Source organism: Schistocerca nitens, chromosome 1 (genome assembly GCF_023898315.1).
Source record: "Schistocerca nitens isolate TAMUIC-IGC-003100 chromosome 1, iqSchNite1.1, whole genome shotgun sequence".
NCBI classification, from domain to species: Eukaryota; Metazoa; Arthropoda; class Insecta; order Orthoptera; family Acrididae; genus Schistocerca; species Schistocerca nitens.
Genome location: NC_064614.1, coordinates 869,588,971 through 869,733,149, shown reverse-complemented (window position 1 = coordinate 869,733,149; position 144,179 = coordinate 869,588,971). Strand labels below are relative to the sequence as shown.

General features: G+C 42.6%; 1 protein-coding gene across 1 annotated transcript; it reads right to left on the bottom strand.

Annotated features, from left to right (window-relative positions):
- Window positions 1–39,895: 39,895 nt before the first annotated feature.
- Window positions 39,896–100,644, bottom strand: LOC126263637 (platelet glycoprotein V-like). Its single transcript, XM_049960732.1, has 4 exons — window positions 100,404–100,644; window positions 63,476–63,844; window positions 48,152–48,508; window positions 39,896–40,889 (listed from the first exon to the last, which is right to left on the bottom strand). The coding sequence occupies exons 1-4, from the start codon at window positions 100,413–100,415 to the stop codon at window positions 40,575–40,577; spliced, it is 1,053 nt and encodes a 350-aa protein (XP_049816689.1). The 5' UTR covers window positions 100,416–100,644; the 3' UTR covers window positions 39,896–40,574.
- Window positions 100,645–144,179: the final 43,535 nt, after the last annotated feature.

Below are 144,179 nucleotides of genomic sequence, written 5' to 3'. Positions count from 1 at the left end.
GGTGAAAATATAATAATGCAGTAAATGAAGCGGGTGAAAGACAATACAAACGCCTCAAGCAGGAATGACAAGAGGGCAGGAATAGCAAGAGGACAAATGTAAGGATTTAGAAGCATATTGCACTAGGGGAAGGATAAATTAAAGAAGTGATTTGAGAAAAAATTAGCGGCTGTATGAACATCAGGAGCTCAGGTGGAAAACCAGACCTAACCAAAGAAAGGAAACTAGATAAAACCAGACCTAACCAAAGAAGGAAAAACTAGAATTTTAGAGGGTATACAGAGTGTCCATAAGACCGGCATGAACGGCAGGCAATGTTGTAGAAGCAAAAGAGTACATAAATAAAAGCGAGATGGGAGAGATGATACTGTGAGAAGAATTTGACGGACCACTGAAATGCCTAAGTTTAAACGCGGCCCAGGAGTAGATGATATTCCGTCACAACTACTGATAGCCTTTGGAGAAGTGGCCATGACAAATCTCATCTGCTGTGCAAGACGTATGAGACAGATGAAATACCATTAAACTTCAAGAATAATTTCATAATTCCAATTTCAAAGACAACAGGTGCTGACAGGTCTGGATATTACGGAACTATCAGTTTAATAAGTCATGGTTACGAAATACTAACACGAACTCGTAACAGGAGATTGGAAAAACTGGTAGAAGCCGACCTCAAGGAGGATCAATTTGGATTCCGGAAATGTATAGGAACATGTGAGGCAATACTGACTCTACGACTTCTCGTAGAAGATAGGTTAAGGAAAAGCAAACCTACGTTAGTAGCAGTTGTAGAGTTAGGGAAAACTTTTGACAATCTTGACTGGAATACTTTCTATCAATTTCTGGAGATAGCAGCTATAAAGAACAGGGTGCGAAAATCTATTTACAACTTGAACAGAAACAAACTGTCAGTTGTAAGAATTCAGGAGCATGAAATGGAACCGGTGGTTGAGAATGCAGTGAGGCAGGGCTCTAGACTGTCTCCAACTTCATTCAATCAATACAATGAGCAGGCAATAACGAAAACAAAAGAATAATTTGGAGTAGAAATTAAAGTCCAGGGAGAAGAAACAAAAACTTTGAGGTTTGCGACGTCATTGTAATTTTGTCAGAGACAGCAAAGGACTTGGAAAGTCAGTTGAACAGAGTGGACAGTATCTTGAAACGAGGGCACAATATGAACATTAACAAAGGCAAAACAATGATAATGGGATGTAGGCAAATTAAACCAAGTGATACTAAGGAAATTAGATTAAGAAACGAGACATTTGTTAGAGGGGTTTAGCTATTTGGGCAACAAAGTAACTAATGACAGCTGAAACAGAGATGATCTATATGAAGTGTAGCCATGTGTGGAAGTGAAATACGGACGATAAACAGTTTAGACAAGAAGAGAACAGAAGTTTTCTAAATGTGGTGCTACAGAAGAATATTGAAGATTAAATGGATGTATCACATAAATAATGTGGAGGTACTAAACAGAATTGAGAAGACAAGAAATTTGTGGCACAACTTCATAAAAGGAAGGGATTGGTGGATAGTACACGCTCTGTGACATCAAGGGATCACCAGTTTACTATTAGAGGCAAGTGGGTATATATATATATATATATATATAAGAAGAGAATAGAAGCTTTCGAAATGTGGTGCTACAGAAGAATGCTGAAGATAAGGTGGGTAGATCACGTAACTAATGAGGAAGTGTTGAATAGGATTGGGGAGAAGAGAAGTTTGTGGCACAACTTGACTAGAAGAAGGGATCGGTTGGTAGGACATGTTTTGAGGCATCAAGGGATCACAAATGTAGCATTGGAGGGCAGTGTGGAGGGTAAAAATCGTAGAGGGAGACCAAGAGATGAATACACTAAGCAGATTCAGAAGGATGTAGGTTGCAGTAGGTACTGGGAGATGAAGAAGCTTGCACAGGATAGAGTAGCATGGAGAGCTGCATCAAACCAGTCTCAGGACTGAAGACCACAACAACAACTATATATATATATATATATATATATATATATATATATATATATGTGTGTGTGTGTGTGTGTGTGTGTGTGTGTGTGTGTGTGTGTGCGAAGGGGGTTGGGGGTGTGTGAAAATCACGTAGGGAGACCTAGGATTGCAGAGGACTGAATGGCAAAGAGAGTTGCATCAAACCAGTCTTCAGACTAGATACCACAACAACAAAAGATGAAATTAGTATTTCTATACAGAATTCTTGTTACCAAAATTATGTAGTGACACCATTTACAACAGTTTATCAGAGTTTCATTCAATGTACCCTCTTCTCTGTTCTTTGCTCTATTAACTGTCTAAAGTTACACGTTCTTCCTTTTCGAAATCCACTTTGCTTCTCTCCTAGCATACAATCTTCAAGAGTCTTCAATGTTACTTAATTTTTGAGAATAGTTTTTATATCCTGTATTCTATAATTTTCACAATTTCTGTGATCTATTCTTTTCTACAGATTTTTAACTACTGCTGGTGAGTAACAGAAAGATGTTTGGCAATTTTCCAAGCATTTGTTGAAGAGATGTACAATACTTAATATGCATATTATTCCACTTTATTTGATATATTTCACATTGGCTCAATGTAGTCCAGGTGACTACCCATTTTGGAAGCTCATAATACTACATCTAAGTCCTATGCTGCCGTAGGGACTACCAGAACTTTATTTTCATGGGAGCTATAAATTTCTGTTTAACTGGCTTCCTCGTCATATCACTATTTTTGTAATGTTTTATCCATTATCTTTCACTTGTTTGGTTAATGAATTAATTAACTCATATCGAAGGAGCTGCAGTTTATATCCAAATAGCGGCCTACCATGTGCCTCACTTATTAAGTTGTTCCATGCTTTTTCGTGACCTCATCTGGTTATATCCTTGGCACCTCTTCTTTTCTCTTTATAGACTCTGCATAATATTATTTTTTGTAAATATTTCTCGCATGCTTTCCAGTTTTCCTCAATAGCTTGTTTTACTTCTGCTTTCCATATTCTCAAACCCTTTTCATTTACTATCTTCATTTATTTTATTAAACTTCATTTATAGTTTCATCACCTGTATTATATTATCCCATTTTTATTTACACCTTCATCAGTGTTTCTTTCTATTAGATACATTGTAATTCTGTTTTCATTAATGGTTCTTATCTTCTTACAGGACGCACACTTTATACACTTCTTCATTTTCTTGTTTAAATTTTTGGTTCCTTACCCTCCACTTTTCGATTATCCTAATTTTTCATATTACAATGTAGTGGCCTGAGGAATTCTCATTGCCTCTGTTAGCTGTAACACCTGTACTATGGAACTAAACTTATTATTGACTATTACATAATCGATTAATAGTATTCGTTCATTTCAATAGGTTGAATGCTGCAAATTAGCTAAGTTCTTGGCCATTTCATTTACTGTCGCTGCTTAGAATGTCCCTATAACATTTGGAATATGTATTTCGCCTTCTCGAGCATTTAAATCTCCGCTAATAATAATTTGGCCAATCTTGTTGCATTTGTCTATTACAGTTTGTAGTATTTTATAAAACAGTTTTGTTTCGTCTTTTTCCCTTCTCCAACATCGTATATCGCTATCATCGTCATATGTCATCTCTCCATTTTCATTTTTGCTGAAACCATTCTCTAATTTATGTAGGTAGTACTTTCAAATTTCTTCCTGCCGTTTTCATCTATTAACATGGTTAATCTGCACCAAAGTCTTTCTTTCTATGTATCACTGAGTATTGGTTCAAATCTCACTTTCCTTTCAACTTCCCTTTTGTTTCAGTTGTGGCAGCTATATTTATATATTACTTCTTCAGTTCTTCTAGCACTTGTTCGTTGGTATTTAAGTCCTCCACATTCTATGTGTCACCCTTTAAAATATATTTCATCCCAGCTACAGGTCTAGTGCTTTCAACATATCCAGATCGATTTCCTATACACCCATTTAGCTGTATACTGTTAAGCGTCTGAGGGAAATTAGATTTACGTTAGAGAGATATCGTCACTCTGAACAACACCCTGCTGGAAGAACAGGATTTGATTTTGGGGCACCTTCTTTTATAGTGGTTACCTTCACTACAGTTCACGAGAGTGTTCCACTCGGGCTTTTTATCTGCAACCACGTATACATCCGCCTGCTCTTCTTTGTTAATTAGACCCAAGCAGTAAGAGTTGCTGTTTCCGTTCTTTGTGGCGTTGGCGGAAGCACTTGGTCCCACGTTCCCTCATCGGTTGTTTCAGTCTTCACATTAATCTCTGAAAGGAACACTCACAATTTGCTATCACCCGTTTTTTTTTTAATTTTTAGACAACATAGTTGTATGGAGATAAACAGCGATTAATTTCCTTATAATCGATTATTCAAAATGACAGTCACAAACGCACTATAGTTACTAACCGTGCACAGGCAGGGTGACGACTCCAGCGAACGAACAAATGGTGTAAATTGCCCTGAAGAAGACCCCATCGCGCGTTGAAACCGGTTGGCGGCAAAATAAATAATGCGATTGTGACTATTTTGAATAATTGACTATCACCAGTGCAGGTGAACCAAGGATTTTTAAGGAACGAAAGTAGTTTTGCTCAACTGCTGTTGGAACGGCTATGGGGGGGGGGGGGGGGGGGGTTGCGATACGTATTACAGTGTGTTGAATATGGAGCATATGCCATAAATATATTACCAGCCCGTACACTAATACGATGAGTGTACATACTACATATATAACAAATGTTGTAATAATGACAAACCATATCTATATAGTGATATTTTCTAAGTTACGTATTTAAGAGTAACATGGTCCTTCCTTTACAAGAGGGAGGCCTAAGAGTCATTTGTGACTGACTTATGAATTCATTATTAAAATATGCCAGACTTCTACTAATAACCGCCCCCCTGCCTTCCGTTCTGAACTGCGGACAACCCTCTACAGCAAGTGGTATTACCCATGCTCTAAAGGTAGCGTCTTTTATTAGTAATCAAAACGTCCTCGGTCGCGGGTTCGAAATCCGCCACCACTTAAATTTAGATTCATAACCAGCATTAGGAGGCCGCAGACTTTCGGCGTAAGATGTCACCCTTATTTTGTCAACGGCCTGGTCAAAGAGAGCTGAGGAGCGGTCAGAGTTTCACGGCACTCTGTTAACCTTGGGGTGGGAAACTGCCCCTAAAGACGGAAGGATCAGCCGTGACCAACCGCATGAGGATGCAGAAGTAAATGGAAACCATTGCATTAAAGACACATAACGTGTATTCAAAGGATATGCGGCCTGTAATTGAAAATCATGATGATCTCTCAATTGGCAAAAGATTCCGGAATAGTCTCCCATTCGCATCTACGGGAGGGGAATACCAAGGGGGAGGTGACCACGAGAAAAATAGTCAATAACCAACGAAAGAATACCGTTTTACGTATCAAGGCGTAGAATTTCGGAAGCTTAAACTTGGAAGGGACAGTAGAAAATTTGAAGGGGGAAATTCAGAGGCTCAGTCTAAACATATTAGGGATCAATGAAGATAATGGAAATAAGGATTTCTGGTCAGAAGAGTATAGAGTAAAATCAACAGCAGCAGAAAATGTTGTAACGGGTGTAGGATACGTTATGAATAGGAGGTAGGGTAGAGAGCGTGTTACAGTGAACAGTTCAGTGATAGATCTATTCTTGTCAAAGTCGACAGCTAACCAACACAACGAAAGTTCACGTATACTTGCCGACGATGCAAGGTGAATATGAAGAGATGGAGAATGTATATGAGGATATTGAATAGATAATACAGTACCGGTACTTAAAGGGAGATTAAAATCTAATAGTCATGGTGGCCTGGAATGTAGTTGTAGGGGAAGGAGTAGAAAAAAAAAGTTTACGTGAGAATATGGGTTTGGGAGAAGTGATAAGAGAGGAGAGTACTTAAAGGGAGATTAAAATATAATAGTCATGGTGGACTGGAATGTAGTTGTAGGGGAAGGAGTAAAAAAAAAACTTACGTGACAATATGGGTTTGGGAGAAGTGATGAGAGAGGAGAAAGACTAATTGAGTTCTTTAATAAATTTCAGCTATTAATTGCCAATACCCTGTTCAAGAACAACAAGAGGAGGAGGGATACTTGGAAAAGATCGGGTGATATGGGAAGATTTCAGTTACATTACATCATGGACAGCCAGAGAGTCCGAAATAAGCTACTGGACAGTAACGCGTACACAGGAGCAGATATAGATTCAGATTACACTGTAGTAGCTGCAGTGGTGATGACAAGTAGGTTGAATTCAATAGATTAGTTGGGAAGTGTCAGTATACAAAGAAGTGGGATACAGAAGTACTTAGGGATGACGAGATACGCTTGAAGATTTCTTCAGCACATAGGAAAGTCAAAATAACTTTTTGTGAAATTAAAAGCAAGGGTTGTAACATTAGGAGAACAACGGGAAAAGCTGTCTATGAGGCAGACGATTTGTCCGATGTGATAGAAGAAGAAATAGGATTCGATTTAGAAGAGATAGGGGATACGGTATAAGAACCAGAATTTAAGCAAACTCTGGAAGAAGGGATAGATAACATTCCATCAGAAGTGCTAAAATCATTGAGAGAAGTGGCAACAAAACGACTATTCACGTTGGTATGTAGAATGTATGATTCTGGGGAAATACCATCAGACTTTTGGAAAGATATCATTAACACAATTGTGAAAACTGTAAGAGTTAACAGGTGCTGGAATCATGGCCTAATCAGCTTAACAGCTCATGCATCCAAGTTGCTGACAAGGAAAATAAAACTGAGGATGCGCCAGATGACGATCAGGAAAGGTAAAGACACCAGCGAGGCAATTCTGACTTTGAGGTTGATAATGGAAGCTTAAAAACGGTTCAAATGGCTCTGAGCACTATGGGACTTAACATCTGAAGTCATCGGAACTCTAGAACGTAGAACTACTTAAACCTAATCTAAGGACATCACACACATCTAAGGCGGAGGCAGGATTCTAACCTGCTACCGCAGCGGTCGCGCGGTTCCAGACTGAAGCGCCTAGAACCGCTCGGCCACAGCGGCCGGCGATATTGGAAGCAAGACTAAAGAAAAGTCAAGACACATTCATAGAATATGTCGACCCGGAAAAAGCGTCGATAATATACTTGTAAAATAATGCAATATGTTCGAAATTCTGAGAAAACTACGGATAAGCTATAGGGAGAGATCGATAATATACAATATGTACAAGAGCCGTGAATGAATAATAAGAGTGGACTACCATGGACGAAGTGCTAGGAATAAAATCGATGTAAGACAGGGATGTAATCTTTCGCCTCTACTGTTCAATCTGTACATCAAGGCATCAAGGAAGCAAAAATGTAAATAAAGGAAAGCTTCAGAAGTTGAATTAAAATTCAAAGTAGAAGGATATCAGTAAAGCGATTTGCTAATGACACTGCTATTCTGAGAGGAAGTGAAGAGAATTACGTGATATGTTGAATGGAATGAGCAATCTAATGGGAAAAGGATATGGATTGAGAGTAAATCGAAGAAAGGCGAAAATAATAAGTAGTAGCAGGAATGAGAACAGAGAGAAACTAACATTAGGACTGATTGTGAGGTTAGTAGATGAAGTTGAGGAATTCTCCTGCCTGGGCAACAAAAGAACCAATGAGGGTCGGAACGAGGCAGACATCAAAAGGAGACTAGACCTGGCAAAAAGGGCATTTCTGACAAAGCGAATCTGCTAGTATCTAACATATGTCTTAATTTGAGGATGAAATTCCTAAGACTATACGTCTGTGAAATGCGGTACGGAGCTGGTGTTGAGTGGAAAGGTACTGAGATATAACGAATTTATTAACGTTTCTAAAAAAACTAAATTTATTATTAAAAGGCAAAAATCCAATAATAAAATTAACAATTTACCTCCAGAACTGAAAAGACTTAATTTTAATAACACAACTGATAGCAAACACCTCAAAACGGCAACAGCATAAAATCACTTCCTTTTAGTAAAGAATATTAAATGAAGAAAAAATACACTCCTGGAAATTGAAACAAGAACACCGTGAATTCATTGTCCCAGGAAGGGGAAACTTTATTGACACATTCCTGGGGTCAGATACATCACATGATCACACTGACAGAACCGCAGGCACATAGACACAGGCAACAGAGCATGCACAATATCGGCACTAGTACAGTGTATATCCACCTTTCGCAGCAATGCAGGCTGCTATTCTCCCATGGAGACGATCGTAGAGATGCTGGATGTAGTCCTGTGGAACGGCTTGCCATGCCATTTCCACCTGGCGCCTCAGATGGACCAGCGTTCGTGCCGGACGTGCAGACCGCGTGAGACGACGCTTCATCCAGTCCCAAACATGCTCAATGGGGGACAGATCCGGAGATCTTGCTGGCCAGGGTAGTTGACTTACACCTTCTAGAGCACGTTGGGTGGCACGGGATACATGCGGACGTGCATTGTCCTGTTGGAACAGCAAGTTCCCTTGCCGGTCTAGGAATGGTAGAACGATGGGTTCGATGACGGTTTGGATGTACCGTGCACTATTCAGTGTCCCCTCGACGATCACCAGTGGTGTACGGCCAGTGTAGGAGATCGCTCCCCACACCATGATGCCGGGTGTTGGCCCTGTGTGCCTCGGTCGTATGCAGTCCTGATTGTGGCGCTCACCTGCACGGCGCCAAACACGCATACGACCATCATTGGCACCAAGGCAGAAGCGACTCTCATCGCTGAAGACGACACGTCTCCATTCGTCCCTCCATTCACGCCTGTCGCGACACCACTGGAGGCGGGCTGCACGATGCTGGGGCGCGAGCGGAAGACGGCCTAACGGTGTGCGGGACCGTAGCCCAGCTTCATGGAGACGGTTGCGAATGGTCCTCGCCGATACCCCAGGAGCAACAGTGTCCCTAATTTGCTGGGAAGTGGCGGTGCGGTCCCCTACGGCACTGCGTAGGATCCTACGGTCTTGGCGTGCATCCGTGCGTCGCTGCGGTCCGGTCCCAGGTCGACGGGCACGTGCACCTTCCGCCGACCACTGGCGACAACATCGATGTACTGTGGAGACCTCACGCCCCACGTGTTGAGCAATTCGGCGGTACGTCCACCCGGCCTCCCGCATGCCCACTATACGCCCTCGCTCAAAGTCCGTCAACTGCACATACGGTTCACGTCCACGCTGTCGCGGCATGCTACCAGTGTTAAAGACTGCGATGGAGCTCCGTATGCCACGCAAACTGGCTGACACTGACGGCGGCGGTGCACAAATGCTGCAAAGCTAGCGCCATTCGACGGCCAACACCGCGGTTCCTGGTGTGTCCGCTGTGCCGTGCGTGTGATCATTGCTTGTACAGCCCTCTCGCAGTGTCCGGAGCAAGTATGGTGGGTCTGACACACCGGTGTCAATGTGTTCTTTTTTCCATTTCCAGGAGTGTACATTTGCATTCCAGACAGCAAAACATACGATCAAATGAACATCAAGTGATCAAATATCAATCACCGTCTACTGCCAGTAATTATCAATACTCCATTGTCTTCGCAGTAGCCAAAATGACTGAAAAATGTGGTTCAAATTTATGATGATAGAGGCGGTGGCAGAGGCAACGCCAGTAGCAATAATTCCTCCTTCTCTACTAACATAGGACGGCAGTTGCCTCTAACACAGTACTAGAAACCTCAGTTAAATATTTCAGTCACGGTACACAGCATATTTAACTGACCACAGTTAACAAAGATACAACTCGTTAATTATTTAGTAAAAATTAAACATACTAAAAATGTAGAAATGTACACACGTTACGCAGGAAGCTCTGAAATGACTACTGAGGCATAAAATTTACCTTTATTTTTTTTTAAGATATGAACAGTTTAATAAACAGCTACAGCTCGTGATACTAGCAAAAGGCAGCTATAGACATCCCGCAGAAATTAAGTAGATAGATTAAGCAATTTTGTCTGAGTATAAAATTCAATTCATAAATCAGAAGAATTACTTGTGCATTCTATATCCTTAGATTCTACAATCAGATTTTAATAATGACAGCCACTAGCCCACACACTCTGACAGAACTGACCTCCAGTAGTACCAGGGAAAACCTTCACAAATAAACATTTATATAAGTACATATTTACGTACATATTTATATTCATACATATATAACAACGGGCAACCAGGATACGGAGTCAGAATAACCACCACGCGATTTTAAGTCATGTTCACACTAATCGGATGATCACAGTGATTTCCCGTAAAATCCAGCGCCCATTGACTAACGCTTGCTAAGAGAGCGTCAATAGAAGGATGTAACGAAGATTATCAGTAGTCGGAAACCCACAGGTATCGTCCAGCAGACGCCACCGCATCCAGTACTTGCGAGGGTCAGACCGTACTCCAACCCGGCACCACAATGGACGCAAACTGCTTGCAACTTCAGTAGCAGAGGACACGCCGAATACTGTGCGTCCTGCCGAAGTAGCCATTAACGGGCAATGTTCACGGCGGCGACCAACACTCGGCCCCGGCCAAACCCGCAGTGAGCAACTAGCCATGGCAGACGCTTGGCCACAACAACACGCCGCCTCAATTGCGCTATTTGCCACCCGTGTCGGATTCTCCCTTTCTCCGGGTCGCCACTGCCCTTAACTACCATCTCTTCCGACCTGCCCTCTACCGGCGACATTAACGCTCCATGCGCTCTTGCGACCAGAGGAAGTTCACGGGAATCACGCGAAGTTAAACGCTTGCGCAGGGCACAGTCTGGAGCAAAGCATTGTATTGTAGTGAAACATGGACGATGGGAAAACCGGAACAGAAGAGAATTAAAGATGGTAAGGAATTAGGAGGTTCCGCGCAGAATTGGAGAAGAAAGGAATATGTGGAAAGCACTGACAAGGTGGAGGGACAGGATGATAGGACATCTGTTAAGACATCAGGGAATGACTTCCATGGTACTCGAGGTAGCTGTAGAAGGCAAAAACTATAGAGGAAGTCAGAGATTGGAATATATCCAGCAAATAATTGAGGATGTAGGTGGCAAGTGCTACGCTGGATGAAGAGGTTGGCGCAAGGAAGGAATTCGTAGAGGGGCCGCATAAAATCAGTCAGAAGAATGGCGACAAATTAAAAGAAAAAAAAACTTGTACATTATGTAAAGCCACGAAGAGTGTAGGTGGCTCCATCTTGTGAGATATCCGTGATGGGAGAAACGGCACTACTGTCTTATACTAAATGGCCTGAATGGCAATAAGCTGCAATTAAATGTGTTGCTCTACTGTGAGAAAATTTATAGTTTGTTGCAAGCAGTGACTGAAACTAACACATATCTGTTACGGTTTCTTCAAGTAACACATTATCCTGCGCTCACATGTTTCTTAAACCAATTTGCTACAGGTACTGGACTCGTACTAAATACAGTCCCAACACAGAGTGATAGCGTCAGCTACGCAAGAGCAGTTAACAAACAGGAATTCCTGTGTGGCACTACAGGGTTTAATACCGTGAAGTATGCAGTTTCTTAATAAGACAGAAGTAAAGTTTTAAAGATACACTCTTTAACTATTTTTCTACATAATCGCCACTCAAGTTGAGACACTTATTATATTGCGGTACCGGTTATTCAGTACCGTCTCTGTAAAAATCTTCTGCCTGACGTTGCAACCACTGGTTCATACCGCCACGCAGTTGGGTGTCAGTATCAAAGCGTTCTGTAGCCAGCCATGTCTTCACTCCCAGGAAGTGGTGACAGTCGGTCGGAGCCAGTTCCAAATTGTATGATGGACGATCAAACACCTCCCATCGAAAACTCCCATCTTGATCTCTCCTACTATTGGCCATGAGTGGACGTGTGTTGTCATGAAGATGCAAAACATTTGCCCAAAGTTTTCCCCAATGCTTGTTTTGTGTCGCCAGGATTAACCTTGTCAGCGTTTGGCAATACCTCCCTCACTTAAACAAGGAAATCAATTAAAATCACACTGTTATAGTCCCAAAAAACAGTATCTCTGATTTTTCTTGCTGATATCTTTTGCAAATACATCCTTGGTTTCTTGGGAGAATGTGTGTGTCCGCATTCTATCTGCTGCCTTTTTGTTTCGCAGTTGGCATCCTTCATGCAAGTCTCGTCTCCAGTTACAATACAATAGATTATTTCGTTACCATTTTTCTCGTAATCTTCGACGAAGGTAATCTTCGACGAAGGTCACTGCTGAAGCAGTCTCTGGTTTTTGTGTTCTTCCGTTAGGATTTTCGGAATATTCTTAGCACAAAATTTGTCGTACCAAGCTTCTCCACCACAGTTTCATGCATCAAGTTCCGTGAGATTTGCGGAAAATGTTGTGAAGGTTCCGTGAGAGTGAAACGACGATTTTCATAGTTTAAGTCTGGAAACGCCAAAAGAAGCCTATAGTCGTGATTGCTTGATTCCGATCGTTAAACGTGGAGGTGGAAGTATGATGGTATGGGCAACCATATCACAGTATTCTGCTGGTCCCATCATTACTCCCAAAGGCCGAGTTACAACCAACGATTACGGGAACATTTTAAGTGATCAGGTGGACTCCATGATTCAAATGTTGTTCCCAAACAATGACGCCATATTTGGAACGATAAACCAACCATTCAAACAGCCAGGACAATACAATCTCGGTATGAGGCGCATTCAACTGAACTGCAGCGTATTCCCTGCCAGTACAGTTCTCGGACCTGAAAATTATCAAACCCTTGTGGGCGATATTGGAGCCCAGACTCCGGAGCAGATTTCTGCCTCCCTCTTCAGTATAGGAGTTAGTAGATGTTCTGACTAAAGAGTGGCATAACATTCCTCTGGAGACTACACAGTCCTTATATGCCAGTATTACAAGGAGTATCGCAGATGTATTACGGGCGTATGACGGTCCAACCATTTTTTAATAAACTATTCCCAAGTAAGTACAGGTATTCACATTATTTTGCCTATCCACTGTATATTGGTATAAAAACCCAGCCATCCTGGATGATTTGCTTAAATTACACTAAATATTATTTGCTCATCATACGCACAAACTGATATTCTGAGCTTCACACAAGATATCCTATAAAATATCTTTGCTAATAATAACTCATGTTCAGCTACGCCTTCTTCCGGTTCATTAGAAAATCAAGGCTCCCTGCTTAAGATGACTTTAGAACAGTCTCTTTCATTTCACCTACCTCTTAAAGTAGAATAAAATATTTTCTGTACATGGTTGCAGCTTACTCTTTAGCTTTTCTTTTTGTTGTGTCATGTAATCCACAATTCATTACATGTTCCGTCCACCCTTTTCCTCTGTCGTTATGATGCTTTTTCTCAGCATCTGAGAAAAACCGACTATTAAGATTTAAAACATTTTCAGAAATGCAATTCACCGCAGTCGCTAAACGAAATTACCGTATCGGAAATAGCGATCAGCCTGGAGCAATTGGTTCACCTTGCACGGCACTGCCCTGTGACATGACTAAATTTTTAATCGTAAACTAATAGTCACGATGCTTAACTGCTAATGCTTGGTCTTCCAAAGAAGTTCCAGGTAGGGTGTAATTAAACAGAGTTGTTTTGTATATTGCTACTGTTAACTTATTCACTTACTTCTACATTTCAGATCCACAAATTTTATAGCAAAAGCAGCTGAAATCAAAGTACTACGGACAACATCATACCGTTCGAAGCTGACAAAAATTCTGGATGTGAGATATTCCTTACGCTGTGTGGCCAATATGCGGCTGTCCATACTCCGGCTGCACAACTGAGGTGAATAGCTGTGAGCGACGGTGCGCGAGCACCGTAGCCCCACCACCAGCACAGGGCGGAGAAGGGAGAGCCTAATGGAGAGTCAAAAGTGGAGGATGGAGAACAGGAGAGTTACTCAGTCAAGCTGCATCGAACATACTACGGTGTATATTATTGCTAAAAATGAACACAAATATTCACGTGTCACACAGTTTTATAAAATTTAATTATACACTTTTTTATTCACTTGTGAGAATTTATACAAAAATGAAGTGATTAAAGTGTGGGATTATCGGTTCTCTTGCACTTTCTCCTCTTAATAATTTCTTCCCTCTATTTCAAAATTATGGAAAACAGCAATCACTTGTCCCTTCCTTTCAGGCTTAAATCAAATCAAGACTTCGGCTGGTAACTAGCTATTATCGATGCAGGATTTCAGAGATTTAATACATGCTCCAGTATGTTGTGCGAACTTCTGTCACAGTTCATTCAAGAGTAGTTATAACTAGACTAAACTCCTTCCGAATAGGGAATCAAGGCCCAACGGTACCGACTGGCCACAGTGTCGTCCTCAGCTCCCAGGCGTCGATGGATGCGGATATGGAGGGGCATGTGGTCAGCATGGTCAGCACACCGCTCTCCCGCCCATCTTGTCAGTTTACGAGACCGGAGCCGCTATTGCTCAATCACTTACCTCCTCAGTTTGCCTCACAAGGGTTGATTGCATCCCGCTTGCCAACAAAGCTCTGCAGACCGAATGGTCCATCATCCAAGTGCTATCCCCCCCCCCCCCTGCCCACTCACCCGTCCCTCCGCCAGAGCTTAACTTCGGTCATCTGACGGGAACTGGAGTTACCACTGCGGCAAGGCCGTTGGCTGCTCAAGACTGCTCACTACCCGAAGTCTAGATTTGCTTTAATAAAGCCTGAAAGGAAAGGACGACTGATTGCCGTTCTCTTCATTTAGAAAGTCATATCACAGTCATTCAGTGCATTCCACATTCCTAATGGAAGGTAGTTTGATAAATCTCTTCACTGTTCGGAGTAATTGTTCTTGTGTGTTGTAGACGCTGTGTGCAGTCCAGACTACTATCAGGCAGGTAATTTATCTGATTACTTTTCACTGCAAAGAACAATTGTTCAGAAACATCCGTGTTACCAAACACTAATATTATTGTAGCTTCATACTTGGTGGAAACATGGAAGTCTGTCCTCAGACACGTCTCCACAGTATTCCAAGATGTTTTTACTGTACTTAGATTAGTCTTTGTATTCTCTGCGACGCTGCAGGTCAATAGCTTCGAGATGTAGTTCGGAACGAATCTGTTCAGTATTCTCTGAATATGGAGAGGAGAACAGACCAACTCATTTTCTAATGCCGTCAGATTTTGGAAACGCTGCTCAAATTCTTTCTCAAGGGGTATAAAGTTTGTGAGTAAATTTCATTGCATTTTTTAACAGCAAGATCTTCCTCGGATGATAATTTTTGATGATGTGCTTAATTTTAATTTTCCTGCTGCCATTTTGCATATCCATCGTTTTCTGTAGAAAGATAATATTCCTCGCAGGGAGAGTTTAGATTCGAAGTCATTGTCGGTGTTAGACACGACTGACTCACCGTTACTGCTAGTAGATGACAACTCTGTCAAAACTGACCCTGCCGTGTTTCACAGTTGGCAGCTGTCCCATGTTATCGTGACCGAACAGTGTGAGCGCATTTCCCTCACCCCCTACCACGTCGAACTTTCTCTGCTCACTAGTAAGAACGTGGCAGGCGCTAGTGTTCAAGCTCAAAATCTGCGAGTTTAGCTCTGCGTTAGCATACTGGAAACAGCACTGTATTACCCAACTCATCCCTATATCTGTTGATAGGCTAGAAGCCTCCAAATCGACCACCCCATAATAAAATGAAAAAAAAAAGTGATGACCAGTTAATTCAGGCCAACCACAATTCCTCTGCCGGCCGGAGTGGCTGAGCGGTTCTAGGCGCTACAGTCTGAAACCGCGCGACCGCTACGGTCGCAGGTTCGAAACCTGCCTCGGGCATGGATGTGTGTGATGTCATTAGGTTAGTTAGGTTTGAGTAGTTCTAAGTTCTAGGGGACTGATGACCGCGGAAGGTAAGTCCATAGTGCTAGAGCCATTTGAACCATTTGAACAATTCCTCTTTTCCTGATGAACTATACAAATACGATCCCTGTAGCTCCGTAAACGACGCTCTGATGTAGATGTTTTTCTATCGATATCAGTGGCGTGTCTTTTGCCACGGGCGTTCCATTTCCTTTCGGCGTCGACTCTCTCACAACTTCCGCTCGCTTTTACACGCTCGCCGGCCGCCTGCGACCGGGCAGGTGCGGGTTATTCAATTCCGGACAGAGGCGGTGAAACGGCGCTCGCGGTGCTAATGAATGAGCGGGCGCGCCACTTTGCCCACGCTGCCCGGCTGGCGGCGCGCCTCGCACGGTGTGGGCCGTTCTGCGTACTCCAGGCGGCTGAGCCCGGCTGCCTGCCTGGCCGGCGTGTAAACACGGCGCCGCCTTGTCTCGCGTTATTTCCCCGGGGAGCAGGCCGGCAGCGCCGCAGCGCCGTGGCGTGCCGAAAGCCACTTGTCCTGCCGTCCCCTGGAATCTGCCAGGCCAGGAAAAGGAGGCGTCCCTCACGACGGCTCCTCCAAGTACCGAGTCTAGGGCGCACTTTCTACCTGTTTCAATAAATCAGTGTGTCCTCACTGGGCGTAACATCAACATTTATGTATTTTTTGTTCCGTTTACGGATCTCAAAAATTCGAGGGGCGTTCAGTAACTAATGCAACACATTCTTTCCTCAGCCACTTTCGGTTGAAAAAAATGCGGAATTTGTTACGGGACATTGTGGGATATTTCCGCTTCAGCCCTTATAGTTTCATGACATTAACGTAGTTGGCGGCCTTTACGTAGCCTTCAAAGTGGCTTCTATGTTCCAAAGAGACTAAACGTCTTTTTCCAAAGCTGTTTCACAGAGGAAGACTACACTGTAGTTCCTTCTCTAGTTTGTCGCACAGATGACAAATTGCTAGATATCGAAATAGATGTCAGAGGGATAGAAAAACAATTAACATCGCTGGAAAGAGGAAAGCTCGCTGAACCTGATGGGATACCAGTTCGATTTTACACAGAGTACGCGAAGGAACTTGCCCCCTTCTTGCAGCGGTGTACCGTAGGTCTCTAGAAGAGCGAAGCGTTCCAAAGGATTGGAAAATGGCAAAGGTCATCCCCGTTTTCAAGATGGGACGTCGAACAGATGTGCAGAACTATAGACCTATATCTCTAACGTCGATGAGTTGTAGAGTTTTGGAACACGTATTATATTCGAGTATAATGACTTTTCTGGAGACTAGAAATTTACTCTGTAGGAATCAGCATGGGTTTCGAAAAAGACGGTCGTGTGAAACCCATCACGCGCTATTCGTCCACGAGAGACAGAGGGCCACGTAGATGCCGTGTTTCTTGACTTCTTCAAGGCGTTCGATACAGTTCCCCACAGTAGTTTAAAGAACAAAGTACGAGCATATGGACTATCAGACCAATTGTGTCATTGGAGTGAAGAGTTCCTAGATAACAGAACGCAGCATGTCATTCTCAATAGAGAGAAGTCTTCCAAGTAAGAGTCATTTCAGGTGTGCCGTAGGGGAATGTCGTAGGGCCGTTGCTATTCACGATATACATAAATAACCTTGTGGATAACATGCGAAGTTCACTGAGGCTTTTTGCGGATTATGCTGAAGTATATCCAGAAGTTGTAACAATGTAAAATTGTACTGAAATGCAGGAGGATCTGCGACGAATTGACGCATGGTGAAGGGAATGGCAATTGAATCTCAATCTAGACAAGTGTAATGTGCTGCGAATACATAGAAAGAAAGATCCCTTATCATTTAGCTACAATATAGCAGTTCAGCAACTGGAAGCAGTTAATTCCATAAATTATCTGGGAGTACGCATTAGGAGTGATTTAAAATGGAATGATCATATAAAGTTGATCGTTGGTAAAGCAGATGCCAGACTGAGCTTCATTGGAAGAATCCTAAGGAAATGCAATCTGAAAACAAATGAAGTACGTTACAGTACATATGTTCGCCCACTGCTTGAATGTTGCTCACCAGTGTGGGATCCGTACCAGGTAGGGTTGACAGAAGAGATAGAGAAGAACCAACGGAGAGCAGTGCGCTTCGTTACAGGATCATTTAGTAATCGCGAAAGCGTTACGGAGATGATAGATAAACTCCAGTGGAAGACTCTGCAGGTGAGGCGCTCCGTAGCTCGATACGGGCTTTTGTTGAAGTTTCGAGAACATACCTTCACCGAGGAGTCAAGCAGTATATTGCTTCATCCTCGGTATATCTCGCGAAGAGACCATGAGGATAAAATCAGAGAGGTTAGAGCCCACACAGAGCCATACCGACAATATTTCTTTCCACGAACAATACGAGACTGGAATAGAAGAGAGAACCGATATACTCAAAGTACCCTTCACCACACACCGTCAGGTGGCTTGCGGTGTATGGATTTAGATGTAGAGACAGCTATCACTGAGTTTCTTTTGGTGGAAAACCAAAGCATCGCAGATATTCATGGGCACTTGCAGATAGCTTTGGCGACCTTCTACATCTACATCTACATTTATACTCCGCAAGCCACACAACGGTGTGAGGCGGAGGGCACTTTACGTGCCACTATTATTACCTCCCTTTCCTGTTCCATTCGCGTAGGGTTCGCGGGAAGAACGACTGTCTGAAAGCCTCCGTGCGCGTTCTAATCTCTCTAATTTTACATTCGTGATCTCCTCGGGAGGTATAAGTAGGGGGAAGCAATATATTCGATACCTCATCCAGAAACGCACCCTCTCGAAACCTGGCGAGCAAGCTACACCGTGATGCAGAGCGCGTCTCTTGCAGAGTCTGCCACTTAAGTTTATTAAACATCTCCGTGATGCTATCACGGTTACCAAATAAACCTGTGACGAAACGCGCCGCTCTTCTTTGGATCTTCTCTACCTCCTCCGTCAACCCGATCTGGTACGGATCACACACTGATGAGCAATACTCAAGTATAGGTCGAACGAGTGTTTTGTAAGCCACCTCCTTTGTTGATGAACTACATTTTCTAAGCACTCTCCCAATGAATCTCAACCCGGTACCCGCCTTACCAACAATTAATTTTATATGATCATTCCACTTCAAATCGTTCCGCACGCATACTCCCAGATATTTTACAGAAGTAACTGCTACCAGTGTTTGTTCCGCTATCATATAATCATACAATAAAGGATCCTTCTTTCTATGTATTCGCAATACATTACATTTGTCTACGTTAAGGGACAGTTGCCACTCCCTGCACCAATCGCCTATCCGCTGCAGATCTTCCTGCATTTCGCTACAATTTTCTAATGCTGCAACTTCTCTGTATACTACAGCATCATCCGCGAAAAGCCGCATGGAACTTCCGACACTATCTACCAGGTCATTTATATATATTGTGAAAAGCAATGGTCCCATAACACTCCCCTGTGGCACGCCAGAGGTTAATTTTACGTCTGTAGACGTCTCTCCATTGATAACAACATGCTGTGTTCTGTTTGCTAAAAACTCTTCAATCCAGCCACACAGCTGGTCTGATATTCCGTAGGCTCTTACTTTATCAGGCGACAGTGCGGAACTGTATCGAACGCCTTCCGGAAGTCAAGAAAAATAGCATCTACCTGGGAGCCTGTATCTAATGTTTTCTGGGTCTCATGAACAAATAAAGCGAGTTGGGTCTCACACGATCGCTGCTTCCGGAATCCATGTTGATTGCTACATAGTAGATTCTGGGTTTCCAAAAACGACATGATACTTGAGCAAAAAACATGTTCTAAAATTCTACAACAGATCGACGTCAGAGATATAAGTCTTGAGCATCTGATCGACGACCCTTCTTGAAGACTGGGACTACCTGTGCTCTTTTCCAATCATTTGGAACCCTCCGTTCCTCTAGAGACTTGCGGTACACGGCTGTTAGAAGGGGGGCAAGTTTTTTCGCGGACTCTGTGTAGAATCGAATTGGTATTCCGTCAGGTCCAGTGGACTTTCCTCTGTTGAGTGATTCCAGTTGCTTTTCTATTCCTTGGACACTTATTTCGATGTCAGTCATTTTTTCGTTTGTGCGAGGATTTAGAGAAGGAACTGCAGTGCGGTCTTCCTCTGTGAAACAGCTTTGGAAAAACGTGTTAAGTATTTCAGTTTTACGCGTGTCATCCTCTGTTTCAATGCCATCATCATCCCGGAGTGTCTGGATATGCTGTTTCGAGCCACTTACTGATTTAACGTAAGACCAGAACTTCCTAGGATTTTCTGTCAAGTCGGTACATAGAATTTTACTTTCGAATTCACTGAACGCTTCACGCATAGCCCTCCTTACGCTATCTTTGACATCGTTTAGCTTCTGTTTGTCTGAGAGGTTTTGGCTGCGTTTAAACTTGGAGTGAAGCTCTCTTTGCTTTCGCAGTAGTTTCCTAAGTTTGTTGTTGTACCACGATGGGTTTTTCCCGTCCCTCACAGTTTTACTCGGCACGTACCTGTCTAAAACGCATTTTACGATTGCCTTGAACTTTTTCCATAAACACTCAACATTGTCTGTGTCGGAACAGAAATTTTCGTTTTCATCTGTTAGGTAGTCTGAAATCTGCCTTCTATTACTCTTGCTAAACAGATAAACCTTCCTTCCTTTTTTTATATTCCTATTAACTTCCATATTCAGGGATGCTGCAACGGCCTTATGATCACTGATTTCCTGTTCTGCACATACAGAGCCGAAAAGTTCGGGTCTGTTTGTTATCAGTAGGTCCAAGATGTTATCTCCACGAGTCGGTTCTCTGTTTAATTGCTCGAGGTAATTTTCGGATGTGCACTCAGTATAATGTCACTCGATGCTCTGTCCCTACCACCCGTCATAAACATCTGAGTGTCCCAGTCTATATCTGGTAAATTGAAATCTCCACCTAAGACTATAACATGCTGAGAAAATTTATGTGAAATGTATTCCAAATTTTCTCTCAGTTGTTCTGCCACTAATGTTGCTGAGTCGGGAGGTCGGTAAAAGGAGCCAATTATTAACCTAGCTCGGTTGTTGAGTGTAACCACCACCCATAATAATTCACAGGAACTATCCACTTCTACTTCACTACAGGATAAACTACTACTAACAGCGACGAACACTCCACCACCGGTTGCATGCAATCTATCCTTTCTAAACACCGTCTGTACCTTTGTAAAAATTTCGGCAGAATTTATCTCTGGCTTCAGTCAGATTTCTGTACCTATAACGATTTCAGCTTCGGTGCTTTCTATCAGCGATTGAAGTTCCGGTACTTTACCAACGCAGCTTCGACAGTTGACAATTACAATACCGATTGCTGCTCGGTCCCCGCATGTCCTGACTTTGCCCCGCACCCGTTGAGGCTGTTGCCCTTTCTGTACTTGCCCAAGGCCATCTAACCTAAAAAACCGCCCAGCCCACGCCACACAACCCCTGCTACCCGTGTAGCCGCTTGTTGCGTGTAGTGGACTCCTGACCTATCCAGCGGAACCCGAAACCCCACCACCCTATGGCGCAAGTCGAGGAATCTGCAGCCCACATGGTCGCAGAACCGTCTCAGCCTCTGATTCAGACCCTCCACTCGGCTCTGTACCAAAGGTCCGCAGTCAGTCCTGTCGACGATGCTGCAGATGGTGAGCTCTGCTTTCATCCCGCTAGCGAGACTGGCAGTCTTCACCAAATCAGATAGCCGCCGGAAGCCAGAGAGGATTTCCTCCGATCCATAGCGACACACATCATTGGTGCCGACATGATCGACCACCTGCAGATGGGTGCACCCTGTACCCTTCATGGCATCCGGAAGGACCCTTTCCACATCTGGAATGACTCCCCCCGGTATGCACACGGAGTGCACATTGGTTTTCTTCCCCTCTCTTGCTGCCATTTCCCTAAGGGGCCCCATTACGCGCCTGATGTTGGAGCTCCCAACTACCAGTAAGCCCACCCTCTGCGACCGCCCGGATCTTGCAGACTGAGGGGCAACCTCTGGAACAGGACAAGCAGCCATGTCAGGCCGAAGGTCAGTATCAGCCTGAGACAGAGCCTGAAACCGGTTCGTCAGACAAACTGGAGAGGCCTTCCGTTCACCCCACCTGAATGTCTTTCGCCCCCTGCCACACCTTGAGAGGACCTCCCACTCTAACACTGGTGAGGGATCAGCCTCAATGCGGCAGTATCCCTGGCAACCATAGTCGTAGTCCGATCGGGGGATGCGTGGGACGAGCTGGCCGTCCCCGACAAACCCCCATCCGAACCCCCACAGTGATGCCCTTTGGCAACAGCCTCAAGATGTGTGACCGAAGCCAACACTGCCTGAAGCTGGGAGCGAAGGGATGCCAACTCAGCCTGCATCCGAACACAGCAGTTGCAGTCCCTATCCATGCTAAAAACTATTGTGCAAAGAACGTCTGAACTAATCTACAGAGAGCGCAAACAAATCGACAAAATTTAAACGGTTATTAAAATACAAGATTGCCTAGTAAATGCAGTAGTGCTGCTACTTGCGCACTGCTGACACACTGCTCGGCGGCGGAAGGAGACTACGCGATTTTACACTATTCAGGTACTAAAACGCGATGCTACAACTCTCAAATACTATAATACGCCCGAAATTTATGAATTAAACAATGCAAGTACCAAAAACGCGCAAAGAAATTAAGAATTAAACTATGTAACAAATGAGTGAGCTAGGAGTATACGACTTGCTGCTGCATCTGCTTATCCAACGGCGGCAGGGACCACACTGACTGTGACCAACCGACACTGGCCGTTCAAAACAAAAACAGAAGACAAACGACTACGCGAATTTACACTATTCAGGTACTAAAACGCGATGCTACAACTCTCAAATACTATAATACGCACGAAATTTATGAATTAAACAATGCAAGTACCAAAAACGCGCAAAGAAATTAAGAATTAAACTATGTAACAAATGAGTGAGCAAGGAGTATACGACTTGCTGCTGCAGCTGCTTATCCAACGGCGGCAGGGAGCACACTGACTGTGAACAAAAGCAAGGAGACTTGTAGGGAGAGGCGTACGTCGTCATCATAACAAGGTCGCGCAGAGCTGTCCTATCTCTAGCGCTCCGGCCGGCCACACACATCTGTTACTCCTGTAATGTTGCAACGTGCGTACACTCTCATTCGAGGTAGTCGACAGAACGCGAACAAACACCTCATTGCACAAATGCACGTCTCTGTTAGGTAGCACTGCCAAACTCGTGTAACAGTTGGGGTACTCAAAAGCTGTGCCTGATTGGTACGTCAACGCCTAACATCAGAACACAAGAGTAACGAAGGACCAGCTGTACGACACTGTTTGGGTGTTACGAGGCCGATATTGAATTTTTTCTAACATCGTCACAGGCGATGAAACTTGGGTTCGTCACTTCGAACAGGAAACAAAATGGAGTGGAGCCACACAATCTCTCCTGCGAAGAAAAAAAATCTAATTCGGACCCTCAGCAGGTGAAGCAATGGCGACGGTCTCCTGGGACTCTGAAAGGCTTATTCTGCTTGATGTCATCTCTCGTAGTGCAACTGTCAACTATAAAGTCTATTGTGCTCTCCTCAGGAAACGGAAGAAACGACCTCAGCTCGTCCGTCGCCATTAAAACGCAAACGAACGTCTCCTTCTCCACAACAACGCAAGCCCCCCCCCCCCCCCTACACTCACACAAGTCTGCGCACTCGAGAGGAGCTCAGAAAACTTCATTGGATTGTTCTTAGCCGGCCGGTGCGGCCGTGCGGTTCTAGGCGCTTCAGTCTGGAACCGCGTCACCGCTACGGTCGCAGGTTCGAATCCTGCCTCGGGCATGGATGTGTGTGATGTCCTTAGGTTAGAAAGGTTTAAGTAGTTCTAAGTTCTAGGGGACTGATGACCACAGATGTTAAGTCCCATAGTGCTCAGAGCCGTTTTTTTGGACTGTTCTTCGTCATCCACCCTACAGCCCGGTTCCTTCACCTTCTGACTTTCGTCTATTTGGCCCAGTGAACAGTCGTGCACCTCGTAGGAAGCAGTACGTGGATGATAGGGAGATTCTTCATGCAGCAAAAAGTTGTATCCAACGTCGACCACTAGTGTAGTACCATGAGTGCATACAGATCCTTCCAGAAAGGTGGCGCAAAGCCGTTTCCCAGAACGGAGATTATGTTGCGGAATAAAGATGTTTTGCAGCGAAAGGAGAGACGTACGGTACGTACGGTATGGTGTATTCCAATCATGAGTAAAACCAACAGATTTCAGAAAAATATGTGTTGATTACTTGCTGAACGTGTCTCGTACTTATAAATGTTGTGACCGCCGTCACACACCGTCTCGAAATCTGGTTGAAAATCAGAAGATATTATGATGGTAAGTTAAGTTCACCAGCAGAAAGACACCCACTGCTCGATAGCAACGGCAAAGTTACCGATGACAGTGCTAGAAAAGTGCAGTCACAATTACGCCGGTGGTGTAGGTGACTGAGTTCGACATCTAAAAAAGGGGGACACATAAGTTCATTTACACGATGTAAACTGAGCTACTCCGTTCTTTGAATGCTGTAGGTTCTATTTTGGTGCTGAGTTATACACAAAGAGAATAAACTTGAGCACTGCTATACACTGATAGTCTCTAAATAATGATGAATAGATTCGCACCACGTTGATGTAATATCCTCACTGTAACATCTCACACAAATATTGATAGGTCTATAGATGCAATCAACCCGGGAGTGAAGCTGTGAGTGCAACTGCTTAAGACGATACGCCAACCAGTCAGAGTCCGGTCAATGAGGTCACTTCAGTTTAGCGTCCTCTGGCGTCGCGTGTGTTTTGCGCACCCCATTGGAGACCAAGACCCACAGAAGAGCACGCTCATAAAGTAGTGTGTTGGTGGGAGAGTAACAAGTGCCATCTTCCTCGTAGCTTTGTGCAGTCTGTGGCGGGTAGATGTGATCGATACCGCAGTTACTAAATACGTTTTTTTCAGAACTCCTCCAGCAAAGAAGACTAAGTAGACATTTCAAAACAGCTGCCAACAACAGCTGCCGGCATTAGTAACATAGAAACAGGTATGGTTGGAGTATCGAAGGAACTGAAATCACTTAGTGAAAGTAAGTATTCAAGTTCAGATTATTTATCAGTTAGGTTCCTTTTAGAATATGTTCGTATAAAAGCTCCATACCTAGCAATTTCATACAATCTAAACACATAGTCAACAAAGGTACATCGCACATGTGCAAAATAACTGGCTCTTTATGCTCAGGAAGTAATGGATCTCAAAGTGATTACATATTTCTAGGTTTACACAAGGCTTTTGATTCCATTAGACACAAAAGACTTCTAATCTAACTGCATGCCTATGGAATATTTCTCAGGTGTCCTACTAAATTCGTGACTTGTTACCAGAAAGGTCACAGTTCATAGTAGTTTACGGAAAATCACCGAGTAAGACATAAGGAATATTTAACTTTCCTCAAGGATGAGGTACAGTCACTCAGCTGTTCCTAAACTACATAAATGATTTAGGGGCAATCTCAGAAATGTCTTCAGATGATGCGGTCATTTGCTGTCTAGTAGTGTCATCACAAGATCAAAACTAATTGCAAAATGAGTTTTTCAAGGTATCTGTATGATGGAAAAACTGACAGTTGTTTCAAAATAATAAAAAATGTGACATCATCCACTTGGCTGCTAAAAGTAATCCGTTACGTTTCGGTTACACGATAAACCGCACACCTTTTAAGTCTTTCAATTAAAATAAGTACCTAGAAATTACAATTACGAATATCTTAAATTGGAACCATCACACAATTAACATTGTGGTTAAGGTGAACCAGACACTGTGTTTTATTGGCAGGACTCTTAGAAGATGCAAGAAATCGCCTAAAGAGAATGCCCAAGCAACGCTTCTCCACCATACGATGTGATTCTTTGTTAACCTGCATTGGGGGCGTTCATTTTTCAGATTGGAAAGATTTCCATGTCGTTCACAGAGGCACAGCTACTTCGCGTAGTGAGAACGGAGCCTTTAGTGTATTTCTTGCGCCTCGGTGTCTGTGACGATTGCTGCTAGAATTTAGTAGAGGTTTTGTGTTAACAGTGAAGGGAAATGGTAAAATCTAATGACGTGATTAATCTACATCTCTCGAATGAGACCAATGACGTAAGTGGCTTGGCTGTTATGAACGTGTGAGTACGTGTAGGAATGTCTACAGAAAATTAGCCTGATCAAAAATGCACACTTATAAAGCGTGAATAGTGACTAATGGAAGTTTTATTTTAAACTGTCTACATCTACATCTACATTCATACACCGCAAGCCACCTGACGGTGTGTGGCGGAGGGTACCTTGAGTACCTCTATCGGTTCTCCCTTCTACTCCAGTCTCGTATTGTTCGTGGAAAGAAAGATTGACTGTATGCCTCTGTGTGGGCTCTAATCTCTCTGATCTTATCCTCATGGTCTCTTCGTGAGATATACGTAGGAGGGAGCAATATACTGCTCCACTCCTCGGTGAAGGTATGTTCTCGAAACTTCAACGAAAGCCCGTACCGAGCTACTGAGCGTCTCTCTTGCAGAGTCTTGCACTGGAGTTTACCTATCATCTCCGTAACGCTTTCGCGATTACTAAATGATCCTGAATTCATTGAAGAACATATTAACACAGGGATCACTTACTAAACGGAACTGTTAATCAATGGGCTTAAATGAATAAATGTACCTTAATGACTCTTGTTCTTTTCAGTGAAATAACCAGTTGACGCATGAAATGGATTAAGTCCCTATCTTACATATGAACCATGTCCCAAGAGCCTGGCTCAAAATTGTAGCTTAATTAATTATCCACATAAAGACTGAAGATATTGAGTAACGGAATAAACAATAAAACACACACTCAAATTGTTTCCTGCTTTGAAGATCTTGTAGCAAATTTGCCTTCTGAAACCTGGAAGAATCATACGAAAATGATGCTAGCTATTTTTGTCTGAGTAGATGGGCACCCACTGTGCAAGCAACACTTATTGAATGAATAGGTTTGCTGAAGGCTACTGATCATGATAAAATTCCCAATATCGTTTCATTTATAAAGTGCAGGAGCAAGTAAAAATCAAACAGTAGTCTTCAACGAATGCTGTCAGTTTCATAACGGCAAGAAGCGTGATTAAATTCGTTCCCCCACTAATGCATTAGAATATGTACCACGTTGGAGTGCATACGATAACTACAGCTCAAATCGGACCTCTGTGAGTATCTGCATTTTAACTATAACCACCCGAAATAACACGCCAAACTGCGCCTTGCAATGTGTTACCGTATAACTCTTAGCTCATATCCAGAAAATACAGGAAGTAAATCTTATTGTTAGTTTTCACATACAAACCAAAGTTGCAACCGCCACCCAATGTTTCTATATACATTGGGCCATTCACAACTAAGAACCAGACAGGACTAATTTTGTCCCATTTACATACCAGACACACTGTACTCACTCAGTCACAGGCAGGCTGATTTCTAATCGGACGAAACATACAGCTCGCGAAAGAGCTTTGTTACGCTCTCTCTCCCAACTCTATACACTCCACCTGGCAGTATGATGATGATAAAAATTTCTTTTCCAACAAGATTAGAACTGATGTACTGACAACTCTGGCTTCACTACAGTTTAATGGCCACATCTCCAGAAGAAGATAATTGCTAGCTAGCGATATACTTCGCACGTTGACATCGATTCGGTTTAAGAAATGAAGAGCCGATCGTAAGACCTTTTCCTGGCGAACTGGGAATGCGCGTATAATGGACGATTTTTCGTATATTTGTGTCTGACATGTTGTTTCTATGAGCATGTTGTTGTTGCATTTTCTTATATTATTGTATTAAATATTTTCTATGTTGAAATAAAATTGTGAACAATCTGTATCCCGTATATTGTCCGCAATTGTGTAAATTTCTGTTATGCTTCTGTGTAACGTAGGATGCAAGAGATCTATTCTACATTGAATGTAATGGAATAACCATTTGGACAGATTAAAACAAACATTTGCTTGATATTTCTAACCTGATATTACTTTTCTAAAACAAGAGACTGTTGGTAGCCGTGCTGCCGTGTCAACGCAGGAATGAAACGGGGGTGGTCTAATTTGACAGACTAATCCAGTTGTTCGGGAATTTGAAGACTTAATATGAAGTGGAATCTATTTTGAAAGACTTGGAAGAGAGGAGTTGGCAAGTGGTTTGCTGAATCAAGTCGGTTTGGAGAAGCTGAAACACGATTCACTGTGATGCATCATTAAGCAGCTATCAGACTGTTCCCTTAGTAAAGAGTTCCCACATCGATAACTTTGATGTCTCTTCAGACACCATACAATTAACGGCCAGCGTGACAGACTAAGGAATTGTAAGCCAACGTAATTCCTTTAAAAACTGAAGTGCTGCTTCAGTTACATGTAAAACTGAGAATTACTCTGCCTGATGACAAAACCAATCGTACCGACAATATTTAATACCTGTTATTTTCTTGCTTTGGCCAACTGCTGAAGACAAAATGGTTGGTAGGCTATCTCTCAGAATTTTAATGCTATTTGGCAAATGACCAAAGACTTTGGTCACTACATAATTTACCCCTTTCTCTGTCAAATTCGGAAATATCTCAGAATAGTGAAAATCATCCTTTCTTCTAATGTTATTGCTGTGAAGTTTGCTGTTATTTTTGAACTGCGATGAGTTATTAATAGCAAATTTCATAAGTGAATGTATGCATCGCGAAAGTAGTATGAATATCAAGAGTCCCTTAAATAAACGCGTGCTAGGTGATATTCGGTAGGCTCCAGCTCCTATTCTGAGCACACGCTTTTGTGCAATGAATACTCTTCCTTTAATGATGAATTAGTCCAAAATATGTTGCCATATGAAAGCAGTGAATAAAAGTAGTCACAGTAGACTAATTTACTGATACGTTTATCACCAAAATTTACAGAAAACCTAATAGCATAAGAAGCTGAACCTAATCATTTCGGCATATCATCAATGTGTTTCTTCCAACTGAATTTCTCATCAATGCACACACTGAGAAATTTTGAATATTCTGCCTCAACAATAGAGTTCTTTTCAAACTCTGTGTATTTATCTAAGATGTAACTCCATTTACTGTAGAATTGTATATACTCTCAAAATTTTGTGAGCATCCATTTGCAGAGAGCCATTTAATAATTTTCTGAAAGACATTATTTATAATTTACTCACCAAACTCTTGTTTGTTGGGTGTGATTACTGCACTTGTATCATCAGCAAAAAGGACTAGCCTCTTTTCTTCAAGAAGGTACAGTGACAAGCCATTAATATATATTAAGAACAATAAAGGACCTAAGATTGAACCCTGTGGCATCCCATTGTTGATACCTCCCTAGCTAGAGGACATTGCTGATTTTTGCAGACTATCTGTACTGTAAACATAAAGCTTCTGCATCCTTCCAGTTAAGTTAGAATTAAACTATTTTTGCACTGTTCCACTCATACCACAATACTTAAGCTTTTATAGAAGAATTTCATGATTCACATAGTCACAAGCCTTTGACAGATCACAAAATTTACCAATGAGTGATGTTTGATTATTCACATGATTTAATATTTGATCAGTGAAAGCATATATAACAAGTGCTATTAAAAGTCTTTCTGAAAACCAAAGTAGCATTTTGCTGGTACTTCATTTTTATGAATATGCGAAGCTACTCATGAATACATTATTTTTTTCGACAATTTTGGATGATGCTGTCAGAAGTGAGATTGGGTGGAAGTTGTTAGCATCAGACGTATCCCCTTTTTTATGCAACGGTATAACCATAGCATATTTCAGTCTATCTGGAAAAATGCTTTGTTCCAGTGAGTTACTACATATGTGCCTGAGAATCCTACTTATATGTTGCAAATAAGATTTTAGTATGCTGCTGGAAATGCCACCAATTCCAAGCGAACTTCTACTTTTTAATGAATTTATTATTTTCCTAATTTCAGTAGCAGAGGTACGCTGAATTTCAATTTTATCAAATTTCAGAAATGTTAGCCCTTCCATACACAGCGTTCCATTTTCTGATGAATAGCTAGATCCTCCTTTTCCTATAAGACTTAAAAATGATTATTTATCATTTCTACTTATAAATTTTTGTTAAAGAACTTTTCATTGAGTTCGACAGAAACATAGTATTCCTGTGTTCTTGGTTGCTGTGTTTTAACAATATTCCAAATTGTTTAAATTTTACTATGAAAGATGCTAATCTCAGACACAATGGACAATCTTCAGGACCCCTTTAATAACTTTTCTTCATATAGTGCAGTAGTTTTAATGGTGTTTGTTTCTGGAGCATTACTCGTTCCAGCTGTAAGATACATTTCCCTTTTCTGTGTAAAGGATATCTTTATGTTTCTGGATCTTTACTCCTTCCAGCTGTAAGATACATATCCCTTTTCTGTGTAAAGGATATCTTTATATGGCTATTTAGACGGTTTCTTACAATTAGGTTTCACTTTTCTCCCTTGGAAACTATTTTCAAGTAGACTCACGAAGATATCATTAAATACATAGATTACATTTAAATTAGCAATGGTTGCTCTTAGACCTCGTCCCAGTCTAACTGTTGCAAGCTTTCCCTAAAATTTAAAAGTGTTAAATCGATAGTTGAACACACTATTTTGCATTACTGTATGGATCTATGTCGTATATTGTAAGTAACTATGCACCGCGCTCAGGCAGACCTTTCTCCACAGGAATAATTCTTATTTGTTTTAATTTAGTTTAGACTATACAAAACTTTCATAGCATAACTGCTACTAAACAAACTAGCTTTTGTGTGTGAAGCTATGCAAACATTTAAGATGCAGATGCATTAGGTAACAACACATCCTATCGACTACACGATACCGCATAAGTAGCCTTTCTCCACCATTCAGGTTTAGATCATTCTCAGACGTATTCACTGAATCCAAATTAACTTTATAACATTCCAAGTTCAAATTAGTAATAGAGCTTCAACCCTTTTTGTGATGTAGTAACTGTAGCATGGAAACAATGCAACAAATGCTTTATGTGATAATTAGAATTTTAGAATGCATTACTTCGACAACGTTACACAAAACAACAGATTTCTAACCAGATTTACGGTTAATTTATCCTTGTCTCAATCTACTGTTTAAATTTTGCAAGAAGTACTATTTACTTTTCTTTTTACTTTTGCTTAATGTGTGCACACATGTGATCTCTGTCTCTCTCTCTCTCATACTGTGTGTGTGTGTGTGTGTGTGTGTGTGTGTGTGTGTATCAGTGTGTGTATGTGTGTGCATGTGTATGTGTTTGGAATACAATCTGTTATACGAAGTATCTGCCACTGTACTCACGTCAATCAAATTCATTTAAAGGCATACACATATGCAGAAAAAATACGTAAAAACGTTCGGTACAACAAGGAACTACTAACATTTGAGTTCTCAATAGGAATAGTAGTTTTTTTTAAGAAAATAAATGTTATTTTGTATATTATAACATTTGTCACACATCCCCACTACAACAAAAGCTCTTCGAATGGATTATCTGCAAATGTACCGATACATGTTCCTCAGCAGTTACTTACTGAGTTCAGTACAGTTAAGTTTATCAGCGAAATGAGTTTCCGTCTACAGTATATCACGTGAAACGTACCCTTAAGGGAAAAGAGACCTGTTGTATCTCCAATTCATTGTGCAAGCAATAGAAGCTATTCGTTTCCATACATCAGGGAATATTCTGATCTCCGATCTGAGAGCAAACAGTAAGAGAAATGAGAATTTCGTATAATAGATATGGATGAAACTTTGTGAAACAATCAAGTAAGGTAATTTTTCCTCAACGTATTGCTTTTGGATGGTAGTTTTTTTTTTTTAATCATTCCTCTCCAGTGCCAATGTCTTCATCTCAGAGAAGCACTTACAAGCAACGACCTCAATTATTTGCCGGATGCAATCCAATCTCTTCCTCTGCACTTTTTGCCCTCTACAGTTACCTCTAGTATCATGGAAGTCATTCCCTGATGTCTTAACAGATGTCCTATTATCCTGTCCCTTCTCCTTGGCAATGTTTTCCACATACACATGTCCTCTCCGATTCTGTGCAGAACCTCTCCATTTCTTACCTTATCACTCCATCTAATTTTCAACATTCGTCTGTGTAGCACATCTCAAATGCTTCGATTCTCTTCTGTTCCGGTTTTCCCACAATCCATGTTCCACTGCCATACAATGCTATTCTCCAAACATACATTCTCAGACATTTCTTCATCAAGTTTAGGAACTTGTTTGACTCTCTAGGCCAGGTATGCCCCTTTTGCTAGTGTTAGTCTACTTTTGATGTCCTTGTTCCGTCCGTGATTTGTTATTTTGCTGCCTAGGTAGTAGAAATCGTTAACTTTGGCTACTTCGTGACGATCAATGGTGATGTTACGTTTTTCGCTGCTCTCATTTCTGCTACTTCTCATTTCTTTCGACTTTCGTATGCTGTACTCATTTGAACGTTCATTCCATCCAGGAGGTCATGTAACACTTCTTCACTTTCCCACAGGATAGCAAGGTCATCAGCGAATCGTATCATTGATATATTTTCACCTTGCATTTTAATTCCACTCCAAAAGTTTCTTTTTCATTTCCATCATTGCTCCTCTGATGTAGGCTACAGATTGAATACGAGGGCCGGAAGACTACATCCATGTCTTATACCCTTTTAATCCAAGCACTTCGTTCTTGGTCGCCCACTTTCATTATACCCACTTGGCACTTCTACAACTTGTATATTACCCCTCTCTGTAGCTTACCCCTATTTTTCTCAGAATTTCGAACATCTTGCACCATTTTACAATTGTGAACGCTGTTTCCGTGTCGACAAATCCTATGAACGTGTCTTAATTTTTCTTTAGCCTTGCTACCATTATCAACTGCTAGATCATAATTGCCCCTGTTGCCTTCACCTTTCCCAAAGTCAAACTGAACGTCATCTAACACATCCTCAATCTTCGTTTCCATTCCTTTGTATATTTTCTTGCTAGTAACTTGAATGCATGAGCTGTTAAGATGATTGTGCGATATTCCTCGAGTTTGTATTCGGAATCGTGTCGATGATATTTTTGTAAAGTCAGGTGGTATGTCGCCGGACTCGTACATTCTACACACCTACGTGAACAGTCGTTTTCTTGTCATTTCCCATTTCATTTGCCATGATTAAGAAATTCTGATGGAATGTTATCTACCCTTTCTGCTTGATTTGATCTTAAATCCTGCAGATATGCCTTATAATCTGTTCCTAATAGTGGATCCCCTGTCTTTCCTAACTCGACTCCTGTTTCTTCGTCTGACACATCAGACCAATCACCCCCCCCCCCCCCATAGAGGCATTCAATGTACTATTTCCATCTACCCGCCCTCTCAAAAATGTTCAAATGTGTGTGAAATCTTATGGGGTTAACTGCTAAGGTCATCAGTCCCTAAGCTTACACACTACTTAACCTAAATTATCCCAAGGACAAACACACACACTCATGCCCGAGGGAGGACTCGAACCTCCGCCGTTACCCACCGCACTATCCGCCCTCTCCTCTGCATCTAATGGCGGAATTCACTTTGCTCTCTAAATGTTACCACACTTGCTTTTATCTTCACCGAAAGTTCGAGTGTCTTCCTTGTATGTTGAGTGATCCTCTCGACAATCATTTGTTTTTCGATTTCTTCACATTTTTCAGTCAGCCATTTCGCCTTAGCTTTCTTGCACTTCCTGTTTATTCCATTCCGCAGTGACTTGTATTTCTGTATTCCTGAAATTCCCTAAAAATTTTTGTGCTTCCTTCATTCACGGATCAACTGAAGTGTTTCCTGTGTTACTGAAGGTTTCTTCGCATTTATCTCCTTTGCACCTATGATTTTCTTTACAACTTCTGTGATTGCGCCTTTTAGAGACGTCCATTGCTCTCACGTATATTGGCAACTGAGCTATTCTTTATTGCTGTATATCTGGTCTTAGAGAACTTCAAGCATATCTCGTCATTCTTTAGCACTTCCGTATCCCATTTATTCACGTATTGATTCTTACTGACTATTCTCTTAAACTTCAACCTACTCTTCATCACTAGGACGTTGTGACCAAAGACTGTATGTGCTGTTGGGTACGCCTTACAATACAGTATCTGATTTCGGTTTGTCTGTCTGAGCTTGATGCAATCTAACTGAAATCTTTCCGCATCGCCTGGCCTTTTCCCAGTATACCACATCCTCTTGTGGGTTTTGAAGAGTGTATTCGCTATTACAAGCTGAAATGTGTTACGGAATTCTGTTAGTCTTTCTCCTCTCTCATTCTTATAACAAGCTCATATTTTCCTGTACATTTTTCTTGCACTCCTTCCCCTAAAAGTGCATTCTAATCCCCCATGACTGTTAGATTTTCTGTACCTAAATGCAAGGGGTTCGAACGCTGGATTTCCTAATTCAAGGAGATCTCGGATTCGAATCTAGACCTGGTACACATTTGCTCTCGTCGCTACTGATCCGCTTAATGTCCCGATGCGGCTGACAGTTGTGATCTCGTTTCCATTTACACACAGTGTTCAACAGTTGCAGGACATGCGTGGTGTCTGTTCTTTCGAAGGAATATACAGCACGAATTCGTATAACGTTAGATTTTGGTCTCCTTTAAACACTGTATTACCCTTTCATGATCCTCATTTACTTTATCACTTCCTTTCCAGCCTGGGATGTCGGAATGTATACTTGAAATATCGTTGTCGGTGTTGGTTTGCTGTCGAATCTGATAAGAACAACCTTATCACAAAACTGTTTACGGTAACACGCTTTCTGTCCCACCTTCCTATTCCTAACGAATCCTACTTCCGGTAACAATTCACTGCTGATGTTCGATATCTACCTTGATTCATGTGACCAGAAATCCTTGCCTTCTTTCCATTCCACTTCATCGACCCTACTATATCTTGATTGAGCAATTGCATATCTCCTTTCAAATTTTCAAGCTTTCCTACCACGTTCAAGCTTCTAACATTCAACGCCCCGACTCAGAGTATATTATCCTTTCGTTAGTTGTTCAATCTTTTTCTCATGGTCACTTTCCCTTTGCCAGTCCCCTTCCGAAGATCCGAATGGAGGACTATTCCCAAATCTTTTGCCAGTGGAGAGATCAGCATGACACGTTTTCGATTACAGGCCACATGTCTTTTTATGTGTCTTCAGTTCAGTGGTTTCTATTGCCTTCTGCATCCTGATGCCGTTGATCATTACTGATTCTTCCGTCTGTAGGGCAGATTCCCATCGCAAGGACAACAGAGTATCCTGAACCTCTGTAGCTCCTCCTCCCTCATTGAGAAGACCGTTGGCAGAATGAGGGTGACTTCTTAAGCCGGAAGCCTTCGGCCGCCAATGTTGTTTATTAACCAAAATTTAAGCGGTGTCGGGTTTCGAACCTGGGACTGAGAACTTTTTATATGCTATCCCCAGACTGCTATATATGCATATGCTATATGCTATCCCCAGACTGAGGGTGTATTGTGAAAAAATGATTGGTTTCATAGGGTCTCCCGTTAACACGGGAATCTGTAACTGCTCATCTGTGGAAAACTGGTTTCATTCAGTCATGGTAATCAGTTCTGGCGAATTCAATAAGAGAATTTTTTATGATGTTCCGATTTTTTATTTTGAGGTTTTTGTAACTATGTTGAAAAGTATATTCACCTCTTGTAAGCAGTACTGAAAAAGAACGGACAGACAAAGTGAATAAACGTTCTTCTAAATTAAAACAGCGTGCTCAAATATTTCTTAAGATTCACTGAATCTGATAAGCATAAACCATTATCCTGATTGTCCCACAGCAAATTTTACTTTTAGGCTCTCCGTCAGTTTAAAGGAAAAGAAAAAAATGTTCATCAAAAATTTTCATTTTGTCAGTTCTGTTTTATCTACACTCCTGGAAATTGAAATAAGAACACCGTGAATTCATTGTCCCAGGAAGGGGAAACTTTATTGACACATTCCTGGGGTCAGATACATCACATGATCACACTGACAGAACCGCAGGCACATAGACACAGGCAACAGAGCATGCACAATGTCGGCACTAGTACAGTGTATAGCCACCTTTCGCAGCAATGCAGGCTGCTATTCTCCCATGGAGACGATCGTAGAGATGCTGGATGTAGTCCTGTGGAACGGCTTGCCATGCCATTTCCACCTGGCGCCTCAGTTGGACCAGCGTTCGTGCTGGACGTGCAGACCGCGTGAGACGACGCTTCATCCAGTCCCAAACATGCTCAATGGGGGACAGATCCGGAGATCTTGCTGGCCAGGGTAGTTGACTTACACCTTCTAGAGCACGTTGGGTGGCACGGGATACATGCGGACGTGCATTGTCCTGTTGGAACAGCAAGTTCCCTTGCCGGTCTAGGAGTGGTAGAACGATGGGTTCGATGACGGTTTGGATGTACCGTGCACTATTCAGTGTCCCCTCGACGATCACCAGTGATGTACGGCCAGTGTAGGAGATCGCTCCCCACACCATGATGCCGGGTGTTGGCCCTGTGTGCCTCGGTCGTATGCAGTCCTGATTGTGGCGCTCACCTGCACGGCGCCAAACACGCATACGACCATCATTGGCACCAAGGCAGAAGCGACTCTCATCGCTGAAGACGACACGTCTCCATTCGTCCCTCCATTCACGCCTGTCGCGACACCACTGGAGGCGGGCTGCACGATGTTGGGGCGTGAGCGGAAGACGGCCTAACGGTGTGCGGGACCGTAGCCCAGCTTCATGGAGACGGTTGCGAATGGTCCTCGCCGGTACCCCAGGAGCAACAGTGTCCCTAATTTTCTGGGAAGTGGCGGTGCGGTCCCCTACGGCACTGCGTAGGATCCTACGGTCTTGGCGTGCATCCGTGCGTCGCTGCGGTCCGGTCCCAGGTCGACGGGCACGTGCACCTTCCGCCGACCACTGGCGACAACATCGATGTACTGTGGAGACCTCACGCCCCACGTGTTGAGCAATTCGGCGGTACGTCCACACGGCCTCCTGCATGCCCACTATACGCCCTCGCTCAAAGTCCGTCAACTGCATATACGGTTCACGTCCACGCTGTCGCGGCATGCTACCAGTGTTAAAGACTGCGATGGAGCTCCGTATGCCACGGCAAACTGGCTGACACTGACGGCGGCGGTGCACGAATGCTGCGCAGCTAGCGCCATTCGACGGCCAACACCGCGGGTCCTGGTGTGTCCGCTGTGCCGTGCGTGTGATCATTGCTTGTACAGCCATCTCGCAGTGTCCGGAGCAAGTATGGTGGGTCTGACACACCGGTGTCAATGTGTTCTTTTTTCCATTTCCAGGAGTGTATTTCCTCCTAATGGCGAATGTAATGAAGCAATATCTCCATTAAGCAGGACACGTTGACGTAGAATAAAGCTTCTTACGACTTAATTATCATGCTACTTGTTCATTTTACAATCGCTCTTTAAGAATGTTGCCATTTTGGAAGAAATACATCTGTTATTAGTGGAAATCATTTGAGTCAGAGGTTTATTTATTTTTGAAAATTTAACATGACATGAATTTTGAATAATCATTATAGCCCGTCACCTGACCACGAAGGAGTTATGACTACACGCTCTTCACGTGCACTACTATATACGACATTGTGATGTCTTGACCATTTTAGTCACGCACTTTCCTGTCATACTACAGATCTGAATATGGTGCATGGTGATGGAAATATTAGTTTGAATACTGATTATGCAAAGTTGTTTATGAGACAGAGGTTGCTTGATGCTTGATGAATGTTTAGTTATAACAATCACTTACTTCAGGACGACGAATTGTACTCCATTACCTCCATTGTACTTCAGTAAATGAAAAATAAGTTATACTTGACGTTCCATTCAATATATTTACAATTTAAAGAATGCCTTCATTTGAATTTTTCCCTTTGCCTCTTACGTGATTCAATCGTCTATGCGAAATACCTACTGTCCTGCTTTATTAGGATTCGTATCACTGTGTACAAGCAACGGAAGTCGTTTAACAGTTGACAGCTTCAGCACAATTAAACACATTAATCCTTTCAGTCATTCTTTTTCATTTCTGGTATGAAGCAAATGTGATTTAGTATCGAAGCAGAACTTACTTTTAGCAAATTTTTCATTCAGCAGAAACCAATGGATCGTACACTACAGAGGAGACTGTGACTTAAAGGTATAGATTTTCATTATATCCAGATATTTTTATTGTGTATTTTAAACCGAATACTTATGACATTTCATTTTAAATGAATGGAAAATCTAAATAATTCTCCTCTATTATAGTTATCAACACTTATTAGAAAGCTTAACAAAAGAGAGGTGATACTGGGGACATTGATTTTTCATACAAAGTTTATTTTGTATGGAATTTTAGAAAGCAGTTGCGACCTATTGTACACAAAGATGGAGCTGGAATTCGGCATACTGCATATACGTTTTAGCTTTGCCCCGGGTATTTGTGCATCTACATGGCAAATCTTGCTGATCCTCTACCAGTTGCATTCTACGCTTTGCAGATACGTACCCTAGGTAATCTTACTTTGTAGGACTGCCACTCTTCTCTATAATCCGTTTTCGTGTCATAATCCACGATTCTGCAATAACTAACCGAACTTGTGTTGATCGGAGGTTTGTTTTCAAGAAAGAAAAGGCTTTTGCCTTATGCGCATACTCAAATCGTGACTTGGTTACAGTCAGGGCCACATTAATTGCCTGAGTATACATGCGATGTGTCCACTTTCGTAAAAGAATCAAAAAGCTGTACTTGTCAGCGTCCGCTGTGCCATAGCTGTACTGTTTCACAAACTAGGTTTCAGAACATTAAAGTACAATTTGTTCTTCTTATCCCAACATCTAAAGGTATCCTCGCTTCCAATGCTTTTGAAGTTTCAGTCACAGACCTTTTGTCAATCCATCTTGTGAGGATTAAAACACCATCATTTTGCTGGCAGTCACTGAGGAAAAATGTCAGCGCTTTCAAGTTCTTACTATTTTCCAGAATTTCTAAAATATCTTCCATTGTTGGTTTTTCTTTATAGCTTCCGGTAACTACTGAGGTGGTTCCAAGTAGTTACTAGCAACACACTATTGTAAAAATGGTAGCCAACACTTAGAACCAGCATAAAAGCAAATCGTGAATTGTGTTACGAAACCAAATGCGAGGCTGGCTATAGAAACTTTGTCCTATGTCAATGACTTTTTTTTGTGTAACAACTGTAATTCCACTAACGTGTGACTGTGGTACCTAAACTTCACTGAACACTTGAAATAAAGTGTATACAACTCTAAAATCTAAGTAGTCACACTTAGGCAGAAACATTGCACTGTCGACAGTTTGTTCATGTTGTGAAAGTTGAAAGATAGGTCAACAGTTTCGGAATTGAAGAGACCGTTCAGAATAAAGTACGCTATGCCAAGTGACTAACAAAGAATTTAGAATATGTGTATCGATTGAAAATAAAATCGTCCACCACGACGGACGAATGTATCAAAAAGGTTAAGAAAACAACGTATGCTTCTTTGAAAACAGTGATATGTATCAGTTGTAGGTTAAACATAATATCGACTACGCAACAGTTTGGTAATGAATATGTTGTTAGAGGAGTTACGAACGTGCTTTCTCAGATCTGACGAACAGCTTACCCATCGAGTTACAAAGATAAATAGACATTAATGTGGAAGATGAAATAATCTGTAGCTCTGTGCCGCGCGGGACTAGCCGAGCGGTCTGAGGAGCAGCAGTCATGGACTGTGCGGCTGGTCCCAGCGTAGGTTCCAGTCCTTCCTAGGGTATGGGTGTGTGTGTTTGTCCTTAGGATAATTTAGGTTAAGTATTGTGTAAGCTTAGGGACTGATGACCTTAGCAGTTAAGTCCCATAAGATTTCACACACATTTTGTGTAGCTCTGTTTTTCTTAAGCACTCGGCATTATTAAAAATTAAATTCATTTTAACTGCAAGAAAAACAACTGGCTTGAGTTCTTTAAATAATATAATCTGTTTTCTGATTATTATCTGCACAGCTACTAACTCACCAATTTCATTGCCACAGAAAATAATATGATTTAAAAGAAATCCCATAAAATTTGTCCTACAGTATCCTCTATCTGAATTTAACATTTTTTATGTAAAATTGAATGTATACAATACGAAGACGAATGTAGAAATGACAGTAAATTGGAAACAATTATAATCTTATTAGTCTCATAGAAGAACAAATTTTGAGATAGAGAGCAGCAAATAAAATACATAGCATTCATTTCTCGGTGAAAAATTGTAGTTTTGTGATGGTAATGCAAGTATCTAGGGTATGTTTCCGAAAGACAAATGGGATTAATCACAGCAGGAGAGTGTTATAAACTAATAAACACTCGTGTCAAACATTCTGGAATATTTTGTAAGTTCACAGTTTCTTCTATCGGCCTGTCTGCTGAGGCAGTACTTGATACCTAACCACATCCGTCACAATCAATCACCTTCCTTTGCGTCTGATATACTCCATCTCACTATCGCTTATCATTACGGAGCACCACGTGGTCTTGTGCGCTCCGTCTCGGTCAGTTTTTGCCTCTGGGATAAGAGTGTAGGGAGTGGTCCTCAGACTCCCGGACTGCAAATCACTTTAGTGTAACAGTGATGGCTATTGTGGTTTTTCAAGCGTCCTCAGTGACGAGAAGGCTAGACTTATCGACAGCCTTCCTCCTGTGACGGCGGACGCTGAAGAAGGCGCCAACGGCAGCTATGGTGCAGCAGGTGACCACCACGGCCACCACGGCGATGGTGACTGTGTTGGTGCCGGTTGCAGCTGGAGGGTGGCCGCGGTGTGGCGCGCGGACTGCAGGTGGCGTGGTGCTGTTTTGGGGCGCGCAGTCCAGCCCCGAGACCACGTGCACCACATGCCGCTCCCGCACAGCTCGCGGGCCATCGCAAGTCAGCTGCTGGTCCAGGGAGTCGTGCGTCCGCAGTAGCTGCAAGGTACCAGCAAACTCTTAGCTAAATATCTGGTTGTACGACACACATTGAGCGGATGCTGGAAGACAGTAGGAACGTATCTGTTACACGTGGTGAACACTCTCTTACAGTGTCGTCGATCCGGCCGGAGGGGGGGGGGGCAGTGAGGATGGGGGCATATCTCGGATGAAGTTGAAGATAAGTGATACTGCCGCACCTGATTATGCGAGCTAATGAAACTTCCTGACAGATCAGAACCGTGTGCCTGACCGAGACTCGAACTCGATCTCGGAATCTTAACCCTTCGCTGGCAAGTGGTAGAACACTTGCTCGCGAAAAGCAAAGGTCCCAAGTTCGAGTCTCGGTCCGGTACATAGTTCTGATCTGCCAGGTAGTTTCTTATCAGCGCACACTCCACTGCAGAAAGAAAATTTTATTCTGTATACATCCGAATGTTCGCTGTGTATATCAACGTGGATGAGGCGAGTTTGCAGGGCCTATGCGGTCAAATATTTATCTCAACCTCTGGACCAACCAAGATAGCAATCTGAAATTTTTTCAGGAAAGTTAACCTTTCTATTTCTGTCGACTGAAGCAAAATTAACAAAGAAGATACAAAAGAACCATATATTTTTTAAATTATGCCATTTTTATACTGAATATTTCTTCATCCAACCCACTAAGTTCACACTTATTCAATTCAATACAATGATTGTGCTTTAGTAGGTAGAGTATGTGATAGTAAAACAGGTCACAAAGTTTTACGTAGCTATCACAAGTAGTTTTCGATGCAGAGGTACATAAAATATAAAAAACATGCTTGAGAAAATCAGGTTTAAAGTTTAAAATGATAAATATTCACTCATATACTTAAATTAAGGCTCAAAGGCACCCTGCATCATGGTTAGCATCATCATCTTTGTCATCCACCATGTGTAAAATATTTTTCCTTTTGGTTCAACTTGCTTCTTTCGTCCTTTATTCGACTGCACGCTGTGCACATTACAAATCTTGACGTTTATAATAACTTCAACCACTTTACAGTATTATAGCCGGGGGTTATGTTAAGTTGTTCTAGAACTCTATACCTCCATGTTTACGTCATTAAATATTAATACAGGTTCACTAACTGCCAGTTTCACTGCACGTAACCCCAAAGTAGGAATGGTCTTATCCGAAAAGGGCAATCACAGAAGTAGGTACGTGTAACAGAAGGAATACTTCAATTAATCAGTGAAGCAGTGAAGTACAAAAATTTCCATGGAAATTCAGGAACACAGAAATACAAGTTACTCAGGAATGAAATAGATAGAAAGTGCAAGAAGCTAAGGTGAAATGGCTACACGAAAAACGTGAAAAATTAAAAAAGGCTACCCGAAGCGTATATAAAAGTCAAAACAACCTTCGGTAAAATTAAAAGGGACGGTGGTAACATTAGTAACGCAATGGGAATTCCACAGGTAAATGCAAAGCAGAGAGCAGATAGTACACTGAGACACTGAGGCCCTAAGGCCCTTTATGAAGGGGGAGGGGGGATTTGCCTGATGACGTGATAGAATAAGAAACAGGAGTCCCTACGAAAGAGACAGGGGATACGGTATTAGAATGAGAATGTAATAGAGCTGTGGAAGACTTAAAATGAAATAAGACAGTTGGAATAGAAAACATTGCATTAGAAATTCAAAAATCACTGGGGATAGTGGTAACAAGAGGATTATCCACTTTGCTGCGTAGAATGTATGTGACTGGTGGAAAAACATCATCCACACATTTTCTGATTATTTCAAGAGCCGACAAGTGCGAGAACTGTCGCACAGTCAGCTTAACTGCTCTTGCATCCAAGTTTCTGATAAGAATGTACAGAAGAATGAAAAAGGAAATTGAGGATGTGTTGGATGTTAGACGTCGAGCAGCTTAGTTTTAGGACAGGTAAAGTCATCAGAGGTGTTGTTCTGATGTTTAGATTGATAACGGAAGCAAGACTGAAGAAAAATCATGTCACATTCACAGGGTTTGTCGACCTGGAAAAAGCGTTGGACAATGTAAAATGGTGCAAGACGCTAGTAATCTTGAGGATAAAGCAGTAAGCCATAGGGATAAACGAATAATATAGGTTACCGGGTGATCAAAAAGTCAGTATAAATTGGAAAACCGAATAAATCACGGAATAATGTAGCTAGGGAGGTACAAATTGACACACATGCTTGGAATGAATGGGGTTTTATTATAACCAAAAAATACAAAAGTTCAAAATATGTCCGACAGATGGCGCTTCATCTGATTAGAATAACAGTAATTAGCATAACAAAGTAAGACAAAGGAAAGACGATGTTCTGTACAGGAAATGCTCAATATGTCTACCATCATTCCTCAACAATAGCTGTAGTCGTGGAATAATGTTTTGAACAGCACTCTAAGGCATGTCTGGAGTTATGGTGAGTCATTGGCGTCGGATGTTGTCTTTCAGCATCCCTAGAGATGTCGGTCGATCACAATACACTTCAGACTTCAGGTAATCCCAAAGCCAATAATCGCACGGACTGAGGTCTGGGGAACTGGGAGGCCAAGCATGAAAGTGGCGGCTGAGCAGACGATCCTCACCAAACGACGCGCGCAAGAGATCTTTCACGCGTCTAGCAAAATGGGGTGGAGCGCCATCCTGCATAAACATCGTACGTTCCAGCAGGCGTTTATCAGCCAGGCTGGAGATGATGCGATTCTGTAACATATCGGCGTACCTCTCAACCGTCACGGTAGCAGTTACAAAACCAGGCCCGATAACGGTAGATGTGGAAAATCCAACCCATACCGTGACTTTCTCATCGTGCAATGGAGTTTCCACGACAGTTCTAGGATTTTCGGTAGCCCAAATTCTGCAGTTGTGGGCGTTGACAGACCCTCGGAGCGTGAAATGAGCTTCCTCGGTCCACAACACGTTACTCAACCAATCGTCATCTTCCGCCATCTTTTGATACACCCACACCGCAAATGCCCTCCACTTCACTAAATCGCCTCAGTCCCAACCAAACAGTAGTGTATGGAATGCCGGTGCGACGTGCGACTGCACGAGCGCTGACTTCTCCGTCCATAGACGAACCCGCTACAGTCTACATTTCTTCCTGATCTGTCTCAGCAGCATTACACCTTGTGCTCGGTCGGCCACTACGGGTTCTATCGTCTAAACAACCCGTGGCTTCGAACTTCGGAATAATTCTCGCCACAGCTGCATTTGTCAAAGGACCTTTACCCGTTCGAATCCCCTTCCTATGGCGACAGGATCGTAACGGTCAACTAGCACATTCCCCATTCTGATAATACAGCTTCACTAAACGCGCCTTTTCAAGTAAACGTCAACATGCTGCGACTGCTGGCGCATCTGATTCTCTCTCTCATTACAGCTCCTTTTATACACGATTATCATGCGCAGTCACTGACGATTTGCTGTCCATTGCCATCTGTCGGACATTTTGTGAACTTTGTTTTTTTTTTTTTTGGTTCTAATAAAACTCCATGTCATTCCAAGCGTGTGTGTCAATTTTTACCTCTCTATCTACATTATTCCGTGGTTTATTAAGTTTTCAAATTTATACTGACTTTTTGATCACCCGGTATGTACAAGAGCCAAGAAGAAATAATTTTAGAACGCCACAGGTAGACCGCGAACGGCCACACAAATTTGGCGCAAAGTAACGGCACTGCCTGGCACCCGAACGGTCCAAGAGCGCTAACTATCTGAAATTTAGCTTCAGGTGTTATCCAAGGTTGAATGATCGCTGCAGTATGCTGCTGGAAATTGGCCAAAGAAAAATTTGTCAAGAATCGGCCACGTACGCGGCCGTTTCCTTTTTTCAACCCATTGTAGAGGGTGTAGGTCAGGATCACTGCGTAATGTTAATGCTAGCTTACTGCTTACGGATGTGGCACCAGTTATGTTTTCATTTAGTTGCCGTAGATATAACCTAACTGCGCTTGGTCTGAAGTCAGTGTATTGTAATCGCCAGTAACACAAGTCGACGTATTATTTCGACAGAATACATCTTCAGTTATAGTAAAGCATTAGCCATCTATTTCTTTGATCAGTATATCACTTCAGGGTAATATTAAGTAAGCACGTCTATAATGTCGAAGGTGGGTAACGTGGCCATTTAGTTTTATTGTGCTGGAGACTGCTACAGCCTAGTGGTGAACATTTGATACTATTTTTTGGTTTTGTCAGTGAACTTCACGACTGTAGTTGCGCGCGCTCCTCTACAGTGAAACTTTTAGGGTTTTTTTCTACGTCTGATGTAATGCCAGTGAGAAATTCATTTGCATGTATATTAGAAACGTATGCATTATGTCAGTTAATTGCTTAAGTTCCGACAAAACGTTACGTTTTAGCCTTCGAAACCACGTGTTTACGAGTTGTCTTATTTTAATTTCTTATTCAGACAACATTTAGCATAATGGAGCCCAGTCGGGCATAGTGGCCAGTTTCCTTATTGTATTTTGTTGCATAGTTTGAACACAAAGTAAGACCCAAAAAGGCAAGAGCATTTCATAAAATACACAAACCAAGACATCATTGTATTAACAAATTGTTGAAAAGCAATGTCCTGTTATTACGGATGTACGCTAAGGTGCCTTAAAATGCTTAAGGAAATCAGTGCAACAATAATGTGGCTCTGTAACAAAAGAAAAAAAAAGAGAGACGCTACAGATGACAAGAAAATTCTTGCGAACTTCAGAGGCATATTCAACCAAGAGCGAGAGGAAAAGCTCCTTTAACATTTTTTTGACAGGGAACTAAATCATTGTGACATTTCAGCTTGCTGAGCCGACTGATGTATTACACTCATTCAACAAAGAGGAAAAGATAGGACGAGGTTTGTGAGGACAGTCTGGGAAGAAAAATCCAAACATAAGCATTAAACAAACAGATTCAGTCTTACGGAATTGTTAAGGCTTTCGTGGTCACTTGTTGACAAACTGCCTATTGGCTTCTGTCTCAGGTTCTTCGGCCGACGTTCATCTAATGATTTTACTGACCTTTCGCTAGCACGAGTGGCTGGCATTGCCAAAGCTTCACCGTCCATTACTGGTGGTGAACTGGAGCCGAGCTCGCGGCCGCAGACTATATGTACCTGGCGTGCCAACGTCCGTGGGCGTCTCCGCGGTCATTTCCGGTGCGGTTCTCCTCTTGCTACCTGCGACGGCCGTTCGCTGCAGTACGGGAAGCAAGGATCCCTTTACCTTAATGCTTTCCTTTTTCTTCTTGAAGCTGTTCGCGTGTTTTTGTATTTCTACAGCTTCTCTGAACGAGCGCGTGTGATAGTGCTTCTCTACAGCCAGAGCTTCCGTGTCGGCGTGTTTTATTACGTGGTCGGTTTCACACAGTGCGTGCTCTGCCACGGACGATTTCTCCACCTGCCCCAACCTGCAATGTCACTTATGTTCTTTGATCCTGGAGTTGATTGATCGTCCAGTCATTCCGCGGAAAAGTTTATGTCGAAATAACGGATGTTGACTGAAATTATATTTTTATTGTATCGGTCTACCTTGCTATATGCGTTTGGATGTTTACTTCATCACCAACTTTGGAATATACAGTGGGCTGTAAGAGTGGTATATTGTGTTTTATCTTTGAATTTAACTGCTAGTACCTCAACTGAATTTAACAAATGCGTGCCTCCCATGAACGAAATGTAATATGAGCATGTCTGATTGACTATGAGCGAGCGGGATATTTGTCAAATAAAGGAGAGCTCTCGGGGTAGTTTTAGCAAAGTTAATGTATATTTTATTTAGTAACATATTAACTGAAGTGGTTTTCCTTGATAAATCATTAATGTGCAAGTCACATAAGTTGCGTCCGTTGCAAGTTGCTTTCTGTGAGGGTTAGTATTATTATTGTGCCATGCTATCTAATTGTAATCAGCTTTGTCTTGTTTAGTGCTGGACTAAGTTGAGCTGCACCTTGGACAACGCTTTGAATCTGTTCAAATTGGTTCATGTCGAGCCCACGCTTGAGACCCACAGCCATGCCGAGAGCCATTCTTGTTCTAAAAGTTTTTGTAACCTGTAAGATTAAAAAATTCTTCTTAATTTTTTCGTAAAGAAACAAAAATAACAACTTTCAATAAAAACTACTTTTGGTCTCATTTGGTCAAGAATTTTTGTTTCTCGGAAATCTTTGACTTTAGCAGAGAATACCTAACATAACGTAAAACGTGAAACATAACGTGAAGTATAAAAACTAAGTTATTGCGGTATTCTTGGAAAATAAACGTGTAGTATCACTGCAACCTATTGTCAGTTGGCCCTGCCCACGCCGCAATCCCTCCGAATACTATTGGCATACTGTTTTGAGAGAGATTTAGTTCTCTTTTTCAAAAAATATTTATTTATTTTATTTTATTTTCTTTTTTTCTTTTTTTTGTCATCAGTCTTCTGACTGGTTTGATGCGACCCGCCATTAAATCCTCTCCTGTGGTAACCTCTTCATCTCAGAGTAGCACTTGCAACCTACGTCCTCAACTATTTTCTGGATGTATTCCAATCTCCGCCTTCCTCTACAGCTATTGCCCGCTACGGCTCCCTCTAGTACCATGGAAGTCATTTCCTCATGTTTTAACAGATGACCTATTATCCTGTCCCTTCTCCTTATCAGTGTTTTCAACATATTCCTTTCTTCTCCGATTCCTTACCTTATCAGTCCATCTAATTTTCAACATCCTCTGCAGCACCAAATCTCAAATGCTTCGATTCTGTTCTGTTCCGGTTTTCACACAGTCCATGTTTCACTACCATACAATGCTGTACTCCAGACGTACATTCTCAAAAATTTCTTCCTCAAATTAAGGTCGATATTTGATATTAGTATACTCCTCTTGGCCAGGAATGCGGTTTTTGCCATTGCTAGTCCACTTTTGATGTCCTCCTGCCTAGGTAGCAGAATTCCTTAACTTCATCTACTTCGTGACCATCAATCCTGATATTAAGCTTCTCGCTGTTCTGATTTCTACTACTTTTCGTTACCTTCGTCTGCCTTCAATTTACTCCCAATCCATACTCTATACTCATTAGACTGATCACTCCGTTCAGCAGATTATGCAATTCTTCTTCACCTTCACTCAACTACCCAATTTCAATTTTTTTGAAATCTTTTTAAAATCACGTGTTTTATTGCATCAGGTATCCGAAGGAAACATCCGATTTAAAATAATGAGTATACGCTGTCAAAGGACGTCATGAAATAGATCGAGGGAATGAAGAAAGAGAGGTAAAGTTGTTGGCTCACCTCTGCCAGTGGAGAAAGAGTGCAGTCACACTGCCAAGGGTTGTCGTGCAGCCGCAAAGTGTCGAGATGAGATAGTTGACCGATGGCCGCCACCACGTCCACTGGGAGAACCCTCATATCATTAAAAGAGGCGTCCAGTTCCACCATTGAGGAGCAGGAGCTGATCAGAGGAGCCGGCAGTGTGGTGAGATGGTTCGTACCGACGCGCAAGACGGCTTGTTGCCCGCAGCCGGCCAGTAGGTCGTCGGGCAGAGTGGACAGGTAGTTGGAGGTGAGCTCCAGTCTTCTCAGATGAGGAACTTTCTTGAACAGGCCGCGCGGCAAACTGTACAGCATGTTGCCTGATAGCACCACTACCTGAGAAAGGCAATGAAAATTCAATGTAATTCTCTGTATTGAGTTAGTGTTCAAATGGTTCAAATGGCTCTGAGCACTATGGGACTCAACATCTGAGGTCATAAGTCCCCTAGAACTTAGAACTACTTAAACCTAACTAACCTAAGGACATCACACACAGCCATGCCCGAAACAGGATTCGAACCTGCGACCGTAGCGGTCACGCGGTTCCAAACTGAAGCGCCTAGAACTGCACGGCCACACCGGCCGGCTGAGTTCGTGTTAATACTGCTGCAAGACAAACATGAGAAACCCGTTTGGGTATGTGTGAAGGTGGGATTAGCGAATAGTGAAGAATACCTTTAGCTACACAATACGGGGAATTTTTTCTGTTGCACATTGCACATGATGGAGCTACATAAACGAAACACGGATCCAACCGGACAGAAATTTACACAACTTCAACAGCAATGTAATGACCAGAAAATTTACCTTCCAATTACGGTAATACTAATTAGGGAAATAACTACAGATTTTAAGAACGGAGTGACGGTCAATACCTATCATTAAGGACATGATTCAACAGTGTCACGAGACAGACAAACCCCTCTGAAACACTTTTCCAGCAAAACAAAATGACAGCTTAAAATTTTATTCATAATGTTTATTTACACTGGAGAGTTCGGACCCAATGAATGAGTCAGTTTCGTAGGCAAATTTTCTCTCTCTCTCTGTGGGAGATTTTTGGCTGCATAGTAACAGTGGCGACCAAGAGGCAGAGAGATGTAGCGAGTTCCCCTACTATGCCCACCCTGTCTCAACATCATATTGAGCGCTTCTTAGCCGTTTATCGGCAGACAAGGCATTGCAAATTTCTACAGGGTGATCGGAAACAGTCTGAAAAGCTTATAATATTGTTGCAGGGAACTTTTTGCTGAGAAATAATAGTTCAGCAAAATTCGATATATTTCGCCTTTTTCGAATTAATTAGCATTGAACATAGGTCTTCGCGCGCACAAATTCAAGATGCTCGTCGAAGACGGTGTTTCCAAAAGTGTTCTTTTTGATTTTCTAAAACCGAGCAAGGCAGCGATACAAAAATTGGACATGAGACGGACCGTAAGGATCGAACGCTAGCCAGATGCTGAGCCGTCTCGTGCGCTACCATCTACTCTATGAGAATAACTGATATTAATTGTGTCTGGTAGGCCTCTTGAATTCGTGAGCGCAACGGCCTGATTGGCTAAATTCAATGCTAATTAACTCGGAAAATGCTCAACGTATCGAGATTTTTCTTAACAATTTCGTCTCACCACAACCTACCTTGCAACACCCTTACAAGCTTTTCAAATTGTTACTGGACACCTGTATAGTTTTGCGATGCCTTGAGTGCCTATACACGGCAAAAGAACCGAATTTAAATATTGTTAGAATATAATAATTCGTCCATAGAACAGTGTAGAATAATGCAGATTTAAGAAATATTAAGCTGAAGATAAAATGAATAAGCACTTTCCACAAACATAGATGTTTTTAGTAATTTTTAGAGGCGGCAGGGAAAAAGATAAGAAGACTAAATTTGGAGGACATGCAGGTACGTATTTTGACATAAATTTTTAATGTAGAGCGTTTGGTGGAATTTTCTTTAATACTTCTCTACATTTTACAATAAATGTAAATGTTGACCTAAAAGCCAGTAAAACGCAGTAGATTATCATGTATCTAGACATAAGAGAAGGGAGAAAATAAAGAACTGTATCCAACATTTTAATTAATTATGATGTACCAAATTACAGTGTTAATCGAATTTTCAAAAATACATGAATAATACCGGGGGTACTTCGGAGGCTAAGTCCTAATCAAGGTTCCATGGCAAAAATCATAGCGATCATAATTAACGAGATACGTATGTAAAATAAAATGAAATGTTATTCTAACACATACTTATGACAGAAAAAAATAGGAGCCCTATGAATACAACAGAAGTCTCAAAAATCTTTAAGATACCTCGTTTATAGAACGGGCAAAAGTGAACTTCTGCGTGAACTGCAATATTTGAAAAGCCACTTTCGGTTGAGTCTAATATGTGTGCTGCCTGCCGTGTCAGAAATGAGCGCGGCGAACAGAGTATACAAATTTACCACCTAAAGGCGAGTAACAAACGTTACCTTACATCTTTATTTTCGAAACAGTAATTTACGTAAACTGAAATATTAGGTCGATTTAGGCTCTGAACTGTGCCTATTACCGATCAGTGGATTACAGGTTGATATGATTTACAAAAATATGTGTGCAACTGAAACTAAAGATTTAATACTGAACTTTACAATTTAATACAGTGGACCTTATAATTTGCCGCCATTATGTCTTTATTCCAAGTAGCGTAGCGAGTATGTCTTTTTCGGTACAGGAGAGCTGAAACGAGGGCAGGTAGAATGTAGGTCACCATCATCAGGATTTAGTTTACTTCCTGGATATTCATCAAAGTAATCTACAAGCCCTTGAAATGGTAGGTAAAAATCTCTCTCACACACACTCGCCACGTTACTAAGTATTCCAGCAGGTATTAGCCACTTCGAGGTACCATCACTACTTGCTTAAGTGCAGTTCTACGGTCTGCTGAAGACAACTACGGGCCCTGCTAGTGCCCGACAGACCTGATCGAAATGCTTCAAGAAGACCTCGTTGTAGAGAGGTTTCTTCAGCCAGATATATTAACTTGTGACATCACACGACAGTGAGGTTACTTTGTGTGTTTCAGAGAGAGAGAGAGAGAACAATCTATCCCAAATGAAGATGGTAAAAGGACTCCAGTAGACTCCATTCAGTCGTTTACAAACAACATATCATGAGAAATTCCAGAAATCGTGTTACTGATAATAATTACTTCGATCTGGTCGTAATATGTATTGATGGATGTGACGTAATTTGGTAGTAAACATCATGTATTTAGACAATGTGTGAAAATAAACAATACATGGAACATCAGTCTTGGTAATTAGTATAATGCTTACACGAATATTATATTAAACGTTGCACAACGTTTTACAGTCAGCTTCAAGTGCAGAAATAAATATCAGTATCTTTAGATCGGTGCAGTAGAATTACATGTAGTTTCATTAAACATAATGTAATGTGATATCCTCTTGACACGTTATAGGACGTAATATCGCTGATAACTGAAGAATGCTATATGAACATTAAAGTAATTAACAGTGCAAGATTAAATGTGAACTTGATAGTCATGATAACCACTTAAATATATAAAGGTTTGTTCAGTAGCTTATTTTTCTTCAAAATGATTAACTGTCTGTTACTGAATGCCGTGTTTTAAAGAAATGGTGTCGAACAAATAAGTTTACAATCGGCCTGTATATGATGTGATTACGTATATTACGTGGCTGGTAATTTACAGCTTTGTAAAAAGCCTAATAGCTTACATAAAAATGGGTATATTAATCTTTGACATCACTCATCTTACTGATGACATATATCTAAATCTGATAACAAAAGTAAACTACTGTTTCTACTACACTACACATGCAGCCTGTTGTTAGCTATAAAAATGATATCTATGGTAGAAACAGTTACCTAGAAGGGGCTATATTCAGTCTGGATTCAACATTTACTTTGCCAACTGTCAGAAAATTTAGAGCAAAGGATCACACGTCCATACTCTGGTACAGAAAACGTCACCTACGCACCCCTATGTGTAAACAATCACGGGCTGGATATGATGTTCTGTGGTGAATTACTTACAGTGAATGTTTTCTCAAAACTTACGAACTTTATTAGCGATCATAAAATCTTTTAAGCAGAGATGTTCTTTAACTAATTCGGCGTATAACAGTCACGTCACAGGTAAGGGGCATTTGCACATAGTGTGTGCTAAACTAAGGTTTCTGTGTCTGTGAAAAATTGTTTCTGCCCTACAATCATAAACAAATAAAGCGATACTTAGAAGCTGTCAGTGTTTCCAATAAGGCTTTCTTTGAGTGACCATAATTACTACTTTAGTAATTTCCTGTTTTCACTATCACTATTTCATTACTAATAAACTGTCAATTTGTCATTTGTGTTGTTAAATAGTGTATTATGTGAATTTGCTGAGCTAGAGTTAGTACAATGTCTACCAAAAATTTACGCCATGCTATGATATTATATGGCTGTACTTCGTGATCTCCAGTAGCTTTATTTGTTGATATTTGCCCTAAATTTAAATAAATACAAAACAATTTTTGTGAGCCGTTGAGGATGCTTAACAAAATATTCTCAGATCGGGTATCAATAGTCGTAAATCGACATTTCACCGGGTGTGAGGTACTGAATGAGCAATGTTCGAGTGAAATGTGTGTGTAGACTGCTAATGGCTGTTGACAAACGACTACTTACCACATCGACGTTTGTGAGACCAAACCTTGAAAACCATAAATAATCTCCTCTCTTGTCCGGAGGTTGGGGATTAACACCGATTACTGTTCACGACTGACTGTCTAAGATCGAAAAGTTGCAGAGATGTATATAATGTATTATGCAGCAGGATATCCTGCTCAGGAAGCCAAACGAATTTAATGGAACACCCAGCAACAGAACTAGACGATGACTTTTTTCGAAACCCCGCAATTTTCTTCCACTCCGAAACAGAAGGCCTCCCTCGGGCTCGATAGTGCTAACAGCTCGGTGTCGGCACATGCGGTAGAAAGGCCAGAACTCAGAACTTCATGTGACGCATAAAGCAGGTTAAGGATTTCAAATTGGCATCCTATTTCACCACAATAGTGCCCAACGCCACCGTGAATGTGTCACATGACAGGAACAGCCCATCTTAACCACAGTTCACACCTTCCTTTGACGCATCTGCGATGGAAATCATAACCGCGACGCCCAGCATTGAAATCACGCCATTTTCCTATGAGTGGCTGAGGAAAACATTGCAAGCACACCGCCGCTCAGAACCAGAACGAAATGGCTTCAGGGGGTGGCATACAGTTCATCAACGAAACCACCCCGTTCCTTGGAACATTGATAAAATGCCGTATGGCTAGGGCCTCCCGTCGGGTGACCGTTCGCCTGGTGCAAGTATTTCGAGTTGACGCCACTTCAGCGACTTACGTTTCGATGGGGATGAAAGGATGATAAGGACAACACAACACAAAGGCCCTGAGCGGAGAAAATCTCCGACCCAGCCGGGAATCGAATCCGGGACGTTAGGTATGACATTCCGTCGCGCTGACCTCTCAGCTACCAGGAGCGAACGGAACGTTGATAAGCCCACAACATTTGGAACTGTTTACACCTCTTCGGAGATTCAACCCTCCTCAACGGACATCACGGGGCAGCAGCTCTCCGCTTTGGAGTGCTGTGCAATCGCAATTATTGCGCTGGCGTATAGGGCGGAACTACTAGGGACTGACGAAAAATATTCAATGAAATTTTAAGGTGATCTGAAGCAGCAATTGTTCCTTATGCTGCTTCACTGCGTCTGTTACATGACCTCCTGTGGTGTGATCACAGAGGGTGCAATATTAACACATATGTGAATAAAACGGCAAAGAGTCTGAGACTATCTAGTTCGGAAAACCCCTGGCGCCATCCATCCACATTTGTTGAATATTTTTAAAATGTGCCTTCAAGAGAAATCCTGGGAAGTAGCTCAAGATGCCAGCAGGTAGACAACCACATGACACGCCTCTGAGGCTAATAGCCTGCTTGCGGTCACTTAGGAGTATTTTTCAGGTTTCCTCTGTAAAGATGCACTTTTAAAATTCTTAATAAACGTGGGCGGATGCCAATGACGGTCTTGCCGAAAGGGGGTTGTAAGAGGGGGGGGGGTGGTCACTGGGGTACATTTCGCCGTTTTATTCACCGCTGTACGATCACATCACAGGAGGGCATGAAACTGGTGCAACGAAAAATCATAACCATATTTTGCTGTTACGTATCACTTTCACATTTCGTTGAATGGTTTTGAGCGGTCCCTAGCGGGTCCACCAACTATAGCAATGCAAAAACTGCGATCCAACTGCGATCCAAATGGTTAAGTTCACAATCAATGTGTCTGTGGTCCCAAGATGGGCAGCGAGAAGGGTTGAATCGCCAGGAGGTGTCAACAGTGTGAAGGACGTCGTTCTTTTGCTCATCCCACTGCGTACTGTCGTTTTCGATAACAAAATGTGTGGAAATCAACGTCCCATTGTTAAGGGTGGTTTCACTGACGCCCTTAATCCCACCATGAGTCCTTTAGACTCTGTAGATTATTGCCGAGGTAACTAATGAGAAAACCGTGTGATTTCTACGCTGGGCGTCGTGGTTCTGACCTCCACGGCAGAGGTGTCAAAAGAAGGTGTGAAACTTGGGTAAGATGGGTTGTGACGACCTTCCTAATGTGTGACGCGTCCACGGCGGCGTTGGGTAGAATTATGGAGACATTTTGTGCCAATGTGACATCTCTAGCATATTTTACACGTAACACGTTCTGAGCTCTATTCTGTTTCCTGCACACCTCGCTACTTGAAGCGTCACCGAGCCCGAGTGTGCCGTCGCAGAGCGACACGCCGTTGCACCATTGCAGAGGGAAGCTGAAGGCATCATTATCACAAATTTCAAACATGCGATGGAGTGGCGAACAATCGGGCAGTTTCGAAATAGTGATCCTTTAATTCTGTCACGCATTGTATGTATAAGTTAACATTACCTGTATTCTACTTGTAAGGAAAAATTACGCATGGCATCTCAGTGTTGGTGCACTTTTAAAATTCCCGGTTGCCAAAGAGGGTCTTGCGTTATTCCTCGGTTGCGAGTTGGGGGAACGTCTACCAGCACATGTCGGAGTTACACAGCGATAGGATATGGAGACAGCGATATTGCTGCTCGTGTTGGTCGAGATCGCAAGACTGTAATTCGATTATGGGATCTATGGGTGCAGGAGTGCTGAGCCGTGGTAAAAATTGCTGTTTTGAAGAGCGCGCCGCAGCGCGTAGGGTGAAACAGTCGCCCTCCGTTTCAAGCGGTGGCGCCGCTGTGGCAATCGCAGCTTTGGTGTCTCCCTCTAGTGGGAAAGGGAGAAGGTTGCCTGTTCACGTGCATTTAAGGGGCGCTAAGAGCTGGCCAGCAGGGAGTCTGCGGTCAGTCTGGGTCAGTCTCTCGGAGAAGGTTGCCTGTTCACGTGCATTTAAGGGGCGCTATGAGCTCGCCAGCAGGGAGTCTGGGGTCAGTCTGGGTCACTCTCGTCCCCAGCTTGCTAGTCTGTCCCTCGTCCGCAGTTGTGAGGCAGCTAGTGTCTGTCGGTCGTCCGGAGTGCTAGTATTTCGTCCGGATCAACCTTCAATGCCGTCAAAATAAGAGTCTTTGCACTCAGCCAGTAAGAGAACTCTGCGAGTGGTCGCTCGGTCGGGGCTTAGTTCCTGCATCTGACTCTGCGCGTTAGGCCGCCAGTATGCTCGAGTTTGCTCAGGCATTGGTCATTGGTGGTTGTATCCATCGGTAGGTCGGTCGCGCACTGAGACACAAGATGACTTGTCCGGCTTGAGCATCGGCGCATGTGAGGTCGCCACGTGAGTCCGGTGGGCCGCGCCATATAGCAAGGGACTAGTGGCTTCGCGGTCGACACGAGAGCGACAGGAGTCAACCCACGACATCGGTCTGGCCGGTGCGAGCTGCGACGCCGTTAAACGAGAGATCAGCGCGCCTTCCTGAGTCCGTTGAAGCGGCTGGCAGCGGACGGTTCGGGAGAGCGATTTGGGGGTGCTGCGCCAGGTCTTCTCCAAAAATCACAGTTTGTTAGAAGTTAAGTTCAAAAAATGGTTCAAATGGCTCTGAGCACTATGGGACTTAGCACATATGGTCATCAGTCCCCTAGAACTTAGAACTACTTAAACCGAACTAACCTAAGGACATCACACGACACCCAGTCATCACGAGGCAGAGAAAATCCCTGACCCCGCCGGAATCGAACCCGGGAACCCGGGTGCGGGAAGCGAAAACGCTACCCCACGACCACGAGCTGCGGACAGAAGTTAAGTGATTGATGATATGTTCTTTCATTTACTTGTTAAATTCAGCTAGTTTTCTTGGTGAGGTCACCAGCCGTTTTGTTTTGGGGTAGTCCCACAATTCTTCTCTGTTTGCCCACCCGCGGGAAGGTGGTTGTTTATCAATTGGGTGGTCCGTTTTTCCTTTGTCGAGTAGGGGCGAGTTAGAGCAACCTGCGGTTCGGGTTGTTCGGTTATTTGGTGTTAACGAATTTATTGCTTGGAGTGTAACTGCCTAATTCCTGAAATATGTTTTTACCTTGCCTATCATCTTGAGAGGCGGTATCTGTGTACTGTAGAGCACGTTAACTTCCAGAATGAGATTTTCACTCTGCAGCGGAGTGTGCGCTGATATGAAACTTCCTGGCAGATTAAAACTGTGTGCCCGATCGAGACTCGAACCAGGGACCTTTGCCTTTCGCGGGCAAGTGCTCTACCATCTGAGCTACCGAAGCACGACTCACGCCCGGTCTCACAGCTTTACTTCTGCCAGTATCACGTCTCCTACCTTCCAAACCTTGCAGAAGCTCTCCTGCGAACCTTGCAGATCTAGCACTCCTGAAAGAAAGGATATTGCGGAGACATGGCTTAGTCACAGCCTGGGGGATGTTTCCAGAATGAGATTTCCACTCTGCAGCGGAGTTTGCGCTGATATGAAACTTCCTGGCAGAAGGTAGGAGACGAGATACTGGCAGAAGTAAAGCTGTGAGACGGGGCGTTAGTCGTGCTTCGGTAGCTCAGATGGTAGAGCACTTGCCCGCGAAAGGCAAAGGTCCCGAGTTCGAGTCTCGGTCGGGCACACAGTTTTAATCTGCCAGGAAGTTTCATGTTAACTTGTTTGGCCAACCTTGTATAATTTTATATAAGATAGCAATTCATGGGCTTTTATTGAAATGGTCATTTTAGTATATAAAGTTGCCACCCTTTCACCGCAAGACTTCCCTTGGAAGTTAAAAACAAGTTGCACCTTCGATGGCAAAGTTAAAATTCTAATTTTAGTGTTTTGTACCATCTCCACCCTCCTACGGAGTGCATAGTTTGTGTGTTTGAGTGAATTGTTAAAACTTTTAGTTTAAATTAATCTGGTGTGTTCCAGATTTTCACCACTGTAGTCTTTCAGAGGTTGTTGTGAGCGGCCGTAACTATGGCCGTGTCAAAAGGGAGCGGCAAGGTTCTCAGCCCGAAAGCTCATACAGTAAAAAATTTGTTTCTTTCTGCCTCTGAATAAATTGTAACTTGATATTTAGAGGGTGCTTTCTGATTATAACTTTTAAATCTGTTTCTTTTAAAAAAGGCTTTAGGCACCATTAATATGAATAAATTACCATTTGTTAAAAAGGAATTTGCTTATGATTTAATCAGTTACTTCCTGGCAGCTACTTCCATTCTTACATAGTGTGATTAAATGTGTTAATGTTCTTGATGAATCGCTAGTAAAAAAACAAATTCTTACGAATATTTTTTGAAAATAAATCACTGTTCAAGTGCCATACTCAATGCCGCTGGTCCCGAGGGGACAGATGCTATTCGTTCAGCCACGTCGCCTTCTTTCAGTCAGGAATGGAGTCTATTATCAGCAAGCCAGTTATCGACAAGGACAGTGCGCTGAATTCTTTAACACCCTGTCACCCTACTCAGAAACAGTTGTTGCTGGTGTATTTTGACGTGGTAGGCAAAACAAGTGCACCGACAAGAGTGCGAATGTGGACGCACGAGTGATACCATGATTTCTTCATCAGATCTGTCACGATTCATCGTACAGCACCACAATGGACGCTCCGAGGAGAAGGAATGTTCCAAACTGCACCCTCCATCCTCATACAGACCGAGGATCTGGTGCCTCGGTAAGGTACCATTTGACACACAACACGATTACCTCCTGCTCGTACACACAATTTTGAAGTGTTAATATGGTCGATTGGTCGATATCGCCTGTCTTTGAGATACCTATGACATCTTCCAACGAGGTGACTCAAGACTGCACGTTGACCCGTGTACAGTCGAGCCTTGACTCCTCTCGATATGGACAATTACGAGAACTGTCGCATTGCCACTTAAAACCTCATTTATCCAAGTTTCTGACAAGAATAATACACAAAACTGGAACAAAAATTGAGAATATGTTAGATAAGGGTTTGCATTTAGGGCAGGTAAGGGCACCAGAGAGACAATTATGACGTCGCGGTTGATACTGGAAGGAATACTAGAGAAATAGAGACACTTTGACAGGATTTACTGACGTAGAAAAAGCGTTCGTCAAAGTAAAATTTTCAATATGTTTGAAATTCTGAGAAAAGTAGTAGTAAGCTATGGGAAAAGACGGCTAATCATCATAGCACGGAAGCATGAAAAGGACACGCATAGAAACACTGTTCCGTGGGGCGGCAGGATGGGGAGGGGGGGGGGCGAAGGAAAAGACATGTCCATGGAGGTTCTTGGTGCTCAGTTCCTATTTGTGCTAAGATCAACGGGTAAAAAAGGTTTTCGTTTAGCTTGGACTAGCAACCATTTGTATAGCCATTCGAACATTTGTCTTATACAGCTATGAAACTGTATTTTAAGGAGGTTTTGAAAGAAACCTTGGGCCCTGGCAAACTGTGCGGCTCTATTTATTCCTTTTGCGAAAGATTTTAATTGGGCTGAAATTAATACGCATCTTGTGACTTCAATAGTATGTGCACTGTTCCGATTTTACGTGCAACAAGAACCACCCCTCAATAACTCAAAACTGGAGCGATACTAATGATTTAAGAACAGTTTTAACCGTTTGAAAAAATCTTGCATCGTTTGGATTTTCCGAGCACAAAACAATTTTTCTCGGAGGTTTATGAAGCGCCTCACGTCTATGGTTTAATCTCATATGAATCGATTCAAACTAAGCACAAAGAAAGATAAAAGGATAAAGTGAAACAGATTTTTTTTTTCATTCGTAAATTTTTATCCGTTGCCGAGATACGAAATTTAAATTCCGGCGAAATGCAGCAGGTAAAATTCGTTCTTAGTTGAACTAAATGAACGGAAACAGTTTAAACTGGATGAGCTCAGTAAGAAATTCATTCTTGCGACATAATTGAAAACTCTCTCATAAAATCTAGTTTCATTAAGGTTTTACTTGCAAAAAACGCGTTTACTTCCTGTTTTCTTACGCGCGTCATTTCTGTTTCAAACTTATACGAATCGGTTCAAATTGTGAAAGAAGGTAGACAAAAAATAATTAACGGTCCTCATGTTGTTTTGTGAAAACTTTATTCATTGGTTCGAAAGACAATAAACAAACTCCTGTCATAACAGAAAAAGACGAATACGTCCTGGGTAGAGTTAGGGACGTAAAAGGGGGGAAGTATCTCGCAGCTTTGAAGACATTTAAATCAAAACATCTTGACATATTCGTGATTTTTTACGGTTTAACCCTACTTCCCCAGCGGAAAGTTGGCAAACTACAATATATTCACTAGACATAATGAACAACATACAATAACGTATTGGTGAAGAAAATTCATCTAATAGCAAACAATCGTTTTCTGGGAATATAAAAATTCAATGGGTGATTTGTTCCTGGAAGGATGATAAAACTCTTCTTTTTATTATCTGGCACTTGGAGGGGGGGGGGGGTAGATTTACTTCCCAAGGGACCATTTCTTCCCCAAACCTACACTGTCCCATGTGTCGTGGGGAATGTAAGAATAAACAAGCAAATCTATGCGCTTATAGAAAGTGGGATGTTTCTGTAACAGTAAGTGTCCAAGAGTGGTTGTGCATATACAGGGTAGTCCATTGATAGTGACCGGACCAAAATCTCTCGAAATAAGCGTCAAACGATAAAACTGCAAAGAACGAAACTCGTCTACCTTGAAGGGGGAAACCAGATGGCGCTATGGTTTGCGCGCTAGATGGCGCTGCCGTAGGTCAAACGGATATCGACTGCGTTTTTTTTTTTTTTAATAGGAACCCCCATTTTTTATTACATATTTGTGTAGTACGTAAAGAAATATGAATGTTTTAGTTGAACCACTTTTTTCGCTTTGTGATAGATGGCGCTGTAATAGTCACAAACGTATAAGTACGTGGTTAGCTAGAGAAGTTCCTTGTAGTTTTTTCGTTTGACGCTTGTTTCGTGAGATATTTTGCCCGGCCACGATCAGTGGACCACCCTGTATAATAAGTATCCCAGGACAGGGATGCATGCTTTTGTGTCATATTGCACAACATGGGAAGTGTCATGTTGGATGAAATGATGTAAGTGTGATTTTATACAAAATGATATCGTGTACCATGTTACTTAGCGCGAAGCATTATATTATATACCAACATGTAAAATAGCACGAAGATGTCAAAATGTTCTAATTTAAATGTCTTTGAAGTTGCCAGATGCCTAGAAGCTAGTTCATTTCTTTTAAATCCCTAACTCTGGGCAGGTCATATTCGCCTTTCTTGTCGTATGACAGGAGCATTTTTCATTCTGATAAAACACACACAACAAAGAAGAGGGCAAAATAATGCTGGAGGACGCTAACGAAGTGCTCCGAATAAAACGAGTTTAAGACAGAGATGTTGCTTTTCGCTCCTATTGTTCAGTCTATATGATTAAAATTCAAGATAAGAGAACATTAGTACTGAGATTTGTTGATGACACAGCTATCCTCAGTGAAAGTTTATAAGTTTACAGTATGTGTTGAATGAAACGAACAGAGTAAGGAGTGCAGAATATCAAATGAGACTAACTCGGAAAAACAGAAAGGTAATGAGCAGTCGCAGAAACGGGAACAGCGAGAAAATTCACATCAAAGTTGGTGATTACAAAGTGGATGAAATTAAGGAATTCTGATATCTTGGAAGCCAAATAATCCATAATGGACGAAGCAAGGACGACATCAAAAGTAGACTAGTACCGGCAAAGAGAGCATTCCTTCCCGAGAGAAGCCCACTGGTAGTAAACATTAGCTTAACTTTGAGGAAGAAATTTATGACAATGTACGTTTGGAGCGCAGAATTGTATGTTAGTGAAACATGGACTGTGGGAAAACCGTAACAGAAGAGAATCGAAGCATTCGAGATGTGGCACTACAGACGAATGTTAAAAAGTAGGTGGACTGAGAAGGTAAGGAATAAGGAGGTTCTGCACGGAACAGGTGAGAAAAGAAACATTTGGAAAATACTGACAATGAGAATGGACAGGATGACAGGACACCTGTTAAACTATCAGGGAATAACTTCCATGTACTAGAGGGAGCTCTAGAGCTTAAAATCTCTAGAGGAAGACAGAGACTGGAGTACATCAAGCAGATGACTGAGGACGTAGATTGTAAGTGCTACTCTGAGACGAAGAGATTATAGCAGGGGAGACGGGCCGTATTAAACCAGTCAGAAAACTAATGACAAGATAGCATGTTCTCGAGATATCCATTAAAAACTGTTGGTCACTACTCAAGTGTTGCCAAGAGACTGGCATGCCACCATTCAGTAGCCATTAAGCCTGTTGAACTCTGGCACCGAGCTGGAAGAGCATGGAGTCGCCTACCCTCATCTGTTGTACAAACTCAGGTCCCCTCGACGCCCAGACGGGTTAGAGCCTTGCTTGTTGCCAGAGGAGACAAATCTATCTAGTACATTTTGTGCGCTGTGTGCGCCCAAAGCAACTACAAACATAATCACGCATATTTGCTGCTGCGCTGTATATGCATGGTAAGTAAAATTAATTGCTGTTTAAATTTAAAGGCCAGCATCGTAACACAAGAGGGGATCAGGCAAAAGTTCTGCTCTGTAGTAAGAATGTATATGGTATGAAACGATAAAACCTAATACTGAATATACCTAAAAGGGCAGCCACAGTAAAATATATTACAATTAAACAGGTTTGAGTGTGGAACATGTTAGGCGGAATTTGATGTGTCCATAAAAGGAGCCACATTATACGGAGGATTCATTGTATTTTAGAAGTCAGTTTACTAATGAAAATTTGAGCAGGTGTATATTATTCTCAAGATCTTCCGACAGAATGCGCCTTTGGTTTTCTTTTTTGTTACAATGTGGATGCCATGACATTTGTCATGAACTCGTGGACATGTCTTTCACTCACCACATTATACATCTACATCTAGATCTGCATGGAGACTTTGCAATTCATTGTTAAGTGCCTGGCAGAGGGTCCATCGAAACACCTTCACAATAATTTCCTATTATTCCCCTGTCAAACACCTGTATCTTTCCGTGCAAGCTCTGATTTGATCGTTTCTCCCTATGTAGATAGGGTGCAGCAAATAATTTTCGCATCCGGAGGCGGAAGTTGGTGGGTGAAATTTCGTGAGAAGAGCCTGCCGAAACGAGAAACGAAAAATGTCCACCCAAAATTCTGTATCATATCCGTGCCACTCCCTCGCCCATTTCTCAATAATACAAAACGTGCTGCTCTCCTTTGAATTCTCGATGTAAAACGTTCATCTAATCTGGTAAGAATTTAACACCGCGCAGCAGCACTCCAGAAGAGGACGGACAAGCATAGTGTAGGACGTACTTTTAATAGATCCGTTCCATCTTCTGCGTGTTGTGTCAGTTAATCACAGTCTTCGCTTTCCCGACAATATGTTCTAAGCAAACATATCTGAAAATAACATGAAGTTTTAACATTAAGTGATATGCTAATGTTAAAACTTCATGTTACTTTCAGCTTGTAATTACTATCCCTGTAACCTATTTCTACGCGTTATGCCTGCATTGATTGACTACTTATTTCGAACGTATTTTGGTGTGCCTCCCCTTCGTATTTAAATAATTTAATATCAAAGATACATTTCACTCTGCAACACTCGTATTGAGTTAGATGTCTTTCCAAACGTGTTTACTATGTGCAGCAATGAGAAGCAATTGTTGCCTGACCATGGAGTTTCAGAGTCTTGTTCATAATTCCCTAATTGTTCAATGAAGATGTTTCGTTAATGAGATAGGAGAGTTACCAACTAACCTCGAGGAGTGGTGTTGTATCGAAGAGGCCGGCTGGTATTTGTCGTATGTTGTTGTGGGAGAGTTGAACCTTACGCAGCTCCGGCGTCGCAGTGAAAGCAGTGGCCGAAACATTGGTGATGTGGCTGCGGTCAGCATCCAGGTACCGCAACTCCGGCATGTGCACCACGACCTTGGCATCCAGTTCGGGTACGATGTTACCGGAAAATTCCAAGATTGTCGTATCTTTCGGCACGCACGATGGAACTTCCAGTAGGTCCATGTTGGCACAGTCTGCAATGGTCCGATCATCGACGGCACTTAACTTGCACGGGCACGTCAGTGTTGCTGACGTAGCTGTCATCATCATCACTAGGCAGACGAGCACCTTCTGCAACCAACAAATAACATGAAGATTTGTTGTACAGAATACGCAAAATGATCATGACAGGTCAACGTAGGCACAATGGACAAAAAATCTGTCACCGGACGTGTCGTGTAACTATACTCCTGTCCTTAATAATGGCTTCAGTTTGGAAGGAAGACCAAAGTTCCTAAAAGTATGCCGTATATATCTTAAAGCTCCAACTGTTGATTAGATCCCGTAGAGATACCAGATCGCGGGGATGTTGACTCACATACATCTACACCATACTCCGCAAGCAATCAAACCATGTGTGACGGAGGGTATTTATGGTAACAGTAACTGATTCCCTCATACACTTTTCCACTCGCGAATGGCAAGTGGGAAGAATGATTGTCGCTAAGCTTGTGTATTTGCTGTAATTTCTGGAATTTTCTCGTCGTGGTTGTTATGTGAGACGCATGTGGGAGGAAATAGTATGTTTTCCGACACTTCCCGGAAAATGCCAATAGTAAACCTCTAAGTGATGCACAGCGCCTGTCTTATAACGTCTGCTAATGCAATTTGTCAAGCATCTTCATAACGCTTTCGCGCCGACTAAACGATGCAGTGATGAAACGCGCTGCTCTTCGACAAATCTTCTCTATCTCTTCTGTAGTATTACCTGTTAAGGATCCCATGTTGGTGAGCTCTAACCAAGAATCGTTCTTAAACGACATCATGCTCGCCGTTACTGTAAGAATTATTTATATCACTATTGCAATTTTCGGCCTTTGTGCAATTTCCAAGTGGTGCTACACAAGGTTTTTCCTCAGCACATGTCAGACTTTAAAATCTTCCAACATGTATACATATTGTCGTGAAAACCTGGTCTTTTCACTGTAGAAATACAGTAGATGTCCTTCGTGGAGGACTTACATTTCCTTGAAATTCTTCCAATGAATCTCAGTCTTAGATATGCTTTTCGTAATGTTTTTTATGTGGTCGTTCCGCTTAAGGCCACTGAGGATAGTTACTCCTAGACATTTTGCAATAGATATACATTCCAGCAGTTTCTCATCAGTAGTGTAGCTGTACGATAATGGCTTTCTTTTCCCGTGCGAGCGCAATATGTTATATTTATTTACGTTCAGGGCCAACCGCCAAAGCCCGCGCCATTGATCAGTCTTCAGTAGATCATTCTGCAAACAGATACTGTCTTGTCTCATTGCTACTGCCGAATCATCTGCGAGCAGTCTTAACCCTTTGCCTACCATCGGGCCTCAGGAGCCCGTCCGTGATGTTTAATATTTTCTCTGTTAGTAACTATACGTTTCATTTTAATGAAATTTTATGACTTTTCTTAAAATGTCAAGTTAGTCATAATTTTGAAAAAAAAAATTATACGAATTTACCTACGCTTGTGTGAGCCTCGCAGTCCCAGGCGATTAAAAGCAATGTTTCAACAACAAAATGTCTATGTACGCAGTGTGTGTCCGTCTTTGCCGTTGTAGACTTGCGCAGTTATTCTTTCAGTGTTGAATAGTTTTCCTTGTGATAGCACAAGCTTATTTTGGTGAATTATTTCATAAGAGTTGTCTGTAATGAAAACTGAAAATATTACTGAGAAGAGAACTATCACAGGAGGAGACAGGGGAATTGTTGGAGCAGTCTCCTGATTCTGAAAACCCACCTAGTGAATAAGAATCTTCCAGTGATGATAATGAGATAGATGTCGCTGCAAACTCTGAACTACGGGAAGATGATGCTCATGAAAAATTACTTTACGAAGGTGTACAAGAACAGTTTTTGCAAATTATGTTGACTGTGGCTTATTGTTTCCTCGTGATGGGAATGAAACACAGGGTAGACATCCTGAAGCTATAATTTCTGGTAGACTGAGCAAAAAGGATGTAATGGAAGAAGAGCAGAGACCTTCAAATTATTAGATAAGGAACGGTAATAATGAAGAACCTTGTTTTACGTTGTTCGGTAGTGTACCCCTCATTGACAAAGTGTATATGTGGACCAACAAAGAAGGTCGATCGTTTACGAGGACTGGGTGCATATACATATGGAAGGAATGGAAAAGTTTCTTAGTGTTGTCATCCTAACTGGAGTTTTCAAGTCAAGAAATGAAGAAATTGTTCAGCTTTGGAGTGATAGGAATGGCCGACCACTGTGAAATGAAATTATGTCTCGCAATCGTTTCCATGCTATTCTGAGGGTGCTGCGAATTGACAGCGCAGCAGCCCGACATGAACACAGGTCAAGTGATAGACTGAAACCAATCATAGAAGAGCTTCAGATGTGGGAAATTGCTCTCAGGCATGCCTATATTCCAGGGCGGTGCATGATTGTGGATGAACGTTGATCACATTTGGAGGTTTCTGTCCATTTCGACAATACAGCCCACCAAAACTTGGTAGATACGGAATAAAGCTGTGCAGTTTGTGGTATGCAACAGGCTACTGCTGGAAGATGAAAAGTGTATTTGGGGAAGGCAGAAGAAACCAGAACCGTGCGGCTTGGAGAGAATGTTGTGGAAACCCTAGCGACTGAACCTGAAAAGTCGGGATGTAATATCACCCATGACTAACTGTTTTTACATGTCTCGCTTAACCTCATTGTTGTCAAAAGCTCTGATACTAGAAGGCAATATCCGGAAAACAAGGGTGGCATTCCTGTCGTTTTTATTATACCTAAAGGGCGTGAAGTATGCTCTACGTTATTTGATTTTCTGCTATATTTGATGATAACCTCTTATGTTCCTAAGGAAAACAAAGTTGTTACCGTCCTTAGCTCCTTTCATGATGAACCAATGGTGTCATAATCAATTGAAGAATATACGTTGCAACAAAGGGCGACATTGACACCATGAATCAGAAGACGCTACGCTACAGTGTGACGATAAAAACAGGGCGCTGGCCATTGTTGATTTACTTCAGCATGATCGAAGCAGGTGTAATGAATGCGTATGTAATTTGCATGATGCTGGCTACCAATAAATAAACGAGGCGTCAGGGTTTCAGCATCAGTTTGGGAAAGCAGCTAGCAGGCGTGAAGAAATCAATGATTTCATTAGTGGCACCGAATCCAAAGAGGACAATGAAAGCACTATCTAAGAAAAGGAGAGCATTTGCATATTGTGTAGAGAAGACAGTTAGAAAAACTCATATTACACGCTGTAACTGCACCAAACGTGTACGCTAAGAACAGTCTGCTATTGTTGTATATCAAGCGCAAATTCGCGAAGTTTTTTATAGTGCAGACTTTAAACAAATAAAATTATCTTAGAAGTATTTTCACCATAAAAATAGTTTGCGCCGTAGATAGTCAAAATAGAGGAAATTAACTTCAGTTTAAGCATAACGGGCCTGAGAGACCTGGATCATAGTCCACGCTGTACATACGAGGGTTATTCGGAAAGTAAGGAACGATTGGTCACGAAATGGAAAATACAGTGAAAATCTGATGGAACTTCGCACAGATGCTTTGAGCACTGTGTCTAATACGCTTGTCTATCGCATCATGTCGCTCTTTCCAGGTCTGAGCTCACAGTGAGAACGTAAAGATGGCTAGAAATTAGCGTCTCCCATCAAGTATGAGGGCCTGGTGAAAGATTTCGCCTGAAACTATGCAATACACATGACAATTATCGACCGCACTCTGCAGGTGCAATGAAGATGCTCCTGCAGCGTTTCCGATGGGAAGTGTTTGATCACGCACAATACATCCCGTAATTGTCTACCCCTGAGATTCATCTCTGTTCAGATGAACCGCTGGCAAGAAGGCACTATTTTGACACAGACAACGAGCTGCAGTCCTGAGTAGAAAATTGTCGACAAGCACTGGCGGCTGTCTTCTGTAACGAGGGAACTGAAAAGTTGGTACAACGGTACGACATACCGGTTGATCAAAAGTCAGTATAACTTTGAAAACTTAATAAACCACGGAATAATGTAGATAGAGAGGTAAAAATTGACACACATGGTTGGAATGACATGGGGTTTTATTAGAACAAAAACAATTGCTAGACGCGTAAAAGATCTCTTGCGCGCGTCGTTTGGTTATGATCATGTGCTCAGCCGCCACTTTCGTCATGCTTGGCCTCCCAGGTCCCCAGACCTCAGTCTGTGCGATTATTGGCGTTGGGGTTACCTGAAGTCGCAAGTATATCGTGATCGACAGACATCTCAAGTGGTGCTGAAAGACAACATCCAACGCCAATGCCTCAACATAACTACGGACATGCTTTAAAGTGCTGTTCACAACAATGAGGAATGATGGTGGGCATATTGAGCATATCCTTAAAGAACACCATCTTTGCTTTGTCTTACTTTGTTATGCTAATTATTGCTGTTCTGATTAGATGAACCGCCATCTGTCGGACATTTTGTGAACTTCTGTATTTTTTTGGTTCTAATAAAACCCCATGTCATTCCAAGTATGTGTGTCAATTTGTACCTCTCTATCTACATTATTCCGTGATTTATTCAGTTTTCAAATTAATACTTACTATTTGATCACCCGGTATATCTAAGTCTGACTGTATAGAGAAGTAGTTGGAAGGCGTAGCTAGCCGTTACAAATAAAACAGTTTTGATTTTCACTGTGGTTTCCATGACAAGACCTATAGTTCCTTACTTTCCCAATAGCCCTCGTATTTTCTGGTAAGCGGAGGGTGAAAGAGCATCCGACGCTTTCTACTAGGTTTATACACACTGAAAACAATAGTGGTCCTATCACACTTCCTTGGGGTACACTGGAAATTACCCATCCATCTATCGATCTTGTTCCGTTAAGCGAAACGTGTTGAGTTCCAAGTCTCATCCGCTGTTCTACATGACCGCAGAAACATTCAACGAATCAGATGATTTAGCGGACCAGTCGAGCTGCTATGGAGTGCCCGAGTGATTGTGAAACCAGGAACGTATGTGGTTGTTACCAACATGGAAGACGAGACGGACGTGTTACTACATACTTATCGTGAAGATGTAGAAAAAGCTAGGTCTGTATGGCTTTACTTTACACAATCACTCCACTTTACGTTGTAATTAGAATTTTCAGTTATTACTACCACACATGTATTATGTTATTGTCTCGTTCTGAGAGAACTACAGTATCCTAACGACACGCCGCTGTGAAGGCTGGAGGTAGCTTGAAAAGCACATATGACACGACGCATGGTGCTCACAAAAGTTCTTTGGTGTCAAAAATAAAAAAAAGGTGATTTTACGGTGTGGGCAGCCACATCTTACCTGATACATTTTAAAGATACCTACAGGTATTCTTTGTTAAAAACTTCTAAGAATCCTTCTGCAAACCGCAATAGCTGTTGATAATCCTTTATTCCATGATCATGTAGTACAAGTTTTCGTGATACTGTACTTGCATCTTGCAGTGAAAAAATATACAAACGATAGTGTCGGAGGGACTTCCGCAACTGAGCATTATGGTGGAGTTACCGCTTCAGCACGACCGGTTTCGATCTCTTATATGTCCATCATCTGTTACCCAGAGCGCTGCAGTGCAACACTACAAGATGCGGTGCGTCACCAGCGAGCGAAAAGCACGAACTCCGAGTCCTGTACTGGTCCACCGCGGCCTCTGGGCCACAGCACAAAGTTATGACACCTGATGATGGACATATAAGAGCTCGAAATCGGTCGTGTTTTAAATAAAAGGAACCCTACAACTGAAGCGGTATTTTCAAACTCTGTGAAAAAGTAGAGCTAGTTTAAATTTAGATCGTTGAGACAGTACGGGGGTCTAATGTTGAATTAGCTATATTTTTTCATCTAAAGTTGCGACTACAGTATCGTAAAACGGTACTGTGTAATCTTAGAATAAAGGATTATCATCAGTTAACACAGTTTCCATAAATTTGTACAGAGTTTTAACCAAAAAAATTTACAGAAATCTTTGATGTTAAAAATGAACAACTTAAATCAAATCGGTTTCTGGAATTGTGACTGCTAACAAAAAAGAAGTGTATATTCTTCATATTGGTTATGGTCGCTAAAACTGCTACACAGTTTTCTTAAGCATTCCATGATATGTAATTTATATAAAAATGTGTTTTGACGTAATTTGATTGAGTTTATATGTTTAAAATCGACCGGAGAACTGAAACTGTAGTAATACAAAAAATGATACAAGTTGAGAAAGTTGTGAAAGCACGTTGTCATTTAGAAAATTCTTAGTGGGTGACTGTATCTACCATTTTCTAAGGCTTTCGTTGACGGATTGTAAATAATATCGTAAAATACAAAATTACGTACGCCACGCAAATAATTCCTGCACTGTAAGACTGCGATGGTGAAACATCATAAATGTAGTCTCAGACAGCATATCGTTTTATGCTACATTTTAAGTTATTTTCCGAGATGACATACGCGACAGTGTGTGATTTATACTCGGGAAACGGATGTGAGATAAGGATATAATCTGCTCCATTGTTCGGCAACATTGGGTCAGGCAGTTACACAACTGCAACTTCCTCATCTCCAGAGACACTGTATCCTAGCTCGAAGAGTATCATGGAAGGAAAGTCACACTTCCTGATGATAGCTACAGGCCAACTGTCAGTTCACAAAATGATACTGCACCTCGAACACCAGTTCGCACTGGAGGCGCGGGCACAGAGGGGGTACTAAAAGGAAAGAAGAAAGAAACAGAACTAAGATTTAACTGGGGAGAGGTAAGCAAGTTCTTCTACACATTGTGTTCCCTATCTCCTTCTTATGAGTAGAAACCTTTCCCTCAGCCCGCAGCTGTAAATGCACATCACAGTATCATTTCTACAGTGTGATTTCCTCCAAGTAGCATCATAAAGAAACGGGTATCGTCCAACACACCTCTGTCGCTAACACGATTTATGCTTAAACGGTGAGCTTCGCTCACACACAGCTCCCACCTCGCTCATGTTCAACAGTTATGTTCTTGCTGCTGGTTCGCCAAGGCACCGTAGACAGTTATACATCAATGCTGAAACAGATGTGCCACCTGACCGAAGACTCGTAATTTATGACAATTTCTACCGACTCACAGACAAACGAACACTTATAGAAGTCAAAATTGTCGTGAGGAGGGTTATGAGTGAAGCGTTCAATGAATGTGAAAGTAAAACTTTATCGACCAACCCGACAAAAAAAAAAAGTCATTAGAAGTTCTGGTCTCACGCTCAATCAGTGATCGGATATGAGCCATCTGTCCAGGTACTCTATGGCCGTAATGGCATTAAAACAAAGAATGGCATAGAAAAACTGTTTCGCAGAGGAAGACCGCACTGAAGTAACTCTTTTAAATCGTCTCACCAACGATGAATCGTCAGATGCGAAATACGTGACCAAAGGATAGGGAAGCAACTGAAATCACTCAATAAAGTCCACTGGATATGATGAGATACTTGCTTGATTCTATACAGAGTACGTGAAAGAACTTGCCCCTTTTCTAGCGGCAATGTACCGTAGGTCTCTAGAGGAGCGATTCGCTCCTAAGGATTGCTAAAAACCACATTTGTTTCCCGTTTTGAACAAGGGACGTCGAATAGCCGCACACAGCTGTAGGCCTCTATCTCTGACAGGTCTGTTGTATAATTTTGGAATATGTTGTAAGCTCGCGTATTCTGACCTTCCTGGAGCCCGAAAATGTCCTCTGGATCCACCGAAAACAACGATCGTTGAAACCACAATCGCTTTGTTCGTCCACTAGACGCAGTTGCAACTCTTAGGTAGATGCCATGTTCTTTAATGTCCGTAAGACATTCAACACAGTTACACACAGCAACCTAACGAACAAAATATTAGCGTAAAGAATATCAGATCAACCATGAGACTGCATTTATGATATAAGGTTTCACTTTAAACGGGCTACGGTCCGGCACTCAGTTTACGTATTCAGTTCTTGCCAGCCACCACATCCACAAGAGATGGGAAACTTCATACTCCACTTGGAGTCCAGTACTTGTAGTATTTGTAGATGACGACTGGTTAGGTTGGAGAAATACTGTGCATAAAATGCAAACAACAGCTCGGCTGAACACCGGGAAGCACACCATTGTTGCTAACTCGATAGAAGAAAAATATTGTCTCTTCGACAGAGAGATGAAGAGCTTGGTGTGCACCATCTACGAACCAAGTATATTGTGACTTGTGAGAGTTACCCAAATGGCACACAGCAAATGGAACACAAAATTTCTTGAAAGTTGTTGCTACCTGGGATTTGTCACGCGATCTACTGGGTGCAGATTCACAACATAATGATCAGTCCATCAGTATTTCTTAAAACGAGAGCACTAGCTACGTATTTCTTTCTCCTGTGGAGAATGTGATATGACAGGAGGAAATGGGCGGGACTGGGGAGGGTCAAGGGTCGAGGGAAGCAAAGGAGACTGGAGAGTGAAGAGGATGACTTACACTGACTTCTCACTAATTATTCCAGTACCTTTATGGCCAGAAAACCTGCCGACCTATCACTTGGGATATACAATGAGGTGACAAATGTATTGAGATACATCCCAATATGGTGTTAACACTCATTTCCCCCGTGGTCTAGGGGTAGCGTCTTTGATTCATAATCATAACGTCTTCGGTCCCGGGTTCGGTCCCCGCCATTGCCTAAATTTTGATAAATAATCAGCATTAGCGGCCGAAGATTTCCGGCATAAGAAGTCAGCCTCATTCTGCCAACGGCCTTGTTAAAGAGGGCGGAGGAGCGGATAGAGGTTTAGGGCACTCTCTTGTCCAAGGGATGGGAAATTGCCCTAAAGGCGGAAGAATCAGCAATGATCAACGACATGAGGATGCAGAAGGCAATGTAAACCACAGCATTAAATACACGTAACGTGTATCCACAGGACATGTGGCCCGTAATTGAAGAAGTGTCATGATGATCACTCCATTGGCAAAAGATTCCGGAATAGTCCCCCATTCGGATTTCCGGGAGGGGACTGCCAAGGGGGAGGTTCCCATGAGAAAAAGATTGAATAATCAACGAAAGAATAACGTTCTTCGAGTCGGGGCGTGGAATGTCAGAAGCTTGAAAGAGGTAGGGAAACTAGAAAATCTGAAAATGGAAATGCAAAGGCTCAATCAAGATATAGTAGGGGTCAGTGAAGTGAAGTGGAAGGAACACAAGGATTTCTGGTCACATGAGTATCGGGTAATATCAACAGCATCAGAAAATGGTATAACAGGTGTAGGATTCGTTATGAATAGGAAGGTAGGGCAGAGGGTGTGTTGCTGTGAACAGTTCAGTGACCGGGTTGTTCTAATCAGAATCGACAGCAGACCAACACCGACAACGATAGTTCAGGTATACATGCCGACGTCGCAAGCTGAAGATGAACAGATAGAGAAAGTGTACGAGGATATTGAAAGGGTAATGCAGTATGTAAATGGGGACGAAAATCTAATAGTCATGGGCGACTAGAATGCAGTTGTAGGGGAAGGAGCTAGAAGAGAAGGTTATAGGAGAATATGGGCTTGTGACAAGGAATGAAAGAGGAGAAAGACTAATTGAGTTCTGTAACAAGTTTCAGCTAGTAATAGCGAATACCCTGTTCAAGAATCACAAGAGGAGGAGGTATACTTGGAAAAGGCCGGGAGATACGGGAAGATTTCAATTAGATTACATCATGGTCAGACAGAGATTCCGAAATCAGATACTGGATTGTAAGGCGTACCCAGGAGCAGATATAGACTCAGATCACAATATAGTAGTGATGAAGAGTAGGCTGAAGTTTAAGACATTAGTCAGGAAGAATCAATACGCAAAGAAGTGGGATACGGAAGTACTAAGGAATGACGAGATACGTTTGAAGTTCTCTAACGCTATAGATACAGCAATAACGAATAGCACAGTTGGCAGTACAGTTGAAGACGAATGGACATCACTACAAAGGGCCATCACTGAAGTTGGGAAGGAAAACATAGGTACAAAGAAGGTAGTTGCGAAGAAACCATGGATAACAGAAGAAATACTTCAGTTGATTGACGAAAGGAGGAAGTACAGACATGTTCTGGGAAAATCAGGAATACAGAAATACAAGTCGCTGAGGAATGAAATAAATAGGAAGTGCAGGGAAGCTAAGACGAAATGGCTGCAGGAAAAATGTGAAGACATCGAAAAAGATATGATTGTCAGAAAGACAGACTCAGCATACAGGAAACTCAAAACAACCTTTGGTGACATTAAAACCAACGGTGGTAACATTAAGAGTGCAACGGGAATTCCACTGTTAAAGGAGAGAGCAGATAGGTGGAAAGAATACAATGAAAGCCCCTATGACGGTGAAGATTTGTCTGATGTGGTAGAAGAAGAAACAGGAGTCGATTTAGAAGAGATAGGGGATCCAGTACTAGAATCGGAATTTAAAAGAGCTTTAGAGGACTTACGGTCAAATAAGGCAGAAGGAATACATAACATTCCGTCAGAATTTCTAAAATAATTGGGGGAAGTGGCAGCAAAATGACTATTCACGTTGGTGTGTACAATATATGAGTCTGGCGACATACCATCTGACTTTCGGAAAAGCATCATCCACACAATTCGGAAGACGACAAGAGCTGACAAGTGCGAGAATTATCGCACAATCAGCTTAACAGCTCATGCATCGAAGCTACTTACATGAATAATATACAGAAGAATGGAAAAGGAAATTGAGAATGCGCTAGGTGACGATCAGTTTGGCTTTAGGAAAAGTAAAGGGACGAGAGAGGCAATTCTGACGTTACGGCTTATAATGGAAGCAAGGCTAAAGAAAAATCAAGACACTTTCATAGGATTTGTCGACCTGGAAAAAGCGTTCGACGATATAAAATGGTGCAAGCTGTTCGAGATTCTGGAAAAAAGTAGGGGTAAGCTATAGGGAGGGACGGGTCATATACAATATGTACAACAACCAAGAGGGAATAATAAGAGTGGACGATCAAGAACGAAGTGCTCGTATTAAGAAGGGTGTAAGACAAGGCTGTAGCCTTTCGCCCCTACTCTTCAATCTGTACATCGAGGAAGCAATGATGGAAATAAAGAAAGGTTCACGAGTGGAATTAAAATACAAGGTGAAAGGATATCAATGATACGATTCACTGATGACATTGCTATCCTGAGTGAAAGTGAAGAAGAATTAAATGATCTGCTGAACGGAATGAACAGTCTAATGAGTACACAGTATTGTTTGAGAGTAAATCGGAGAAAGACGAAGGTAATGAGAAGTAGTAGAAATGAGAACAGCGTGAAACTTAACATCAGGATTGATGGTCACGAAGTCAATGAATTTAAGGAATTTGTAACGACAACTGTAAATATAATAATTTTTTTCTTTATGAATTTCGATAGATTAGTGTGAACAATGTTTGATTTTATTTCTTTCTCTTTTCGTGTCATGTTAAAGAAACAGTGAGCAACTTTTGAAATGAATATTATTATTTATGTTGAATTTCAAATAATGTGGTAATTAAAGGGAAGTGTATTTAATGTTAAAACTATTGTAAGATGTGAAAATTGTAATTTAAACACTTGGTCCATACGTAGGTAATGCAGTAGGATATGTGTAGTAGAAAACTTGTGGTGAATACCCTACCTATAGGGGAGCGGGAAAAGGTGGAGGCAGGCGAGCGCGGGAAAACGCACACTGGGCGCGGTTCGGCGCAACGGGCTCAAGTAGTCAGTCGGAGGCGCGCAACAGTAAGAGTCGGAGTTGTGAATCGGTCCGAGGAACACGTACTGTACCGAGGAGGCTACCCAGGATAAGTGGATTCCATTGAGCCTCGGATGCACCGATTCCGACGAATACTTGGCATGGCTATGTTCTGAGGCACAAAGTTGGAAAGATTACGGCGCTAAGAAGAAGGAAAGTGCCTATGTAGTGTGAGCCTTAGCCGTGCTTGTATGTGTGCCGTGCTGCCCGCTATCTCGCTGCCCGCCAACCACCGCACCGACTTGCACAGGTCAAACATTTATTTCATCTTTAGAAGTGTATCTGTGTGGACCAGTGTCGAAACTGTTTCTAATTGTTCAATAATAATGTGACTTTTACCAGAATTGCTTTAGCCATGAATTATCCTGATCACTCACCTAGACAGGATCCTTACCACGTATTGTGCAACCCGAGTATCCTGAACTGAAAGTCTAAAATCATTGTTAATAAGAATTATCAGTAGATCAGTCTATGCTATAAAGAAATCAAAAGTTCTGTGAGTTATTGCAAATGTTGGTAAAGAACAAAAGTATGACTAAATTAGAAGAGAGTTTTTTGAATTGAATTAGCGATGTTATTTAATTAATCTGAGACAGAAATAATGACAGTTAAATTATTCAGAAGTAAGACAAAAGAGTAGTTATCCATAGATTGATAAATTTGAGTGTTAATTTGCCTTCAGTACTTAACAGTTTCAGTATAACGACCATAACAGTTTCAGCCCCCCCCCCCTCTTCTCTTGTCCATTGTTTCAAATCTTGAAATATGCTGATCAGATTTCACCAGTAAAGTTAAGTTCTATATCAATCCTAAGTGTATTAGTGTTGTTTTCCAATTTTAATAGTGACATTGTATGTGTGCTTTCAAAACTGCTTACTCTAGGAAAATCTATGCCCGAATTCAGTCTGATCAATATACAGAATGCAGTTCGTAGTAATCATTGCTGTGTGGTGTTGTGTAAATTTAGCTCGTCTAAATTAGTACAAAAAGAGAAAACTTTAGTTCAGTGGCTTTTTCTGGTTCCAAACTTTGCCATATAACGCATCATTACTACGTGTTACTATGCTTGTACATGCACCCACTTGTACAAGGAAAAACTCACTCATTGCCTAAGTAGGCTGGCGACCGAATTATTAATTATAGGTAGCATCTACTGTGTGTACTTCTTGTCCACGCGAACGCGCAATTATACTTTACATATGCTTGATGAATCACTGTAGTTATTGACTGATTACAAGTCCGATCTTGCTTCTATTAGGTACACGCGGTCAATTTATGTACTAAAATCCTTGGTTATAAGGTGAAGCCCGTGAACTTATTACAGTACAGGCTTTATACAGCTAACCTACGTCCGTTAAAGGGCGGTAGCGTTACACGTGGCTTCCCGGTGACAGGACATCCAGTTGTTGTCGGTTACAAATTAATGTAAATACCGAACAGTGGATGTTCAGTGGCACGAATTGTAATAATAGTCAGTAAAATAAATTACAGTGAGCGTCAAGTATAATAGTGTGGTATAGTTGGCATTTAGTATGGACAGAAACGTAGGCAGGGTAGATGCGCCAAGCGAAATGGAGAATGCGGCTGGCAGTAGCAGGAGTTTACGTGGCCAGATAACAGATGGCGTTAGCGGAAGACAATTGGCGTACATACAGTACCATGAACACGTCAACGAACAGATTGAAATGTCGAGATCGTCTCGAACACAGCCAGGGACAAAACAGGAAGTAGAGGGTGACTTTGTAGATGATAGTGGGTACGTGAACGAATCCACTGACATGTTTGATTCACCACAGATAAAGAAAGAACCGAAAGAAACTTCTGAAGTAGAATCGGAACACATCGATCCTGTAGAACAAAACAGTATAAAAATTTTAAGTATGAACGACTTATTTGAACAATTAACCAAACAAATTGCAGGACAGAATGAGCAACTTAAAACACACGTTGACGAGCAACTTAAAACACAGGGACGTCAGCTCAAAACACAGAATGAGCAACTTAAAACACACGTGGATCGAATTAAAGCACAGGTTGAAGGACAGGGAATTAAAATTAGTAAACAAATAGAACAAGTAGAACAGAAAGTGGGTAGTTTAAGTTCTGTGGTAAATACTCTGAAATTTGAAATTGATACCATTAACAAAAATATGGATACTATGCAGGAGGAAATTGGAAACATTAACAGTAGGTTCGATGTTGAAATTCTCAACATCCAAGAGAAAGTAGAACCTCTGGTTGAAACTAAGGTAGACGAAAAAGTTTTCGGTCTCAAATCTGAGATCGTAAACGAATGTCAACACGGAATTTCACAGTTGAAAAGGGCAGTTTCAGACACTGAAAAAGATTTAGGCGAGAGAGTTACCGAATGTGAACAAAATTCTTCGAAAATTCAAGGCAAAATTTTTGACCTTGAGAACAAAATTAAAGATAGGCCTGGTGTTGTCTGTAATGGCACACCAATTACGAAGCTGTTAGAAGGCGAGGAACGCTTCGATCCAGCCAAGAAACATAACGGGTGGCATCCGTTAGATTTCATTAAAAATTGCGAGAGAGTATTTCCTGAGCACTTGTCTGATCAGGAAAAGATAAATGTTGTAATTAGCGCCTTAGCAGGTGATGCTAAGCGCTGGGGAATAAATTTAAATACCGAACGAATGACGTTCGAAGAATTTAGGCAGAGATTTACGGAAGAATATTGGTCTGAACAAAAGCAGGACCATTTATGGCGGGAGTTCATCATGGCCAAACAGCATGATAATAGGGGCAGGAATTCTTTGAAAGATTTCTGCGAGTATTGGTACAGGAAACTGACGCATTTAAGAGGCCGAAGATCAGATTCAGAAATTATCTGGGAGTTATATAAAAAGCTCCCAGAAGATTCAAAGAGGTATGTAGGAAGCAATCATCGCAGCTTCCAAGCATTTCTCGAAAGAGTCGAAGACGAAGATCATTGGCGCGAAAGTCGTGCCAATTATCGAAATTTTGGTAACCGTAATAACCAAAACAATGACGAAAGAAATGACGGCGATGGATTTCGCGTCAATATGTTACAAAGAGGTAGAGGCAGAGGTAGAGGAAGAGGAAATTATTCAGGTCGCGGTAGAGGGTATACCGCGCAAAGTAATAACGACGCGGGAAACTAATTTCCGCGAACGTTGCGGGCCAAACGGAAGCGGACAATGCATACCGGCCCCGATTTGAGAAAAGATACCGGACCGACCGTAATGTAATGAGACAGGCTAGGGACAGACACGGAACGCCGCGACGTGTTGTGGCGAAACAAGCGTCAGCTGCGAGCCAGAATGAGTCATTTCTGCCGCACAGAACGCTACATGTTAACAGGCGAGTGGAGCATCAGAGGGCAACGACCCAGACTAGCAGAACATCTGTTAGGAAAGAAGCTGCTGGAAATACGGCAGCAGTAGATACGAACATAGCCGTCAGGGCTAATGAAAATTTTACGAGTGATAATTCCGTGGCAAAGGAAACGATAAAGGAAACTGTGAATACACAGAGAGGTGCGGTTAGCAGTGTTTGCAATGAGAGAAAAGGCGAGGATGAATTAGCAGAAGTAACTGATTGGCAGGTGCAGATCGACGATCTGTACAAGGGCCTGAAGCAATGTGAGTGGGAGGATTTTAAGAAGGAGTATGAGGCAAAGAAATTAGTTAGTGGAAAAGGAGATAGTAGGGACGTCGATAAGGTGACGTGGCCCGAATTGGAAGAGGAGAGAATAAATAGCGCCGCGCAAAGTACGCGTGCCGCCAATAGGATGCAGATTAAGGATAGGAAGGATTTGGAGGATGAAATCCTCAGCATTGACGAAGAAATAACTTCTGCTAACAGTCCACCAATAGTACAAGCTGCTACCGAGAGGCACCGTGGAGAAGGGGCAGATGATTACCTGAAAGTAATCAAAGTCCACGAGGATTACACCGAATATGAAGTCACAGTGGATGTGAATAAAGCTGAGGATGAGGCCGTATTGCCAAAAGAGGAGGTTGAGTTAAAATCCAAGCCTGACAACAATACAGAGGGGGAACTTAATGCCTGTCTCAGAAAAGCTTTTATGTTGGAACCTGAAAGCGATCCGGAATGGTCGGATTCCGACGATAGTTCAGATGATGAAAGGTACGCAAAAACAGACGAAAATGAATACACTAACTTTCCCTATTGTTCAAAAGTAGCGTACTTAAGTGAATCTGTTGCTGAGGAGGATAATAGTGATGACTCTAGTGAAGATGAATTTTTAGGTATAGACGAAAGTAAATATACTTTTACTGAAAGAGGATATGAGAAGATCAGTGAAAATAAAGGGGATTTAGTTAATGTCGATATTGTACCTAACGATGACAACGTATCAAAACAAAATCCAGACGTTGAAACAGAACAAAGAAAGAAAGAACCACCTGATAAAATGATAACAGAACAGGGAATGTTGTACCTTGCTAAAGACTTTGAAATTTCAAAACGTAAAAAGCCACCTGATGAAACGAAACGTTGGCAAGATCTGAATGGCTTAGTGAAAGATGTAGAAAATAAGAGGCCTAAAAAGCCACCAGACTTAAGTGACTGTTCTATGAACCCTAAAAGACTGCCTTGTTAATAAAGAGACTGGGGGCAGGATACTGAATTTGTATATATTATTAGTATTATGCATGACTTGATTATTACTGTATCTCAGTGTTACCTGAAAGTGAATTATTGTTTTGTTGATTTAGAGTCTGGGGCAAATTTATATCGGATTTTGAGAATGTCATGAACACATTACATCATGAAACTACAGGATTTCCACCGGAAGAAATTTTGTTAGGCAGAAGTAGTAAAAGTTTAATTGAAGAAAAACTAGAGTTTCCACCTTGTACAAGTTTGGGATTGGATCAAAAGAAAGAATTGGTGATAAAAAGGGCAAAGCAAAAAGCTGAATCTAGATCTAAAAGACACAATAAAAATTTAAAAGTTTCAAAATTTAAAATTGGAGATTATGTTCTTTTAAAAACCCACGAAAAGTCTAGTGAACTAAACCATGAGATTTCCAAATTTAAATATATTTATAATGGACCATATATAATACAGAATATTCCACACGACAATGCTTACTACCTGATCTACCCAAAATCCAAAAGACCTTTAGGTGTAAGAAATATTGTGGACCTGAAACTGTATGTTCCTAGAAATGGGTGATATAAGGATAATCAGAAAGCGACTTGCAGTAAATGTGCTATATCTTATGCTGAACCCAAGTTATTCTAAATGTAACTAATCTTTGTAAATGTCTGTATACCCTTGAAAGTGTCAGTGGTTAGCACACTGGACTCGCATTCGGGAGGACGACGGTTCAATCCCGTCTCCGGCCATCCTGATTTAGGTTTCCCGTGATTTCCCTAAATCGTTTCCGGCAAATGCCGGGATGGTTCCTGTGAAAGGGCACGGCCGATTTCCTTCCCAATCCTTCCCTAACCCGAGCTTGCGCTCCGTCTCTAATGACCTCGTTGTCGACGGGACGTTAAACACTAACCACCACCACCACCTTGAAAGTGTGCTAATGTAGTTATGTGAGTTTCAGATTACCAATTGTACTGTAACTGTAAAAATGTATGGAGAAAAGGACTGAAATGAAAGGATAAATGCTATCAGCCAGATAAAAGATGGGACTGTCAAAAAGGAAAATGGGCAGTGTATGAACCATGATATGAAGGACTGCCAAATACCAATGAGGGCAGATAAATAGTCGATGGAAAATTATAAATGTGATCCAGGAGATGTGACAATATGGAGTGAAAAGGACTGCCCAAATCTGCTTGACAGGCAGCAAATATGTGTAGTTAATTTTCTGAATATATGTGTGTGTGTTTTGTTTAGTAAGTAAGGAAATGGACTGCTATTCAAAGCAAGCAGCGACAAATTACATTATAGTGTGTACGAAATATGCAATTGTTTTTGTAGTTAAATGCATTATTCCAGAATTTTAAATTATTCCTTTGAAGAAAAAAAAAAGATTAAATTACTATTTTAGTAATGTTATGATGGGAAGTTGGACTGTGCAAAAGGCACTTGAGTAAATGACAAATAATTATTCTTGATGTGAAAAGAGTGTAAACCTATGTACAGTAAGTAAAAGGGAATATGTAGTGTAATTCTTTTTGGACGTTTAAGTAAAGATTCAGAACCACTGTATAATTGTAAGATTTAGTGTTCCCATAAAATTTGGACTTAAGCAAAATTTTCTGGAAACAGGGGCATGTGTAACGACAACTGTAAATATAATAATTTTTTTCTTTATGAATTTCGATAGATTAGTGTGAACAATGTTTGATTTTATTTCTTTCTCTTTTCGTGTCATGTTAAAGAAACAGTGAGCAACTTTTGAAATGAATATTATTATTTATGTTGAATTTCAAATAATGTGGTAATTAAAGGGAAGTGTATTTAATGTTAAAACTATTGTAAGATGTGAAAATTGTAATTTAAACACTTGGTCCATACGTAGGTAATGCAGTAGGATATGTGTAGTAGAAAACTTGTGGTGAATACCCTACCTATAGGGGAGCGGGAAAAGGTGGAGGCAGGCGAGCGCGGGAAAACGCACACTGGGCGCGGTTCGGCGCAACGGGCTCAAGTAGTCAGTCGGAGGCGAGCAACAGTAAGAGTCGGAGTTGTGAATCGGTCCGAGGAACACGTACTGTACCGAGGAGGCTACCCAGGAAAAGTGGAGTCCATTGAGCCTCGGATGCACCGATTCCGACGAATACTTGGCATGGCTATGTTCTGAGGCACAAAGTTGGAAAGATTACGACGCTAAGAAGATGGAAAGTGCCGATGTAGTGTGAGCCTTAGCCGTGCTTGTATGTGTGCCGTGCTGCCCGCTATCTCGCTGCCCGCCAACCGCCGCACCGACTTGCACAGGTCAAACATTTATTTCATCTTTAGAAGTGTATCTGTGTGGACCAGTGTCGAAACTGTTTCTAATTGTTCAATAATAATGTGACTTTTACCAGAATTGCTTTAGCCATGAATTATCCTGATCACTCACCTAGACAGGATCCTTACCACGTATTGTGCAACCCGAGTATCCTGAACTGAAAGTCTAAAATCAGTGTTAATAAGAATTATCAGTAGATCAGTCTATGCTATAAAGAAATCAAAAGTTCTGTGAGTTATTGCAAATGTTGGTAAAGAACAAAAGTATGACTAAATTAGAAGAGAGTTTTTTGAATTGAATTAGCGATGTTATTTAATTAATCTGAGACAGAAATAATGACAGTTAAATTATTCAGAAGTAAGACAAAAGAGTAGTTATCCATAGATTGATAAATTTGAGTGTTAATTTGCCTTCAGTACTTAACAGTTTCAGTATAACGACCATAACAGTTTCAGGCCCCCCCCCCCCTCTTCTCTTGTCCATTGTTTCAAATCTTGAAATATGCTGATCAGATTTCACCAGTAAAGTTAAGTTCTATATCAATCCTAAGTGTATTAGTGTTGTTTTCCAATTTTAATAGTGACATTGTATGTGTGCTTTCAAAACTGCTTACTCTAGGAAAATCTATGCCCGAATTCAGTCTGATCAATATACAGAATGCAGTTCGTAGTAATCATTGCTGTGTGGTGTTGTGTAAATTTAGCTCGTCTAAATTAGTACAAAAAGAGAAAACTTTAGTTCAGTGGCTTTTTCTGGTTCCAAACTTTGCCACATAACGCATCATTACTACGTGTTACTACGCTTGTACATGCACCCACTTGTACAAGGAAAAACTCACTCATTGCCTAAGTAGGCTGGCGACCGAATTATTAATTATAGGTAGCATCTACTGTGTGTACTTCTTGTCCACGCGAACGCGCAATTATACTTTACATATGCTTGATGAATCACTGTAGTTATTGACTGATTACAAGTCCGATCTTGCTTCTATTAGGTACACGCGGTCAATTTATGTACTAAAATCCTTGGTTATAAGGTGAAGCCCGTGAACTTATTACAGTACAGGCTTTATACAGCTAACCTACGTCCGTTAAAGGGCGGTAGCGTTACAAATTCTGCTACCTAGGCAGTAAAATAACCAATGACGGATGGAGCAAGGAGGGATCAAAAGCAGACCCACTATGGCAAAAAAGGCGTTTCTGGCCAAGAGAAGTCTACTAATATCAAATACCGGCCTTAATTTGAGGAAGAAATTTCTGATAATGTACGTCTGGAGTACAGCATTGTATGGTAGTGAAACATGGACTATGGGAAAACCGGAACAGAAGAGAATCGAAGCATTTGAGATGGGGTGCTATAGACGAATGTTGAAAATTAGGTGGACTGATAAGGTAAGAAATGAGGAGGTTCTCCGCAGAACTGGAGAGGAAAAGAATATGTGGGAAACACTGATAAGGAGAAGGGACAGGATGGTTCAAATGGCTCTGAGCACTATGCGACTTAACGTCTGAGGTCATCAGTCGCCTAGAACTTAGAACTAATTAAACCTAACTAACCTAAGGACACCACACACATCCATGCCCGAGGCAGGATTCGAACCTGCGACCGGAGCGGTCGCTCGGCTCCAGACTGTAGCGCCTAGAACCGCACGGCCACTCCGGCCGGCAAGGGACAGGATGATAGGACATCTGCTAAGACATGAGGGAATGACTTCCATGGTACTAGAGGGAGCTGTAGAGGGCAAAAACTGTAGAGGAAGACAGAGATTGGAATACGTCAAGCAAATAATTGAGGACGTAGGTTGCAAGTGCTACTCTGAGATGAAGAGGTTAGCACAGGAAAGGAATTCGTGGCGGGCCGCATCAAACCAGTCAGTAGACTGATGACCAAAAAAAAAAAATTGCAGAAACTCGACGTAGTATAGCCTCAACAAGTCGTTCGAAGTTCCCTACAAAAATATTGAGCCATGTTTTCCCTGTGGCCGTCCATAACTGTGACAGTGTTGCCGGTGCAGGATTCTGTGAATGAGCTGCTCTCTCGATTACGTCCCATAAATGATCGATGGGATTCATGTCGGGAAATCTGTGGTCAGATCCTTCGCTCGAATTGTCAAGAATGTTCCTCAAACAAAACCGCGAACAGTTGTGACCGGGGACCTGTGCATTGTCATCCATTAAAATTCCATTGTATTCTGGGAACATGAATTCTGTGAATCGCTGCATATGTCTCGGAGTAGCCTAACATAACTATTTCCACATAATGATCGGTTCAATTGGACCAGAGGATCCAATCCATTCAATGCTTACGTAGTCCCCACAGTTGGCTGCATCATCAACTTGAACAGTGCCTTATTTATAACTGTGGTCGATGACTTTCTGAGGTATGCGCCACACTCGGACATTACCATCAGCTCTTACCAACTGAAATCGGGACTTATCTGACCAGGTCTCGGTTTCCCAATCGTCACGGATCCAACCGATATGGTCACGAGCCCAGGAGCGGTCCTACAGGTGGTAACTCACGATACCACAGACGTCTGTGTATTACCGCATGTTAGCGCATTCAAGTGACTGAATTCGCAGAGTGCAACGATCTGAATGTCTATCATCAATGCTAATTTAATCCGGAATGGCGCAACTTATGGAATCTTTTTCCTTCAAAATTACTTCTCAGCACACCCTATCCTGCAACGCCTTTACAAATTACTCAGACGTTTTACCACCAACCTCTAAATTCTTCAAAATTCTCCGCTCTTTTCCAAAATCGAATCTCAATTGATACACCTATTCCTAATCGAATGCTTCAGACTTTTTTTTCAACATAACCTAGATTTCCGTGTAACAAAGTTTGGTTCTGGAGTGAAATAACAGTGACTGATGATGACTAATGTTATTGCTCGAAGTTATATTTCTCATTCACTTTTCTTTCTGGACCACCGTCATTCCTCTGCCTTGTTTGATGGGCCCGCCTACTCAACTCCAGTGCCAACCTGTTCATTTCAGAGCAGCGCTTAAACCCAACGTCTTCGATTATTTGTTGGGCGTATTCCAATCTCGGTCTTCGCTTCACAGCTCCCTCCGGTCCAATGGAATATATTCCTTGATGTCACATCTCAAACGCTTCGATTCTCCTCAGATTGCCCAACAGTCCCTGATTCAATGCCATACAATCTTATGCTCCAGACTTTCATCCTCAGAACAATCTTCCTCAAATTAAGGCCAGGGATACCGTCTATGTCCGTGTTAGTCTGCTTTTATGCCCTGCTTGCATCGTCCGTCGTACGTTTCATCCTTTCGATGGTCTACATCAGGTTCCCAGTTTTAATGTTAATTTTATCGCTAATCTTGTTTCTGCTACTCCTTATTACTTTTGTCGTTTTTATGTTTACTGTCCATATTCTGTATTCAGTAGACCGTTGATTCCGTTCAGTACGTCCTGTAATGCTTTCTCGATGAAGGTAGCAGTATTATCAGCGAATCTTAGCGTTGGCATTCTTGCACCCTGAATTTTAATCCCATCCACGACCTATCTTTCATTTTCGTCATTGAGTCTTCGACGTACAGACTGAAGACTAGAGGAGAAAGAATGCAGTACTGCCTGGTACCTTTTTCCAGTCGGAGCACAGGCTGTGCCTCCTTATTTCTTATACATGCCGCATACTACCCGTCTTTCCCTATAGGTGTCTCATAGTTTTCTCTGTATTTCGAATACCTTCAACCATTTTACGTTGTCAAACGCTTTGCCTACATCGACAAATGGCTTCGAACCTCAATTTTTTGTTCCATGCTTCTATACGTTATTCTTGTCATTAATTATGATGCTTGGGTTGTTATGCTGACAGTGCGGTAGTTTTCGCATTTATCTACCGTTTTTGTCTTCGGGATTATCATTTTTCTGAGTGTCGGGTAGTACGTCTCCACCCTCATTTATACTACAAACCAACCTGAATTGTCATTTGGTTCACACTTCACGCATGGCTTCTTAAATTGCGAAGGAATGTAGTCGACTTCTATGCTTTCCGCGTTATTTGATCGCAAATTTTTAAAGGTCTGTTTAAATTTAAGGCTGGATCCTCTAGGTCTGCCATATCGAATTCACCTTCTTCTTGTATCACGTCGGCACGTAAGAACTCTCCCTCGTAGACGTCTTCAGTGTACTCTTTTCACTTATCCCATCTCCCCTTTGCCTTTAGTACCATAATTCCTCTTGCACTCTTGACATTGATTCTTTTGCTTTTGATTTCATCGAAGGTTCTTTCTACTTTATAATATGCCGAATCTGTCCTTCCGACGATCGTTTTTTTATATATTTTTTAATTTTCTCTCGCTGCTATTTCGCCTTAGCTTCCCTGCATTTATGGTTGCTCTCATTACTAAGTGAGTTATCTTGCTGTATTCCTGTCTTTTCCTGTGCAATTTTGTAGTTCCTTCTTTTGTCTATTAATTTAAGTACTTTTTTCTGTTAGTAAAGGTTTCTTTGCAGTTATTTTCCCTGCGTCTATGTCAGTTTGCCCTGATTTTTTGATTATACTCTTTAGAGACGTCTCACTCCGTACTGGTCTTGTTACTTGTACTTGTTTTATCAGGTTTATTCAAGTCTTGCAGCTGGTTTGTCTTTCCGAAATGATCCATAGCTTTACCAGAACGTATTGCAATTGAGGACAACTCTTATCCACAATGACGTAATAGATTTTTTTTTGGGGGGGGGGGGGGTTCAAATGGCTCTGAGCACTATGGGACTTAACTTCTGAGGTCATCAGTCCCCTAGAACTTAGAACTACTTAAACCTAACTTACCTAAGGACATCACACACATCCATGCCCGAGGCAGGATTCGAACCTGCGACCGTAGCGGCCACGCGGTTCCAGACTGTAGCGCCAAGAACCGCTTGGACACTCCGGCCGGCTTTTGGGGTGTATCTTCCATGAATCAGCCTTGCAAAGCCTCATTTGCGAGAACTGCTCAACTTACTATTCAGTATTTTTTTTTATATTAACGCATAACTGAAGTATCACAGTCAATGTATGTTGGCGAATTACTTCGTTAAAGGTAATTTGTTTCATCCAAATGACAACGTCGTAAGTAATATCAATTAATTGAAACACTCAGACAAGTGCAGCGATACCTTACGAATACTTTGTCCTGGAGCAATCCAAGTATAGATTTCTTATCTGATAAAAATGAATTATTTTGTACTATAAATTAAACAAATTCTTTGTAGTTTTATAATCGACTTTTTGTAGTGAATATCGATTTTGTATTTTTTACGTGTTGTATGCTAACGTACACACAGTTCAATCAACATAATACAATCATCATCTGAATGCAAACATAAGGGCAATCTAAGAGTCTCTTAACACTCGTTTGATCCAATCAATGATAGGAAAATTTATCCTCAGCGCTATTGGGGACAGCAGAAATATTCATTGGTTAATGAGATAGTAATCTTGACGTAGATTTGGTGTAATGCCTCAGGAATGAAGGGTGGCGGCTGGGAGGGGCACCATACTAAAAGAAGCTATCTCAGATGAATGAAGGCATTGTCTGAAAAAGTCGAAAGAAGGACAGTTCGTTTTGTATCATGGCGAAAGGGGAGAGCGTCACGCATGTGATAAGCGAGTTGGGATGACAATCATTGAAAAAATTGCAATTTTCCAGAATGAGATTTCCACTCTGCAGCGGAGTGTGCGCTGATATGAAACTTCCTGGCAGATTAAAACTGTGTGCCCGACAGAGACTCGAACTCCGGACCTTTGCCTTTCGCGGGCAAGTGCTCTACCAACTGAGCTACCGAAGCACGACTCACGCCCGGTAGTGGCAGAAGTGAACCTGTGAGTACCGGGCGTGAGTCGTGCTTCTGTAGCTCAGTTGGTAGAGCACTTGCCCGCGAAAGGCAAAGGTCCCGAGTTCGAGTCTCTGTCGGGCACACAGTTTTAATCTGCCAGGAAGTTTCATATCAGCGCACACTCCGCTGCAGAGTGAAAATCTCATTCTGGAAACATCCCCCAGGCTGTGGCTAAGCCATGTCTCCGCAATATCCTTTCTTTCAGGAGTGCTAGTTCTGCAAGTTTCGCAGGAGAGCTTCTGTAAAGCTTGGAAGGTAGGAGACGAGGTACTGGCAGAAGTGAAGCTGTGAGTACCGGGCGTGAGTCGTACTTCGGTAGCTCAGTTGGTAGAGCACTTGCCCGCGAAAGGCAAAGGTCCAGAGTTCGAGTCTCCGTCGGGCACACAGTTTTAATCTGCCAGGAAGTTTCAAATGCAATATTATTTGCGACGAGATCTTCTCGCGAAATTTCTAGCATACTTAAAGAAATAAGATAGACTTAAACTCCTACAGAAAGAAGTGTTCATTGACATCTTGAGTTGTCGGGTTTTCTGCCGGATATCAGCGTCGTACTTGCACGACATTTCGGTAGCGTAACTCGTTACCTTCATCAGGTGCGACCTGAGACAGCCTCTACAAGGCCAGCCAACTTACTGCGAACGTCTAATATTTTAACGTGTCTCTAGTAGGACCAAGTACAATCTCTTCACTCACTTTTGTAAAATCACAATGCGTAAGGCCGCACACGACTCAGTATTACGCTCACAATGGCTGCTTGCTGGCACGGCGCACATTGCTGTTACGTTAGGTAAGGTTAGGAACGAGTGTAAACATTCAGATGCGGCACGAAGTCAGTCTATTTTCAATTATAAGAGAGGAGCCAAGTAAAGTGCGCGGTTTTTAGGTAGATCTCTGAGTTACGGTCTAATATAAATGAAAATACTTGAATCAACAAAAAATCGATGCAGATAAATGTGACGAACTGACTGTTATATGAAACCCAGCAATCCATGAACATGTACAGACCTCCGCTATAGTGTTCGAAAAGCTAAACCTTTATATTCAGCAGTGTCTCGAGCAGATCCAATTAACGTATTCGGAAAACACTGTGAAAAAGCTGTCCAGCCAGACATTCCGCAGAGAGGTACACGAAAGAACATTTACTGTCACTACCGTACGGTGCAGTCAGCTTGATTTCGGAAATGTGATAAGCAGCTGATGAATATAGAAGAGATATTCGTTGAGAAACATGATCGGCAAAGAGGAAGAGTGAGGGGAACAGAATATCAAACATCTTAATAACCTCACAACATTTGGAAAAAAATTACTAGAGACTGATATCATCGTCATGTCGCTTTGATATTACTACTGTCGGAAATGAAATCTGCTAGACAAAGTCTGTTGCCACGAACGCAGCTCTGCAAATTGTGAAACATCAACAAGTTTTAAATTAGTGAACATTTCGAGAAACAGCATATCTGGGATTTGAACCTATTTCCTCTCAGGTCAGTACCCTAAGATCAGGTGGGCTGAGCAAGGAAGAAACATCTTAAATACATCTCCAAGTTCAACGATAGAGAAACAGGGAAATTTTTAAAGTTTCCGTTCAGTTTAGTAACACAGGTGGGCTATTTCCGCCGTTTTGAAATTTGTTCGCTATATTACGTACTTAGAGGGGCGCCTACGGTGATATCAGAAGCGAATCAGTCGTTTCATATATCGAACACACTCACTACGAAGCTTCTGTCGAATCACCCATAGAGAGGTCCATATTCGGTGTTGCGGTCTTTGGGAATGAAGTCAGCTACAGAGGAATACCCCAATGAGGGAGAATATGAACATCACCTTAGCAACTGTGAGTTCACTGAACGGCCTACTACGGCATTTCTGCTATTCCCAAAGCTTTCAGGCTCCTGAAACACGAACCGCTCTGAAACGTGCTTCAGAATCACTCGGACAAATTCTACATAGCTTACAAGCCCCCGTACGATTCATGCCGTAGTGTACTCTGTTCTACCACTACTCGCAAATCGAGTGAGGGAAATGCAACTGTCTATATGCTTCCGTACGAGCCGTGATTTCTTCGCGTGCCTTACGCTAGTAGTACGTTGATGGTAATAGAATTGTTCTGAAGGCTACCATAAATACCGGTTCTCTAAAGTTATTGGGCAAAGTTTCCATAAAAGAACATCTTCCATGTATGGAATCACATTTGAGTTCACAGAGAATTTCCGTAATTGTGGCGTCTTGGTCGAACCTACGTGTAATGAATCTAGCAGCACACTATTAAATTACTTTGATGTCCTCTTTTAATCCAAATTGGTGGGGAGCAGAACTCAGGAGTTATGTCGATAAACCGAATTCAACCATTCGCCTTCCGTACAACCGACTTTACGTGCTGGTCCCATTCCATTCGCTTTGCGACATTACACATAGATACACAACCTGATCAGGATTAATCAGACGCACCTGCATAATGCAGAACTAACACTAGATATCACGAGAGGCCGAAGCGTCAGTATAAATTCATTGTGTTGTAAGCAGAAAAACGGTAACGGCACAATATCCAGGTTGAGGCTCTTCAGTGACTTCGAACACAGAGTAGTTATTCGATGGCACCTGGGTACGAAGTGCATCGGGAAAATTTCAACTCATATAAAGGTGCCCCCTCCAAAGCTGTCCAACTCCACTGTTGATGATGCGATTGTGAAGTGCAAGCGCGAAGGAACAACAGTATTTAAAGACCAAGCAGACCTCATTTAAAGGACATCAGGGACCGTCGGACATCGTGAATGGTGATTGTAAAAAATCATATGAAATTTACGGAAAGAATAGCTAGTGATTTCCAAAGTGCTACCGGCAGTACAGCTAGAAGAATGACTGTGTGGTGAGTGATATAAGGAATGTAGTTTAACGATCTAGCAGCACCTCATAAGCCAGAGACCTTTCCTTGTAGTCAATAAAGTGACGCTTGAGGTGGTGTATTAGGCGACGCCACTACTCAATGGATGTCTGGAAACGTGTTATTTGGAGAGAAGGCACGTTATAGGGTGCCAATCTGACTAAAGGGTTTCCGTTTGGCGAACGCCTGGGGATCGTTACCTGTCGTCATGTGTAACGCAAGCAGTTAAGTACTTGCAAAGAGGAGGTGGTGCTACGATGTGAGGGTGTGTTTCTTGCTTAGTCTGCGGTACACTTATCGCGCTTCAGAAAATACTAAGTGCTGGAGCATATGAACACATTTTACAGTATTGTGAAACGCGTACTTTGGAGGGACAGTTAGGAGACGGTATCTGCGTAACAACATACTCCGTCTCAAAGCACCATATTTGGGACAGTTGTTTGTGAACAATAACATTTCCGAAACGGAATGGCTGGCCCGAGCGGCCGAGTAGTTCTAGGCGCTACAGTCTGAAACCGCGCGACCGCTACGGTCGCAGGTTCGGATCCTGCCTCGGGCATGGATGTGTGTAATGACCTTAGGTTAGTTAGGTTTAAGTAGTTCTAAGCTCTAGGGGACTGATGACCTCAGAAGTTAAGTCCTATAGTGCGCAGAGCCATTTGAACCATTGAAACGGAATGACCTCTCCACACTCCCTTGTTGAACCAAATTGAACATATTTTGCATTGAAACTATATGGTTTTGGAGACCTTTCCAAATATCAAAACTCTATGCTGGAAAGGAACCCAGGTCCCCTGCTCACCTGGCTTACGCACTTACAACTATGACACCCGAGTACATTGGTTTTGCACAACTGCACGGACTACCCCAGCATGCATCCCTCCTCACTCAAATTCCTATTCCCTCTTCAGGCCACCAGTCATTCCCCCTAACCTCGAACACCACTGGAATAGCACCTCAGGATCAAACACAACAGCGGATGCTAGCTGAAACCCAGGCATAGGTGTTGTAACAAAATGAAACAGTATAGTACAAGAGACCTTTCCAAGTCTGAAACATCAATGAAGGATATATGCAGATTGAACCGTCAAACGAAAATTTCTACAAAGGCATTAATTCGAACCCAGGTCTCCTGCTCAGTAGGCACTATGCCACCCTGGCGGAGCGGGTTTGCACAACTGCACGGACTAGCATAGCGTGCCTCCCTCCTCAGTCCAAATTCCCATCATGCGGCAACACCAGCCTCGGTACAAATCTTCATTCGTCGCTTCAATTACCTAACTACATACATATAGGATGAATTAAAAAGTCAACTTCCCTCCAGATGCCAGAGTTCAAAATGACTACATTCTCCGGTTTGCTATTCCTCCACAGGCATTCAGACATCTCATTGAAAGAGTACAGAAAGGAATTCAAGCCGTCATGAATGCGATGGTTTGACACACCCCGTATTAATGTTCCCAGATATACAGGGTGGTCCGTTGATTGTGAGCGGGCCAAATATCTCACGAAATAAGCGTCAAACGAAAAAACTACAAAGAGCGAAACTTGTCTAGCTCAAATTAGGAAACCAGATGGCGCTATGGTTGGCCCGCTAGATGCCGCTGCCATAGTTGAAACGGGTATCAACTGCGTTTTTTAAAATAGGAACCCTATTTTTATTACATATTCGTGTAGTACATAAATAAATATGAATGTTTTAGGTGTACCACTTTCTTCGCTTTGTGATAGATGGCGCTGTAATAGTCACAAACATATGGCTCAACGTTTTAAACGAACAGTTGGTAACATGTAGGTTTCTTAAATTAAAATACAGAACGTAGGTACGTTTGAACATTTTATTTCGGTTGTTCCAATGTGATACATGTGCCTTTGTGAACTTATTTCTGAGAACGCATGCTGTTACAGCGTGATTACCTTTAAATACCACATTAACGCAATAAATGCTCAAAATTATGTCCGTCAACCTCAATCCCTTTGACAATACGTGTAATGACTTTCCTCTCAACGGCGGGTAGTTCTCCTTCCGTGATGCTCGCACATGCATTGACAATGCGCTGACGCATGTTGTCAGGCGTTGTCGGTGCATCACGATAGCAAATATCCTTCAACTTTCCAAACAGAAAGAAATCCGGGGACGTCAGATCCGGTGAACGTGAGATTCGACAACCAATCCACCTGTCATGAAATATGTTTTTCAATACCGCTTGAAACGCACGCGAGCTATGTGCCGAACATCCATCATGTTGGAAGTACATCGCCATTTTGTCATGCACTGAAACATCTTTTAGTAACATCGGTAGAACATTACGTAGGAAATCAGCATACACTGCACCATTTAGATTGCAATTTATAAAATGGGGGCCAATTATCCTTCCTCCCATAATGCTGCACCATACATCAACCCACCAATGTCGCTGATGTTCCACTGTGCATTTTCCGTTGACCAATAATGCATATTATGCCGGTTTACGTTACCGCCGTTGGTGAATGACGCTTCATCGCTAAATAGAACGCGTGCAAAAAATCGTCCCGTAATTTCTCTTGTGCCCAGTGGCAGAACTGTACACGACGTTGAAAGTCGTCGCCATGCAATTCCTGGTGCGTAGAAATACAGTACGGGAGCAATCGATGTTGATGTAGCAATCACAACACCGACGTTTTTGAGATTCCAGATCCTCGCGCAATTTGTCTGCTACTGATGTGCGGACTAGCCACGACAGGAGCTAACACCTACTTAGGCATAATCATTTGTTGCAGGTCGTGCTTGACATTTCACATGTCGTTGAGCACTTCCTGTTTCCTTAAATAACTAAATGGTTCAAATGGCTCTGAGCACTATGGGACTCAACATCTTAGGTCATAAGTCCCCTAGAACTTAGAACTACTTAAAGCTAACTAACCTAAGGACATCACACACACCCATGCCCGAGGCGGGATTCGAACCCGCGACCGTAGCAGTCCCGCGGCTCCGGACTGCAGCGCCAGAACCGCTAGACCACCGCGGCCGGCCCTTAAATAACTCTCCGGCGAACGGTCAGGACACTTGGATGATGTCGTCCAGGATACCGAGCTGCATACATAGCACACGCCCGTTGGGCATTTTGATCACAATAGCCATACATCAACACGATATCGACCTCTTCCGCAATTGGTAAACGGTCCATTTTAACATGGGTTATGTTATCACGCCCCCCCCCATGAACCATGGACCTTGCCGTTGGTGGGGAGGCTTGCGTGCCTCAGCGATACAGATGGCCATACCGTAGGTGCAACCACAACGGAGGGGTATCTGTTGAGAGGCCAGACAAACATGTGGTTCCTGAAGAGGGGCAGCAGCCTTTTCAGTAGTTGCAGGGGCAACAGTCTGGATGATTGACTGATCTGGCCTTGTAACATTAACCAAAACGGCCTTGCTGTGCTGGTACTGCGAACGGCTGAAAGCAAGGGGAAACTACAGCCGTAATTTTTCCCGATGACATGCAGCTCTACTGTATGATTAAATGATGATGGCGTCCTCTTGGGTAAAATATTCCGGAGGTAAAATAGTCCCCCATTCGGATCTCCGGGCGGGGACTACTCAAGAGGACGTCGTTATCAGGAGAAAGAAAACCGGCGTTCTACGGATCGGAGCGTGGAATGTCAGATCACTTAATCGGGCAGGTAGGTTAGAAAATTTGAAAAGGGAAATGGATAGGTTAAAGTTAGATATAGTGGGAATTAGTGAAGTTCGGTGGCAGGAGGAACAAGACTTTTGGTCAGGTGATTACAGGGTTATAAATACAAAATCAAATAGGGGTAATGCAGGAGTAGGTTTAATAATGAATAAAAAAATAGGAGTGCGGGTTAGCTACTACAAACAGCATAGTGAACGCATTATTGTGGCCAAGATAGACACAAAGCCCATGCCTACTACAGTAGTACAAGTTTATATGCCAACTAGCTCTGCAAATGATGAAGAAATAGATGAAATGTATGACGAGATAAAAGAAATTATTCAGGTAGTGAAGGGAGACGAAAATTTAATAGTCATGGGTGACTGGAATTCGTCAGTAGGAAAAGGGAGAGAAGGAAACATAGTAGGTGAATATGGATTGGGGGGAAGGAATGAAAGAGGAAGCCGCCTTGTAGAATTTTGCACAGAGCATAACTTAATCATAGCTAACACTTGGTTCAAGAATCATGAAAGGAGGCTGTATACATGGAAGAAGCCTGGAGATACTGACAGGTTTCAGATAGATTATATAATGGTAAGACAGAGATTTAGGAACCAGGTTTTAAATTGTAAGACATTTCCTGGGGCAGATGTGGATTCTGACCACAATCTATTGGTTATGAACTGCAGATTGAAACTGAAGAAACTGCAAAAAGGTGGGAATTTAAGGAGATGGGACCTGGATAAACTGAAAGAACCAGAGGTTGTACAGAGTTTCAGGGAGAGCATAAGGGAACAATTGACAGGAATAGGGGAAAGAAATACAGTAGAAGAAGAATGGGTAGCTCTGAGGGATGAAGTGGTGAAGGCAGCAGAGGATCAAGTAGGTAAAAAGACGAGGGCTAATAGAAATCCTTGGGTAACAGAAGAAATATTGAATTTAATTGATGAAAGGAGAAAATATAAAAATGCAGTAAATGAAGCAGGCAAAAAGGAATACAAACGTCTCAAAAATGAAATCGACAGGAAGTGCAAAATGGCTAAGCAGGGATGGCTAGAGGACAAATGTAAGGATGTAGAGGCCTGTCTCACTAGGGGTAAGATAGATACTGCCTACAGGAAAATTAAAGAGACCTTTGGAGAGAAGAGAACCACTTGTATGAATATCAAGAGCTCAGATGGCAACCCAGTTCTAAGCAAAGAAGGGAAGGCAGAAAGGTGGAAGGAGTATATAGAGGGTTTATACAAGGGCGATGTACTTGAGGACAATATTATGGAAATGGAAGAGGATGTAGATGAAGACGAAATGGGAGATAAGATACTGCGTGAAGAGTTTGACAGCGCACTGAAAGACCTGAGTCGAAACAAGGCCCCGGGAGTAGACAACATTCCATTAGAACTACTGATGGCCTCGGGAGAGCCAGTCATGACAAAACTCTACCATCTGGTGAGCACGATGTATGAGACAGGCGAAATACCCTCAGACTTCAAGAAGAATATAATAATTCCAATCCCAAAGAAAGCAGGTGTTGACAGATGTGAAAATTACCGAACTATCAGTTTAATAAGTCACAGCTGCAAAATACTAACGCGAATTCTTTACAGACGAGTGGAAAAACTGGTAGAAGCGGACCTCGGGGAAGATCAGTTTGGATTCCGTAGAAATGTTGGAACACGTGAGGCAATACTGACCTTACGACTTATCTTGGAACAAAGATTAAGAAAAGGCAAACCTACGTTTCTAGCATTTGTAGACTTAGAGAAAGCTTTTGACAATGTTGACTGGAATACTCTCTTTCAAATTCTAAAGGTGGCAGGGGTAAAATACAGGGAGCGAAAGGCTATTTACAATTTGTACAGAAACCAGATGGCAGTTATAAGAGTCGAGGGGCATGAAAGGGAAGCAGTGGTTGGGAAGGGAGTGAGACAGGGTTGTAGCCTCTCCCCGATGTTATTCAATCTGTATATTGAGCAAGCAGTAAAGGAAACAAAAGAAAAATTCGGAGTAGGTATTAAAATTCATGGAGAAGAAGTAAAAACTTTGAGGTTCGCCGATGACATTGTAATTCTGTCAGAGACAGCAAAGGACTTGGAAGAGCAGTTGAACGGAATGGACAGTGTCTTGAAACGAGGATATAAGATGAACATCAACAAAAGCAAAACGAGGATAATGGAATGTAGTCAAATTAAGTCGGGTGATGCTGAGGGAATTAGATTAGGAAATGAGACACTTAAAGTAGTAAAGGAGTTTTGCTATTTAGGGAGTAAAATAACCGATGATGGTCGCAGTAGAGAGGATATAAAATGTAGACTGGCAATGGCAAGGAAAGCGTTTCTGAAGAAGAGAAATTTGTTAACATCGAGTATAGATTTAGGTGTCAGGAAGTCGTTTCTGAAAGTATTTGTATGGAGTGTAGCCATGTATGGAAGTGAGACATGGACGATAACTAGTTTGGATAAGAAGAGAATAGAAGCTTTCGAAATGTGGTGCTACAGAAGAATGCTGAAGATAAGGTGGGTAGATCACGTAACTAATGAGGAGGTATTGGATAGGATTGGGGAGAAGAGAAGTTTGTGGCACAACTTGACAAGAAGAAGGGATCGGTTGGTAGGACATGTTTTGAGGCATCAAGGGATAACAAATTTAGCATTGGAGGGCAGCGTGGAGGGTAAAAATCGTAGAGGGAGACCAAGAGATCAATACACTAAGCAGATTCAGAAGGATGTAGGTTGCAGTAGGTACTGGGAGATGAAGAAGCTTGCACAGGATAGAGTAGCATGGAGAGCTGCATCAAACCAGTCTCAGGACTGAAGACCACAACAACAACAACATGTTATCACGAAGCAAATACCGTCCGCACTGGCGTAATGTTACGTGACACCACGTACTTATACGTTCGCGACAATTACAGCGCCATCTATCACAAAGCGAAAAAAGTGGTCCAACTAAAACATTCGTATTTCTTTACGTACTACACGAATATGTCATAAAAATAAGTGTTCCTATTTAAAAAAAACGCAGTTGATATCCGTTTGACCTATGGCAGCGCCATCTAGCGGGCCATCTATAGCGTCATCTGGTTTCCCCCTTCAAGCTAGACGAGTTTCGTTCTTTGTAGTTTCTTCGTTTGATGCTTATTTCGTGAGATATTTGGCCCCCTCACTATCAATGGACCACCCTATATGTCTCAACATTGTTGGCAAAATAGTGGCTGTGTCAAGCCGAGCGCCATTAATGCAGATGCCGTTTGCTGCTCACCCAGCCTTTCAGATCTCATCTAACTCACATCCCTGGAAAGGAATCTCACGGATTATTTCAAATAAACTGAAAATAGCCACCCGGGAATCGCAAGCACTAATGGAACACGAGGCATCCCGCGCGACTCCGGTGGCGCGGTATATATTAGACCGTGTTAATAATCTAGAGGTGGCTGCTTATTAACTCAATAACTCTGTGTGATGGCTTTGCGTTCGGTAACCACCGCGAGTAACAATGCGGCCGTTAATGACGAGCGCATTTGGGTACACACGGGCGGCGCGCGCGCGTGGGCGAGCGGCAGGGGAAACGGGCGGTGCGCGGCGCTGCACCACAGGGTAGCCGAGCCGAGCGGCGCCGCTGCTGCCGCTGCTGCTGCTGCTGCGGCAAGCTCGCCTTTCTCTCTCGCCACTATTGTAGCCACAGGCGAAATTTAATAAGCTTTGACGGCGAAGCGCTGCTAGTTAATTACCGTTACACTGAAGTACAGCCGCCAAAATCACTCCACACACCCGTTTTCGTGGATTAGTACATCCAGTATTCCTTTTAGCTACAGCGACTTCGTAGAACTACGTTTTGAACACATTGTAACTATTGTAGGTAATATTTTACCTGATAGTTTGATAGCACCTTATTACAGAAGCTTGTTATTGCGTAAGGTACAGCAGCATCAATACAGGGCGATTCATCTGCGCCTAGCCCTGGGTTTCATGCAACCCGCAATATGTTCAAATACCACACACAGGATTTTAACAGTCTCTCGCTGGCCACTTGCAAACTATTAGCCCCACAGAAAAAACTAACATGGTCTTTTTTTAGGGAATTTAGTACAGTTAAATTTCGTATCGGAAAGCGTTATTGCTAGAGGATGCAGTTTTCGAATTATTAAAAAAACACGTTGGAAATTGACTTTATAACTCGTTTTTCCCGAACAACTCGAAAACCGTCGCTCCCAGCGGAGACCTATCCCACTACAAAATATCGTTCCATTACATTTCCTACACAGAGGTCTAATGGTTTGTTTTTCTGTAGGGGTAATAGTTTGCACATAGCAAATGAGAGAATATGAAAATCTTGTGTGTGGTATTTCATGGTGGTGTGAAAGGTTAAGTCAGGGTATTGTCCCAGTTCCAAGTTGCCTAACGTTATTCAGGGGAACCAAACATTTCATTTCCAATATATCATACAGTTATTGTCGTAATTTAGAAATTCAAAATGCTGTTATAATCAACTCATTAAGAGCTGTAACCTACATTGCACTACTGGCCATTAAAATTGAAATGCAGATGATAAACAGGTATTCATTGGACAAATGTATTATACTAGAACTGACATGTGATTACTCTTTCACACAATTTGGATGCATAGATCCTGAGAAATCAGTACCCAGGACAATCTCTGGCCGTAATAACGACCTTGATACGCCTGGTCATTCAGTCAAACAGAGCTTGGATGGAGTGTACAGGTACAGCTGCACATGCAGCTTCAACTCGATACCACAGTTCATCAAGAGTAGTGACTTGCAATAAACCGAAGTCGACCATTAGCTTTGTCTACTACAAACCCTACATGCTATTTTAATTTCTTATCTCTTTTTCACGTTACGCCTAGGTATTCAATGCAGCTGACTATGTCAAGCAGCACATTACTAATACTGTATAACATTTGGATGTTGCTTTTCCTACTCATTTGAATTAACTGGTCGCAGAACTATTTATAATCATTGGAAAGTAATTTCGGCTAAACCAGGAAGCCATCTTTAGATAAAATATGGCAAACATTGCTGTGTCTAAGCACCAGCTTGGTTGGAGACACACTGCCACAAAAATAATATTATTCGGATCACAACGTTTGGGGTAACAACATCAATAAATCGTAATCACATTATTAATCTGTAACGAGCCATCGCAGTCTACTGCGCCCTTAACCAAAATTCTTAGAAAATATTAAAGCCCGGAAATTTTTTCGATGGGTTTCGGGTTCACATTGTGTATTGTGTGTCTACCTCAAAGTACGCGGGACGCTATCGTCACGTCTGGTGACGCCCACTATTACGAACGACACGTATTTTTGCTCTATTTAGATCCTGCTTGAACAGTGTTACTAGGGTCGTTAACCTGTTTTGGTCTTAATTTTAATCGGTTTCAGTACGAACTGGTCTAGTGCCTTATGGCCATGAGATGCCGTGTGCTGCTCTTTAGCGGGACGTGTGTTTAGCACTGAACACAAAAGAAGTTGGACAGTGTGTCACAGTAGATTACAGACTAAAGAACGGATATCCAAGCTCCCAAAAAGGCACAAAAGCTTTTTAAAAATGAGAGACAGAATAGTTAGGTACTTACTTGTGAAATCATTGCAGAAACTGCCGTTAGTTTCCTAGTGACAGTGACACACTTTCCTCGTCCTATATTTCTTAAAACTGACACGGTAACTAAATAAGTAATTACGGTAAACGAAGCGTTGTACGTTAACGCAAAAGCAAAACAAAAGTGCTACAGCTCTGCTGTACGCTGTGTTGGTACACCCAGTGAGGCGGTCGGTCACCACGGCACGTCCACTGTACACAGTACACAACACACTGTGCGTTCCTCGAACACTGGCGGTGGCTGACGGGGTTTGCGGAAGCTGCGGCTTCCTGGTGTGGACTAAACTTCCTGCGCAGGAAGCAGCGCGGTCAGTTCAGAGTTTTGCAACAGACGCCTTGAGCCCCAAATTACGGACAGATTACGTGTTTGTCTGCTTTGCAGCGTGGTTACAACTTTTGTAGATGATTTCATAATCCAAAAAAGTGACCCAGCTAAAGAACAATATACCAGGGCATGACTTGATCGTTTCAACCAAACACCATTTTGAAGAGACTGTATGCCCACCTGGGAAATAGTTTACATATATACAGAGAAGATTATTCTCCGCGGTACTGAAAACGGCTGCGACGTACAGTACCGGTTGGCACATTTAACGGAAGGGTGCTCCAGGGGCTTGATAGTGGAGAATGTTGCGTGCAGTATTGGCACAGTATCAAATAATGCATTCCAAGACATGTATTCGTAGCTTGTAGAAAAAAAATTAATGGTAAATTTGAGTAAGAATCAGCTTGTACAGTTTTAACGCAAATTTCAACAAAAACTGACCTTTGGATTACACAGAATTGCGTATGATTAGTGGGACTGAAATGTTTAAATTCCCAAGGGATAAGATAGTAAGCTGTCATGGAAAGCCTATAATCAGGATATGCTTTCTTTAACATTAGAGCAGCCTCTGAAGTAAGTGGTAGATCAACATAAAAAGTCGCCTACTTCGCATATTTTCGTTTGCTTATTGGTTAAGTTTAGGATTGGTAAGCAGGGAACATGGGCTGCTGGAGTGGAATGCTGGCATCATTTGTGGATACCAAAATTTATTTGCACCACGTTAATTAAAACAGAGCACTGGTAACAATACCTGATAAACTGCAGTGATCTACACCGATTATTCAATTGTCTAAAAGCAATGAGAATAATTCAAAAATTTTGAAAGGGAAACAGCCTTATGGCCCCAACTTTAAATTAATTAAAAATTACTCTTCACAAGTATAACTTTAACATAACTGCACATCTGAGCTCACTAGTCATGAAATTAAGTCAATTGTCAGGACTTGTGAATACGAAAAATAACAATTTGTAAAAGTTATTAAGTAGGTATCAAAAATACTCAAATAGCAAGATCTCACAAAAACGCGAATTAACAATTGTGGAAAACATTCGGCAATATGATATTATGATAACCTGAAAGATCTACACAGCAATCAACAAATTCTCTACGCTTAGTATTCACATCGGCCGCGCGTCTGAATTCCGTGCTTGAGAGCTCAAGTGACACCAACAGGCAAGAGGGCCTGCGTATGCCAATAACTGTTTCTAGAACACACAAATCCAGTATTCATACACAATTCACTAAAATAATAAAACCAAGGCCGGCCGGTGTGGCCGAGCGGTTCTAGGCGCTTTATACTGGAACCGTGCAACCGCTACGGCCGCAGGTTCGAATCCTGCCTCGAGCATGGATGTGTGTGATGTCCTTAGGTTTAAGTAGTTCTAAGTTCTAGGAGACTGATGACCTCAGATGTTACGTCCCATAGTGCTCAGAGCCATTTGGACCATTTTCTCGAACTAAAACCAACAGCTACTAAAGCAATAGTTCCTTAAACAATCTTCAAGGATGTGAAATTTCACTTGATAAATCAATAAACCACAAATAGCTCAAGGTGATAACGACCAGACAATCCGCACATAACCTTAAATACCAAAGCACCGTTCGACGGCGCAAAATTGTTGCCAACAAGGATGAAGTTTGCGATTCCAATTTAAATAAGCGGCTGAAGTTTTATACAGAGAATGAACTTTGATTCCTAAAATTAACCGCTTAACATATTAACACTAATAATAAAAAACGGAATCACCGAATAACGGCCACTCTTGTAATTCAAGATAAATGCAACGGAACCAGGGCGCAGCGAAGTTACATGGACTTGCAAACCAAATATCCCGGACCCACGTCCAAGTGGTTTAAGGAATGATTAGCGAAAATCAAAGTGGCTACAGGGAGCAATCACATTCATAAGTTCCACCACTAAATGGCTAATCATTTAAAGTTAGTCCAGGCGTTCGCTGTTGTTATGCACGCCAGGGTAAACTGCCGCGGTGTCCTCAGGATTCGAGATAGACACCACTCTTAAACAGAGCCTATGGTGATCGGTGACTGCTTCCGCACTCCAGCTCCTAAAAATAATGTTCAAATGTGTGTGAAATCTTATGGGACTTAACTGCTAAGGAAATCAGTCCCTAAGCTTACACAATACATAACCTAAATTATCCTAAGGACAAACACACACACCCACGCCCGAGGGAGGACTCGAACCTCCACCAGGACCAGCCGACTGCAGTTCCGCTCGCCTCAGACCAAGGCGCTAGAATGTCAGCCTCGCAGTGCACAAAGCACCGACTGACTACTCGTAATGCTCCATGCGCTGTCTTCCCTCCGTCTCTGACCCGACCGAGTCTCCGTCACTGCGAGTATCCGTCACTTCCAGCGGCTGAATGTCACCTCGCGAGCCGCGCTAGCTAACCAGGACGCCGCAAAGCGCTTAACTTTGACGATGAAACTATCCTGCCAACAGCATCGCGGGAAGTCACGGCTCACTTACACTCCTGGAAATGGAAAAAAGAACACATTGACACCGGTGTGTCAGACCCACCATACTTGCTCCGGACACTGCGAGAGGGCTGTACAAGCAATGATCACACGCACGGCACAGCGGACACACCAGGAACCGCGGTGTTGGCCGTCGAATGGCGCTAGCTGCGCAGCATTTGTGCACCGCCGCCGTCAGTGTCAGCCAGTTTGCCGTGGCATACCGAGCTCCATCGCAGTCTTTAACACTGGTAGCATGCCGCGACAGCGTGGACGTGAACCGTATGTGCAGTTGACGGACTTTGAGCGAGGGCGTATAGTGGGCATGCGGGAGGCCGGGTGGACGTACCGCCGAATTGCTCAACACGTGGGGCGTGAGGTCTCCACAGTACATCGATGTTGTCGCCAGTGGTCGGCGGAAGGTGCACGTGCCCGTCGACCTGGGACCGGACTGCAGCGACGCACGGATGCACGCCAAGACCGTAGGATCCTCCGCAGTGCCGTAGGGGACCGCACCGCCACTTCCCAGCAAATTAGGGACACTGTTGCTCCTGGGGTATCGGCGAGGACCATTCGCAACCGTCTCCATGAAGCTGGGCTACGGTCCTGCACACCGTTAGGCCGTCTTCCGCTCACGCCCCAACATCGTGCAGCCCGCCTCCAGTGGCGTCGCGACAGGCGTGAATGGAGGGACGAATGGAGACGTGTCGTCTTCAGCGATGAGAGTCGCTTCTGCCTTGGTGCCAATGATGGTCGTATGCGTGTTTGGCGCCGTGCAGGTGAGCGCCACAATCAGGACGGCATACGACCGAGGCACACAGGGCCAACACCCGGCATCATGGTGTGGGGAGCGATCTCCTACACTGGCCGTACACCACTGGTGATCGTCGAGGGGACACTGAATAGTGCACGGTACATCCAAACCGTCATCGAACCCATCGTTCTACCATTCCTAGACCGGCAAGGGAACTTGCTGTTCCAACAGGACAATGCACGTCCGCATGTATCCCGTGCCACCCATCGTGCTCTAGAAGGCGTAAGTCAACTACCCTGGCCAGCAAGATCTCCGGATCTGTCCCACATTGAGCATGTTTGGGACTGGTTGAAGCGTCGTCTCACGCGGTCTGCACGTCCAGCACGAACGCTGGTCCAACTGAGGCACCAGGTGGAAATGGCATGGCAAGCCGTTCCACAGGACTACATCCAGCATCTCTACGATCGTCTCCATGGGAGAATAGCAGCCTGCATTGCTGCGAAAGGTGGATATACACTGTACTAGTGCCGACATTGTGCATGCTCTGTTGCCTGTGTCTATGTGCCTGTGGTTCTGTCAGAGTGACCATGTGATGTATCTGACCCCAGGAATGTGTCAATAAAGTTTCCCCTTCCTGGGACAATGAATTCACGGTGTTCTTATTTCAATTTCCAGGAGTGTATAACGTATGGTATCATTTTTTTTGGGCAACTCTTCTAATTCAAAAAGAATATTTTTGACTCAGAAATGGGCGGTTCGAGCAATACGTGATGCAAGTTGCCGAATCTCTTGTTGACCGCTGTCCAACAGTATGGGAATTCTGACACTGGCCTCTCAGTAAATATTTTCTTTAATGTCGATTCGGTATCTACTTATTCCCAAGATTTAGTTGTTTTCACTCAGTTAGTACTAGGCACAAATCCCACCTGCATTTGGAACGCATATCCTTGCCTGTTGTGCAGAAAGGCGTGCAGTACTCTGCTGGATCCCTTTTCAGTAAGCTGCCACAAGAACTCAAAAATCTTCATGTTATCCACATATTTCACGTCCAAACTGAAAAGTTTGCCTATGGCTTACTCCTTCTGTTCTGTCGAAGAACTTCTGCAAAAGTTCAAAAATTAAGCTAATTCCTGTATTACGTTCTTGATTATATTTATTCAGACTTACAGCTTGTCGTCTGCATGGATTCACATAAGTGTCATCTTATCCGTTATTACTCTTCTAATACAATTTCTCGTGCTGACTCGTTCTATGAATGTGGAGACATTCTCCTAAATTTTGTCGTACGGATCATGACATATAAAATATACAAAAATACAAAAGTAATTGCTTTATAATCGACAACTGAATCCTTCAAGTCGTGGCCAGTGAATATCGACCTCTAAGGCAATAGACGAAGCGGTAAACCTCTCCACAGCGCGCTTTTATGGCTTTTAAGTTCAGAGCAGTTTTTATTGTGGTGGGAGGGACGTCGCTGGCTGGGTTTAGAAATGCATGGACGGTACTCTGTACAGTCTTCGTACACAATGTTTTCTGGGGCTCATATTGGCGACAGAGAGGCATAAAAACTGAACGATGCCGGTAGAGTGGCAGAAAATTAATTTATTTATCGTGGTTAAATATAAAGTTCAGATAATAAACGTGGCACATAGTACACTGTTACTTGCCATGAGTTTAATACAATATTTCTTCTTGCAATAAACAGTCACTCATTGTACGATAACTGTACTTCAACTTTATTAAACACAAACTTTTATGAGCAATGTTTACTTGCAGCCCGCCCGGCTAGCCGCGTGGTCTACGCGGTGCTTCCCGAGCGGAAAGGTGTGCCAGTCCCCGGCACGAACTCACCCAGCGAATTAGTGTCGGAGAACGGTGTGCTAGGCAGCCTGTGGATGATTTTTTAGGCGGTTTTCCATCTAATTGGGCGAGTGCGCCCTGGTTCCCCATATTATGCATCAGTTACACTGTGTCGACGATTGCTGCGCAAACACCATTTCCACGCACGCCTACACCATAATTATTCTACCAAGCAAACATCTGGGTTAACACTCGTCTAGTATGAGACGTTCCCAGGGGGTCGTCTGAAGGCGGAATCGCATAATAAAAGTGGGTTTGGTGTGGGGCGGGGGTGGGGTAGGTGGACTGCTGTGGGCTTGTGAACCACTGAGGGTTACCACGGAACAAAGCCTCTCTGTCGTTTCTAGGTTCCGGTTTAATACATACATACATACATACGTACATACATACACGTTCACTTATACTGACCAGCCAGAAAATTATGACCACCTGCCTGATAGCTGACATGTCCACATTTGGCACAGACAACAGCGGCGACGCGCCGCGGCATGGAAACAATGAGGCTTTGGTAGGCCGCTGGAGAGAGTTGGCACCACATCTGCAGATTCAAGTCACCTAATTCCCGTAAATTCCGGGGAGGGTAGCGATAACCTCTGACGCCGCGTTCAGTCACATTCATTCCAAACGTGTTCGACTCGGTTCAAATCTGGTGAGTTCGAGAACCAACACATCAATTGGGACTCGCCACTGCATTCCTCGAACTTCTGCATTACACTCATTGCTTTGTGGCGTGGTGCATTACCTTGTTGAGAAATGCCCTGCCGTCGGAAAACATGATCGTCATGAAGGGGTTACGTCGTGTGCAGCCACTGTACAATGCTACTTGGCCGTCGTGCTGCGTTGCACGATCTTCACTGGGCCCGTCGATGTTCACTTGAATGTTCCGCAGAGCATAATGGAACCACCGCCAGCTTGTCCCCGTCCTACAGCACAGGTTTCAAGGAAGACGACAGATTCGAGCCCTCCCATCAGCATGATGATGAAAGTTACGGAATTCATCAGACCATGCTACGCTCTGCCACGCACTAACTTCGACTAATGATGGCCGCGTGCCATTTCAGTTGTAGTTACCGATGTTGTGGTGTTAGCATTGGCACATGCATGGGTCGTCGACACCAGACGCCCATCGCTAGGAATGTTCGTTGCACTGTCTATTCGGACACAGTTGTATTCTGCCCAGCATTAAAATCTGATGTTAGTTCCACCACAGTTCGCCGTCTGTCCTGTTTTTCCAGTTTCCTCAGCCTACGACGTCCAACATCTGTAGTACAGGGTGACAGCACTTCTTGGATACCCGACAAGTCGTGCAGTTACCGAAACGCTCATGCCGAGCCTCTTGCCCATCACAATCTGACCTCTGTCAGACAGATCGCGCGCCTCCGCCATTCTCTACAAGGAGAGCACGCTCACTGATACTACATGCACCACACGTGTGTCTAACAGTCATTCCTCACTAGGTGACGCTACTATCACCTGGACGTTTTTTTATATATAGACAGTAGGTCGGTTGCACTAACGTTCTGGCTGATCAGTGTGTTACGCTATCACGACGAAAAGGAAGAAATTTGAATAACGGAAACACAACAATGATTAAGAACTATACTGACCGTACAAAGTCGAAGTAGTAGAAAGTGATCAAAGTCGACTCTAAGTTTGAATATCAGTTATAGGATATCCTACAATGTGACGAGAGAGGTGGGACTGTGATCGGACAGTAGTTGGGTAATGTCAGGTTTATGCACTATTTTCTGCATCTTTACGATTTTACCTAAATCTAATAGACAGTCTCTAGAATAAACAGTAACAATGTGTACCCCATTATCTCAGATGCATATGCGGAAAATTTCAAAATAAATTTTGTGCAGTTTTAATGCTATGGCACTATAGGTGGAGAGATGCAAAGTGGTACATGTTACAAGCAGGTATTCTAAATTCTACCACTGGGATTATAAGTTGTTCTAATACATTCTTTCTAAACTACACCAATAAATACAGAAATTTGGTATGACTAATACTTAATTTAATTTTTAAGACATTAACATATTCATTATATAAAACATTAGGCAACATTTGTATCTACACTGAACAGTTTCAACATTAGCTGCTCATTGAGATTTGCTGCTATAACAATGATATTCTTTTTCCTTCGCACTTCCGCACATCGGGTATGGAACTATACACTATACTTAAGGAACGTTATTGTCCCTCCTACCCACCTTCTAGGATGTTGCAGAACCAGTTTGAAGGCGAACTGCCGCTTTTGGTTCCGTGAGTTTTAGATTTTTTAGGACTAGATTTGTCTTTCTCAGATTCTTTGGCAAAAAGGAGCCACCTGTAAGCACTATCGCTCATCTCGACAGCAGATGGTGTTCCTCTTCGTGTTTTGTTTTTCTTTCCTCTCGCCACTTGAGTTTCTCTCACTTCCAAATATGAGGTAACAAGGATTTTTGTCACTGAGATATACATCCTACAGTGTTTAAATAATCATCTTATAATGTACCATTCTGGTTCCATATCCTTATCATATATTTTCATCATTTATCTCCACCATATTCATTAAATTCTCACTCTTATCAGTTATCATTAGTCAACCTCCCTTTAAGGAAAAAGGTCTCAGACGACCATCAACATTTCCACTTACAACCGGAACATCAACCTCTGTCACTCTAAGATATCGACCTCCAGATGACCAGTCTTCGCAATGTAACCTTCACAGATACAAACATTTACCTTAAAATTCTCTATTTCCGTCCCCCTTGTTACTTCTAACCCCTCCTCCTGCAATGCTTTCCATTATCCCATTCCTTATTTATTCCTTATTTGACTCCTGAATTAGTGGTCCGCGCTGATTTTACCCCTCGAATTTCCGCTGCCTTTTGTGATTTCACATGTTTCCTCCTATGAGGTTTCTCCTTTAAAAATTTTCCCCATTTGGTATATTAAAGTTATTATTATTATTCACTTTCTGCCTCTGAAAATCGCCACGCTGACCTGTTGGTGTGCACCTACCTGGCTATTATTGGAACTGATACCGGCTTGTAATTTAATGCCTAGTCCAGTTTTTCAACAGAATATAAAAGCTCGTCAATGGATTATGTCGCATTACGTACCACATCGTATTCCTATAAACTTTTGTTAAGATTAGTTATCTCCATTAAGCTACACAATCGCCTACTTATGTGAACTAATTTTACCATTTCCTGCACGCAAAATTCCAGTATGGATAAACCTCCACTTCGATAGCTCGGCCCATTCAAGAGCTCCTTCAGTACTCGGGTTCGTGTGGCCTCGCACCCAAATTTACTCAAGAACACTTTTCCAAATGCTTCATAATTAGTGGAAGTACCACTCGTATGATTCGACCAGGACTACGCTCTCCTTTCTAAAAGTATTTTCACAGTTTTTATCTTTGAATCATCCATAACGAATCTAACCGTGCATGGCGCTAAAGTCTGGAACTCCGCGACCGCTGCTGGCACAGGTTCGAATCCTGCCTCGGGCATGGATGTGTGTGATGTCCTTAGGTTTAATTAGTTCTAAGTTCGAGGGGACTGATGACCTCAGAAGTTAAGTCCCATAGTGCTCAGAGCCATTTGAACCATTTTAACCCCGTACGCAGCAATGAAGTTCACCATATGATGTTTACCATCGTTACCAAAACACTTGACATCAATAACTCCACACATAGTACATCTACTATAACAGCAACTTCACCTGTTACCACAGCATTCAGTTTCGCACACTTCTCTTTCATCTGTTGTTCATACTGCTGTACTCTGTCATTGAGCTACTGTATTTTTACATTCGTTACCATTCCAAGATAGAGTGTTGAAAGCTTTGCCAGTCACTACCTCAACTTTGCTTTGCGCTAGTACGTGCTCCGCAACACTGCCGAATAATTCATTCCGCAATTTTCCTATTCTCGTGTCTACTGAACTGTCTATTGATTCCATTTTGCTCTGTATGGCAACCATTTCATTCCAGTGGTTTCGTATTGCCATTCTCGATCTCCGATATAAGTTTCTCCTGGCTCGTCTTTCCCCTATTACACTTTCACCGTCAGATTTCGGACTTTCTGATGCGCTTGTCTTCCCCGGTCCTTGACTGAGTGCTTAATCACTGCACTCTCTGCTTCCGACGTTGGCCGTACAAAGTGACATAGGGCTACACTATCGGCGTCAGTACTTAGCTTGTCCGTCATTCTACCAGTTGCTGGTGCCGCCGTAGGTAGAAGCGCCGAACTTGCTGCTGTTGACTCAGATGCAGGAGCTGATGGCGACGTCTGCGCTAGTACCTACGTACTCGCTGCTTGCTGCCGCCGACTCTTGCATACCACAAACCTCGTGCTTCTATTTCCCCTTTCTAATTGCAGACACGCTTCATATGCACCAAGCTGTTGTGAATCTTTTGCTCTGAGCACCCAAGCAATAGTGCCTACCAAGTACTGGTTTCTAGACTTCCATCACTGCAATGTCAATCTTTTTTGCCGTTAAAAACGGAAGAAATGTTGTCCACGGAACATGGAGTCAAAATCATTCCTACAAACCGGACGGAAAAACCTACTTGCGACCGACCGGTGAAAAGAGAGGAATAAATGAGGAAGCTTATGATCCCATTTGATTATCCCGGATTTGCGACTTTCCGGGAGATAATATGATGAATATCTGTACTGGAAAATGTGTGGTTCAGATTAGATGTTTTTTCACCACTGTCGTAGATGTTCAGCCAGCCCCCCCTCCCTCCCCCCCCCCCATATATATACTTCATCTTTAACGAACTGCAGTAGCTTGATTGCGTAATATACATCAATAGCTAGTGATATTGTATGTATGTATTAAACCGGGGACCTAGGAACGACGGAGAGGCTTCGTCCCGCCGTAGCCCTCAGTGGTTCACAACACCACAACAGGCTACAGTAGTCCATCCACCACACCGCCGCCCCACATCGAACCCAGGGTTATTGTGCTGTTCGGCTCTCTGTGGGCCCCCCCTGAGGGCGTCTCATACCCGACGAGTGCAACCCCAAATGTTTGCGTGATAGGATAATTATGGTGTACGCGTACATGGAAACAGTCTTTGCGCACCAAGCGCCGACACGCTTTAACTGAGCCGGAATAAGGGGAACCAGCCCTGTAACAGCGTTATTTAGCAGAAACAGGCACGCCATTGCCAATAATAAATTATATAAAGAAGAACTGGTTGCCTTAAATAAAATAAGTAATAACAGATGATATTACAACTAAATGATGTAGTAGATCAAGAGGACTTTTAGGGGGGGTAGAATGTCAGTCGAGTCGACTTGGACCAGGAGATGCACCACAGGACATTTTAATTCCCACTGTCAAGACTTTCAGAAATAAATCCATAAAACGTTGTTAGTATGACCAGGAAGGATTGAGAATTCACACTCATAGCAGTGGAAATTCTAAAACACAGCATAATAAATTTTTTACGTGTGAAGTGTCATCATTTTTTCACTTACTATTGGCTACATTTGTTGCCGTAGATTTACTGTTCTTCATAAGTAAGAGAGATTCTTCGAAGAATTTAGCACAGCATACAAACCATACTTAGAGGTTTCTAAAACTCTACGATTTAATTTATGAAAAATTAAATGAGACGTTACATTTTAAACTTCATGTTTAGAAAAAAATCAAATTTTATAGATAATTATCTCAGTTTTACCACAGTTTTTAATCGATATGTAAAATTCTAGAGTTTCATAAATCTGTAAGCATGGTTTCTATGGTGTGCAAAATTCATCGAACACTCTGTCTTACTTACGAATAAATGCAGCCAATAGTAAGTGAAAGAAATGATGAAATTTCACACGTAAAAAAAGTTTATTTTACTATGTTTTTGAACTTCCTCTGCTATGAGTGGAAATCCTGAATCCTTCCTGGTCATGCTGCAAAGTTTTATGAATTTATTTGAAAAAGTATAGACAGTGGAAATTAAAATGCCCTGTGGAGCCCCTCTTGCTCCAAGTCGGCCCGTTTAACTTCCTATGCGCCCTTCACTGAAATTATTGGTTTATTCTTTCAGTAACTCTTTGAAACAATCAAGTCCTCTATAGTTCAGTAATATACAAGTCTAGCAGACTCCTCCCTCCCCCTCCCCCCGACCCCTGATCAATACTTTGCCGTTGGTGGGGTCCCTTGTGTGCCTCAGCGGTGTGCGTAGCCATAATGTAAGTGAACCCACATCGGAGACGTATCTGTTCAGAGGTCAGACGACCGTGTGGACCCTGAAGAGGTGCAGCAGCCTTTTCGGTAGTTGCAGGGAAATAGTCTGTGTGATGGACTGATCTGGTCTTGTAACATCAACCAAAACGACCTTCCTGTGCTGATACTGCAAACGGCTGAAAGCAAAGGGAATCTGCGCCCATAATGCAGCTCTACTACATGGTTAAATGATTATGGAATTCTCTTGGGCCAAATACTCTGGAGGTAAAATAGTCCTCCATTTAAATCTCCGGGAGGGGACTACTCAGGAGAATATCAGCATCAGGAAAAACAAAACTGAAATTCTATTGAATGTTAGATCCCTTAATCGAATAGGTACACAAGAATATTTAACAAGGGAAATGGATAGGTTGAAGTTAGATATAGTGAAAATTAGTAAAAATTGGCGGCAGCAGGAACAGGAAATTTTACCAGGTGATACAGAGTTATAAATACAAGAATATATTGGGATAATGCAGGACTATGTTTATTGCTGAGTAAGAAAATAGGAATTCCGGTAAGCCACTATGAACAACAAGGTGAATGCATTATCGTATCGAAGACAGACACAAAGCACACACCAGACACAGTAGTTCTAGCTCATACGCCAACCAGCTTCGTGGATGATTAGAGGAATATATGATCAGATAAGAGAAATTATTAAGGTAGTCAACGGAGACGAAAATTTAATTGTGATGGGGAACTGGGGTTCGATAGTAGGAATAGGAAGAGAAAACATAATAATAGGTTAACATGCTCTGAACACAATTTTTGGTTATGAGCTGCAGATTGAAACTAAATAAATAGCAAAAAATAGGATATTAAGGAGCTGAGACCTCGATAAATAGAAAGGACCAGAGAGTGTTGGGAGTTTCAGAGAGACATTAGGCAAATATTGACTAGAACACGGGAAAGGAATACAGTGGGATACGAATGGGTAGCTTTGAGAGACGAAATAGTGAAGGCAACTGAGAATCAATTAGGTAAAACGACAAGGCCAAGTAGAAATCCTTGAGTGATACAGGAGATACTGAAATTAATTGATGATGGAGAAAGTATAAAAAAGCAGCAAATGAAGCAGATGACTGCAAACGTTCTGAAAAAGGAGACTGACAGACAGCACAAAATGGCTAAGCAGTAACGGCTAGAGAAAAATTCAGGGAGTTAGAAGCACGTGTCACTAGTAGGGAGATAGACAGTGGCTACAGGAAAATGAAAGAGGCTTTTGGAAAAACTAGAAACAGTACTATCAATACAAAGAGCTCAGATATAAAATCAGTCCTAAACGAAGAAGGGAATGCAGAAAGGTGGAAGGAGTATATACGCTGAAGAGGCAAATAAACTGGTACACCTACATAACATCTTATCTGGTCCCCGCGAGCAAGCAACACGAAGTGGCGTGGATTCGACTACTGACTGAAGTAGTGCTGGAGGGAATTGACACATGAATCCTGCAGGGCTGCCCATACAACCGTAAGAGTACGAGAGGGTGGAGATCTCTTCTGAACAGAACGTTGGAAGATATCACAGACATACTCAATAATGTTCGTCTGGGGAGTTTGGTGGGCAGCGGAGGTATTTAAACTCAAAAGAGTGTTCCTGGAGCCACTTTGTAGCTATTTTGGAAGTGTGGAGTGTCGCAGTGTCCTACTGTAATTACCCAATCCATCAGAATACTCAATGGACATGAATGTAAGCAAGTAATCAGACAGGATGCTACGTACGTGTCGCCTGTCATAGTCATATCTAAACTTACCAGAGGTCCCATGTCACTCCAACTCCATACCTCCCACATAATTACGGAGCTTTTACCAGCCTGAACAGTCCCCTGATGACGTGCACAGTTTATGGATTCATGAGGTTGTCTCCATACCTGTACACGTCCATCCGCTCAATACAATTTGAGACGAGACTCTTCCGACAGGGCAATGTGTTTCTTGTCATCAACAGTTCAATGTTGGTGTTGGCGGGCCCAGGCAAGGCGTAGAGTTTTGTCTTGTGCGGACATCAAGGGTACATGAGTGGGCCTCCGTCCCCGAAAACCCATATCGACGATTTGTCTTTGAATGGTTCGCACGTTGACTTGTTGATGACCCAGCATTTAAATCTGCAGCAGTTTGCGGAAGGGTTGCACTTCTGTCACGTTGAACGGTTTTCTTCAGTCGTCATTGGTCCCGTTCTTGCAGGATCTTCTTCCTGCTGCTACGATGTCGGAGATTTCATGCTTCACCGGATTCCTGATATTCGGGGTACAATCGTGAAATGGTCGTATGGGAAAATCCCCACTTCATCTCTAAATCGGAGAAGCCGTGTCCCACCGCTCTTGCGCCGACTATAAAATCACGTTCAGAGTCATTAAATCTTGGTATCCTACCACTGTAGCAGCAGTAACCGATATAAAATCTGCGCCAGACTCACGTTGTCTTATAGACCCCAGCGCCGTATTCTGCCTGTTTAGATATCTCTGTATTTGAATACACATACCTACACCAGTTTCCTTGGCGCTTCAGTGTAGATGGTCTATAAAAAGGAGATTAACTGCAGGCAGTTATAGGAATGGGAGAGGACCTAAATGTAGATAAAATAGAAGACATGATACTGCAAGAGGAATGTGGTAGACCTCTGGAAGAACTAGTCGTTGCAAAGCACCAGTGGTAGACAACATTCCGTCACACTTACGGATAGCCTTGGGAGAGCGAGTCGTGACAAAACTCTTCCCTCTGGTGTGTATGATATATGTGACACCCGAAATACCCTCAGGCCCCAAGAAGTATACAATAATTCCAATTCTAAAAATAGCAGTTGCTGAAAGGTCTGAATGTTACCGTCCTATCAATTTAATAAGACATGGTTGCAAAATACTAAAACGAATTATTTACAGAAGACTGGAAAAACTGGTTCAAGCCCACCTCGGCGAAGATTCCAGAGAAATGTAGCAACACGCGAGGCATTACTGACCCTACGGCGTACCTACCTTAGAAGATAAGTTAAAGAAAGGCACGTATTTGTATACTTAGATAATGATTTTTAGAATATTAACCATAGTAGTATTTAAGACTGTAGGAGTAAAATACAGGGAGCGAAGGACCGTTTACAACTAGTAGAGAAACCAGTCGTGGGAAATGAAAGGGAAGCAGCGGTTCAGATGGGAGTAAGACAAAGTTGTAGCCTATCGCTGATGTGATTTGATCTGTACGTTGAAAAAGCGGTAAAGGAAACGAAAGACAAATATGGAGAAGGAATTAAACATCAAGGATAAGAAATAAAATCTATGAGCTTTGCCAGTGAAATTGTATTTCTGTCAGAGACACCAAATGACTTGAAACAGCAGTTGAACGGAATGGATAGTCTCTTGAAAGGTGGATGTAAGATAAACATCGACAAAGGCCAAATAAGGATTATTGAATGTGGTCGAATTAAATCAAGTGAATCCCAGGGAATTAGATTAGGAAACGAAATTCTTAAAGTGGGAGATGGGTTTTCCTATTTTGGCAGTGAAATAAGAGATGATGGCTGAAGTAGACAGGATATAAAAAGTAGACTGCCAATATCAAGAAAAGTCTTTCTAAAAAAGATAAATATTTTAACATCGAATATAGATATAGGTGTTAGGCAGTATTTTCTCATTTGTATGGAGTGTAAACATGTATTGAGTGAAACATAAACGATAAATGTCCGCAGCTCGTGGTCGTGCGGTAGCGTTCTCGCTTCCCACGCCCGGGTTCCCGTGTTCGATTCCCGGCGGGGTCAGGGATTTTATCTGCCTCGTGATGACTGGGTGTTGTGTGATTTCGTTAGGTTTGAGTAGCTCTAACAAGGGAACCTCCCCATCGCACCCCCCTCAGATTAAGTTATAACTTGGCACAGAGGATAGGCCTTGAAAAACTGAACACAGATCAATCGAGAAAACAGGAAGAAGTTGTGTGGAACTGTGAAAAAATAAGCAAAATATACAAACTGAGTAGTCCATGCGTAACATAGGCAACATCAAGGATAGTCAGAGCTCAGGAGCGCCGTGGTCCCGTGGTTAGCGTGAGCAGCTGCGGAACGTGAAGTCCTTGGTTCAAATCTTCCCTCGAGTGAAAAGTTTAATTTTTTATTTTCAGACTAATCTGTCCGTACAATTTTAGTGTGGGAGTAGACGTGATTACCATTCCTCCAGGTTGTGCACATCTTGTGCAACCGTTAGATGTGTTTACTTTTCGGCAAGTGAAATACTTTCTGAAAAGATTCTATGATTTTGCGAAGCTGCACAGGTACACAGAGCAGTATTGTTTACGTGATCGTGTGTCAATTATCAAATTTCAGGCACTCACACATAATCAACTTCGCTCTCCAAAATTCCAGGATATGTTCAGATTTGGTTGTACATATGCAGGATTTGACGGTCTACACATGGAAAAATTTAAAAACGTTAAAAACATATGTTTTGACAGAGCACAGGGAAAACTGTGCGACTGTGAAACTGTTGCATTCATTTGTTGCAGTTTATGTGACAAACTCTTATGCTTTCATCACATTTTTGGGAGTGATTATCACATCCACAAGAAAACCTAAATCGGGCGAAGTAGAAGAATCTTTTTACCCATTCGCCAAGTGTACAAGTTAGGTGGGTCGACAACATATTCCTGTCATGTGACGCACATGCCGTCACCAGTGTCGTATAGAATATATCAGACGTGTTTTCCTGTGGAGGAATCGGTTCACCTATGGCCTTGGGATAAAATGTTTCCATTCCCATTGGAGATGCACGTCCTTTCGTCTACTAATCGCACGGTTTTGCGGTGCGGTCGCAAACCACAGACACTAAATTTATTACAGTGAACAGAGACGTCAATGAACGAACTGACAGATCATAGCTTTGCGAAAATAAAGAAAGTAAACTTTTCACTCGAGGGGAGATTTGAACCAAGGACTTCTCGTTTCGCAGCTGCTCACTCTAACCACGGGACCACGGCGGTCGTGAGCTGTCACCCTCCTTGATGATGCCTATGTTACGCATGGACTACTCAGCTTGTATATTTTGCTTATTTTTTCACAGTTCCACACAACTTCTTCCTGTTTTCTCGATTGATCTGTGTTCAGTTTTTCAAGGCCTATCCACTGTGCCAAGTTACAACTAAATCTGAGGGCGTGCGATGGGGAGGTTCCCTTGTAAGTTCTAGGGGACTGATGACCATAGATGTTAAGTCCCATAGTGCTCAGAGCCATTTGAACAATTTTTTTTAACGATAAATAGTTTACATAAGAAGAGAATAGAAGCTTTGGAAATGTGGTGCTACAAAAGAATGCTGAAGATTAGATGATTAGGTTACCTAACTAATGAAGAGTTACTGAGTAGAACTAGAAGCAAAAGAAATCTGTGGCACAACGTGACTTGAAGAAGAGCTCGGTTGATAAGACACGTACTGAGACCTCAATGGCTCACCAACTTAGTATTTGAGGGAAATGTGGGGAGTAAAAAGAGGTTAGAGGGAGACCAAGACATGTATATGGTAAGCATTATCAAAAGGATTAAGTTGCAGGATCATTCGGAGATGATGAGGCTTGCACAGGACAGAGCAGCATGGAGAGATGCATCGAACTAGTCTTCAAACTGGGGACAACAACAATAACACAAGAACATAAGATTTCGCACTACTTGCTGTTCATAGACCTCAACAACACTCTCAACTACCGAATTTTTACGAAGTCCCACACCACACGAATATTTTTAGTCCCATAAGCTGTTGAAGTATTTTGTGCAAGTTAAACCGTCACTTGAAACTTTTCTTACGAGTCCCCAAATGTAAGTGGTTCTTCGCTGTTTTGAAATGTACTTCGAATTTCAAACTGTCAGCAGGCTACCCGCTGGTCTCCGGACAATCCACCAGCACTGCTCAGCGCCAATAAGACCCGCAACCGAAAATGAGCAACAGTCCGTCTCTCACCTTGGTGTCGTCCGCCCCGACGGCTGAGTGGTCAGCGTGACGGATTACCGTCCTACGGGACCGGGTGCGATTCCCGGCTGGGTTGGGGATTTTCTCCGCTCAGGGACTGGGTGTTGTGCTGTCTTCATCATCATTTAGTCCAGATCCGGCGCGCAGGTCGCTCAATGTGGCGTTGAATGCAATAAGACCGGCACCAAGGCGGCCAGGCTTGCCCCGCTAGGGGCCTCCCGGCCAATGACGCCAAACGCTCAATTGCATTTACCTTACAATCGTTCTGAAGTTTAAAGCATTATAAAACAGAACGCTTAATAAAAAGGGATGACTAATGAGATGAACCACCACACTCTTGCCGCCCTGGGTAGCCACGTGGGCTGAGGCGCCTACCAAGGTTCGTGCTACTCCCCCTGTCGGAGGTTCAAGTTCTCCTTTGGACATGTATGTGTGTGTGTGTGTGTGTGTGTGTGTGTGTGTGTGTGTGTGTGTGTGTGTGTGCTGTCCTTAGCGTAAATTAGTTTAACTTAAGTAGTGTGTAAGCCTGAAGATCTGGTTTGGAAAGGAATGTGCAGATGCCCTGGAAAGGAGAAAGGAAGCCAGGAACAAATGGCTGAAGGGGACAAATCTGGCACAGGCCAAAGCACAATTTGAGGAGGTCCGAAAGACTACACAAGCAATTCTGAGAAGAGCAAAGAGGAAATACATAAGGAATATCATCACTGAAGCAGAAACAGACTTCAGAGGACAAAAGACGAGGGAAATGTTTCTGAGGGTGAAGTACCTCTGCAAAGGTCAGCAGGTCAAGCAGAAATTTGTCAAAGATTCCCGTGATAAGATCCTGACGAACGATAGGGACATAGCTGAGAGATGGAAAGAGTACTTTCGACAGCTGCTAAATTGTGATGAACCCGAACTGCAGTTTGGTTTCCAGTACCCAATTACAGCCGATGCAGACTATCCCCCACCTACCCTGGATGAGATAAAAACCAGAATCAGACACCTTAAACAGAATAAGATTCCAGGTTAAGATGGAATACAGGCTGAAATGATCCTGGCAGGAGGAGAGAAACTTGCGGAAAAAATACACCGACTGATACAGGCAATATGGACCAAAACAGAACTACCAGGAGAACGGAAAACAGCTCTGATTTGTTCAATACATAAGAAGGGCGACAAACGTCTGCTGTAAGATCCTGTCCAATTGCCTCATACATAGAATTCAGCCAGTGGCAGAATCGGTGATTGGGGAGTACCAGGGAGGTTTCCGGCCAGGACGGTCAACAGTAGATCACATCTTGTCTCCGGCAGCTCACTGAGAAACTGAGTGAATATTGTAAAGATTTGCATATTTTATTCGTTGATTTTAAGAAGGCCTATGGTTGCATACATCGTAAGAGCCTGCTCAACTGTTTAAGGGAGTTTGGCATAGCAGAGAAACTCATCAATCTGATAAAGATCTGTCTGAACGAGACACATGCAAAGGTGAAGAAGGCAAATCGCGTAACTGAGGACTTTGAAATTGTGACAGGACTCAGGCAAGGAGATGGGTTGTCCCCTATCCTGTTCAACTTTGCCTTCGAGAAGATCATACGCGAGACCTTCCAAGAGAACGAAGGGATTGAAATCGAAGGAAAGAGACTGGCATACTTAGCCTATGCAGACGACATCTGTTTACTCTCTAGATCGGAAGAGGTGTTGGAGCAAATGACCAAAGCACTAAAGGAGGCTGCCAGCAAATTTGGGCTAAACATAAACGAAGCTAAGACAGAGTACCTCGGTATGACGCGTGGTCATTGTCAGACTGCTGATCATCTACAATCACTGCAGGTTGGGGACCATTCCTACAAGAGAGTGCAAGAATTCAAATACCTAGGGGCACTTTTCACTGAGAACTCGTCATGTGAAGCAGAGATCAATGCCAGAATACAAGCAGGAAACCGATCTTACCACAGCCTAGCACAACTGCTTCGGTCCAAATCTCTCTCCAGACAGTTCAAGATTCGACTGTACAAAACCCTGATCCAGCCTGTTGTTCTATATGGCTGTGAGACATGGAGTATCCGGAAACAGGACTTCCATAAGCTCCTTGTCTTTGAGAGAAAAGTGCTTCGGAAGACCTTCGGTTCGGTTCTGGATGCAGATACAGGGGAATGGAGGATCAGATACAACCAAGAGCCTGAGGAAATATACCAGCAGCCCAAACATAGCAGGAGGTGTCAAAGCCAAACGAATGCAGTGGGCTGGCCATGTGGCCCGGATGGAGGATCACAGATGGCCTCGGAAGCTCCTGGATTTCACACCTACAGGAAAGAGACCGCCAGGGAGACCCAAGAAGCGTTGGAGAGATGGACTCCATGAAGATTTAGAACAAATGTCAATAGATGTGGACGAATGGCGGATAGCAGCAATGGACAGAATACAGTGGAGGAGGAAACTTGTATATGCGTGCGGTTCACTGGGCCTGATCACGTAGTAGTAGTAGTAGTAGTTTGTAAGCCTAGGGACCGATGACCTCAGCAGTTTGGACCCACAGGAATTTGCCACAACTATCTAATTTTCCACCATACTTTGTGTTATACTATTGGAACGAGAGTATTTACTTCACGTAAAAGTCTTGTTCCTACTGGTTCGAACGGCACGAGACAAAAAATTTTGCATTCATGATTTCATATAAGTAATTAATAACGCACTTCCTCGTAGAGTGGTATTAAAGAAATAATCAGTAACTAGAATTCGTGAATGACTGATGATGAAAGTGTGAGGATGGATTCACTGATTGTGTTCATGTGGAGGACATGACGATTCGAGCCTTGTATGCATTGAATATACAGGGCGACAATAATTTTTTTTTTTTTTTTTTTTTTTTTTTTTTTGTCATCAGTCTACTGACTGGTTTGATGCGGCCCGCAACGAATTCCTTTCCTGTGCTAACCTCTTCATCTCAGAGTAGCACTTGCAACCTACGTCCTCAATTATTTGCTTGACGTATTCCACTCCCTCATGTCTTAGCAGATGTCCTATCATCCTGTCCCTTCTCCTTATCAGTGTTTTCCACATATTCCTTTCCTCTCCGATTCTGCATAGAACCTCCTCATTCCTTACCTTATCAGTCCACCTAATTTTCAACATTCGTCTATAGCACCACATCTCAAATACTTCGATTCTCTTCTCTTCCGGTTTTCCCACAGTCCATGTTTCACTACCAAACAATGCTGTACACCAGACGTACATCCTCAGAAATTTCTTCCTTAAATTAAGGCCAGTATTTGATATTAGTAGACTTCTCTTGGCCAGAAATGCCTTTTTTGCCATAGCGAGTCTCCTTTTGATGTCCTCCTTGCTCCGTCCGTCATTGGTTATTTTACTGCCTAGGTAGCAGAATTCCTTAAATTCATTGACTTCGTGACCATCAATCCTGATGTTAAGTTTCTCGCTGTTCTCATTTCTACTACTTCTCATTACCTTCGTCTTTCTCCGATTTACTCTCAAACTATACTGTGTACTCATTAGACTGTTCATTCCGTTCAGCAGATCATTTAATTCTTCTTCACTTTCACTCAGGATAGCAATGTCATCAGCGAATCGCATCATTGATATCCTTTCACCTTGTATTTTAATTCCACTCCTGAACCTTTCTTTTATTTCCATCATTGCTTCCTCGATGTACAGATTGAAGAGTAGGGGCGAAAGGCTACAGCCTTGTCTTACACCCTTCTTAATACGAGCACTTCGTTCTTGATCGTCCGCTCTTATTATTCCCTCTTGGTTGTTGTACATATTGTATATGACCCGTCTCTCCCTATAGCTTACCCCTACTTTTTCCAGAATCTCGAACAGCTGGCACCATTTAATATTGTCGAACGATTTTTCCAGGTCGTCAAATCCTATGAAAGGGTCTTGATTTTTCTTTAGCCTTGCTTCCATTATTAGCCGTAACGTCAGAATTGCCTCTCTCGTCCCTTTACTTTTCCTAAAGCCAAACTGATCGTCACCTAGCGCATTCTCAATTTTCTTTTCCAATCTTCTGTATATTATTCTTGTAACCAGCTTCGATGCATGAGCTGTTAAGCTGATTGTGCGATAATTCTCGCACTTGTCAGATCTTGCCGTCTTCCGAATTGTGTGGATGATGCTTTTCCGAAAGTCAGATGGTATGTCGCCAGACTCATATATTCTACACACCAACGTGAATAGTCGTTTTGTTGTCACTTCCCCCAATGATTTTAGAAATTCTGATGGAATGTTATCTATTCCTTCTGCCTTATTTGACCGTAAGTCCTCCAAAGCTCTTTTAAATTCCTATTCTAATACTGGATCCCCTATCTCTTCTAAATCGACTCCTGTTTCTTCTTCTATCACATCAGACAAATCTTCACCCTCATAGAGGCTTTCACTGTATTCTTTCCACCTTTCAGCTCTCTCCTCAGCATTTAACAGTGGAATTCCCGTTGCACTATTAATGTTACCACCGTTGCTTTTAATGTCACAAAAGGTTGTTTTGACTTTCCTGTATGCTGAGTCTGTCCTTCCGACATTAATATCTTTTTCGATGTCTTCACATTTTTCCTGCAGCCATTTCGTCCTAGCTTCCCTGCACTTCCAATTTATTTCATTCCTCAGCGACTTGTATTTCTGTATTCCTGATTTTCCCGGAATATGTTTGTACTTCCTCCTTTCATCAATCAACTGAAGTATTTCTTCTGTTACCCATGGTTTCTTCGCAGCTACCTTCTTTGTACCTATGTTTTCCTTCACAACTTCTGTGATGGCCCTTTTTAGAGATGTCCATTCCTCTTCAACTGTACTGCCTACTGCGCTATTCATTATTACTGTATCTATAGCGTTAGAAAACTTCAAACGTATCTCGTCATTCCTTAGTACTTCCGTATCCCACTTCTTTGCGTATTGATTCTTCCTGACTAATGTCTTGAACTTCAGCCTACTCTTCATCACTACTATATTGTGATCTGAGTCTATATCTGCTCCTGGGTACGCCTTACAGTCCAGTATCTGATATCGGAATCTCTGTCTGACCATGATGTAATCTAATTGAAATCTTCCCGTATCTCCTGGCCTTTTCCAAGTATACCTCCTCCTCTTGTGATTCTTGAACAGGGTATTCGCTGTTACTAGCTGAAACTTGTTACAGAACTCAGTTAGTCTTTCTCCTCTTTCATTCCTTGTCCCAAGCCCGTATTCTCCTATAACCTTTTCTTCTACTCCTTCCCCTACAACTGCATTCCAGTCGCCCATGACTATTAGATTTTCGTCCCCATTTACATACTGCATTGTTGTTGTTGTTGTGGTCTTCAGTCCTGAGACTGGTTTGATGCAGCTCTCCATGCTACTCTATCCTGTGCAAGCTTCTTCATCTCCCAGTACCTACTGCAACCTACATCCTTCTGAATCTGCTTAATGTATTCATCTTTTGGTCCCCCCCTACGATTTTTACCCTCCACGCTGCCCTCCAATACTAAATTGGTGATCCCTTGATGCCTCAGAACATGTCCTACCAACCGATCCCTTCTTCTGGTCAAGTTGTGCCACAAACTCCTCTTCTCCCCAATCCTATTCAGTACCTCCTCATTAGTTATGTGATCTACCCATCTAATCTTCCGCATTCTTCTGTAGCACCACATTTCGAAAGCTTCTATTCTCTTCTTGTCCAAACTATTTACCGTCCATGTTTCACTTCCATACATGGCTACACTCCATACAAATACTTTCAGAAATGACTTCCTGACACTTAAATCTATATTCGATGTTAACAAATTTCTCTTCTTCAGAAACGCTTTCCTTGCCATTGCCAGTCTACATTATATACCCTCTCTACTTCTACCATCATCAGTTATTTTGCTCCCCAAATAGCAAAACTCCTTTACTACTTTAAGTGTCTCATTTCCTAAAAAATGGTTCAAATGGCTCTGAGCACTATGGGACTCAACTGCTGTGGTCATAAGTACCCTAGAACTTAGAACTACTTAAACCTAACTAACCTAAGGACATCACACACATCCACGCCCGAGGCAGGATTAGAACCTGCGACCGTAGCAGTCGCACGGTTCCGGACTGCGCGCCTAGAACCGCGAGACCACCGCGGCCGGCTCATTTCCTAATCTAATACCCTCAACATCACCCGACTTAATTCGACTACATTCCATTATCCTCGTTTTGCTTTTGTTGATGTTCATCCTATATCCTCCCTTCAAGACACCATCCATTCCGTTCAACTGCTCTTCCAAGTCCTTTGCTGTCTCTGACAGAATTACAATGTCATCGGCGAACCTCAAGGTTTTTATTTCTTCTACATTGATTTTAATAACTATTCCGATTTTTTCTTTTGTTTCCTTTACTGCTTGCTCAATATACAGATTGAATAACATCGGGGAGAGGCTACAACCCTGTCTTACTCCCTTCCCAATCACTGCTTCCCTTTCATGTCCCTCGACTCTTATAACTGCCGTCTGGTTTCTCTACAAATTGTAAATAGCCTTTCGCTCCCTGTATTTTACCCCAGCCACCTTTAGAATTTGAAAGAGAGTATTACAGTCAACATTGTCAAAAGCTTTCTCTAAATCTACAAATGCTAGAAACGTAGGTTTGCTTTTCCTTAATCTTTCTTCTAAGATAATTCGTAAGGTCAGTATTGCCTCACGTGTTCCAGTATTTCTACGGAATCCAAACTGATCTTCCCCGAGGTCGGCTTCTACTAGTTTTTCCATTCGTCTGTAAAGAATTCGTGTTAGTATTTTGCAGCTGTGGCTTATTAAACATTGTTCGGTAATTCTCACATCTGTCAACACCTGCTTTCTTTGGGATTGGAATTATTATATTCTTCTTGAAGTCTGAGGGTATTTCGCCTGTTTCATACATCTTGCTCACCAGATGGTAGAGTTTTGTCAGGACTGGCTCTCCCAAGGCCGTCAGTAGTTCCAATGGAATGTTGTCTACTCCGGGGGCCTTGTTTCGACTCAGGTCTTACAGTGCTCTGTCAAACTCTTCACGCAGTATCGTATATCCCATTTCATCTTCATCTACATCCTCTTCCATTTCCATAATATTGTCCTCAAGTACATCGCCCTTGTATAGACCCTCTGTATACTCCTTCCACCTTTCTGCTTTCCCTTCTTTGCTTAGAACTGGGCTTCCATCTGAGCTCTTGATGTTCATACAAGTGGTTCACTTATCTCCAAAGGTCTCTTTAATTTTCCTGTAGTCAGTATCTATCTTACCCCTAGTGAGATAAGCCTCTGCATCCTTACATTTGTCCTCTAGCCATCCCTGCTTAGCCATTTGGCACTTCCTGTCGATCTCATTTTTCAGACGTTTGTATTCCTTTTTGCCTGCTTCATTTACTGCATTTTTATATTTTCTCCTTTCATCAATTAAATTCAATATTTCTTCTGTTACCCAAGGATTTCTACTAGCCCTCGTCTTTTTACCTACTTGATCGTCTGCTGCCTTCACTACTTCATCCCTCAAAGCTACCCATTCTTCTTCTACTGTATTTCTTTCCCCCATTCCTGTCAATTGTTCCCTTATGCTCTCCTTGAAACTGTACAATCTCTGGTTCTTTCAGGTTATCCAGGTCCCATGTCCTTAAATTCCCACCTTTTTGCAGTTTCTTCAGTTTTAATCTACAGGTCATAACCAATAGATTGTGGTCAGAGTTCACATCTGCCCCTGGAAATGTCTTACAATTTAAAACCTGGCTCCTAAATCTCTGTCTTACCATTATATAATCTATCTGATACCTTTTAGTATCTCCAGGGTTCTTCCATGTCATTACCCTTTCAATATCCTCATACAATTTCTCTATCTGTTCATCTTCAGCTTGCGACGTCGGCATGTATACCTGAACTATCGTTGTCGGTGTTGGTCTGCTGTCGATTCTGATTAGAACAACCCGGTCACTGAACTGTTCATAGTAACACACCTTCTGCCCTACCTTCCTGTTCACAACGAATCCTACACCTGTTATAACATTTTCTGATGCTGTTGATATTACCCGATACTCATCTGACTAGAAATCCTTGTCTTCCTCCCACTTCACTTCACTGACCCCTACTATATCTAGATTGAGCCTGTGCATTTCCATTTTCAGATTTTTTAGTTTCCCTACCACATTAAAGCTTCTGACATTCCACGCCCCGACTCGTAGAACGTTATCCTTTCGTTGATTAATCAATCTTTTTCTCATGGTAACCTCCCCCTTGGCAGGCCCCTCCCGGAGATCCGAATGGGGGACTGTTCCGGAATCTTTAGCCAATGGAGAGATCATTATGACACTTCTTCAGTTACAGGCCACATGTCATGTCGATACACGTTACGTGTCTTTAATGCAGTGGTTTCCATTGCCTTCTGCATCCTCATGTCGTTGATCATTGCTAATTCTTCCGCCTTTAGGGGCAATTTCCCACCCCTAGGACAAGAGAGTGCCCTGAACCTCTAACCGCTCCTCCGCTCTCTTTGACAAGGCTGTTGGCAGAATGTACTATATCGAAAATAAAGTAAATTAGTTACGAACTAATGCCTTCACACACTTTCTCCAATATGTAAGCATCACTACAGATATTCGGATTTAGGTTAAAACATGTCCGATATGCCTGTCATCATTGGCGATGGTGTGGCGCAGGCGAGTAGCGAAAGTCTGGATGACCCGCTGAAGTGTCGGAACACCAACGCTGTCGATGATCTCCTAAATGGCTGTTTCCAGCTCAGCAATGGTTTTGAGTATATTTCTGTACACCTTGTCTTTAATATAGCCCCACAAAAGGAGTCGCATGTGTTAAGACTCGGTGAATATGGCGTCCAATCGAGGCCCATGTCAGTGGCCCCTGGGTACGCACAGAGCCAGAATGCGCTCCCAAAGTGCTCCTCCTGGACATCAAACAAACTCCTGTTTCGATCGGGTCGAGCTCCACCTAGAATGAACCACACCTTGTTTTAATCAGGGTCACTTTGGATACAGGGGATGAAGTCATCTTCCAAAACCTTCACGTAGCGTTCGGTAGTCACCGTGCCCTCAAGGAATATCGCACCGATTATTCTGTGACAGGACATTGCACGCCACTCAGTCACCCATTGAGAGTAAAGAGACTTCTCGATCGTGAAATGCCTATTCTCCGTCCCACAAGAGAGCCAGTTATGCTTACTGACGAACCCATGCAATTGAAGCGGGCTCTGTCGCTAAAACAAACCACAATGCGCATGCTAATTCGCATCATGTCCCGCGGCCAACCGGGCAGTTTGAACGCTCTAAAGCCAACCGTTCAATAGTTCCGACGATTGTGTGTCATATACTTCAAAAACTGTCACCCTGTATCTTACAACTTAATACTAGATTTATCCTCGCTGTGTAGTGCGTTGCTACGTCTAATACAACGTCTGTCGAGCTAGAGCATAGCACTGTCCCATGATTTAACTCTCCATAATTTTCAACCGGATTGCTTGGTTTCAAAGGATAACTTCTGTAGTATTAGAGATATTGCACATATCAGTATGCCAAGAGAAGCATTATGGCAGTTTGGTGATTTTGGTGCATTGAGATTAGTTATACGATGAGCGATTAAATTAGTATTGAGTCTTTAATACTTGTAGACTTCTTCAAATGGTTCAAATGCCTCTGTGCACTATGGGACTTAACTTCTGAAGTCATCAGTCCCCTATAATTTAGAACTGCTGAAACCTAACTAACCTAAGGACATCACACACATCCATGCCTGAGGAATGGAGGTTTAATTAATTCTATGTTCTATGGGACTGATGACCTCAGATGTTAAGTCCCATAGTGCTCAGAGCCATTTGTATCAACTCGCTAGCTGTCGCTGGGTTAGAAATTTCCCGGTGCGGTTCAAGTTGGTTGGCTCGACCGTCGCTGCCGCGGATGAAAATCACAATCATGCTCTCAAGACTATAAAATCTTAACTCAGCTGGCTGGGCATAACCCAGCATTCGTGTTATGTGACAGGCCTACTGATATCCCCCACTACCGATTAGGTTTATGGGAGTTCAAAGATTCAGGAGTGCAACATTCCCATTAGTATTGATTTTATGGGGAGTTCTTGATTTGTCCGTCAGCATATTTTTTTCTTTGCCTTTTGTAGCTTCTGATTAAGGCTTGGATTTAATCTGAATGCCAGAAAAATGAGTGGATGCAATGGATAGATCCCAGTTTTGGCGGTGTTGGTGTTGGTAAGTACACTGCTGGCGCTTAAAATAGCTACAAAAAGAAGAAATGCAGGTGATAAACGGGTATTCATTGGACAAATATATTATACTAGAACTGACATGTGATTACATTTTCAAGCAATTTGGGTGCATAGATCCTGAGAAATCAGTACCCAGAACAACAACCTTTGGCCGTAATAACGGCCTTAATACGCCTGGACATTAAGTCATACAGAGCACGGATGGAGTGTACAGGTACAGCTGCCCATGCAGCTTCAACACGATACCACAGTTCATCAAGGGTAGTGACTGGCGTATTGTGAGGAGCCAGTTGCTCGGTCACCATTGACCACACGTTTTCAGTTAGTGAGAGATCTGGAGAATGTGCTGGCCAGGGCAGCAGTCGAACATTTTCTGTATCCAGAAAGGCCCGTACAGGACCTGCAACATGCTGAAATATAGGTTTTCGCAGGGATCGAATGAAGGGTAGAACCACGGGTCGTAACACATCTGAAATGTAACGACCACTGTTCAAAGTGCTGTCAATGCGAACAAGAGGTGACCGAGACGAGTAATCAAACGCACCTCATACCAACACGTCGGGCGATACCCCAATATGGCGATGACGAATACACACTTCCAAATTGCGTTCACCGCGATGTCGCCAAACACGGATGCGACCATCATGATGATGTAAACAGAACATGGATTCATCCGAAAAAATGACGTTTTGCCATTCGTGCACCCAGGTTCGTCGTTGAGTACACCATCGCAGGCGCTCCTGCCTGTGATGCAGCGTCAAGGGTAACCGCAGCCATGGTCTCCGAGCTGAAGTCCATGCTGCTGCAGACGTCGTCTAACTGTTCGTACAGATGGTTGTTGTCTTGCAAACGTCCCCATCTGTTGATTCAGGGATCGAGACGTGAATGCACGATCCTTTACAGCCATGCAGATAAGATGCCTCTCATCTCGACTGCTAGTGATACGAAGCCATTGGAATCGAGCACGGCGTTCCGTATTACCCTCCTGAAGCCACCGATTCCATATTCTGCTAACAGTCATTGGATCTCGACCAAGGCAAACAGCAATGTCGCGATACGATAAACCGCAATCGCCATTGGCTATAATCCGACCTTTATCAAAGTCGTAAACGTGATGCTACGGATTTCTCCTCCTTACACGAGGCATCACAACAACGTTTCACCTGGCAACGCCGGTCAACTGCTGTTTGTGTATGAGAAATCGCTTGGAAACTTCCCTGATGTCAGCACGTTGTAGGTGTCGCCACCAGCGCCAACCTTGTGTAAATGCTCTGGAAAGCTAATCATTTGCTTATCACAGCATCTTCTTCCTGTCGGTTAAATATCGCTTCTGTAGCACGTCATCTTCGTGGTGTAGCAATTTTAATGGCCAGTAGTATGGGACCAAACTGCTGTGGTCACCGGTCCCTAGGCTTACACACTACTTAATTTAACTTAAACTAACTCACACTGAGGACAACACACACACAAACCCGTGCCTCTGACGGGGGGGGGGGGGGGAGGGGGGGGAGCCGCGTCGAACCGTGGCAAGGTGCCTGAGACCGCATGGCTAACCCGCGCGGCTCCAGGTTTGGAGAAGCCTAATAGCACCTTTCACGGTGGCAGCCCTGCCATTGGAACCATCTGACGCCTAAGCAATTTTTGTCAGACCAAAATTGTTATCAGGGTTTGTGCGAGGTCATTTTTCAGTTGTTGGTTGCAATAAGGTGGAAGTGACTTAAAGTGTAGCGCCCGGTAGCTTTACTCTATGAGTGGTGTGTGTTGTATGTACTCAGGCGAAGCATAAGTGCACAATTACCTTTACCTAAAGTTATAGCAGGCAGCAAATATAGCAGTACAGTTGTTACATCAATTATTACAAGAAATCGTTCATTAAAATATGAATACGAAACATTATTTGAGAAATTACCAGTAGAATATCTAACAAAAGTGGTTGCGTGATTTATAATCCTTTTGAAACTTACATTTTACTGCACAGAGTCTTGATAATTTAAAATATTCCTAAACTATTGTATAGCTGTCTACCACTTAAGTTATAAAGAATATTTTGATGTCTGTAAGAGTACATATGTTATTCCTCACAAACAAATATTATTTCCCAGAGCACAAAATAAACATGATCGAATGAACACCAAAATTATCAACACTCTGTGGAACTGGACATGTACAACAGTTAGATACAACGTCATACACAATCTGTGCAACATATGGTGTCATTATTTAGACAGTTTGCTAGATATCTTAGTGACACATTTAAAAGAGGGTAAAATTTATAAGACTTTGTCCTACAGGGACGACTTTGTCCTACAGGAACGACATTTATACCATTTCATCCTATCTATGTATGCGAATATTTAAGTATTTCTCTTGAACATGGCTCTTTAGTAACAGGTTTGGCTTGTAATCTGAAAAGCTATTATACTGAAATTATCAGTCATTTTAGATTCTCTCTAAATGTAGATTTAATATAGTCAACAGGAAAACGGTCGACCACATGTGCCACATACCATCGTAGTTCTTCTGTGACAGCGTCTTCCAGTTCCTGCGTTTCTAATCACTCTTTGGTCTGTTGTTTCCAATATCTCTCTGTTTACTGTACTCTAATCTTTGCCTCTACGTATTATGTTACCCGTGTACTGGCTACACACCGTACAACAAATACATCGCATCCACATATAGATGATACTGACTGCATCGTTTCCAGCTAGCAATGGGGCTAAGTAGTTCGTACTACACTAGTGCTCCATAGTGAAGCACTATTGACAAATAAGAACATTTTCAATATATGCTAATCGATCGACACTCATTTAAACTTGCGCTACATGGAGCAGCAACAGGAAAACGTTACCAACCGTAATAACAATTAGAATACTGGTGTTCGAAACGTATTATTAGAGAAGTTGGCATAGGAGGTATGTAGAAACGAAAATATTACCACAGAAAAGTAAAGAGAATATAAAAGCAATCTCTAAAAACAGTGTAACTGATCACATTTCTAGACGAAATATTCCTCTGCTGAAACTATGGGTAAATGCTGTCACACATATTGTAGAATCTGTTCTAAGCAAGAGGAGTTGTTGTTGCGGTGCTGAGTCCGAAGATTGGTTTGATGCAATTCCTGACGATGCGCTATCCTGTGTAAGCCTCTTCATCTCTGAGTAATTACTGCAACCTGAATGATTCTGATCCTGCACACCGTCCTGGGCTCCCTCTACAATTCCCCCCCCCCCCCCCCCTAACCACATACACACACTTAACTCAAATACCAAACTGATGATGCTTTAATACTACAGGTTGTGTCCTATCTACCGATACCTTCCGTTAGTTCTAGGTGCCCCGTAAACTATTTCTTCTCCAATTCTATTCAGTAACCTCTCATCAGCGAATCAAGACAAATCTGAAGGTGTTGAAACCAGCCCTACGTACACAGTGAGGGAGTTGAGTGTAATTTACTCTAACAACCAGCTGAAACCAAAGTGTGTACGTTCCATCTTAAGCATAATCACGCATGTCACAAACTTATGTCGCAAGAAATATAATCAGTCAATATGGACAATCCTGAATATCTCCCTGGATGGTACTCTGACGTACAAGCAGCACTGGGAGAAAACGAGAATGATGGTGGAGGTCAGAAATAATATCCTCCACGTCACTGGTAGTATTCAGGGCTCTCGACCACTAACTCTCAGAACGACGGCACTAGCAACATGTACAGTGGTCTCCCAATGCGATACGAATCCTCCGCACAAAGTTGACAAGGCACGAAACTAATTGTATAAACTTATTACAGGGCGTCTGAAACCTACGCCACTTGTAAAACTATATCAGCTCGCAGACATAAGGCCACCCGCTATTCATCGTGAAGTATCTGCCAATGCGGATAGGCTTATCAGCAAAACCATCCATTATATGGGCACATTCCAGCGGCCCTAATGCTGAAGTACAGAAGACGTTTTATCAAGACCACTTCGCTGTTGTAACCAGCAGCGGCTACTGTGGATTTCACTACTTGAGTACAAGCAGACCTGACCATCCCCTTCGGAAACCCTCCCATCTCGTCGTAAACAGAATTCGATAGTGTGGAAGTCACCAAATCGCCTTCTATTTGTAGATGGAAGATCTAGGAGTAACCTCCAGAAATGGCACTACCCTGTGGATACCACCAACTATGACTGCGGAGAAGAACACATTATGGAAACCTTACAGGTCTGTGAGATATTCCCCGCATCTTGTACAAAAGAAGACCTGCTCACGATTCCGAGCGCAACTGATGTTGCAAGATTTTGCGAAAGAGAAATGTAGCTCAATAATTCCTCCTCTCTTCCGTTTTAATGGTAATTACCATTTATTGTGTTTGCTTCTGCCTCGAATAAATAACATCTTCGTTTACACGACTGTTAACTGCGAGGTGTCTGAATTAATTACAGCCTACAACGAAACAGTTGCAGAAATTGTAAAATGCAATCGTCCTTGAATGAAACTTACTTTATAAGTGTTATGTCAGACGTGAAATACAATAATAAAGCAGTATTTATACTCTCTAACCCAGCTTTCTATTATTTGGTACTTGAATAGTGTGAAAGCAATAAAGCAGGATTTATACTCTCTAATATAATTTCAACTTCTGTAAAATTCTTTATTCATGATTTCAGTACGTTCATCCAAAATGTGCAACATACGACTCGAACGCTGGTCATTGTTCGGGCTCTAAGCTAACTGAACTCTTACACAGTTTACGAAATGGCTATTGAGTCGTTCTCTATTTCATAGTCGCCTGGGTTACATTTCGATTTTCTCGACTGTTTTGTCCATGTTTGTCACATAGACCTGCTGCTTATTCCCGTAATCAGTGTATCTCTATGGCCAAGTGGATTAGAAGATACTGCTTAAAATAGAAACTTCGTTTACAACGTGTTAAGCGGCGTTACTGGTGAGAGAGGGAAGAGCAGTTAGGAATGACGGCCTCATTCGACGGAGGCTCTGGACTGATGATAATAGACCAAGGTATGACAATAGCCTCATTCTTTTCTTGAATTTCTTCTTTTGTATTGCCATCGGTATACTGACTGGCTTTTTGCAGCATGCATCCTCCACCTCCTTTCTGAGTCAGCCTCTTCATCTCAGAGTAGCATTTCCATTATACGTTACGAATTGTTTGTTGTATGCATTCCAGTGTCTGTCTTTCCCAACAACGTTTACCACCTACAGCTTCTTCGTGTACTATGGAAGGTATTCCTTGATGTCTTAACACACGTCTTATCATCCTGTCCCTTCTTCTTGACAGTATTTTCCACATCTCACTTCCATCGGCGATTCTACGGAGAACTTCTTATCCGTCCACCCAGTTTTCAATCTCCTTTAATAATACAACATCTCAAACGCTTTGATTCTCTTCTTTTCCGTTTCTCCCACAGCCCATGATCCTCTTCCGTGCAATGTTATGCTCCTAAAAAGAGTCTGAGAAATTTCTTCGTCAAACTAATGTCGATGCTTGATACTTGTAGATTTCTTACGGCCAGGAATGCCCTTTTACCTGTGCTGGTTTGCTTTTTATTCCTTTACTTCGTCTGTCATCTGTTGTTTTGCTTCCAAGAAGAATTCCTTCAAATCTTCGATTTTCTGGTCCCAAATTTTGAAGTTAAATTTACCGATGATCTCATTTATGCTACTCTACTGTATTTTTTCAGTCCACTCTGAAGTCATATTCTGTACTGATTTGACTGTCCATTCAATTTAACAAGTTCTGTAAGATTTCCTTACATTAACTTTGCATGGAAATGTCGTCAGCGAACCTTATCACTGATATCCTTTCACTCCTGAAGCTTCCTTTTACTTTCATCTTTCCTTCCTCGATGTATTGATTGAACGGTAGAAATGAAAGACTACACTCTTGTTTTGTCCCCTAACTAATTGGAGTATTTCATTCCTCGTCTTGTGTTCTTCATATTTCCTCTTGATTCTGGTACAAATTTTATATTACTTTTCTTTCTGTATATATCATACTATTTTCTGAGAATTTGGAACATCTTCCACCAGTTTACATAGTCGAAATCTTTTTAATGATCGACGTATCCTAAGAACGTGTCTTGATTTTTCTTTAGTCCAGCTTCCGTTACCAAGCGCAACGTCAAAGCTGCGTCTGTGGCGCCTCTACCTTTGGGAAGATAAACTAATTGCTAGCTAAAAGAGCATCAACTTTGTATCCAAGGTTCTCGGGTGTCCAGCCGGATCCGATCGTCGAAGTTCCACGATATTTCGGCGGATAACCGTTCCACCATCATCAGGTGGTGCTGATGGAATGATCTGTCTGCGCTGTGTCCGTGGTATTTATGTCCGCGGGGTCCCGAGACGTAACCCCGGCGCGGGCGGCCGGCGGGGCGCCGCGTGGTGGGAGGGTGGGGGTAGCTTCAGCCACACCCGGTGGTAGGCGCAGTCCATCTCCGTCCGCCGTGGGGGAAGGATCTCGCGTCCGCTCGCGCCGTTGCTCTTTGATGGTGTTTAATAATGGTTTCAAGGCCTTGCTAAGTTGAAACCCGGTGTCCCTGTTGATGAGGATATCTGTTACTCGAATTTCTATGGCCTCTTGTAGATACTGTCCCAGTAGGCACTTGTGGCAGTCAGGATTGTTTTCTCTTCGAATTTCGCTGTGTGTCCGGTTTCAATGCAGCCATTCGGCCCTAGCAGAACACCCGAGAACCTTGGATACAGCATATTCGCCGGGAAAGCCTCAGATCACATAGCATCAACTTTCTTTTCCATCCTTCTCTTTCTTATTCTTGTCAGCTACTTGAATCCACCAGCTGTAGAGCTGACAGCGTTAGTTGTCGCACTGAGATGCCCACATTCATAATGTAATTCTATATGTAAGAAGAGCTTCGGCACATGATATGAGCGGGGTGGCGTAGAAATAACGCATGGACACGCATTCGGAAGGACGGCGAATTAAGCTACGCCTCACCTCCCTGGGTCACCTAAAGTAAATGCCAGATTTGTTCCTTTGAGCAGAACACAGCATATTCCTGCCACAACCTTCACAACTGGGAGCTTTTACAATGCCTCTGATCGTCTCGTCGTATATGAGAGTTCTAATATTACATCGGCTTTTGACACAATGGTAGCATAGCTTTCACAGCGTTAATTTGAAATGTCAGAATCACGCCTGGAGTTGAACACAGAAGTTATGAAGAAACGGAAAATCGTAATCAGAATGCAAAAGAAAAAATAAATATTATATTATAACAAATAAGCCCTCGGTCACAAATATTAAGTCAAAACTGACCCGGTTTCGACGCTACTATGAGCGTCGTCTTCAGAATTAAACTAACTGTTCAAACACATATTAAGTATATAATACGTTACTGACTGGAAAGAGATGCAGTACCTACAAAACACATTTTAAAAAATCTAAGCCGGAAAGGCGACGTAATGAATAGTTGTAAATAAGACGGCGAGCCGCAAAGGGCTGCTCGTACTTGAGTGAACAAGGGTTGCCTACGTTAGAAAGTATGGGCAAGTAAACATGGTGTTGCTACGAGCGCCATCTAGGAGCCGCAGAAACAGCTAGGCTACTGTACATTCAAAATTAGACACATGAAATTGTGATTAACCTGATTCAGGCATAACGTAATTTCTAATAATAATAGGATGAAGTTACATATTTATCTGCTTTAAACAGAGATACATTTTGTAACGTAAAAAAGTCAGTTATGACATACAAGAAAACAGCAACGGTGTAACAGGAAAACACCATTTCGGCAAACTGCATGAGGAAATCTCATTCAAAGATCAAGCAATGGCTTTGTTCAGTCGAAAAAGTTTTTATGTCGCAGCTGCAGCTGTTCGTTCAGAATGAGGCCATCATGACGAGAGAGATGTTTGAAAATCTCCAATTCGTCTAAAACATTTAACCTACACCCCTTCTTTTCGGTATGCAGAATATTGCTATCGCCTATGGCTTTAGGCACGTGTCCAGTAATTAAGAGATGATCGGCAAAGTATGAATTTAGGGGACTGGTGCCGTTCTTTCTCAAAGATTTTCTTCATATCTGAAGGTGAAAGCACGTCCAGTTTGCCCTATATAATAGGAGGAGCAGGTATCGCAGATGATCTTATAAACTCCAGAACTTTGTGTAGCGGAGCGAATGGATTTCAAATGGTTCAAATGGCTCTGAGCACTATGGGACTCAACTGCTGTGGTCATAAGTCCCCTAGAGCTTAGAACTACTTAAACCTAACTAACCTAAGGACAGCACACACATCCATGCCCGAGGCAGGATTCGAACCTGCGACCGTAGCAGTCGCACGGTTCCGGACTGCGCGCCTAGAACCGCGAGACCACCACGGCCGGCGGATGGATTTCAAATTATGAATGAAGTTTCTCTTCAGATTATTATTAGTAGAGAAGGCAACATTGCAGTTGTATTTGTTGCGAAGCATGCGCTGAATCTAATAGGAAATGGGTCCTACAAAAGGAATAGTAAAACGTTTTTTTGAGTTAATTTCAGTGCATGAGGTGTTGAGCGTGGTAGTTCTTGCAGTTTTCTTTTTTAGGATATCGTCCACTATGTTAGGCGTATATTCATTATTGACTGCTATGGTTTTAAGTAAATTAATCTCCTCATTAAACTTTTCTGTTGTAAGTGGTATAGAGGAGGATCGGTGGACGGCAAAGTGAAAAAATGCCATTTTTTGAGACTGGATGAAAGGAGCAAGCAGGTACGATTTGGTCAGTATACGTTTCTTTTCGAAAAATATTGAAAGTGATGTAATTGTCTTCTATTGTAAGCGTCAAGTCTAAGTAATGTAATTGGCGGTTTTCGTTTTCAAGTTCAGTAGTGAAAGAAATTTTTTCATGGAGGTCGTTAAAAAGTTTAAATATATGATCAATTCTATCAGCGGGTCCGATATAGATGACTAGAATATCATCAACGTATCTTGTGCAAGAAAGGGTACCTAGTGAAGCGGCTGAGACACGGTTAAACAGCTTTTTTCCAAGGAATTGATAAAGATGTCGGCAAGGATGACAGCTAAAGGGTTGCCCATAGCGAGCCCATCAGACTGCTGATACAGTTGTCCGTTGAATTCAAAGTAGTTGTACTTGACAACGACAATATTGAGATTTATAAAATCGGTAATCTGTTCATCTGATAGATCTTTTTTAAATTGACGTAAGTTACAACTTACTTTGTACTTGTGCGTATTGAAGGGGTTTTCCACGAGTAGCCCTCGCTTATAGATCCAACAACGCACTCGTCCTGCAGCTACAAATTCCTTCAAACACATCGGATAACTCTTGAGAACGCTCAACAAATTGGAGCTTCAGTTCTTCAACCACATCAATGTGACTGCTGTGCGCTTAACTTTTGAGTTGAAAATATAGATCACTGAGGTCAGATGACTTTGGAGACCAAGTTACAGGCCGTGATCGACCTGTACATCTTTGACGATATTGGTGCGCTATATATCTTATGGCAACAGCATAATGTTTCGATGCTTTGTGATGTATGTTTCACATTCGACAACCATGGTCGTTGGATGAATCTTGAAGCCAATTGGATAGAAATTTGATCGAGAAGTTGCCACTTCAAGTACGTTTGAAGTAACTAAGTGAAGACTTGGCACTGAAGTCATTGGCGGCTCATGAGCCCACATTCAGAATTATCTAGTAGCTATCTCGTTTGCGAGAAGGAAAACGAGAGCCTGGATGACAGCAAAAGAGATGCCCAGACTGAAGATGGGGTATGAGCTAACTCTTGGCAGCGAAAACGCAGAAGAAAATGTTGTCACTAAAAGTTTTGGCCAATGCATACGGTCAAAAAGGTACTCATTCTCATACACTTTAGTATGAAATTCGGAGAATAACTGTACACGAATTGGCTGTTCACGGGATTGAACAAGAGCTCGAGGGATGCGCACCTGCAGTTCGATCACTCTGGACGCCGCGTGAGGTGTGGCCGACTTCCACAACTGCGTCGCTGTCTGTCGGAAGCGGAGGGGAATTCTCGAGAAGAGTGGCCGGCGCCGGAAGGCTAAACGAACCTGTCTTTGAAATTCCGCTGGCCGCCCGGCACATCGGCGCGGCGCATTTAGATGCAGAAGCGAGAATAATATTTCCCGGAACAAACGCCGTAAACCACATTTCCGTTCGGGTGAGGGCGCCCTTTTTTTTCTCCCCAAATAGCGTACGTGTTCCACATGGAGTGGGCAGCACGGGCCACGCCGCCGGAAGTAACGCCGTGCGACGGGCAATCTCGCGCCTAACGCGGCCAGCGACGTGAGCAGACTGCCGACCGACCTCGCCGCCGACCCCCTCTCCGCCAGTCGAGGAGACAGATCACTGCCGCACAGTAGCTTTGTCTCCTGCCCGCCGCTTCACACAGACACTCTGCAACCGTCTCTCAAGCTAGACTATCTTGCCGCAGGTCGCGTATATTGCGTCGCGTGGCTTCTTTCATCCTCCTCTACGTCGCCTCACCCGAACAACCCAGCATTGTTCTAGTGTGTTTTCTGATCTTCTAGCTGCAATCTGCATCTAACGGGTGTACCGAAAGCTATATTACAAGTCACTGCGGTTAGTAGATGGGTGTCTGTGATCATATTGTGCCTGCAGGAATGGCCGTGCGGTTCTAGGCGCTACAGTCTGGAACCGAGCGACCGCTACGGTCGCAGGTTCGAATCCTGCCTCGGGCATGGATGTGTTCTAGGCGAATGTTGACCTCAGAAGTTAAGTCGCATAGTGCTCAGAGCCATTTGATCATATTGTGCTAATACACTAAGGTGACCCTGAGCCATGGGTTAGCGATATGCCCTTACACAGATGCTGGTATACAGCGCACACGAGGTATGAAAGGGCAGTGCTTTGGCATAGCCGTAATTTGTACTCAGGTCATAAATATGGAAAGGTTTCCGTCGTCATTACGGCTGCACGACTGGAGTAAACAAACTTTGAACGATGAATGGCAGTTTTAACTAGACCAATGGGACATTCCACTTCAGAAATCGTTAGGGAGTTCAGTGTTACGAAACTCACAGTGTGAAGAGTGTGCCGAAAATACCAAGATGCTGGCATTACATCTCACCTTGGACAGCGCAGTGACCGACGGTCTTCAACTAACGGCCGAGAGCAGCGGCTTTTGTGCAGAATCGTCAGTGCTAGCAGAGAGGCATAACTGCATAAAATAACCGCAGAAATCAAGAACGTACCCCCATTTGGGCAGTGGGGCGAAATTTTCTGTTAATGGACAATGGCAGCAGTCGACAGACGAGAGTGCCTTTTGCTAACAGCACCTCTTCTCAGCTCGCAGCCATATCGGGTGGGCCTTAGGTGACTGGAAAACCGTGGCCTGGTAAAATGAGTCCCGATTTCATTTTGTAAGAGCTGATAATAGGGTTAGAGTGTAGGGCAGATCTCACGAAGCCACAGACAGAAGTTGACGACAAGACGGTGTGTATGCTGGTGGGGATTCGTTAATGGTGTGGGCAGTGTTCACATGGAGTGCACTGCGTCCTCTGGTCCAACTGAACCGATCACTAACAGGAAATGTTTATGCTCGGCTATTAGGAGACTACACACATTCAAGGACGGAATTTCTACGGATGACAATGTCCCATATCACAGGGCCACAATTGTTCGTGACTGGTTTGAAGAACATTCTGGAGAATTCCAACTAATCATATGATCAGCCATATCGCCCGACATGAATCCCATCGAACATTTATGGGACATAGTCGAGAGTTCAGTTTCTGCACAAAACCATACACCGGAAACACTTCCGCAATTATGGAGGGCTATAGAGGCAGCCTGGTTCAGGATTTCTGCAGGAGACTTTCAATGTCTTGCTGAGACCACCACGTCGAGTTTCTGCACATGCCGGGCGACACGACACTAGACGTCCGCAGCTTGTGGTGTACTGCTTAGCGCTGCTGCCTCTGGATCTCGGCATAACGCTTTCGATTCCTGGCCAGTTCTGGGATTTTCTCCACGCGGGGACCGAGTGTTCCTGTTGTCCTCAACATTTCATCATCAGTCGGGAAAATGGCGAGGCTGGACTATGAAAAGATTTGGAATTTGCGTTGGCACCGATAACCACACTGTTGACTGCCCCACAAACTAAAATCATCGTCCAATATTACGAGATATCCCACGACTTTTGTCGTCTCTGCGAATAAAGGCAAGTCGTTGATACACAAAATCTGGAAAAGTTAGTGGCTGATTTGTTTCACATTTTATACGATATTCAAATTAACTTTCAGATGTACACAGGCTACATATTTTTCATATGTATGGTATACTGTTATGTATATGCCATATGAAAATCGGTGACGTTGTTAGCAGAAATCACGAAAACATTTTGACCGCTTTACTTCAATAATTTTGAAGGTACTCTAAAACAGGTACGGAAAGACACAGGTATTTTTAAATTTATATCGTATATAAATATATGTGTACAATGTAGAAGCTAAAATGTTGTTAGGAAAAATCGCGAAAAGTTCTTTACCGATGTACTCAAAAGTTAATAATCTAACAAACTGTCAGATGAACATGGGCTACTATTTATGTAAACAATAATGTACAAGTCCTCTGTTAAAACGGACTGCGGGATAGAAAATTCTGTACCACGCTATAAAATTAAGCTACGAAAACACGACATTACACAAATTGTTCCCCCCAAAATAATTTTCTTTGTATACATGCACACCACAATGTGTTGGTTTGTATTCTTGCAGTAGTTCTTAACAGAAAACAGGAATGTTGTATTTATAGCTCATCGGCCTGTATGTACACTACTGGCCATTAAAATTCCTACACCAAGAAGAAATGCAGATGATAAACAGGTATTCATTGGACAAATATATTATACTAGAACTGACAGGCGATTACATTTTCACGCAATTTGGGTGCATAGAACCTAAGAAATCAGTACCCGGAACAACCACCTCTGGCCTTTCAAATAATGGTTCAAATGGCTCTGAGCACTATGGGACTCAACTGCGGAGGTCATTAGTCCCCTAGAGCTTAGAACTACTTAAACCTAACTAACCTAAGGACATCACAAACATCCATGCCCGAGGCAGGATTCGAACCTGCGACCGTAGCGGTCTTGCGGTTCCAGACTGCAGCGCCTTTAACCGCACGGCCACTTCGGCCGGCCCTCTGGCCGTAATAACGGCCTTGCTACGCCTGGGCATTGAGTCAAACAGAGCTTGGATGGCGTGTACAGGTACAGCTGCCCGTGCAGCTTCAACACGATACCACAGTTCATCAAGAGCAGTGACTGGCGTATTGTGACGATCCAGTTGCTCGGCCAACATTGACCAGACGTTTTCAATTGGTGAGAGATCTGGAGAATGTGCTGGCCACGGCAGCAGTCGAACATTATCTGTATCCAGAAAGGCCCGTACAGTACCTGCATCATGATGTCGTGCATTATCCTGCTGAAATGTAGGGTTTCGCAGGGATCGAATGAAGGCTAGAGCCACGGGTCGTAACCAATCTGAAATGTAACATCCACTGTTCAAAGTGCCGTCAATGTGAACAAGAAGTGACCGAGACGTGTAACCAATGGCACCCCGCCGGGTGAAATGCCAGTGTGGCGATGACGAATACACGCTTCGAATACGCGTTCACCGCGATGGCGCCAAACACGGATGCGACCATCATGATGCTGTAAATAGAACCTGGATTCATCCGAAAAAATGACGTTTTGCCATTCGTGCACCCAGGTTCGTCGTTGGGTACACCACCGCAGGCGCCCATGTCTGTGATGCAGCGTCAAGTGTAACCGCAGCCATGGTCTCCGTGCTGATAGTTCATGCTGCTGCAAACGTCGTCGAACTGTTCGTGCAGATGGTTGTTGTCTTGCATACGTCCCCATCTGTTGACTGAGGGATCGAGACATGGCTGCACGATCCGTTACAGCCACGTGGATAAGATGCCTGTCATCTCGACTGCTGGTGATACGAGGCCATTGGGATCCAGCACGGCGTTCCGTATTACCCTCCTGAACCCACCGACTCCATATTCTGCTAACAGTCATTGATTCTCGCCCAACGCGAGCAGCAATGTCGCGATACGATAAACCACAATCGCGATAGGCTACAATCCGACCTTTATCAAAGTCGGAAACGTGATGGTACGCATTTCTCCTCCTTACACGAGGCATCACAACAACTTTCAGCAGGCAACGGCAGTCAACTGCTGTTTGTGTATGAGAAATCGGTTGGACACTCTCATCATGTCAGCACGTTGAAGGTGTCGCCACCGGCGCCAAACTTGTGTGAATGCTCTGAAAAGCTAATCATGTGCATATCACAGCATCTTCTTAATGTCGGTTAAATTTCGCGTCTGTAGCAATTTTGATGGCCAGTAGTATAGAATACTACAATAGAATCCAAGTCGTCCCAAACTTTGTTATTCTACGTGTTCGCAATCTGAAACTATGCAAAGTACAGACGCGCAGGCAACTATCGCCATCCGGCCGGAGTGCCGAGCGGTTCTAGGCGCTTCAGTCTGGAACCGGGTGACAGCGACGGTCACAGGTTCGAATCCTGCCTCGGCCATGGATGTGTGTGATGTCCTTAGGTTAGTTAGGTTTAAGTAGTTCAAAGTTCTAGGTAACTGATGATCTCAGAAGTTAAGTCCCATAGAGCTCAAAGTAATTTTTTTATTATCGCCAAACGTGCTGGAGAGCTCTCTCATACGCATGTAACAACAATAAAGAGTCAATGTCAGAGAGAGGGAGAAGAGGCGTGCAGCAGTGGACATAGAGAAGGGGAGGAGGAAATGGGCAGACAGACACGTGGTAGAAGAGGTGGAGAGAGATATGGGCAGGAAGAGATGGGCAGAGAGAGGGGAGGGTGGGGAGGAAATTAACAGAACGTGGGGGCAGGAGCAGAGGAGCAGGAGGTGGACAAAGAGAGGGAGGGGAAGGAGATGTATAGAGATTATGACGTATAAGCAATTCCAACATTTATTTAGCAATTGTGAAGCATTGTCGGGTTCGCTCTGATACAAAATATATGGTCGTAAAGGTTACCCAAGGAGTAAAGAGGACAATAAAACATTTATGCCAATAAACGCCAGTTTCATTCCCTTACAGATGGTACTCAATACGAGCGTCACAAACTTTTTTTTTTTTTCATCAATCCTCTCGTTTGAAGCGGTCCGCCACGAATTCCTCCTCCGTGCTAACCTCTTCATCTCAGAGTAACACATGCAACCTATGTCCTCAATCATTTGCTGGATGTATTACAATCTCTGTCTTCCTCTAAAGTTTTGGCCCTCTACAGCTCCCTCTAGTAATATGGAAGTCATTCCCTGATGTCTTAATAGATGTCCTCCAGCTTTGACACATTTTGTATACCAGCTGATGATGCCTTGCCTAACCGTTTCAGAAGTTTCAAGCATATTACGGATGACTCCAGCTGCTACTTGTGTTCTTGCACAAGTGTTTCGTACACTAGGGTTTTCATGTGCCCCCAGGTGTCAGAACTGGTGAGTGAGGGGGCAAATCTATTGGGCTTCCCCGTCCATTCTATTTGTTGCCAAAGGTGTCATTCAAGTAGCCGCGTACCGCATTGCTGAAACGGGCACGAACCGCAGCCTGGTGAAACCATTTCACACGATGGGTGTCCAAAGGCACCTCGTCCATCATTCCGGGTGAGATCTCTCGCAGAAATACGAGGCGCTTCTAATATGTGTAGGCATCAGGGAGGATAATATGACATGGTCATCAATGAGATCCGTTCCAACGTTGAGAGCAAAACGTTGTTGCTGGCCTCGGATATGGAGCCAGTGAGGATTTTCTTCCATCCAAACATGGCTGTTTCTAGTGTATAAGATGCTATCTCCAGTAAAGATGCAATCAGAAAAAACGAAACATTATACGAAGTGACAATCCTGCCTACTTTTGTTCGAGTAGCAATCGGAAAATGTTCACACGGCCAGGGAAGTCAACCTCACAAGGAAGGCCTTCAG

Bases quoted from the DNA above. Each gene is read 5' to 3' on its own strand.
- LOC126263637 (XM_049960732.1), bottom strand. The intron at 48,509-63,475 runs GTTAGTTGGTAA...TGCCTTTCTCAG, and splicing joins ATACAACACCACTCCTCGAG to GTAGTGGTGCTATCAGGCAA. The intron at 40,890-48,151 runs GTGAGCCAACAA...GGTACCTTGCAG, and splicing joins CTCTTTCTCCACTGGCAGAG to CTACTGCGGACGCACGACTC.